The 114,552-nt window shown below is 43.8% G+C and overlaps 1 protein-coding gene across 2 annotated transcripts; it reads right to left on the reverse strand.

Annotated features, from left to right (window-relative positions):
- Positions 1-16,122: 16,122 nt before the first annotated feature.
- On the reverse strand, positions 16,123-88,676 carry LOC137326521 (adenylosuccinate synthetase isozyme 1-like). 2 transcript variants are annotated; one of them, XM_067991691.1, is made up of 13 exons: positions 88,432-88,676; positions 74,228-74,330; positions 70,717-70,779; positions 64,118-64,168; positions 63,650-63,716; positions 62,337-62,444; positions 59,193-59,274; positions 45,929-46,055; positions 42,243-42,397; positions 33,700-33,824; positions 33,011-33,108; positions 23,143-23,292; positions 16,123-18,421 (listed from the first exon to the last, which is right to left on the reverse strand). In XM_067991691.1, the coding sequence occupies exons 1-13, from the start codon at positions 88,603-88,605 to the stop codon at positions 18,369-18,371; spliced, it is 1,356 nt and encodes a 451-aa protein (XP_067847792.1). In that variant the 5' UTR covers positions 88,606-88,676; the 3' UTR covers positions 16,123-18,368. The 2 variants fall into 2 exon arrangements, with proteins under 2 accessions (XP_067847792.1, XP_067847793.1); XM_067991692.1 differs by lacking the exons at positions 63,650-63,716; positions 64,118-64,168; positions 70,717-70,779; positions 74,228-74,330; positions 88,432-88,676 and adding an exon at positions 63,112-63,515.
- Positions 88,677-114,552: the final 25,876 nt, after the last annotated feature.

Below are 114,552 nucleotides of genomic sequence, written 5' to 3' on the forward strand. Positions count from 1 at the left end.
TTCCTCAGATAAGGAGACCAAAACTGCACACAATACTCCAGATGTGGTCTCACCAAGGCCCTGTATAACTGCAGTAAGACATCCCTGTTCCTGCACTCAGATCCTCTTGCAATGAAGGCCAACATACCATTCGCCTTCCTAACTGCTTGCTGCACCTGAATGCTCGCTTTCAGCGACTGGTGTACAAGGACACCCAGGTCTCGTTTCACCTCCCCTTTTCCCAATCTATCACCGTTCAGATAATAATCTGCCTTTCTGTTTTTACAACCAAAGTGGGTAACCTAACATTTATCCACATTAAACTGCATCTGCCATGTTCTTGCCCACTCACCCAACTTGTCTAAATCACATTGGAGCCTCTTTGCATCCTCCTCACAGCTCACATTCCACCCCAGCTTTGTGTCATCTGCAAACTTGGAAATGTTACATTTAGTTCCCTCATCCAAATCATTGATATATATGTGAATAGCTGGGGCCCAAGCACTGATCCCTGTGGTACACCACTAGTCACTGCCTGCCACCGGAAAAAGACCCGTTTGTTCCTACTCTCTGTTTCCTGTCTGTCAACCAATTCTCAATCCATGCCAGTATATTCCCCCCAATCCCATGTGCTTTCATTTTGCACACTAACCTCTTGTGTGGGACCTTATCAAAAGCCTTCTGAAAATCCAAATACACCACATCCACTGGTTCTCCCCATCCATTCTACTTGTTACATCCTCAAAAAACTCCATTAGATTTGAAAGGCATGATTTCTCTTTCATAAACCCATGCTGACTTTGTCCAATCCCGTTAATGCCCTCCAAGTGTTCTGTTATCACATCTTTTATAATAGACTCTAGCATTTTCCCCACTACTGATGTTAGGCTAACTGGTCTGTAATTCCCTGTTTTTTCTCTCCCTCCTTTTTTAAATAGTGGGGTTACATTTGCCACCCTCCAATCTGTAGGAACTGTTCCCTGCTAGTTTACTCTCATTCTCTATTTTTCCCCTCTTAATCAATCTCTTTGTCTTCCTTTGTTGAATTCTGAACTGCTCCCAATCCTCAGGCTTGCTGCTTTTTCTGGCAATTTTTTATGTCTCCTCTTTGGATCTAATACTATCCCTAATTTCTTTTGTAAGCCACGGTTGAGCCATCTTTCCTGTTTTATTTTTGAGCCAGACAGGAATGAATAATTGTTGTAATTCCTGCACATGTTCTTTAAATATTAGCCATTGCCTATCCACCGTCATCCTTTTTAGTAAAGTTCCCCAATCTATCAAAGCCAACTCACACCTCATACTTTCGTAGTTTCCTTTATTTAGATTCAGGACCCTAGTTTCGGATTCGACTACTTCACTCTCCATCTTAATGAGGAATTCTATCATGTTATGGTTGCTCTTCCCTAAGGGACCCTGCACAACAAGATTGTTAATTAATCCTTTCTCATTGCACAATACCCAGTCTAGGATCGCCTGTTCTCTAGTTGGTTCCCCAACGTATTGGTCTAGAAAACCATCACGTACACACTCCAGGAATTCCTCCCCCACAGTATTATTGCTAATTTGGTTTGACCAATCTATATGTAAATTAAAGTCACCCACGATTATAGTTGTACCCTTCTTGCATGCATCTCTAATTTCCTATTTAATGCCCTCCCCTACATCTCCACTACTGTTTGGGGGCCTATAGACAACCCCCAACAATGTTTTTTGCCGCATGGTGTTTCTTAGCTCCACCCATACAGATTCCACATCGTGATTTTCCGAGCCAATATCCTTCCTCACTATTGCATTGATTTCCTTCTTTACTAACAACGCTACCCCACCTCCTTTTCCTTTTTGCCTGTCCTTCCTAAATATTGAATACCCCTGGATGTTCAGTTCCCATCCTTGGTCACCCTGCAGCCACGTCTCCGTAATCGCAACTATATCATAACCGCTAATATCTATTTGCGCTGTTAATTCATCTACCTTATTGCGAATGCTCCGCGCATTAAGACACAATGCCTTTAGACTTGTCTTTTTAAGATTGCTGGTCATCTTAGTTTTATTTTGCACTATGGCCCTATTTGTTTTTCGCCCTTGTTTTCTCTGCCTTCCACTATTGCTTCTTCCCTTTCTGTCTTTTGTTTCTATCCTTGTTTCCCCCTCCTCTGTCCCCCTGCTCAGGGTTCCCATCCTCCTGCCATTCTAGTTTAAACCTTCCCCAACAGCACTAGCAAACACCCCCGTGAGGACATCGGTCCCGGTCCTGCTTGGATGTAACCTGTCCCGCTTGTACAGATCCCACCTTCCCCAGAACTGGTCCCAATGTCCTAGGGATCTAAGTGGAAAATTGGTGCAGTAGAGGGTGTTGTTCTGAGATTTGGATTGGAAACATATTGGGCTGGACAGTAGTGGAAAAAAGGACAAAATTGGGCAGTGAGATAAACTCTGCTTTCCTGTCCCAAACTCAATTTTCCTCCTCCCTCCAAGCACCGTTTCCTGGCCACTGTATGTAAATGCTGGTGGGGAGATGGGCCCCATCTTCCTGTCTATCAGCGCTGTCTCCGCCAACCTCAGGGACTGGGAGGAGAAAGGTAGTGGTCGTCCCTGTGGTAATAGCACTCGGTAAGCCTCCAAAGTTGCTGCAGAGAGGGAGAGGGCATGGTCGTACCTCTAATAACCTACCTTTTTTAAGCCTCAGTTTTATTCTTTCCAGTTCAGGGCTCTTTGATTCCCTTTAAACCTCCAGCCATCTCTTTGGGTGGTACAATAGCAGCCTTGCATAGTAAATGGGTCACGGTTACGCCAGCATTACAGCATTGGGCAGAAGTTGCACCCTACCAATACCCCACCAAGAAGAGGAGTATCAGCCCATTGTCATAGCTCAGTGAATGGAGTTTTCCTCAGGATCTAGCCATGTGATAAGTAAGACGGGAATGTTTGATGTTGATGCTGTGAAATGTTCTGTTCTCTAATATTAACATCTCTCACTTTGATGAGCACAAAACTCATACACAAAAAGATAGTCTCATCACAAGACTTTCTGACAACTGCCTTAATATTTTTGTGAAAAGATCAGTTAGTTTGTCTGCATGACATTGTGGTGAAAAAACTCCATCACAATTTTTGTACAAAACATGTTGGCTCAGATCTTCTCGCATCAGCGATTTTGGTAACAAATGGCATAAGTTAGATCATTTTGCGCCTTGATCCTCCAATTGCGAATTGATACCAAAGTTTACTGGAAAAATGATTTGAATATGCCACAGCGAGGAGAGTGGCGAATCAGAAACGGGGCAGCCAATGGCCAATCAAGGCATTTAGTTTTACGGAAGAGAACCGAAAACGTCCATCTTCATTTTTCTTCATATGGACTTGATTTTTTAACAAAATCATGTATGCAGAATTATATTGAAGCAAAACCAGGTTTATATTGGAAGTTGAATGAATTGATCGCCAAGTTCATTTTTTTAAAAAAAAGCTACTTTGGATTGTATTAAGAAATATTCCCTAGTTCTATGAATTTTGTTAAATCAATATTATAACACTTATCACTTGAAAATGATTGAAAATTAATTTTGCAGATACAAAAAGAAACCCATGTATTTGAAAGATTATACAGGTTAAAAGTCAAAACCTACATTGAACAGAATAAGAGATGTAAAGAAACTGCAAAATAAAGTACAATAAAAACTGACTGTTTAATAAACATTACAGAGAACAATATGCGAAAGCTACAGAAGCAGCAAATAACATTCAGGCACGCACGGATATTCAGCCCAATTTTTGCTGTATCCCAGCATCAACTGGACCACAAAAGCTGGTTCCATTGGATGTATATGGGAGACCCGATATCGATCGTTGGAGGACAACTTATGCTGAAGCCTACAATACATACCATGATCCAATGGATGTAAGTTGAAATGTTCTTTTCATGGAAATAATTGAAACATAATGCATTGAACTATTATGGAAGCCCAAGGTGTGTGACCAGCTACACATTTTTCTTAAAGAGTATGTGAATAAAGGAGCAATTGGGTTTCTCCTTTTTTTACCCATAGGACGCTGTACTTGACAAAGCTTGCCAACACCACAGACTGTCATCAAAAGCAAAATACTGCAGATGCTGGAAATCTGAAATACAAACAGAAAATGCTGGAAATACTCAGCAAGTCAGACAGCATCTGTGGAGAAAGAAACAGAGTTAACGTTTCAGTTCGCTGACCTTTCATCAGTACTGGAAGAAGCTAAAGATTTAATAGTTTTTAAGCAAGTACAGAGCCACGGAAAGGTGGGGGAGGGGGGGATGAAGGGAGGGGAGGAAAGAACAAAAGGGAAGGTCTGTTATGACGATGCCACCTTCCACACCAGCGCTTCCAATATGTCTTCCTTTTTCCTCAACCGAGGATTCTCCTCCACTGTAGTTGACAGGCCCCTCACCTCATCCGTCCCATTTCCCGCACTTTTGCCCTCAGGGTGCAGGGCCGGAATGATTAAATGACAAAGGAGATGATGGTGCAAGGCAAGGAGGGTGGTCATGGGACAAGTAAAGAAACAAAAGATGGGTCTAGAGGAGCTGTAAATGGCATCAACAGAACTATTACCAGCACCTGCTGTCCGAAAAAATGGGAGCAGTGGTTATGACCTGAAGTTATTGAAATCAATGTTGAGTCCTGAAGGTTGTAAAGTGCCTAATCGAAAGATGAGGTGCTGTTCCTCGAGCTTCCGTTGAGCTTCATTGGAACAGTATAGGAGGCCGAGGACAGAGATCCAGAGTGGGAGTGGGACGGAGAATTAAAGTGGCAAGTGACCGGAAGCTCAGGGTCACACTTGAGGACTGAATGGAGACATTCAGCAAGGTGATCACCCAACCCGCGATTGGTCTCCTTAATGTAGAGGAGACCGCATCATGAGCAGCGAATACAGTATACTGAATTGAAAGAAGTACAAGTAAATCGCTGTTTCAGCTGGAAGGAGTGTTTGGGGCCCTGGATGGTGGGAAGGGAGGAAGTGAAAAGGCAGGTGTTGCATCTCCTGCGCTCACACGGGAAGGTGCCGTGGGGAGGAGAACGGGTGTTGGAGGTGATGCAAGAGTGAATCAGGGTCTGCAGAGGGAATGGTCCCTTCGAAATGCTGAAAGGGGAGGGAAGGGGAAGATGTGTTTGGTGGTGGCATCGCGCTGGAGGTGGTGGAAATGGTGGAGGTCGATCTGTTGAACGTGGAGACTGGTGGGTGGAAGGTGACAACAAGGGGGACCCTATCATGGTTCTGGGAGGGAGGGGAAGGGGTCAGGGCAGAAGTACAGGAAATGGGACGGACAAGGTTGAGGGGCCTGTCAACTACAGTGGAGGGGAATCCTCAGTTGAGGAAAAAGGAAGACAAATCGGAAGCACTGGTGTGGAAGGTGGCATCATCATAACAGATGCAACAGAGACGGAGAAACTGGGTGTATGGAATACAGTCCTTACAGGAAGCGGGTGGAAGTGTAATCAAGGTAGCTGTGGGAGTCAGGAGCTTATAATAGATATTGGCTGACAGCCTAACCCCAGAAATGAAGATAGAGAAGTCGAGGAAGGGAAGGGGAGAGTCGGAGATGTGAAAGCGAGGGAAGGGCGGAAATTGGAAGTCAAGTTGATGAAATTTCCCGATACAGTCATCAATGTACCGGGAAAAGAGGTGAGGGAGGGGACCTGAGTAGGACTGGAACAAAGAATGTGCTACTTATCCCACAAAAAGGGTTCCCATAGCGACACCTTTTATTTGGAAGAAGTTGGTCATCGTAAGAACAAGTTCAGCCAGGAGGAGGAGGGTGGTGGCCTCCGTTCAAGGAAGAAGTGGAGGGCCCGCAGGCCATCCTGGTGGGGAATGGAGGTGTAGAGGGACTGGACGTCCATGGTGAAAGGAGACGGTTAGGACCGGGAAACTGGAAACTGTTAAAGTGGTAGACTGTCATTTTTTTTTGACCATTTTTCTACAGAAAGTGTTTGGAAATGAGTTACAGTTAATTGGTGATTTTTAAATTCAAGTGCATTCATGCAGCTATGTTTACAGAACAACCGGGGGCAATAACCAATTCATTATCTTGTCTCAGGCTTCCTACCAGCACCCATACACACAATCATTGGGATGACCTAATCATTTGAGCCCAGCATGGGGTGTCTGCTGAGAATCCACTCTTGTGGAGGAGGGAGGTTTTATTGACAAATCTAATGACGAATCATTAAATGGGGAAGATGTCACAGGGACAGCCCATCCACTTTCTGTGGTGAGAAAATACAAAAAGGGAAAAACCCATGTTCAAGGTCAGTCAGCCAAGTTAGGTCTGGGAAGGGAGCCCAGCCTAGCAAGAGAAAACTCACCCATCTTAAGCTCAGAGCTAGTCAGAACCAAAAAGCTCACCAGGAAAAGTTAAGAAACAAAAATCGAAATTTCTGGAGACACTCAGCAGGTCAGACAGCAACGAGAACACTCAGCGAGAACAGAAGTCAGTTGATGTTTCGGATTTGGGACTCTTCCTCAGAACTGGGAATGGTCCTAAAACGACCTGTGTTCTCTCAATAAATGCTGCCTGATCTGCTGAACGTCTTCAGCTTTTTCTGTTTTTTCTTCAAATTTCCAGCATCATCAATATTTTCCTTTTTCTTCGGGGAAGATAAGTTAGTCCACTAATATGAGATAGTGTAGTATGGTTTATTACTTTTCTTATTCACAAGAAGGGGTTTGGAGTTAAGTGAAGTAACTGAGTTTTGATTATAACTGTCATAGTCCATGCTGGGACCCCTGTTATTCACCATATACATAAATGATTTGGACTCAGTAATTGGAGGTACGGTGTTGAAATCTGCAGATGATGCCAAATTGGGGGGTATAGCTAATAATGTGGAGGACCGTGCCAAAATATACGAAAACTAAACAGGCTTGCAGAATTGGAGGATAAGTGGCAAATGAAATTCAATATAACTAAGTGTGAGGTGGTTCATTTTGGTAGGAGGAATAATGAAGGCATTTATTCCTTGGAAGGCAAGAAGCTAAATCGGGTAGAGGATCAAAGAGATCTGGGAATACAGATACATAAATAGTTAAAAGTAGCAACAAGTTGATAAGGCCATCAAGACTGCGAACAAAGTACTGGGGTCCATTTCTGGAGGAACAGAATACAAAAGCAGGGAGTTAATGTTAAATTTATATAGATGTTGGATAGATCACATTTGGAGTACTGTGCACAGTTCTGGACTTCATACTACAAAAGGGATATTGAATAACTAGAAAAAGTGCAGATAAGATTTATAAGGATGTTACCAGAATTGAGAGGATGCAACAATCAGGACAGATTGAGCAGGCTGGGGCTTTTTTCCCTGGCAAGAAGAAAACTAAGAGAAGACCTTATAGAGATCTTTAAAATTATAAAGGGGTTCCATAGGGTGGATATGGAGTAACTGTTTCCCCTGAATCCAGAACAAGAGGGTATAAATATAAGATAGCCACTAACAGATCAAATAAAGAATTTAGAAGGAATTTCTTTACTTGGAGAGTGGTGAGAATGTGGACTTCACTGCCATATGGAGTGGTTGAAGCAGATAGCATTAATGCATTTAAGGGGAGACTTGATGCATACATGAGGGAGAAGGGAATAGAAGTATATGGGGCAGGATGGGAAGAGATTATCAGAGTAGGAGGAGGCTTGGGCTGAGGAAAAACCAGATGGGCCGAATGAACTGTTTCTGTGCTGTAGATACTGTGTAATTCGATGCAATTGTGTATGTTCACTTGCTATCTGTAAAATAAAGCAGCTTAACAATGCATATCTGGCCTTGTCTCCAAAAATGTTTTCAATCGGCTTACTGAAAGATTGGAGAAGTGCTCGTGAGAGCACGTGTGAAAGACAGGATATTTAGTTTAGATCATAATGAGATACTACTGTTACACCCTGGGTTACACTAATGTGTGATTAGATATTGGGCAGTATGGGCATATTCCTGAATGTAAGATTATGGGGACTGCTTACAGGAGTGATCCGCACAACTGAACCAGAGAGAAAATCTGTAACACATACATATGAATCTAATTTAAGTGAAAGCAATTGTCTTTTGCTAAGTTCCTAATACTGTAAATACAATAGTGTGGAGGAGGGGGGATTCCATTTAATGACCTAGCTGAAAACTAATGAAATTTGTTCTCACTGTGGCAGAAAAGATCAAGTGATAGCCAGTTCTGAGAGTAAGATCGATAACCACAAATGATTGGCGCAAACTGTTTTGTCGGTAAAACTAAGATTTCCTTAGAGTTTAAGACAATATCGCTGTACATTGCCTGTGGGCAGGAATCCATTTTCTCTTGGGCTGGATCCCATTTCTCTGCTGGTTTTTAGGCTTTACTGTGACCTGCAACTTTGCTGGCATTTTATTCTGACCAAGGCAGGCACTCCCTAACTACGAGTTCCTCTCCTGGCTCTAAATGGGGGCCTGGTGTATCAGTAGATAGGTGGGATGCCTGATAAAGTGGCCTAGACCCCTAAAGAGGACAATTAAAAAAAAAATATTACTTCCTGGATAACCCCCCTTGCTCAGGGTCCAATTGGAGTTGTAGCCAGGGTTGGTGGAAGGGGTGGTGAGGGGGATGGGAAACCCCACAGGCAGGCAGCAGCTGGGTGCATTTCTGCAAGCTTGTTGAAGTGGAAGTGAAAGAAGTGCCCCAAATGGCACTTCCAACTGCCAACCCCATAAAGATGAGGTGACCCCCCCCCCCGCCCCCTACCACCGACACTCAAGCTCTAGCAGGGTTGAGGGCATTAGCTGGTGTGATCCAACTGCTGGGATTGCTGCTCATTTAATTTCAGGGCCTTCATGTTTGCTACAAGATAGTAGTACCATCTATTAAAATGGAAACTTTCCTTTAATACTGCAGGTTAATTTTTTTTATTATTCATTCCTGGGATGTGGGCGTCGCTGGCAAAGTTGCCATTTATTGCCCATCTGTAGTTGCCCATAGAAGGTGATGGTGGGCCTTCTTCCTGAACTGCAGATAGCAGTTTAATACAACTGGCTTGCTAGGCCACTTCAGGGGCCAGTGAAGAGTAAACCATCACATATAGGCCAGACTGGGTAAGGGCGGTGGATTTCCTTCCCTATAGGACATTAGTGAATTTGTTGGGTTTGTAGGACCTTCCAACAGCTTCATGGTCACATTAACTGATACCAGCTTTTTTATTGCCAGATTTTTAAACTGAATTCAAATTCCTAAACTGCTATCGTGGGATTTGAACTCACATTCTCTAGATTACTAGTCCAATAACATATCAACTACACTACTGTACACCATGATCTCATGATTAATTTATTCTCTGTTAGATTTTAAAAATATCTCCCCTTCATCATGTCTGTGGTCTCCATGCATGAGTGAAAGAATGCTCAGGTGACTCGGTGCATGTGAACAGTCAAGTGGTCGTCCTTCAATTCTCCATCCTCCTAAGGGAAGCTCCTGGACTCCAGTACACACCTCCCCACAGTGACACAGCTAACTTTAGGAACTCATATATTGGGAAATCAAGGTTACAAAACTGCATCCTCTGCCTATTTGATGCTTCCTATATGATAACAATAGTCTACGTTAAATTTAGTTAAAGCTCCTCTGGTACAGCACATTACAGCTCTAGTATGCTGCACCATTGTTATGCCATTAGTGTCTTGAGAGAAGAGCACGACTGATAGGAAATGTTAATCCTACAGACATCAACTGCAGGGTGGATTAATTTTTTTTAACAAATGTTTCAGGGTATAACCTTTAATTGGAAAACAGAAGAAGAACGAAAACAAACAAAGGCAGGGTGTGCAGGGTGTCAGCATGGACCAACAGTAAGTAAAAGATCAGTTTCAATAACATGTCCAAAATGCAGTAACAATGAAAAGTAGTGATTTGAGTAATAAGCTAATATTGAACATTTATATTTGCCTACTGAACAAAATTTTGGATGAAATCCATGCATGCTCACTGGGAATCTTAAAGGCCCATGAGTACCTTTGTAGGAGATCTTGCAACATACTTTGTACAGATAAGCCTATATCTAACGTACATCAACCACTGACACGTTTTGCTCTTCCATCTTTGTGCTATATACACAACTCGCTTGATATCCAGGACTAGGATTTGATTCCTCTGTGATGCACAAATTCATTTATTCATCTCTTTCTTCACTGTTTTCTGTTGATTATGGTCTCCAAGACCACAAAACAGTTATTTCACTGTTAACCACCAGTTTCCAAATTGGACAGTAACTACTCATTTGATTGGAATACAAATTGGAATAGAAAGTACAAGTGTGTTGTGCTCAGAACCCTAAATCTCTCGTTAATCTTATATTTGTGTCAAATCATAAGAGACAGTGAGTCTTGGGCCTGTATTTTCCTGCTGAAATCTGCCTGACTTTGGAAAGTCCAGAGGCGGTATGGCAAGGGAAATAGGATGAAAAGGCCTACCCTTCTCCGCCCCAAAATTTCACCCCAAAATTGTCCATTATTTTCTCGCAGTGACCCTGACATAGATTGATTTTGCCTGCCCTAAGCCCATCACGTGTAGATGAAGGTGGTGGCGGGGTTGTTGGATTTGTTGTCTCTGAGATTTCCCTTTGTTTCGTCTAGTTCCCACCCCCCAAAGAAACACCGTCATTATCCAAATGTGGTACACGGACCAATGTGGTGTCCCAGAGATAGGAAAGCACAGTAAAGGCTATTGCTTACACAGATCAGCGTTCCTGCAGGACTGAAAAGCCTGGAAGTGACGAGCAATAAGAAGCTTATTGAAGTCTCACGACTTAAAGGTCTTTGCTAAATTCTTCAAATAATTTAAAGAGAGAATATAATTTTAGTGAAGTAATAGATTTCCCTCTTGGGATGCCATTGTTCTTGTACTTTGGGGAAGAGGATGATAAGGATATGGAGGAGGAGAGGATGGAAGCCAGGCAGCATCGTACATACAGGCAACACCTAACTCGTAGGTATCCATACTAGAGGGTGTATAGACCAAGGAGATCCTATCTGAATTTTTCTATAGGAGTATGTATGAAAGCTGCGGATGCAATGAGTGAGATATGCCAGCTGTTGGCACCTGACCTGCAGCCTCTTTCTATCAGGGCAATGTCTTGTGACTAGCTGAAAAGGTGACAACCGCTCTAAGTTTTTATACAACCAGATTTTCCAAGTATTCTCTGGTGACATTAGTCATACGTCAGTCAACATCACTGAATTAAACAGATGATGGATGTCCTGTTCAGGCAGGCCTCAGATTTGCTTACCTTCCCAATGGACCCACCAAGGCAGAGAGAGAGAGGAGAGAGACAGAGGGACAGAGAGAGCAATCAATTTTTTTGGGGGGTGGATACCTCCAAGTGCAGGGTGCCATTGATGCCACCCACATGGCATCAAAGACCCCACCTGAAAACACCTTCAATTTCATCAACAAGGGATTTCACTCACTGAATGTGCAAATGGCAAATGATGCAAGCCATCTCATTGTGCGTGTCACTGCATACTACCCTGGAAGTAGCCAGGAATTTTTGTTCTCAATCTACTTGCAGTGCTCAGCCGGAGATGTGTGTTAGGACGTAATAGGAGAGCAGGGGTACCTGCTACAGCCATAGTTGATGACACCTCTCCATCATCTGAGGTCAGAGGCTGAAAACAGGTATAACGAAGGATTGAGTGCTATATAACTGTTGAACACACTATTGGGATTCTAAAGTTCCGCTTCCATTATGTGGATCGGTTGTGGGGAGCACTACAGTGTACAGCCCAGCAATGCTGTTGAGAATTGTAGAGGTTTGCTCTATGCTCCATAAGTTGGCAATTAAGAAGGGATTGGACCCTCTAACTGCAAAAGATGAGGAGGAAGAAGGTGGAGGCGAGCAATGTCCTTATCATGATGAGGGCACCTAGGAGAGGAGGTGGCACAGGAAAATTCACTGCCAGCGGCATGCACCACCAGGCAGAAAAGCACTATCAACGGTTTCCTGCAGAAAATAAAATGCAGTTGATGATCCCTTAAATGGCTCTCAGATAACCATTATTCAACTCTGGAAATCATTAAACATCCTTGCAGGAAAAGGACACTTGCCTGCACGTGAGATTTATGCTCTGAAATCATAGGGGTGAATTTCTATGAGGGTTCTCCTGCTCGTCCCCTAACTTTGGCCGTTTTCCCCTGGGTTTCTGCGGCTCTTCCACCGAAGTTACGATTAATGAGCGGGAGAAACCCCATTAAATAGGAAAACCTCCATGGAAATTCACCTCTATAGTTCTTAAGACTGGGTCCCTGAAATCTAGGTCCCTGGGTTCCTTAGCTGAAGATAGTAATTTCTGTCTCAGTTTCGGAGATGATGGTTCCTCATCATCTCCTCCTAGCTCTTCCAGCTCTGTGCTTCACCTTGTGATTATGCCCTCAGTATGACTATTTACATCCTCCTGAGTAGGTAGGGAAGATTTTCCTATATCTGTGCTCAGGTGATCCAGTATGCCTGGCTGCAGTGATTAACGGAGAATCTGTCAATTCAGACCACCTGCTTGTAAAAGAATCCTATGCGATTTTCCAATGTTCCCTGCACTCAGGTGATCCAGAGTGGCTGGGCCCAGACCCAGGAAAAGCTCCCTGGTGCATCTGAGTTGATACTTGAATAAGTAAGATACCATAACTGAGTCTGTGAATTACTTGGGGGAACGAGCACTGTGGAGCTGCAAAGCTGCTCATCAGTTCCTTATTTCTCTAAATGTCCAGCATCTGTAAGGGAGGCAAAGGTCATTTATTTTAGGTGATTCAAAAGAAGTGACTGAACAATGATATGAGGCCTTTGAATTAATCAGAATGTCTGAACTCTGCAACCACTCACAGTACTGTAAGTGTTCCATTCTACTAACCTGAGCCTGAAAGCTCACCTCCAATTTTTCCATCTCCCACAGTTCTCCACTGTCTGTTGTTGAGCTTCCTCCTAATGTCTATTTAAAAGTCTGATGGTTACCATTCCTCCATCCATCGCACTTCTTTGCTACTCATAATGGCACCCTTTTCTTTTGCAAAGAAAATAAAGATTTGGAAAGGCCACTGATTAAATCAAAATTGAACTTCTCCCAGGTGTCTGCAGACATTCCATTGTGTTAATGCTTTCAGGTGCAGGCTATGCAGCAATCATTTCACTTATCACTCAAACACTATCATGATTGGTGTCAGGAAGTGGGATAAGGAACAGTAGAATGGTGGAAAAGGGGGGTGTTGGTGAGGTACCTTATGCATACTAATTGTATCATTCATCTCTTCAGTTACACTGTGTGGACATGATGGTGTGAAGGTGAGCATTATTTCTGGACCTGCTTGTATCTTCGTGCATTCACTTACTTCGACCAACCTTGTGAGGTCATCAAAATATTTATGGCACTATATTGCCAACCATGGGGGAGGGGGGAGTGGTTGTGGTGTTGACTGCCTCAGCCATCTCGCTTCATACAACCTTTTCTGAGGCTTTATGTCTTTGGTGCCAAATAATCTGTTGCTTCTTGCCCTAATCTCTGCCAATATTACCTCCATTAAATCTTGGGGCTTTGGTTACAGCAGTCATCCCTAATGCTGCTCCTCCTTCTGCCATTTTAATCCTCTTCTGCTTTCTTTCTCAGACAACTTTTTGAGGCTCCAGCAGCTGTTGCAGCGAAACTGTATTTCCCTCCTTCCCAGCAGCAGAGTACTAGTCAGGAGCAGGATTCCGATCTTAAATCTGCCCTACACATTAAATGAGCAGCCCCCCCTCCACCACACACACACACACAGAAAATGTTGTCAGCTACTGGCTGGATCATATTGGTGGGCAGAAATCCCGTTCTGCCATGTTTCCAGTGGGCCTGGGAAAATCCAGACCCTGATCTCTAGATTCGGTTGCCTCAAGTTTACTTGATTGTTTCAACTCATGTGCGTCATTAAAAGGATATAGACAGAGTTAGTTGCACATCTTGTTTGGATAATGTTAAGAAAAATACAATTCTTATCTTTGTAGACTGTCCTTTGTGTTGTACACTGGTAATTCGTTATCCTTTTGGACTATATCCTAGATACACAAAACAAAACACAGTCTGGCTTAACACCTGGGATATTTCCATATCCTCAATGTGAGAGGAAGGTCACAAAGCCAATACTGCTATTCACTGTTAAATCTCAAACATCAGAGCACAGGTTTAGTAAAATTACAACTACTGCAACATAACATTTTACAATACATTCCTGTAATTCCGGTTATGCTAAAAAAAAACTTTCAAACCAATGAGTATTTCACCTACTCAGTCTCTTCAGTTCTCAGCAGTAAAGAACACAAAGATAAAATCGATAGTAATCAGCTGAAGATTAAAGAACAGAATAAAGAAGTGAAAAGTTTGGAGTCTTTGAGAAGTGTAATGAAGTAGATGATTAAGATATGATTTCAACAGATGGTGTAAGATGGATTCTTTATTGTAAACCTATTTTCTTCCTGTAGGCTTCTATTGTGCCACCACTAGGGACTATCGAACTTTGTAAAGGCAGGATTACTGTCAGGTAGGATGCAAGAATTTCACTTTTGGTAGACCTTAAAATGTGTTTGAAACATTAGGGCTTATCTTAACTCGGGGTGAGAGTCATACGGGCGGGCATGAGGTGGGCGACAAACCATCTGGTCCTCTGCAGTATGAGGCCTGGGAGATTTTAGTTTCTGGGCTTTATCTGCATCAGTCTCCTGCCCAAACCAGAATTACGGGCGGCAGGAGGCCACCTTCAGTGACTCGAAGGAACGGTCTCCAGCACTCAGGTGAGCAGTTGAAGGGAAGATCAGGTGGGCCTCGTAATCGCGGAGGGAGAGTCTTCAATTTTAACCTGCTCTTATGAGCAGGCTGCGAGGTCACCTGCCTGAAGCTGGTGGGGTCCTTCTTTAAATATGCAGATTGGGGTCCGATGACTTTTTCTTAAAATGGGCGAGCTGCCTGTGGAGACACCACACGTGGCTGCCAGCTTACCCAAATAATATTACTGAATCAAAAGGTCCAATTTTTGGGCTGGCCTTGGGCCTCACAGTTGGGGACTCTGCCCGTTTCAGGTCCGAAAACAGGTCTAAAGGAATCTCCACCCTGTTGGTCTGGAATTTTGTCAAGGCCAGCAAAGTAGCTGGGACAGAAGTCACACAGAGTGCGACTGATGGGCCTAGGTAATGTTGAGGTTCCTCCCCAAAGATGAAACACTGGGAATTTCCACTGGGGGTTGGGCAGGCAGAAGTTCCATTTGTCCCATTGAAGACCTGTGTGAAGGGGCAGGCGGGGGGGGGGGGGGGGGGGGGAGATATGGGACGCCGTCGCCACCCAATAATTTCCTGCTCACCCGCCGCATCTGCCCCAGGCGACCAGGAAATCGGTAGGATGCTGGTGTCTGGATCAAAGGAACAACATAAAATGGGGTCTCACAGGGGTGTTCCAAGCCATGACCTCAGCCTGGCACAATCCAAAATATTGCAGGCAGCCACAATGATATTGACCATCTTATAAATGGGCCAATTGCCACTCTTTATTCAACTTTTAAGCCGGGCCCGCTGACTTCAGCACCACGCAAGTTTTAAGTATCACATTTGCACCCCCCCTCTATTTTATGTAAATGACCTGATATAGGAAACGTTGGTGGGATGTGGCCCTCCTCCTACCGGTAGTGTGCGAATCCCATTCCGCCATAGTGATGGTGGCGGAGTGGAGTCAAGGAACTTTAGGGCCATTTAGTTCTTACTCCTCTAATGAGTCAACAAGTTTATCCGGTGAGTAACTGTGCCATGTGGACCGGTATAATGCCAGAATCAATCACTGGTCTTACCATCTTAGCAAAACTCAGCTAGGGTGGCTGTAGAAGTACGAAAATTAACCTTACCGCATATTTGGATGTCGGGTGAGGACAGGACTTTGCTGAGCTGTGATCCCTATTTTTTTTAATATATAATATATATAAAATAAAAAATGATCACTTGGGTGAAGACTCGAGGTGCTAGCAGTGTGGAGCCAGATCCCAGCAAAGTCAACCCAGGAAGGAGGGGAGAAAAATTGACAGAAAATTGGCAAGACTTCCCCCTCCTCCATGCCTAACCAATGTTTTTCCTAAATACAGAAAATACCATCAGTATTTAATCGTTTACATAGAATTTCTTTATTCTTAATATTGTGCATTTATTTAGCATCTTTCACAATCTCAGGACATCCCAAAGCGCTTCACAGACAATGAATTATTTTTGAATTGTAGTCACTGTTTAATGTACGGAAATGCGGCAGCCAATTTGTACATCGGAAGGTACCACACACAGAATTGAGATAAATGATCAGATAATCTGTTTCAACGAGGTTGGTTGTGGGATATATGTTGGCCAAGATCTTGGCAGAACTGCTTGCTCTTCTTCACATAGTGTCACAGGATCTTTCATGTCCAACGAAAGGAGATCAGGCCTCAATTTGATGTTTAATCTTCAAAAATACACCACTGACAAAGACACACTCCCTTAGTACTACATTGAAATGTCAGCCTGGATCGTGTACTCAAATGGGGCTTAAACCCACAACCTTCTGACTCATAGGTGAGAGTGCTACCACTGAGCCAATGCTGACACATGTAGTGGAGGTGTTGGAATACTTGAGGAACTTTATACCAATGAGCAGGGTCCTATTCCCCACTTACAACCATACATGCATCAGAATCCCCCTTTGGGCCAGACTGTAAAACAGTATGGCTTCCTCCTGCTCTTGTGGTAACACAGACTCATAGAACCAAAAGAAGTTTATAGCACAGATGGAGGTCATTCAGTTCATCATGTCTGTTCCAGGTCTTTGCTGGAGCAAGAATCAATATTGGTCTGGGATGTTGACCTCTGCTACTGCTGGCAATGGAGCGGTCTCTGGTCAGCCAGCAAGAGATAAAATTTTAACATGCTGAAGAAAAACCATGGTTGAGTGATTTCTACAATACCATTGTGATTGTCATTTCTAGGAGATTCACAATTATACTGCATGACATACCTTGTATTCAAAGGGTTGAATAGCTATAATTGGTAGGTTTTTGTCGTCTAAATTGTAGTACTACTTAAATTGTAGCTTTAAAAATAATTAAAGGAGAAAATACAAAAAAATCAGCATCACTGTAATGAGGAATAAAACTTGAAAATGAAAGATTGCAAGTGCTTAAATTTGTGCATTAACAATTGGTTGTTTAACAAACATTACAGTAAAGAATATGCAAGAGCTCTCGAAGAACTAAATTGTCAAGTTGACCCTTACAATAATGTGCAAGCAGCAAGCGAGACACCCAAAAAAATCTCAAAAGATATATACGGACAACCGGACACTTATCGCTGGAAGACAGAATATGATTCATCATACAACATCAATCCTGATGTAAGTTATAATTAACAGACAAGTGAAACTTGATTCATTGAGTTGTTGTATTATCCTAAGTCATACATTACAATGCTGAATATATTTTACAGGGCACTTGGAAATAAGATCAGCTTGGGCTCTGTCCAGCTAACTCCCTGTCTCTGTACTTCGCAAAGTTCAATAGCCCCAAAAAGGTATTTTGAAACAGGGTAAATATGAAACGAGGTTTGTCTATTGTCAGTGTCTAATAAATACAGAAGTTCATACTCATGACTATACAATGAGATTTATTTCATTAGATAAATATTCTACGTTTGGACTTAAATAATTTGAGTTTACCTTTTGCAAAAAAATTCTGAAGCTATTATTAAAAATAAAAGCATTTCTTTTTCGTAGTGAAATATGATTTAAAAAATGCCCATTGTATATACTCTTTTTTATATGGGATATGATTTACATCCCATGAGTGAGCTGACTTGATAACTCATGAGGATCTTCTGAATAAATCATGGCAAACAACACAAACAGAACATAATTCCTACATTGCAGATCCTCATCTGTTTTTTATACCATGTTAATTAAAATAAAAATTAGATGTAAATATAATCTTTAAATACAAACTCTAGTCAAAGTATAAATTGTGATCTTACTCTAAACTTTTTTCCACTCAAAGTAGCACCCAGTAGTACATCATTCTCATTCAATATTTAATGGAAATGACATACAGGTGTTATATAATATGTAATATTTTGTGTTTAAATAATGTGAAAGTGAACAGCAAACATATGCTGCTGTTTTAGGTATTCTCTCCCTCCAGTTAACAATTACCTTCATTACTGTTTATATGTACGACTGAAATTGTAAATTAATTGTGCTTTACACAATATCAGGAATATATTAACCAAAGTAACACAAACATCAGTCTTGAATTTATGTAGGAAAACAGGGTCAGTTTTTTCCCCACAAATAACATGGTTGTTTGTTCAACCTTGTCCTGTTCTGTGTTTAGAAAAGTTGGACCATAGACTCCCTTGATTTTCCAACACCAACCCATTTAACTGAAAGAAAGCAAAGACAAATTTCAGTCATATTGTCCAATATTTGCATAACAAAAAAAAGTCAATGCAACTTCATCACTATTAGAAGATCTTGTGGTAAGTATTTGCAAAGAAAATTCCCTGAAAAGCAGATACGAATGAATTTATTGCTTAAATGTAAATCTGACATTTAACTGCTGCATAATCTTATCACGGTGTGCGGACTACACAGTGTGTGCTGCTGAGAGTTCGGTGAGTGTGGGAGTTTGGTGCAGTGGGGGAAGGAGGTGCTGCTTTGCCTTGCTTTTCCTGACTTTTTCCCCAGAGCGGCAGTGTACCTGAGAGTAGAAGACTGAGATTGGGGAAAAAAGCAGCAGCAAACCTACAACAAGAGAAAACTACTGTGCGACGTCACAGGTGAGGCAGGAGAGTCCAAGAGGTGAGCACAGTACAAAAGGGGAGACCTGGAGCGGGAAGAGAGTCTGAGAGTCCAAGGCAAGTCATGGCAGCAGAGCTCGCACCCGTGATATGCTCCTCCTGCACCATGTGGGAAGTCATGGACACTACCAGTGTCCCTGGCGACCATGTGTGCAGGAAGTGTATCCAGCTGCAGCTACTGGCTAACAGTCTTTCGGAGCTGGAGCTGCGGATGGACTCACTGTGGAGCATCCGCGATGCTGAGACTATCGTGGATAGCACGTTCAGTGAGGTGGTCACACCGCAGGTAAAGGCTACGCAGGCAGAAAGGAAATGAGTGACCGCCAGGCAGAGTAAAAGGACTAGGCAGGTAGAGCAGGAGTCCCCTGGGGCCATCTCCCTCTCAAACAGATATTCTGCTTTGGATACTGTTGGGGGAGATGGCTTATCAGGGGAAAGCAGCAAGAGCCAGGTTCGGGGCACCACAGGTGGCTCTGCTGCACAGGAGGGGAGGAAGAAGAGTGGCAGGGCTATAGTGATAGGGGATTCCATTGTAAGGGGAACAGATAGGCGTTTCTGCGGCCGCAAACGTGACTCCAGGATGGTATGTTGCCTCCCTGGTGCTAGGGTCAAGGATGTCACGGAGCGGCTGCAGGGCATTCTGGAGGGGGAGGGTGAACAGCCAGTAGTCGTGGTCCATATTGGTACCAACAACATAGGTAAAAAGAGGGATGAGGTCCTGCAAGGTGAATTTAAGGAGTTAGGAGATAAATTAAAAAGCAGGACTTCAAAGGTAGTGATCTCAGGATTACTACCGGTGCCACGTGCTAGTGAGTATAGGAACAGGAGAATCGACAGGATGAATGCGTGGCTGCAGGGATGGTGTAGGAGGGAGGGATTTAGATTCCTGGGACATTGGGACCGGTTCTGGGGAAGGTGGGACCTGTACAAGCGTGACGGGTTACACCCGAGCAGGACCGGGACCAATGTCCTCGCGGGGGTGTTTGCTAGTGCTGTTGGGGAAGGTTTAAACTAGAGTGGCAGGGGGATGGGAACCTGAGCGGGGAGTCAGAAGGGAATAAAGTTGAGAGCAGCAAGAGAGGGGAAGACCCATGGGAATTCTACAATACAAATAGTACAAACAGTTGTTCAAGAACAAGTGAAAGGGAAAAGCGTAGAGCAGCGGAAAGAAAGTGTACTTTAGGCACGAGAGATAAAATAAAAACTAGAAGGTGCAAGGCGATTAACCCAGCATCAAAGCTGTGGCAGGGGGTTGGGAACCTGAGCAGGGAGACAGAGGAAAGCGTATCAGGAAGGGACAGAAGGTATGGAGAAAAAGGGAAAGTGTTAAAAAAGGAAAAAGCAGGAACTAAGTGTCACAAAACATATTTGAAAGTTCTTTATCTGAATGCACGTAGCATTCGTAACAAAATGGACGAGTTAACGGCACAAATAACGACGTATGGGTATGATCTTGTGGCCATTACAGAAACATGGCTGCAGGGTGACAACGACTGGGAATTAAATATGCCAGGGTATTTAACAATCAGGAAGGACAGGCAGGAAGGAAGGGGAGGTGGGGTGGCTATGTTAATAAGGGAAGGAATCACTGTAATACAGACAAAAGATATTGGGACAAAGGATCAGGATAATGAAACAGTTTGGGTAGAGATAAGGAATAATAAGGGGAAAAAAACACTCGTGGGCGTAGTATATAGGCCTCCTAATAGTTGCAACTCTGCTGGAAGAAGTATTAATCAGGAAATAGTCGGGGCATGTAATAAGGTAACAGCTATAATTATGGGGGATTTTAACTATCATATTAACTGGACAAATCAAATTGGGCAGGGCAGCCTTGAGGAAGAGTTTATTGAGTGTATTAGGGATGGATTTCTTGAGCAGTATGTAACTGATCCTACAAGGGGGCAAGCAACCTTGGACCTGGTCCTGTGTAATGAGCCAGGATTAATTAATAATGTCCTAGTTAAGGATCCCCTTGGAATGAGTGACCATAACATGGTTACATTCCATATCCAATTAGAGGGTGAGAAGGTTGGTCCTCAAACAAGCGTACTGAGCTTGAATAAAGGAGACTATGATGGTATGAGAGCGGAATTGATTAAAGTGGACTGGGAAAATAGTCTAACGGGTAAGACGGTACATGAGCAGTGGTGTTCATTTAAGGAGTTATTCTACAACTTTCAAAAAATATATATTCCACTGAGGAAAAAAGGGTGTAAAAGAAATGACAGCCATCTGTGGCTAAGTAAAGAAATTAAGGATAGTATCCGACGAAAAACAAGGACATATAAGGTAGCCAAACTTAGTGGGAGGATAGAAGATTGGGAAGTCTTCAAAAGACAGCAAAAAGTAACGAAAGGATTGATTAAGAAAGGGTAGATAGATTATGAAAATAAATTAGCAAAAAATATAAAAACAGACAGCAAGAGTTTCTACAGTTATATAAAAAGAAAAAGGGTGGCTAAGGCAAACGTAGGTCCCTTAGAGGATGAGACCTGGAAATTAATGGTGGGAAACATGGAGATGGCAAAAATGCTGAACAAATATTTTGTTTCAGTCTTTACGGTAGAGGACACTAAGAATATCCCAACAGTGGACAAACGGGGGGCTCTAGGGGTGGGAGGAGCTCAATACGATTAAAATCACTAAGGAATTGGTACTCAGTAAATTAATGGGACTCAAGGCGGATAAATCCCCTGGACCTGATGGCTTACATCCCAGGGTCTTGAGGGAAGTGGCAGTAGGGATTGTGGATGCTTTGGTAATAATTTTCCAGATTCTCTGGACTCGGCAAAGGTCCCGGCAGATTGGAGAACTGCTAATGTAACACCGTTATTTAAAAAGGGTAGTAGGCAGAAGGCTGGAAATTATAGACCAGTTAGCCTAACATCTGTGGTGGGTAAAATTTTGGAGTCTATTATTAAGGAGACAGTAGCGGAACATTTGGATAAACATAATTTAATGGGACAAAGTCAGCATGGCTTTACGAAGGGGAAGTCATGTCTGACAAATTTGCTTGAGTTCTTTGAGGATATAACGTACAGAGTGAATAAAGGGGAACCAGTGGATGTACTGTATTTAGACTTCCAGAAGGCATTCGACAAGGTGCCACATAAAAGATTATTGCTCAAGATAAAGAATCACTGGATTGGGGGTAATATTCTGGCATAGGTGGAGGATTGGTTATCTAACAGGAAGCAGAGAGTTGGGATAAATGGTACATTCTCGGACTGGCAACCAGTAGCCAGTGGTGTTCTGCAGGGGTCGGTGCTGGGTCCCCAACTCTTTACGATCTATATTAACGATTTGGAGGAGGGGACCGAGTGTAACATATCAAAGTTTGCAGATGATACAAAGATGGGAGGGAAAGTAGAGAGTGAGGAGGACATAAAAAAACCTACAAGGGGATATAGACAGGCTGGGTGAGTGGGCGGAGATTTGGCAGATGCAATACAATGTTGGAAAATGTGAGGTTATGCACTTTGGCAGGAAAAATCGGAGAGCAAGTTATTATCTCAATGGCGAGAAACTGGAAAGTACTGCAGTACAAAGGGATCTGGGGGTCCTAGTGCAAGAAAATCAAAAGGTTAGTATGCAGGTGCAGCAGGTGATCAAGAAGGCCAACGGAATGTTGGCTTTTATTGCTAGGGGGATAGAATATAAAAACAGGGAGGTATTGCTGCAGTTATATAAAGTATTAGTGAGACCGCACCCGGAATACTGCATACAGTTTTGGTGTCCATACTTAAGAAGACATACTTGCTGTCGAGGCAGTACAAAGAAGGTTCACTCGGTTAATCCCGGGGATGAGGGGGCGGACATATGAGGAGAGGTTGAGTAGATTGGGACTCTACTCATTGGAGTTCAGAAGAATGAGAGGCGATCTTATTGAAACATATAAGATTGTGAAGGGGCTTGATCGGGTGGATGCGGTAAGGATGTTCCCAAGGATGGGTGAAACTAGAACGAGGGGGCATAATCTTAGAATAAGGGGCTGCTCTTTCAAAACTGAGATGAGGAGAAACTTCTTCACTCAGAGGGTGGTAGGTCTGTGGAATTTGCTGCCCCAGGAAGCTGTGGAAGCTACATCATTAAATAAATTTAAAACAGAAATAGACAGTTTCCTAGAAGTAAAGGGAATTAAGGGTTACGGGGAGCGGGCAGGAAATTGGACATGATTTTAGATTTGAGGTTAGGACCAGATCAGCCATGATCTTATTGAATGGAGGAGCAGGCTCGAGGGGCCGATTGGCCCACGCCTGCTCCTATTTCTTATGTTCTTATTGCTAGTCCTGAAAACTCACTTGGGACTGCCACATGATTTTCAATAAATCTGATGTAGTTTTGAGCCTTTGGTGGGAGATCGTCCCATGTCCTAGCACCGGCAATGCTGTTCTTCCAGCCTGGGAGTGTTTCATACTCAACCTCTACTTGGTTCAGGATTTCCTGGTTTGCTGAAGGAGAGGATAAACCACAACAATGAAGTAATAATAATACTCTAACATCTTATTCTAACAGAGCACAAGGTACAACAAATTATACAACATTATAACTAAAATAACCTGGGTAGAAACTATTAAGCTGGAAGTCAGAATATCTGAGAACAGTAGCAAATTGTAATGTAATAATTTGTGTTTTATAATTTCAAATGTGCACATATTTGTACTTTAAAATGTAAAGGAGGAATAAATGATACAGCATATGCAGCTGATGGTGCATTCTTGCGAGGTCAGGCGTTTTTGGATCAAAGTTGTGGTTCTCGATAAAGCCCTTCGGGATGCGTGAGGTTCTTTTCCATCAGTGACTCCACCAGACTGTCCTGGTGGCAGAAGTGAAGCTATCAATTTGTCCTTTTTTTGAATGTACAACTTATTGAACTAAGTGTACTCCCCTCTAGACTTTCCTTCCCCATTAACTTTATGATACATCTCCGAATTTTTTTCTGTGTGAAAGGCCATGTACATTTACTAATTGTGGATTTGTTGGGGTAGAAATTAGTCAGCACCCGGTTTTGGGCGTGAAGGCGGCGATACGGCTGCAATGTGCATTCAAACCGGGAGGTCCGAGTCTGGCCTGGAACTGGTCTTCAGGCCTCATTAATAATAATTGGGCGAGCTGCCGGTGCCTGTCGTGCTTCAACAGGAAGCTCGCCCATTTGAACAAAATGAATATTCGGCCTCTTGCCTGCAGTGGCCTGAAGATAAGTCTTGGAAGGAGGGGATGGAGCTGCACCCTATGGTGGCAACAAAGCAGTAAGACAGGGCTTGAATAGGGTTCACTGGGATAGCAAGCTTTCCCCAGGTGCAGGGTATTATTGACTGCACCCATATAACCTTGCGTGCTCCATATCAAGAACCCAGAGAAAACAAACAGGAAAAGCTGCTACTCGCAGAATGTGCAGCTGGTGTACGATGACAGGAATCGCATTATGCAGGTCTGCACTCGATTTCCTGGCAAGTGTCATGATGCCTTTAGCCTGCGCCAGTCCATAATCCCCTCACTCTTCCAACCAGACCATCAGGTGTCAGGCTGTCTGCCTGGGGATGAGGGTTATACCCTGAACATGTGGCTCATGACACCTGTCAGGAACCCGAAAAGAGACCCAGAGGAGTGATACAATCAGAGCCACTCTTCTACCTGAGCTCTGATTGAGCAAACCATCGGCATCCTGAAAAATAGGTTCTGCTACTTGATGTATGTCAGTAGATCATTGAGGAATGCTTTGGTTGAATCTTCCATTCCCTCCTGCACCAACAATCCCTCCGCCCTCCAGATGAATGCCCTCAATTTAAAGACCAGCATGGGTATTTCTCACATCACATCACATGGCATGGTCAATAAACAGCAATGCAAAGAAACTCTGCACAAGAAACCAAGTCCCATTCTCCCATCACCCCGGTGCTCGCTGACCTACATTGGCTCCCGGTCCAAGAATGCCTCGATGTTAAAATTCTTATCATTGTTTCCAAATCCCTCCATGGTCTCGCCCTTCCTTACTTCTGTAACCTCCTCCGCCCATCCGTGATCTCTGTGCTCCTCTAATTCTTGCCTCTTGCACATCCCTGATTTTATTCACATCACCATTGGTGGCCGTGCCTTCAGCTGCCTAGGCCCTAAGCTCTGGAATTCTCTCCCTAAACCTCTCCACCTCTGTGCCCCATTCTCCTCCTTGAAGACGCTCCTTAAAACCTACCTCTTTGACTAAGCTTTTGGTCACCTTTCCTCATACCTCCTTATGTGGCTCGGTGTCAAATTTTGTTTGATAATGCTCGTGTGAAGCACCTTGGGACGTTTTACTACATTAAAGGCGCTATATGAATGCAAGTGTTTGTTGTTGTTGATTCCAAACGGTTTATTTTTCAATTATGAACTAAAAGTCGTCTTTGTGCAAAACCCCAGTCCCCTTTTCCCTAATCAAGTGCTCATACGAGGTGCTATCCTAGTGGCTGCAACACAGGTGGAAGGCTGCTCTTCATTCATTGAGAACAGTTGAGATGGCCGTGGGTGACCTCATGGAGCTCTGGTCTGAGAGGGCACAGCTGCAGACTGCAGCAACTTGGCTATGGCTGGGGCATGTTGGCCCATCTGCCTTTCTGACACTAACGTGGGCATTTGTTGAGCAGCTGGTGGGAAAGCCGGTGTTTTTTTAAAAATTCGTTCATGGGACGTGGGCGTCGCTGTCGAGGCCGACATTTATTGCCCATCCCTAATTGCCCTTGAGAAGGTGGTGGTGAGCCGCCTTCTTGAACCGCTGCAGTCCGTGTGGTGAAGGTTCTCCCACAGTGCTGTTAGGAAGGGAGTTCCAGGATTTTGACCCGACGATAAAGGAACGGCGATATATTTCCAAGTCGGGATGGTGTGTAACTTGGAGGGGAACGTGCATGTGGTGTTGTTCCCATGTGCCTGCTGCTCTTGTCCTTCTAGGTGGTAGAGGTCGCGGGTTTGGGAGGTGCTGTTGAAGAAGCCTTGGCGAGTTGCTGCAGTGCATCCTGTGGATGGTACACACTGCAGTCACAGTGCGCCGGTGGTGAAGGGAGTGAATGTTTAGTGTGGTGGATGGGGTGCCAATCAAGCGGGCTGCTTTGTCCTGGATGGTGTCGAGCTTCTTGAGTGTTGTTGGAGCTGCACTCATCCAGGCAAGTGGAGAGTATTCCATCACACTCCTGACTTGTGCCTTGTAGATGGTGGAAAGGCTTTGGGGAGTTAGGAGGTGAGTCACTCGCCACAGAATACCCAGCCTCTGACCTGCTCTTGTAGCCACTGTATTTATATGGCTGGTCCAGTTAAGTTTCTGGTCAATGGTGACCCCCAGGATGTTGATGGTGGGGGATTCGGCGATGGAGTGAAGTGTAATCATAAAGCATATGGTCACTTATATGCACAGTGCAGCATAGCTCTCAGTTATGGAGCCTGTGGTGAAAGCTTCGATGGAATTTCAGACAGCTACCATTCAGGTTCTGGTTACCACCATTTCCAGCTTGCTAAGTGTGGATGAAAGCATGCATAGGATACCAAACCATCACATCACTCTAACTCTTTGTTCTCACAGAACAGTGGGAGTGCTTAGGCATAGCCTCATACAAGTAGCATTGGCGCCATGGAAGACGCACTTGCTGTCCTCTCTCAGGATGACAGCACACCTGACATAGCCATACTCACAGAATCATACCTTTCATCCAATATCCCAGACTCTTCCATCACCATCCCTGGGTATGTCCTGTCCCACCGGCAGGACAGACCCACCAGAGGTGGCGGTACACTGGTATGCAGTCAGGAGGCAGTGGCCCTGGGAGTCCTCAACATTGACTCTGGACCCCATGAAATCTCATGGCATCAGGTCAAACATGGGCAAGGAAACCTCCTGCTGATTACCACCTACCGCCCTCCCTCAGCTGATGAATCAGTCCTCCTCCATGTTGAACATCACTTGGAGGAAGCACTGAGGGTAGCAAGGGCACAGAATGTACTCTGGGTGGGGGACTTCAATGTCCATCACCAAGAGTGGCTCGGTAGCACCACTACTGACCGAACTGGCCGCGTCCTGAGGGACATAGCTGCCAGACTGAGCTTGTAGCAGGTGGTGAGCGAAGCAACACGAGGGAAAAACCTACTTGACCTCATCCTCACCAATCTACCTGTTGCAGATGCATCTGTCCATGACAGTATTGGTAGGAGTGACCACCACACAGTCCTTGTGGAGACGAAGTCCCGTCTTCACACTGAGGACACGATCCAACGTGTGGTGTGGCACTACGAAAAGAGACAGGAGCAGGAGTAGGCCATTCAGCCCCTTGAGCCTGCTCCGCCATTTAATGAGATCATGGCTGATCTGATTTTTTACCTAAACTCCACTTTCCCACCCTATCCCCATATCCTTTGACTCCCTTGCTGATCAAAAATTTGTCTAACTCAACCTTGAATGTATACAATGACTCAGCCTCCACAGCTTTTTGGGGTAAAGAATTCCAAAGATTCACGACCCTCTGGGAGAAGAAATTCCTCCTCATTTCCGTCTTAAACAGGCGACCGCTTATTCTGAGACGATGCCCCCTAGTTTTAGATTTCCCCATGAGGGGGTAACATCCTCTCAGCATCTACCCTATCGAGTCCCCTCAGAATCTTGTATGTTTCAATAAGATCTCCTCTCATTCTTCAAAACTCCAATGAGTATAGACCCAACCTGTTCAATCTTTCCTCATAAGACAACCCTTCCATACCCGGAATCAACCTAGTGAACCTTCTCTGAACTGCCTCCAATGCAAGTATGTCCTTCCTTAAATAAGGGCACCAGAACTGTACGCAATACTCCAGGTGTGGTCTCACCAGCACCCTGCACAGTTATAGCATGACTTCCCTGCTTTTATACTCCATCCCCCTAGAAATAAAAGCCAATATTCCGTTTACCTTCCGGATTACCTGCTGCACCTGTATGTTGACTTTTTGTGTTTCATGTACAAGGACTCCCAGATCCCTCTGTACCGCAGCATTTTGTAGTGTTTCTCCATTCAAATAATATTTTACTTTTTTATTTTTCCTCCCAAAGTGGATGACTTCACATTTTCCCACCTTATATTCCATCTGCCAAATTTTTGCTCATTCGCTTAACCTGTCAATATCCCTTTGCAGACACTTTGTGTCCTCATCGCAACTTGCTTTTCCACCTATCTTTGTATCATCAGCAAATTTGGTCACAAGACACTCTGTTCCTTCATCCAAGTCATTGATATATATTGTAAATAGTTGAGGCCCCAGCACTGATCCCTGCGGCACCCCACTGGTTACAGATTACCATTTTGAAAATGACCCTTTTATCCCAACTCTTTGTTTTCTGTTAGTTAGCCAATCCTCTACCCATGCCAATATATTACCCCCAACACCATGAGCTCTTATCTTGTGCAGTAATCTTTTATGTGGCATCTTATCAAATGCCTTTTGGAAATCCAAATATACTGCATCCATTGGTTCCCCTTTATCCACCCTGCCCGTTACTTCCTCAAAGAACTCTAATAAATTTGTCAGATATGATTTCCCCTTCATAAAACCACGTTGACTCTCCTTGATTGTATTATGAGTCTCCAAATGTCCTGCTACTACTTCCTTAATAATGGATTCTAGCATTTTCCCAATGACAGATGTTAGGCTAACTGGTTATAGTTACCTGCTTTCTGTCTCACTCCCTTCTTGAATAGAGGTGTTACGTTTGCGGTTTTCCAATCCGCTGGGACCTTTCCAGAATCTAGTGAATTCTGGAAGATTACAACCAATGCATCCACTATCTCTGTAGCCATTTCCTTTAAGACCCTCGGATGCAAGCCATCAGGTCCAGGGGACTTGTCAGCCCTTAGACCCATTAGTTTACCTCGTACTTTTTCTCTAGTGATACTATTATTGGTATGTTATTAGTATCTTCTACTGTGAAGACAGATACGAAATATCTGTTCAATTCCTCTGCCATTTCCTTGTTTTCCATTATTATTTCCCCAGTCTCATCCTCTCAGGGACCAATGTTTACTTTAGCTACCCTCTTCCTTTTTATATACTTGAAGAAGCCTTTACTGTCGGTTTTTATATTTATTGCTAGTTTACTCTCAATTTATTTTCTCTCTCTATTATTCTTTTAGTCATCCTTTGCTGGTTTTTAAAGTTTTCCCAATCTTTGGGCTTATCAGTAATCTTTGCCATGTTGTATGCTTTTTCTTTTAACCTGATACCATCCTTGACTTCCTTAGTTAGCCATGGTTGGTTCAACCTTTTTGTGGAGTCTTTCCTCCTCACAGGGATATGTTTTTGTTGAGAGTCATAAAATATCTTTTTCAATGTTTGCCACTGCTTATCCACCATCATTCCATCTAATCTGTTTACCCAGTCCACTTTAGCCAATTCCGCCCTCATTCCTTTAGAATTGCCCTTATTTAAGTTTAATACAGTAGTTTCAGACCCAAGATCCTCGCTCTCAAACTAGATGTGAAATTCTATCATGTTATGATCACTGCTTCCCAAGGGATCCTTTACTTTGAGATCATTGATTAATCCTGTTTCGTTACCCATTACCAGATCCAAAATGGCCTGTTCCCTGATTGGTTCCCCAATGTATTGATCCAAGAAACAGTCCCGAATACACTCTATGAACTCCTTCTCAGGACTATTTTTGCCAATTTGAGTTGTCCAATCTATGTGAAAGTTAAAATTGCCCATGATTATTGCATTACCTTTTTTACAAGCCCCCCTTATTTCCTGATTTATACTTTGCCCTACAGTGTATCTACTGTTAGGGGGCCTATATACTACTCCCACCAGTGATTTCTCACCCTTGCTATTTCTTACCTCTACGTAAATTGATTCGACATCTTGATCTTCTGAGCCAAGATCATTTCTCACTATTATACCAATTTCATCCGTTATTAACAGAGCTATCCCACCACCTTTACCTTTTTTCCTATCCTTCCGAAATGTTCAATAATCCTGAATATTTAGCTCCCAACCTTGGTCACCTTGCAACCATGTCTCTGTAATGGCCATGAGATCATACTCATTTGTTTCTATTTGTGGCGTCAAATCATCTATCTTATTACGAATGCTGCGCGCATTCAGATAAAGATCCTTTAATTTTGTCTTTTTTCCATTCTTTCCTACCCCAGCCCCATTTGCTAGTGCACTCTTATGTTTGTACGCTCTGTGCCTTCCTGACACACTCTGTTTATCATTATCCCCAACACTTTCCTGTACTACTTCCTTGTCTTTTCTCTTTATCAATCTAAACTTTGCCCCACCTGAGCCCTCCCCCCTCTTTATTTAGTTTAAAGCCTTCTCTACCGCCCTAGTTATTCGGTTTGCCAGAACACTGGTCCCAGAATGGTTCAGTCGAAGCCCGTTCCAACAGAACAGCTCCCTCTTTCCCCAGTATTGGTACCACCGTGCTAAATGGGATAGATTCAGAACAGATCTAGCAGCTCAAAACTGGGTGTCCATGAGGCGCTGAGGGCTATCAACAGCAGCAGAATTGTATTCCAGCACAATCTGTAACCTCATGGCCCGGCATATTCCTCACTCTACCATTACCAACAAGCAGGAGATCAACCATGGTTCAATGAGGTGTGTAGAAGAGCATGCCAGGAGCAGCACCAGGTGTACCTAAAAATGAGGTGCCAACCTGTGAAGCTACAACACAGGACTACATGCATGCTAAACAGTGGAAGCAACATGCTATGGACAGAGCTAAGCGATTCCACAACCAACAGATCAGATCAAAGCTCTGCAGTTCTGCCACATCCAGTCGTGAATGGTGGTGGACAATTAAACAACTAATGGCAGGAGGAGGCTATGTAAACATCCCCATCCTCAATGATGGCAGAGTCCAGCACGTGAGTGCAAAAGACAAGGCTGAAGTGTTTGCAACCATCTTCAGCCAGAAGTGTCGAGTGGATGATCCATCTCGGCCTCCCCCGATATCCCCACCATCACAGAAGCCAGTCTTCAACCAATTCGATTCACTCCTCATGATATCAAGAAACGGCTGAGTCCACTGGATACAACGATGGCTATGGGCCCCGACAACATCCTGGCTGTAGTGCTGAAAACTTGTGCTCCAGAACTAGCTGCGCCTCTAGCCAAGCTGTTCCAGTACATATACAACACCATCATCTACCCGATAATGTGGAAAATTGCCCAGGTATGTCCTGTCCACAAAAAGCAGGACAATCCAATCCAGCCAATTACCGCCCCATCAGTCCACTCTCAATCATCAACGGTGATGGAAGGTGTTGTCGACAGTGGTATCAAGCGGCACTTACTCACCAATAACCTGCTCACCGATGCTCAGTTTGAGTTCTGCCAGGACCACTCAGCTCTAGACCTTATTACAGCCTTGCTCCAAACATGGACAAAAGAGCTGAATTCCAGAGGTGAGGTGAGAGCGACTGCCCTTGACATCAAGGCAGCATTTGACCGAGTGTGGCACCAAGGAGCCCTAGTAAAATTGAGGTCAATGGGAATCAGGGGGAAAATTCTCCAGTAACTGGGAGTCGTACCTAGCACAAAGAAAGATGGCAGTGGTTGTTGGAGGCCAATCATCTCAGCCCCAGGACATTGCTGCAGGAGTTCCTCATGGCATTGTCCTAGGCCCAACCATCTTCAGCTGCTTCATCAATGACCTTCCCTCCATCATAAGGTCAGATACGGGGATGTTTGCTGATAATTGCACAGTGTTCGGTTCAATTTGCAACCACTTAGATAATGAAGCAGTCTGTGCCCGCATGCAGCAAGACCTGGACAACATCCAGGCTTGGGCTGATAAGTGACAAGTAACATTCGCGCCAGTTAAGTGCCAGGCAATGACGATCTCCAACAAGAGAGAGTCGAACCACCTCCCCTTGACATTCAACAGCATTACCATCGCCGAATCCCCCACCAACGACGCCTTGGGGGTCACCATTGACCAGAAACTTAACTGGACCAGCTACGTAAATACTGTGGCTACAAGTGCAGGTCAGAGGCTGGGTATTCTGTGGCAAGTGACTCACCTCCTGACTCCCCAAAGCCTTTCCACCATCTACAAGGCACAAGAGGGCCCAGGGGCTGAGTGGCCGGGTCCTGCTCCTACTTCTTGTGTTCTTTAGATTTGTGGTTGGGATCAGATCAGCCATGATCTTATTGAATGGCGGAGCAGGCTCGAGGGGCCGATTGGCCTACTCCTGCTCCTATTTCTTATGTTCTTATGTTCTAAGTCAGGAGTGTGATGGAATACTCTCCACTTGCCTGGATGAGTGCAGCTCCAATAACACTCAAGAAGCTCGACACCATCCAGGACAAAGCAGCCCGCTTGATTGATACCCCACCCACCACCCTAAACATTCACTCCCTTCACCACTGGCGCACCGTGGCTGCAGTGTGTACCATCTACAGGATGCACTCCAGCAACTCATCAAGGCTTCTGCGACAGCACCTCCCAAACCTACGACATCTACCACCTAGAAGGACAAGAGCAGCAGGCACATGGGAACAACACCACCTGCACGTTCCCCTCCAAGTCACACACCATTCCGACTTGGAAATATATCGCCGTTGTTTCATCGTCGCTGGATCAAAATCCTGGAACTCCCTTCCTAACAGCACTGTGGGAGAACCTTCACCACACGGACTGCAGCGGTTCAAGAAGGCGGCTCACCACCACCTTCTCAAGGGCAATTAAGGATGGGCAATAAATGCTGGCGTTGCCAGCAACGCCCACATCCCATGAACGAATAAAAAAAAGAGCATGTCACAGAAATATTCCTAATGTGCCGAATAAACAAGGAATCTTTCATATGGCTTAAACAACAGTTATGGGGATTATTGAAAGCATTTTAAATGTACATATGATATTTGATGGGGCTTGGCTTACTGAAGAAAACTTGAGTAACTTCAACCATAGGACCCAAATGCTGACTGACTCTGATTTGTGTTTTGATAATCATCATTGTTTGTAATTTACGTTACAAGGTGAATCAGGATTTTGAAGGTGCTTGTGGTACTAGTTCTCTGCACTTCCCCTTCAGTATGTTTGGGTGAAATGTGGATATTTCAAGCTTTGCACATTTTCTTGATGGAATTTTTCCCACATTGAAGCAAAGCTAGGTTGAGAAGGTTTTTAATCATGAGGCTAAAATATTTTTTTGGCTGTTTTGCATGCAGTACCTGGAAAATATGGGATTCTCTTTCCATTCAGCTTGTAAGCCAAACCAATTTTAATCTCATCAAGGACCTCCAGGATATCCAGCTTCGTTAATGCCAAGCTATGGGTTTAGAAATAATGTTACTGTTAAGATTGAATGAGAAAGTCAAATTTTTTATTACTTTTGATACTAAAGGGGAAATGGTCAGTACCTATGCATCTCAGTGCCTTGAGCCATTGTTCCAGTTATTCTATTTGGTTGCTCAAAGAGGTGCTTCATAATAAATATATTGTAGTTTTCCAAGTTATATTGGCAAAAATGGGAAATCCACCTCCAATGCACCCACTTCCAGTATCATGGGAGGCAGGTTGGAGGGGTGGGCGACTAACCTGCTCCCTGGAGGCAAGTTCCTCATTTAAATATTCTTGCCTCAATTTTTAGCTGTTTTTCAGATTTAACGCCGTGGGCAGGGTTTCCCAGGCCTTGGGAAACCAGACAGCTGAAAGGAGGCAAGAACAGCTGGATCCAGCAGGTGAGTACCTTTCCAGCACTGCTTGTGGGCCAGGAGGAGCAAGAGTGCTTCCCCCGGACCCCTCAAGCAAACCAGTTTCCCACTCCACATGATCGGACCCTGCGATCGGCTGACCCACACCCCTGTTCTTTCTTTACTGTTAACAATACATAAAGTGGAGTCTGGTCCAATGTACTCACGCAGTAAATCCATTGATCATATTGGCATACTTCAGGATGACTAGGTCTAACCAGCCACAGCGTCTCTTCCTGCCTGTAGTTACACCCACTTCCTTACCTCGGGATTGTAACAGTTCACCGATTTCCTGAAATGTTTCAGTTCAATTTCAGCAACTGACACATGAAGCAAACTTAATCTTGGTATACAGAAGTACTTACTTACGCTTATACATAGAATATACAGCACAGAAACAGGCCATTCGGCCCAACAGGTCCATACCGGTGTTTATGCTCCACACGAGCCTCCTCCCTCCCTACTTCATCTAACTCTATCAGCATATCCTTCTATTCCTTTCTCCCTCATGTTTACCTAGCTTCCCCTTAAATGCATTTATACTAGTCGCCTCAACTAGTCCTTGTGGTAGCGAGTTCCACATTCTAACCACTCTGGGTAAAGCAATTTCTCCTGAATTCCCTATTGGATTTATTAGTGACTTTCTTGTATTTATGGCCCCTAGTTCTGGTCTCCCCCGACAAGTGGAAACATTTTCTCTATGTCTAACCTATCAAATCCTTTCAGAATCTTAACGATCTTTATCAGGTCACCCTCAGTCTTCTCTTTTCTAGAAGAACGAACACCAGCCTGTTCAATCTCTCAGTTCTGGTATCATCCTAGTAAATCATTTTGCACCTTCTCCAGTGCCTCTGTATCCTTTTTACAATATGGAGACCAGAACTGTTCACAGTGCTAAAATGTGGTCTAACCAAGGTTCATTACAAATTTAACATAACTTATCTGCTTTTCAATTCTATCCCTCTAGAAATGAACCCCAGTGCTTGGTTTGCTCTTTTATGGTCTTATTAACCTGCGTCGCTACTTTTAGTGATTTGTGGATCTGTACCCCCCCAGATCCCTACAATGCAACTTCATTAAAAAAATATGTACATACAAAGAGAATGCTATTTAGAACATTTGCGGGACTATCCAAATATTACTGCCATAATGTCTGCCGAGCATTAAACAACAGATTTAACAGCAATACCAATTATTAATTCAGACAATTATGGGAAGAATTTTATTAGGGTACTTCCACTGCCACTACGGCTTCTGGAGTAAGCCCCATCTCCATACCATCCTTATTTTTTTTCTTAGTTTTTGGTAAAATTAGATTTATTGGCAGAGTACAAGATCAGAATCTCCCATGGAAGAGTTGGTAGCCTGGATTTTCTGCTGCTCCTCTGCCGGTGTAGCAATGTACTTTTAGCAGGTGGGGGCTATTGTTTGTATCTTTCCTGATTTCCAGAGGCAGTTACGCTGGGCGCCTGGTCACTGTCCAGCAACAGCATGTGATTTGACATCACACGTCATGATTTCGGCTCCGATCGCCTGACGTTGGGAATGCCTGTACGAAATATGTGTTCCCCAGTGTAGAATCATTACAACAGAGAAGGAGGCCATTCGGCCCATCGAGCATGTGCCGGCTCTATGTAAGAGCAATCCAGTCAGTGCCATTCCCCCACTCTTTCCCTGTAGCCCTGCAAATTTATTCCTTTCAAATGTTTATCCAATTCCTTTTTGAAAGCCACAATTGAATCTGCTTCCACCACCCTTTCAGGCAGTGCATTCCAGATCATAACTACTCGCTGCGCAAAAAAGATTTTCCTCACGTCGCCTTTGGTTCTTTTGCCAATCACCTTAAATCTATGTCTTCTGGTTCTCGATCCTTCCACCAATGCGAACAGTTTCTCTTTATTTACTTTATCTAAACCCGTCATGATTTTGAACACTTCTATCAAATCTCCTCTCAATCTTCTCTGCTCTAAGGAGAAAAACCCCAGCTTCTCCAGTCTGTCCACTTAACTGAAGTCCCTCATCCCTGGAACCATTCTAGGAAATCTTTTCTGCACCCTCTCTAAGGCCTTCACATCCTTCCTAAAGTGCGGTGCCCAGAATTGGACATAATACTCCAGCTGTGGCCAGACCAGTGTTTTATAAAGATTCAACATAACTTCCTTGCTTTTGTACTCTTATGCCTCTATTTATAAAGCCCAGGATCCCGTATGCTTTTTTAAACCGCTTTCTCAACCAGTCCTGCCACCTTCAAAGATTTGTGCACATATACCCTCAGTTCCCTTTGTTCCTGCACCCCCTTTAGAATTGTACCATTTAGTTTATATTGGCTCTCCTCATTCTTCCTACCAAAATGTATCAATTTGCACTTCTCTGCATTAAATTTCATTGGCCATGTGTCCGCCCATTCCATATTTCTATATCCTCCTGAAGTCTATTACTATCCTCCTCACTGTTTACTACACTTCCAAGTTTTGTGTCATCTGCAAATATTGTAATTGTGCAGTGTACTCCCAAGTACAAGTCGTTAATTTGTATCAAAAAAAGCAGTGGTCCTAGTACCGACCCCTGGGGAACACCACTGTATACCTTCCTCCAGTCCGAAAAACAGCCGTTCACCACTTATCTTTGTTTCCCGTCACTTAGTCGAGTTCATATCCATGCTGCTGCCACTCCCCCCTTTATTCCATGGGCATCAATTTTGCTAACAAGCCTATTATGTGGCACTTTATCAAACACCTTTTTAAAGTCTATATACACAACATCAGCCACATTGCCCTCATCAACTCTGTTACCTCATCAAAAAACTCAATCAAGTTAGTTAAACACGATATACGTGAAGGGGCTTTGCGTAAAGGGGAAGTTACTGTTACTCATTAAGGCTGCAACTATGGAGTGCTGATGTATGGAACCCCAAATTTTTTTTTAAAAAATGCTTTTTTTTTGCACTTTTCTTTGTAACTTCCCTGAAGAAGGAGGGCGGGACTGCCAAATCTAGAGCCCCAGGGATGACAAGGAGCATACAGGGTAAGATAAGGCAAAAAAGAACCATACCCACATCTTTCGCCTCCACACAAAGGTTCCCTTTTTGGTCTCTAATAGGCAGACACCAAGAACTCAATACTGCAGAAAGCCGAGGAGTATAGAAAGTGCAGGGGTGAAATTAAAAAGGAAATTAGGAAAGCAAACAGTGGGCACGAAAAAATACTGGCAAGTAAAATTAAGGAAAACCCAAAAATGTTTTATAAATACATTAAGAGCAAGAGGATAACTAAGGAAAGAGTAGGGCCTATTAGAGACCAAAAAGGGAACCTTTGTGTGGAGGCGAAAGATGTGGGTATGGTTCTTAATGAATACTTTGCGTCTGTCTTCACAAAAGAGGGGGACGATGCAGAGATTGTCGTTGAGGAGGAGGAGGAGAAGTGTGAAATATTAGGTAGGATAAACATAGTCAGAGAGGAAGTATTAAGAGGTTTAGAATCTTTGAAAGTAGATAAATCGCCAGGCCCAGATGAAATGTATTCCAGGCTGTTAAGACAAGCAAGGGAGGAAATAGAGCAGGCTCTGACCATCATTTTCTGATCCTCCCTAGCTACAGGCATGGTACCAGAGGATTGGAGGACTGCTAACGTTGTACCATTGTTTAAAAAGGGAGAAAGAGATAGACCGAGTAATCATAGGCCAGTCTAACCTTGGTGGTGGGCAAATTATTGGAATCAATCCTGAGGATCAGCATAAATCATCATTTAGAAAGGCATGGATTAATCAAGGACAGTCAGCATGGATTTGTTAAGGGAAGGTCATGTCTGACTAACTCGACTGAATTTTTTGAGGGGGTAACAAGGAGGGTCAATGAGGGTAACGCATTTGAATTAGTCTACATGGATTTTAGCAAGGCTTTTGACAAGGTCCCACATGGCAGACTGGTCAGAAAAGTAGAAGCCCATGGGATCCAAGGGAAAGTGGCTAGTTGGATCCAAAATTGGCTGAGTGGCAGGAAGCAAAGGGTAATGGTTGACGGGTGTTTTTGCGACTGGAAGGCTGTTTCCAATGGGGTCCCGCAAGGCTCAGTACTAGACCCTTGATTTTTGTGGTATGTATTAATCATTTGGACTTGAATATGGGGGGCGTGATCAAGAAGTTTGCTGTAGACCGCAGGAAGATATCAATGGACTGGTCAGGTGGGCAGAAAAGTGGCAAATGGAATTCAATCCAGAGAAGTGTGTGGTAATACATTTGGGGAGGGCAAACAAGTACACAATAAATGGGAGGATACTGAGAGGTGTAGAAGAACAGAGGGACCTTGGAGTGCATGTCCACAGGTCCCTGAAGGTAGGACAGGCAGATAAGGTGGTTAAAAAGGCATATGGCATAGTTTCCTTTATTAGCCGAGGCACAGAGTATAAGAGCAGGGCGGTTATGCTAGAACTGTATAAAACATTGGTTAGGCCACAGCTTGAGTACTGCGTACAGTTCTGGTGACCACATTACAGGAAAGATGTGATTGCACTGGAGGGTGCAGAGGAAATTTACAAGGATGTTGCCAGGCCTGGAGAATTTTAGCTATGAGAAAAGATTGGATAGGCTGGGGTTGTTTTCTTTGGAACAAAGGAGGCTGAGGGGAGATTTAATTGAGGTATATAAAATTATGACGGGATTAGATAGAGTGGATAGGGAGGACCTATTTCCGTTAGCAGAGGGGTCAGTGACCAAGGGGCGTAGATTTAAAGTAATTGGTAGAAGGATTAGAGGGGAGCCGAGGAGAAATTCACCCAGAGGGTGGTGGGGGTCTGGAACGCACTGCCTGAAAGGGTGGTAAAGGCAGAAACCCTCAACTCATTTAAAAAGTACTTGGATGTGCACTTGAAGTGCCGTAACCTACAGGACTACAGACCAAGTGCTGGAAAGTGGGATTAAGCTGGATAGCACTTTTTTGGCCAGCACGGACATGATGGGCCGAATGGCCTCCTTCTGTGCCATAACTTTCTATGATTGTAGGATAAGTCAATCTGGCAGCCAAGGAGAAGTTCCTTTAGCAGGACTGCAAAAAATATTTACAAGCATCCCCCACTCCCCTCTGGGGGCTTCTACAAAGGGATGGCTTTTCCCTCCAGATATTCTCCTATTCTTGGAAACAATGCAGGAGCACTGCCATATGCTTCATACGAACATACGAATTAAGAGGAGTAGACCATTTGCCCCCTCAAGCCTGCTCTGCCATTTGATAAGATCATGGCTAATCTGATTGTGACCTCATTCCTACTTTCTGTCCACCTCCAAAAATCTTTGACTCCCTTGTTAATCAGGAATCTATCTAACTCAGCCTTAAAAATATTCAATGACCCTGCCTCTACCGCTCTCTGGGGAAGGGAGTTCCACAGACTCACGACCCTCAGAGAAAATTTTTTTCCTCATCTCCGTCTTAAATGGGAGATCCCTTATTTTTAAACTGTGGTCCCTAGTACTAGTATCTTCCACAAGGGGAAACATCTTCTCAGCATCTACCCCTTCTGGTCCCCTCAGGATCTTATATGTTTCTATAAGATCACCTCTCATTCTTCTAAACTCCAGTGTTTTCAGGCCCAACTTGTCCAACCTTTCCTCATAAGATAACCCCCTCATCCCAGGAATCAGTCCAGTGAACCTTCTCTGAACCGCCTCCAAAGCAATTATGTCCTTTCTTAAATAAGGAGACCAAAACTGTACACAGTGTTCAAGATGTGGTCTCACCAATGCCCTGTACAACTGTAGCAAAACATCTCTACTTTTATGTTTCATTCCCCTTGCAATAAATGACAACATTCCATTTGCCTTCCTAATCACTTGCTGTACCTGCATACTAACTTTTTGTGATTCATGTACTAGGTCACCCAGATCCCTCTGTACCTCAGAGTTCTGCAGTCTCTCTCCATTTAAATAATATACTGCTTTTCTGTTCCTCCTGCCAAAGTGGACAAGTTTACATTTTCCCACATTATACTCCATCTGCCAAATTTTTGCCAACTCACTTAACTTATCTATATCCCTTTGCAGACTCCTTATGTCCTCTTCACAACTTGCTTTCCTACCTACCTTGGTGTCATCAGCAAATTTAGTAACCATACATTCGGTCCTTTCATCCAAGTCATTGATACAGATTGTAAATAGTTGAGGCCCCAGCACTGATCCCTGTGGCACTCCACTCGTTACATCTTGCCAACCTGAAAATGACCCATTTATGCCTACTCCCTGTTTCCTGTTAGCTAACCAATACTTTATCCATGCTAATATGTTACCCCCTACATCATGAGCTCTTATTTTGTGTAGTAGCCTTTGATGTGGCACCTTATCAAAAGCCTTCCGGAAATCCAAATACACCACATCCACAGGATCCCCTTTATCCACGTTGCTTGTTACTTCTTCAAAGAACACTAATAAATTAGTCAAACATGATTTCCCTTTCACAAAGCCGTGTTGACTCTGCCCGATTGCATTGAGATTTTCTAAGTGCCCTGCCATAACCTCCTTAATAATAGATATTAGCATTTTCCCTATGACAGATGTTCAGCTAACTGGCCTGTAGTTTCCTGCTTTCTGACTCCCTCGTTTCTTAAATAGAGGAGTTACATTCGCTATTTTCCAATTTGATGGGTCCCTTCCAGAATCTAGGGAATTTTAGAAAATTAATACCAATGCATCTACTATCTCTGCAGCCACTTCTTTTAAGACCCTAGGATGAAATTCATCAGGACCTGGGGACTTGTCAGCTTTTAGCTCCAATATTTTTTTCAGAACCCTTTCCCTGGTGATTGTAAATGTTTTAAGTTCCTCCCTCCCTTTCACCTCTTGATTCACAATTATTTCTGGTATGTTATTTGTATCCTCTACAGTGAAGACGGACGCAAAATATCTGTTCAATTCATCCGCCATTTCTTTATTCTCCATTATTAATTCCCCAGACTCACTCTCTAGAGGACTAACACTCACTTTACTTACTCTTTTCCTTTTTAAATACCTGTAGAAACTCCTACTATCTGTTTTTAAATTTCTAGCTAGCTTTCTCTCGTACTTTAATTTCTCCCTCTTTATTATTCTTTTAGTCATTCTTTGCTGTTTTTTATATTCTGTCCTATCTTCGGACCTGCCAATAATCTTCGCAGAATTGTATACTTTTTCTTTCAATTTGATACTATCTTTAATTTCCTTAGTTAGCCAAGGATGGTACGTCCTTCCCCTAGAGTCTTTTTTTCTCACTGGAATGTATCTTTGCTAAGTGTTATGAAATATCTCATTAAATGTCTGCCGCTGCATCTCCACTGACCTATCCATTAACCTAATTTCCCAGTTCTCTTTAGCCAGCTCTGTCTTCATGCCCTCATAATTGCCCTTATTTAAGTTTAAAACACTAGTCTCAGACTTACTCTTCTCTCCCTCAAACTGAATGCGAAATTCAATCACATTGTGATCACTGCCACCTAGAGGCTCCTTTACAATTAGGTCATTAATTAATCCTGTCTCATTACATCCCTTCACATCAACCTGTACCCCACCTTCTGAGCTGTGACCACTCTCCCTGTGGTACTGAAGGAAATAATAGCCATCAATTTTTTTTACCTCAAGCGCATTCCAAGCTGGCAATGGGGACATTAGTAATGTGTTACATTCAGCTGCCCAACAGTGCATCCTTGAAGTGACAGATGTTTATTTACTACAGCTGGTAAGCTCATTGATCTTCCTTCCCATTGATGCTGATTCACAGCAGAAGAGGGCTGAGGGATTTTATAGAATAGCTGGCTTTTCCAGGGTTCAGGGAGCAATTGATGGGACCCACATTGTCATTCTAGCTCTCTTTGTTGATGTGACTTCATATATGAACTGCAAAGGGGTTTACTCCCCAAACATTCAGCCTGTATGCTACCACCAGCAAACAATAATGCACACCAATGTTAGATACCTGAAGAGCAGTGATGACTCATTCGCACTGAGACAGTTATGTGTGCCTGGGATATTCCAGGGCCAGGGCGGACTTAACGGATGGCTTCTTGGAGACCAATGACATAGGATAAGAAAGGGCAATAAGAATGATGTGGCATGGAGGTGATCTACTAATAGGGCTTCCTCCTGCTGTGATGGATGCTTATGGGTTTTGTATAACCAGTACAAGATTGAGAACTCAAGAGTAGTTTGATAAACCTTCAAATAGCACCTGCTCTCCCATTTTGTCATTTACTATATCTTCAGCCAAGGGCCTTCCCAGAATCTCTATGGCCTCTCCCTGAAAGCGGGTGTTAGAGCCTGTAGGTTCATTTGTCCACCTCCACTCCCTCATTGACTTAGTTAGTGTATCACCTTTTTTCCTGCAGGGGTAGTGTAGAAAGTGTAAGAGACATAATGGTATTTCATCCCACTAAGTATTGCAGTGCTGCACAATCTGATCATTCAAATGATGCTTGTAGTCTAGCATGACCAGATACTTTCAATTGGGGGGGGGGGGGGGGCTCAGTGATTTGAGAGAGGGAGCGTGAGAGAGAACATAGAGAAAGAGAGTGAGAAAGAATAAATAATAGGAAAAATTCATTGTAGGCAATTCTTCCAAATTTATTAGCAATTATCTAAAGAGTTACATTGGCACAGGCACTGGAACCGGCAGGAGTAAAGTGTGTTTGTTATACAATTTTAACTGTGCTTTAAATGTTCAATCTTCCAAATCTATTAATGAAAAATCCAGACTTACATTTTTTTGTTCAGTTGGGAATGCTCCAATACCCTCTCTGGTGGTGTAGGCTTTGACAACACCATATACTGCTCCAATGTTCGATGGAGGGATACCCAGCCCTGTGCATACACCTCCAGCAGTGCAGTTTGACGATGTCACAAATGGATAAGTTCCTTTAAATAGAAAAATAAATTGCAGTTGCTGGAAAAATCTGTCAATCAGGCTTAATAAATAATAGAAAATTTTCCAGGTTATTGATCTAAAAATTATTAAAGAATAAAAAAGTCATATTCATACTGTCAAGTTTTTTTTTGTTCAAATCAATTGCACTTTTGACTTTACTGAACCACTAAACATCCTTTGGTCAAGTATAAGTTATGAAGAAAGGTGCAAGCAATTAAACCCATCATCACTGGAAAAAAGACTGAAGGCAAACAGGATACAGGTCTGAAAAGTAATTAAAAGTTTGGATAATAAGCAATATACTAAAGGACAAGCACAAAATTCACAATCCTCGAGCAAGATTAGAGGGTTTTTTCTTGCAGAACAGTGGATTTGTGGAAAAATTCCAAGAGAAAGTAGTTGACTCAGGATCAAATGGCATCCTTATAAAAAGGAACTAAATCCATATCTCTTGAAAACAGGGAATGAAGGCTATAGACATATTTAACACTGGTTAATTTTTTTTTAAAAAAAGGAGAGTTTGGGGAAGAAAATTAGTGCTCCATAAGGTAGGGATCAACAGATGGTGTGGGAGAGAGGTCCATGATGGAGTAATTATACATGGACTCTGGATGTAGTAGACTTGTTGGGCTATTAATTGGGCTGTGTAGAGCCCATTTTGTAGGCACTACGTGGCCTCTTAAGGACCCAAAATGACATACGGAATGCACGCACATGATTCAAACGTGACGTGCGCCAGACGCCATCTTGGTAAAGGCGTTTGCGCACGTGCAGGTAACGATTGCCGGCAGCATATAAAGTAAGGAGTATATGTCTTAGATCAGTGTGCAATGCTGATTTAAAGTGACAGATTCAGTTTTGGAACTCAACACTCCAGCCAATGCACTGTTTTAACCTCACACAGCTGAATAGGTCGTAAACAGCATGGAGGACTCCCTCACCAGTGCTATTTAAAGGGATCATGCAGGATTTATAGGTTAGTTGCTGGATTATTGCTTCTGGCTGCTAATGCATTTGTACCTGTTTTTGGAGGTCTCCTATACTTGAATACTAGGACTAGGGGGCATAGCCTAAAAATTAGAGCCTGGACTTGCAGGAGTGCAGTTAGGAAACGCTTCTACACACAAAGGGTGTTAGAAATTTGGAACACTCTTCTACTAACGGCAGTTGATGCGAGCTCAAATGTTCATTTTAAATCTGAGATTGATAGATTCTTGTTAACCAAATGTATAAAGGGATATGGGATTAAGGTGGGTATATGGAGTTAGTTCATAGTTCAACCACAATCTCATTGAATGGGGGAACAGGCTTGAGAGGCTAAATGGCCTACTTCTGTTCCTATCTTCCTATGTTCCTAGAATAAAGTTTCATTACTTTACAGGGAGTGGGCTGGCTAGCAGACAGGCAACAGCAAGGGCACCAGCAGAGTGGCAGGAGTGGCAGGTGTGATTCTGAGAGAGGACAGCAGGTTCATGTTCCATGGAGCCACTGCCACTTGCTGCCTCCTCTTATGTGCCACCTTCTCCTGCAAGAAAGCAGGACATGTGGCAGTGAGTGTACTGCAAGATGTTTGGGTGATGTGCCTGTCATGGTTGACTAGCTGCCAGTGTGTGTGACCTATGAGTTGTGGGTGCACGGCTTGCAATAGTGGTAATGTGTGAGGGTGAGAGGAAGCATCTGATTGGAACAGTTGAATACTGATTGAAAGAGTTTGTTGGTATGTGGGTGATGGAGGGTGTAGTGCATGGAGCAGTGGATGTGGCTAGTGGTGCAGTTGGTAGGAGATGCCACTTGACAGTTGACCTCACTCACCTTGACCACACATGTCAAAGCACTGAACTTCTTCCTGCACTGCATCCATGTTGGTGGTGCTGTGCACCTGGCATTGATTTCGTTAGCTATTGCCTCCCATTGCCTTTCAGCATATGTCGGGAGGGCCTCTTGCCCGCTGCAGATATAGGATGCCCCTCCTTCTGTTCACCTCTTGCACCGAGGCCTCTAATGCACCAGCAGAGAACCTTGGTGCAAGCTCTCTTGCAGGCTTGGTACAAACTCAGATCGGCAGATTGGTGAGGTCTGGCGTGCAGATTGGAGGATGTGGGATTTAGTAGCGCGCAACCTTTATTCAATGTTTTGACATAACTCAACAGTTTGTAAACATAGGGACGGGATCTGCATCTGTGTGCTACGTGTGCGATGTCTGATCTCTGTTCAGACTCTGTGCAGATCCATATCTTATATTTTAATATAACTTCATATAAATTAACTTTATCTTTAAATAAGAGGTGCAGGCTGCCTTTAAGAGATGCTAGCCACACACAATATCGGAGCCCCCCTGCTAGTGAGCAGCCACTCAACAGCGCAGCTAGGCCTGGCTGCTTGCAGATATCAGGTATATGACCAGGCATCCTGAATCTCATGTGCTGCCTGCATCTCAACAACTGGGTGCGCGTTAATCGTGCGCCGTGACCCCAGCGCCTGAATTCGGGGGTTATTGAATTTAACCCTCAAATGGAGTGAATGCCTCTTTTTGCTCTTGATTTTCTTAGGTGATAGTTTCACCACTAGGCGGCATCCTCTGTGCTAAGGAGAGGCTAATTCTATTGATGGCTCAACATTGCTACCTTCAAGCTTGCAAAGCATGTATGCACAACATGGACACAGATTAATGGAAATCAGTTGAATATAAAGTTAAAATGTAAAAATTATTTTAAAAGATGCCAACTGAGAGGTTAGAAGAGTTAGAGGCACTTTCAACAGCAGAATGTTTCTTCCTTATGTTATTAAGAACACATTGCAGCTTTGAAATCCTTACATTGCTATACAAATTTTGAATTGTTTTAGGGACTAAAAACATCATAAATCTGGAAGCTTTTGTTTAAGTCTTCAATACACAACCCTGCTCCAGAATTTGCTTGTTTTAGCTACACAGCAGTTCCGACCATCTTAACAAGAAACTAGTCTGCAATGTAAGCAGTCTATCAGGTGCTATGTCCTGTAGGACTACAGCAGCGATTAACATCATTAAATTTATCCTTGTGATATGAATATCTTGTAGATTCCTTGTGCTATCATTTTTCTGCCCCTGACAGGAAACTGGGCTGAGCTCATTAGCTTTCGGCAGAATCTCCACCCCCAAGATGGATGTGCCCTGCTGCTAGTCTGGAAGATGTGGCAGCGCTGCAGTGGGACAGATATTTTTTGCCTCATTATTCCTAAACTGAAATGACTAAGTTAGTGATCAGCAAAGGGGATCATGTGTTCTGGAAAAATGTCTTTTGTACTAAATATTGGATTCATCTTAACTCATTAGTATTGCATTACCATGAAGGAAAGGAAATAAATGTTTGATAATAGGAACATGCTTCAAAATATTGGATCTAAATCCAAGTTGTTTATATCTCTTAATCTGAATTTTGCAGTCTTATTCACATTTATGAATACAGATCAGATTTCAGATTCAGTTTTTGAATGTGGTGTGCACACACTTATTGGTAAAATGTATGGTTTCAAAAACCTACCAAAATCTATGTCGAGTAATGCTGCATTGGCACCTTCCACAAGGATTTTTTTTGCTGGACCATGAAGCGCCTCGTACATAAAGTAAATACCATCTCGTACCATTGGCCTTATACGTTCAGCATATTCCTAACAATGAAAGTTTGAATATTACAGCATGCTGTTGCTAAAGAACACAGATAAATTGGAAATATAGGCTATGCTACTTTAGGGCAAGCTTCAGTTCAAAGCAAGTTTACCATACCATCAGAAATTCTCCCATTCATTTCTATATTACCAAATTACCAAAAAGAATAATTTCTTTCTCTTTTAAAGAAAATTGGTATTTTTCTACGTCAGGAATCTGTTAGGTGAACATGTATGGGACCAAATTTTGCATTGGAAAGCCCTCATACTGGAACAAATGTCCACCACTGTGAAAATGGATTGAAACAGGATGTGTCCCCGCAGAAGGTGACAATTCACCTTTGTCCAGATCTCCAGACAGGAGAGAATATCAATTTGATGATTTGAAGCACAATATTAGAAGTAGCTGAAAGACATATTACCTACCTCGTACGGTCTTCCTCTTTCTTTGAATTATATGTTTCCTCTACATACCACAGGAGAATAGCCTAGCTTGATGGGTTCTGGGACAGTCAAGCACTGAGTATGTAAATAAATATCTTCATAATGTTACAGATAGGTGATACCATATGCGGTCTACTACTCCCACATCGTATAAAATCCAGTGTCTGTCCCATTGTGTCAGTACATTTCAGTCAGCAGCTAAACTCAAATTAACCGGTGGCTTCACCCTAATTCCACCACCACCCCCCCCACAAACCCACACGGATTAGTGAGATGGATGGGCTGGATATTGAGGTGTGGCGAAGGCACATCATTTAAAGAACAAAGATGACCCTACTTTAAACCCATCTGTATTTGAAGATTCAAGTCATTATCATGGTCCTGATGATCCCCCAGTACAGGAATCTCCCTTGGAAGGGTTTTCAACCCAAAAGCAGTGGTAGGAAAGAAATGGAACTGCAATGGCTGATAGATTTGGGGCCTTATGACTGCTGTCCAAAAATAGCAGCCAGAAGGCTTCAAGCCCTAACGATACTCCTGCTGCCTCTATTAGGAGGATCGAGGAGGTTGCTGACATCCCCTTCTCAGATCCTCCAAGTTGAGGGGGCTGGGCACAACCTCCAAGGTCCAACTTCAGAGGATCTTCTGCTGTTTGGGCCTCCAATGGGCAGAGACCCAGGAAAATGAGACAGACGGTGTGTTAATATCACTCCTGCCTCATTACCATTCCATTAGAATGCATCCACCTGTAACAAGCAAAAGCACTCTGCCCTTCTGGGGAAACCCCTGGAAGTACATGTGAGCGCAAATGAGATGGAGACCCAGTGTAAGGGGTCTCCACCCCTTTTCCTCTGTTGTACTGCAGGAACTAGGCATTTTCAGGGTGCAGAGCAGATGGAAATTTACCCCAAGAAGGTAGCACAGTTACTGCACTAGTAATCTAGAGGCCTAGACTATTAATCCAGAGTACTTTGCCTCTCTTGACCAAGGAAGAAGATGTTGCCAAAGTCACAGTAAAGGAGGTAGTTGAGATGCTGGATGGGCAAAAAAAGAAAGGCTGACTGTACTTGAAGTAGATAAGTCACTCAGTCCAGATGGGATGCATCCTAGGTTGCTGAGTGAAGTAAGAGTGAAAATTGCAGAGCGGATGGTCATAATCTTCCAATTCTCCTTAGATATGGGGGTCGGGGGGGGGTTGCCAGAGGACTGGAGAATTGCAAATGATCCACCCTTGTTCAAAAAGGGTGTAAGGATAAATCCAGCAACTACAGGCCAGTCAGTTTAACCTCAGAAGTGGGGAAGCTTTTAGAAACAATAATCTGGGACAAAATTAAAAGTCACTTGGACAAGTGTGGATTAATGAAGGAAAGCCAGCACAGATTTGTTAAAGGCAAATCGTGTTTAACTAACTTGACTGAGTTTTTTGATGAGGTAACAGAGAGGGTTGATGAGGGCACTGTGGTTGATGTTGTGTATATGGGCTTTCAAAAGGCATTTGATAAAGTGCCACATAATGGGCTTGTCAGCAAAATTGAAGCCCATGGAATAAAAGGGATAGTGGCAGCATGGATTTCGAATTGGCTAAGTAACAGGAAACATAGAGTTGTGGTGACTGGTTGTTTTTCAGACTAGAGGAAGGTATACAGTGATGTTGCCCAGGGGTCAGCACTAGGACCACTGTTTTTTTTGATATATATTAATGACTTGGACTTGGGCGTGCAGGGCACAACTTCAAAATTTGCAAATGGCACAAAGTTTGTAAGTGTAGTAAACAGAGAGGAGGATAGTAATAGATGTCAAGAGGACATAGGATGGTGGAATGGGCGGACACATGGCAGATGAAATTTAAAGCAGAAAAGTGCAAAGTAATACATTTTGGCAGGAAGAATGAGGAGAGGCAATATAAAGTAAATGGGGTGCAGGAACAGAGAGACCTGGGGGTACATGTGCACAAATCTTTGATGGTGGCAGGACAGGTTGAGAAAGCAGTTAAAAATGCAAGGAAGTTATGTTGAACCTTTATAAAACACTGGTTTGACCACAGCTGGAGTATTGTGTCCAATTCTGGGTACCATACTTTAGGAAGGATGTGAAGGCCTTAGAGAGGGTGCAGAAAAGATTTACTAGAATGGTTCCAGGGGATAGACTGAGGGTGCTTGGGTTGTTCTCCTTTGAGCAGAGAAGGTTGAGTGGAGATTTGATAGAAGTGTTCAAAATCATGAAGGGTTTAGATGAAGTAAATAAAGAGAAACTGTTCCCACTGGTGGAAGGGTCAAGAACCAGAGGACACAGATTTAAGGTGATTGGCAAAAGAACCAAAGGTGACATGAGGAAAATCTTTTTTTTTTTTACGCAGCGAGTAGTTATGATCTGGAATGCACTGCCTGAAAGGGTGGTGGAAGCAGATTCATTTGTGGCTTTCAAAAAGGAACTTTGGCTATTTTAGATCTTGTACTATGTAATGAGAGGGTTAATTAGTAATTTCACAGTAAAGAATCCCCTGGGGAAGAGTGCTCATAATATGATAGATTTTTACATTGATTTTGAGAGTGACGTACTTAAGTCAGAATCTAGAGCCTTAAACTTAAATAAAGCCAATTACATAGGTATGATGGGCAAGTTGGCAAAAGTAGATTGGAAAATTAGATTAAAAAGATTGGTGGCATTGTAAGCAGTATAGATGAAAACATAAAATTACAAAGAGATATTGATAGATTAGGTGAATGGGCAAAACTGGCAAATGGAATTCAATGTAGACAAATGTGAGGTCATCCACTTTGGATCAAAAAAGGATAGAACAGGGTACTTTCTAAATGGTAAAAAGTTAAAAACTGTGGATGTCCAAAGGGACTTAGGGGTTCAGGTACATAGATCATTGAAGTGTCATGAACAGGTGCAGAAAATAATCAAGAAGGCTAATGGAATGCTGGCCTTTATATCTAGAGGACTAAAGTACAAGGGGGCAGAAGTTATGCTGCAGCTATACAAAACCCTGGCTAGACCCACCTGGAGTACTGTGAGCAGTTCTGGGCACCCCACCTTCGGAAGGACATATTGGCTTTGGAGGGAGTGCAGCGTAGGTTTACTAGAATGATAGGACTTCAAGGATTAAATTACAAGGAGAGATTACACAAATTGGAGTTGTATTCTCTAGAGTTTCGAAGGTTAAGGGGTGATCTGATCGAAGTTTATAAGATATTAAGGGGAACGGATAGGGTGGATAGAGAGAAACTATTTCCGCTGGTTGGGGATTCTAGGAGTAGGGGGCACAGTCTAAAAATTAGAGCCAGACCTTTCAGGAGCGAGATTAGAAAACATTTCTATACACAAAGGGTGGTAGAAGTTTGGAACTCTCTTCCGCAAACAGCAATTGATACTAGCTCAATTGCTAAATTTAAATCTGAGATAGATAGTTTTTTCGCAACCAAAGGTATTAAGGGATATGGGCCAAAAGTGGGTATATGGAGTTAGATCACAGATCAGCCATGATCTTATCAAATGGCGGAGCAGGCACGAGGGGCTGAACGGCCTACTCCTGTTCCTATGTTCCTAAAAAGGTAGATAAGCAATGGCAAACATTTAAAGAAATATTTCAATATTCTCAACAAATGTACATTCCATTGAGAAATAAAAACTCCACGGGAAAAATGATCCATCCGTGGCTAACTAAAGAAGTTAAGGATAGTATCAGATTAAAAGAGGCGTATAATGTTGCCAAGAAGAGTAGTAAGCCTGAGGATTAGGAGAGTTTTAGAAATCAGCAAAAAATGACCAAAAAATTGATAAAAAGGGAGAAAATAGAATATGAAAGTAAATTAGCAAGAAATATAAAAATGGATTGTAAGAACTTCTTACAAGTATGTAAAAAGGAAGAGAGTTGCAAAACTAAACATTGGTCCTTTAGAGGCTGAGACAGGAGAAATTATAATGGGGAATAAAGAAACGGCAGAAACTTTAAACAAATATTTTGCATCTGTCTTCACAGTAGAAGACACAAAAAGCAAACCAGAGATAGTGGGGAACCAAGGGGTTAATGAGAGTGAGGAACTTAAAGTAATTAGTATCAGTAGAGAAAAAGTACGGGAGAAACTAATGGGACTAAAAGCTGATAAATCCCCTGGACCTGATGGCCTACATCCGAGAGTTCTAAAAGAGGTGGCTGCAGAGATAATGGATGCATTGGTTTTGATCTTCCAAAATTCCCTAGATTCTAGAATGGTCCTAGCAGATTGGCAGGTAGCAAATGTAACCCCGCTATTCAAGAAAGGAGGGAGAAAGAAAACAAGGAATTACAGACCAGTTAGCCTGACATCAGTCATCAGGAAAATGCTGGAATCCATTATTAAGGAAGTGGTAACAGGGCACTTAGAAAATCATAATATGATTAGGCAGAGTCAACATGGTTTCATGAAAGGGAAATCGTGTTTGACAAATTTATTAGAGTTTTTTGAGGATGTAACTAGCAGGGTAGATAATGGGGAACCAGTGGATGTAGTATATTTGGATTTTCAAAAGGCATTCGATACGGTGCCAAATAAAAGGTTGTTATACAAGATAAGGTCTCATGGGGTTGGAGATAATATATTAGCATGGATAGAGGATTGGCTAATGGACAGAAACATAGTAGGGATAAACGGGGCATTTTCAGGTTGGCAGGCTGTAACTAGTGGGGTGCCGCAAGGATTGGTATTTGGGCCTCAGCTATTTACAATCTATGTTAATGACTTAGATGAAGGGACCGAATGTAATGTATCCAAGTTTACTGATGATACAAAGCTACGTGAGAAAGTAAGCTGTGAGGAGGACACAAAGGGCTTGATTTTTAAATGGGGGCGGGATGGCAGCGGGTAGGCGGGGAGAGTCAGTGGGCGCGTGGGTAACCTGACTAATAAAATCCTACTGTTTCCTATGCGATTGCAAGTTAATTGGTGGCCCTTAACGCAGTTTCCGGGCTCGCTGTCCGAAAGCTGCGCAGTGGGCCGACTACGCACCCGCATGAGAGGCTGTCAGCTGGAGCGGCTCTATTTAAAGGGCCATTGCTCCAAAGGCTTTTGCTGCAGCAAACACCAAAAAACACAATGGAGAAGCACAGGGGCAAGGATGCTCCGAGATTTAGTGACGCCTCACTGCAGCAGCTACTGGACGGGGTGAGAAGGAGGGAAGTCTTTTACCCTGCGGACGGAAGTGACCTGCCTCTGCCACCAAGAAGGCCTGGCTCGAAGTGACAGAGGAGGTCACCAGCAGCAGCATCATTTCCCGCACCTGGGTCCAGTGCAGGAAACGCTTCAATGACCTAACTCATTCAGCAATAGTGAGTACACTCACTGATTCACCTACATTCCGTGTTCTACATCATCGCCCCCCCGCCCCCAACTCATTCTGCACTGCCAAGAATACTCCATCACATCACTCCCCACACCCACTTAAGGCTCATCCTCAACTTACCTGCACTTCCACACCTCCCCATTAGTCAACCCACCACCACCATTCACCCCAATCCTCATCCAATGTGATGTCTCTGTCTCATACTCACCCTCTGATGGCATTTCTTTGACGATCAGCCTCACCCAAAGCAATGCATTCATCGGCTGGCCACTTCACCATCACTCACACGTCTGTTCTTTCTCCCCTCTTAGGAGAAGGGAGCGCAAAATGCACACGAGGGCGAAGCCTGGAGGGCGGGGGGTTGGACCTTACACACGCGAAGCAGGAGACCCTGGAGATCATCCGCACTCTCGAGTGCCTGTCTGTCGGGGACGCCGAGACTGACACCCCACAAACGTCTGGTGACACAACTTTAACATTCATCATACACATGAATTGATGTTAACAATGCTTGCTATGTTGAACACCTCAGTACGCTCATTGCAACATGACACATCTGTGATGATGCTTAATATTGCCTTCAGTTCTCTTACAGGCCCTTCAACGACCACAGTGATGGCAGTGGGCGATTCCTCAGAGGACCTGCCTGTATCTGAAGGTGCACCGAAACATCATAGCGAGCCATCCACCAGCGCAGATACTCACACTTCAGTGGGTCCTGGTAGAGAGTTAGTTGGGTTGGCACCTGGTGAGTCACCATACACAAGCGAACATGAGCAGACACTGGTGGCAGGGGCAGCTGTGGAGAGTCCGCGTCGATGGGCGCACTCCTCTCCAGGCTCTGCTCAGCTGGACGCAGATGCTGAACCCCGGGGACCATCGTTTAAAAGGAGAATGATCGAGGGATAGCAGCACATTTGCAAGGTACTGGAACAGGTGCCACGCGCACTCTCCACAATAGCGCAGAGGATGGAGGAGTCCAACTCCTGCATTAGTGGAATGGTGCCACAGGTATGGGAGGGAATTTCTGACAGAGTATCTCAGGGACGCGAGCAACTGACAGATAGTTTTGCAGGTAAGTGCGGGAATATCTGAGATGGAGAGAAGGCTAGCCTCCGTTGAGCTTCAAGCACGACTCACCAATGAGTCCATTCAGGCCCTAACAGCGATCGTTCGGACTCAGGGTGAACAATATTCTGCTGCCTTAAACAGGCGGACAGATACATTAGCACTGGCCTCACAAGGCATCACGCATGTCCTCCAAACTGTTGTCCAGCAGAGCAGCAGGAGTGATGTGGCCCTGGCCCAGGGGAGGGATGATGGCGAAAGGGACATGGAAGTGGGGATGCCACTCAAAGTGCTCCCACGTCTCACCCGTTGCCCCCCTCTCAACCAGTACCCGCAATGCTGCCTCCTCTCCAGGTGGCCGAGTCAGCCCCTGCACAGGTGCAGGTTGAGCAATCAATGGAGGGGCCCTCACGGGCACCAAAACCCAGAGGGCATAGGCCCAAAGCATTTAAGCAGTCAAGGCATGGACATGAGCAACCTGCCACTACCCATGCTGCAGCCACAGGGGGCGCACCATGTAGAAGTGATAGGAAGAGGAAGGCTAAGGATTTGTGAGCATGATGGGTAGGCACAAGGGTGTCTGACAGACTGTCATGCTTTTCATTTATATTTGGTTTTTGTTATGTTCACATAAAATGTTATAATTCTCACCACTACTGTCACGTCTTGCCCAATGTTGACTGGCTTTTGAGATAAAACCCTTCCATGAGCTTCACCATGAACGGCAACACTTGATGCCACCCATTGGGTCACTTTACAGTGGGTGTACGTGTAGTTGCAGGACTGTTTTGTGTGTGTGGGGGGGGGGGGGCGGGGAAGAGGCTGGTGTAGGCGCTGCTTTTTCCAGGTGGTGCGAGGACTGGACTCTTCACACTTTCTGATGTTAGGAGAACCGTTCACATATCAGTGACTCCCTGGCCTCATGAGCAGCCAGGTGAGCCACTGCTCTGCCCACGGGTTTCTCCTCCTCCTCTTCAATGTGGATGGCGGATGTGAATGGGGCCTCCTCAAGCGGCGCCCCTCTCTGTTGTGCCCTGTTGTGTAGGACACAACATACGACTATAATGCGTCCCACTCTGTGTGGTGCGTGTTGAAGAGCTCCCCCAGAATGATCGAGGCGCCTAAATCGCATCTTGAGCAGCCCTATAGCATGCTCAATTGTAGACCTGGTGGTGATGGAGCTGTCATTGTATCAACACTGTTGCTCGGTGATGGGGTTCCTCAGAGATGTCATGAGCCACGTTTGCAGGGGGTATCCTTTGTCCCCGAGGAGTCAGCCCTTAAGGGTGTTCGGTGCGTGGATGAGGGGCGGGATGTTGGATTCCCTCAGAATGAAGGAATAATGGCAGCTGCGAGGGAATATGGCACACACGTGAAGGAATCTTTTGCGGTGGTCACAAACGAGCTGAGTGTTGATGGAGTGATACCCCTTTCTGTTGATGAGCAGTCCTGGCTCGTGTAGAGGTGCTCATGTTGCTATATGGGTGCAATCAATTGCACCCTGCACCCGTGGGAAGCCAGCTACAGAGTGGAATCTTTGTCTGGCTGAGGTCGTCCATGGGGAAGTTAACATTCTGCGAGGCTCTGCGAAACAAGCTGACACTGACCTGCCTTATGCACTTGTGTGCAGACGACTGAGAGACCCCGGCGATGTCCCTGGTGGCACCCTGGAATGATCCAGAGGTGAAGAAGTTGAGGGCAGTGGTCACTTTAACTGCGACGGGTAATGAGATGCCGCTCGGCCCAGCCAGGAGCATCTCGGCACGAAGGAGGCTGCAGATGTCTGCGACCACCTGGCGACTCACTCTGAGCCTCCGTATGCACTGCTCCTCAGAGATGTCCAGGAAACTTAGCCTCGGTCTGTGGACCCTCTGACGAGGGTAGTGCCTCCTGCAATGTTGCTCTCTCTGTTGTTGCCCTCTATGCTCTTGTGCAGGTGCCTGTGGTGCAGCACTGTTGTTGAGCTGCAAGTGGCAGACGTGCACGCCGTGCCTGGCGAGGCTGGTGATGTTGCTTGTCCTCGGATGTGGTGGTGAATGCAGCCATGCCCCCGCCCCCCCACCCATCCTGATGGTGTCAGTTTGAGGGAGTCCAAAAAGTTGGTAAATATGTGTGAACTGAACAATTCTGAGTGGAAACTAAGAATTTTCAGTGAAAACACAAAGATCTCCCAGCCAAAGGTTTGTCTGAAAGAACTGAGTGCTCTGCTGCAATAACTCACCTTTTCTCCCCATCTGTCAAAGAAGCATTTCAATGTCCAACTGGCTGCTGGCTGAAACACGTCTCCTACAACATGGAGTGTTTCTCACAGCACGGGAAACACGCTGAGGCTGAATGAAAAATCGGTCCGCTACTTCAAAGACCATGAAATTAACTAGTTCAAATACTTCAAGTATCTAACTAACTGTGTTAACTATCATTCCGCCGGCTTTAAATGCCGGTGGGACTTAAGCATTCGTGAGGCGCACGCATACACAGACGTGTCTATGGGGAACCCGGAAGTCGGCGGGTTGGAACCGCTTCGGAATCCGCTCGGGATTTCCCTGATTTTTGGAGCCCATTGCACCCGCACTTGGATTCTAAAAATTGGGGCCAAAGGGTCTGCAAAGGGATATAGATAGTTGAGTGGGCAAGAAGGTGGCAGATAGAGTATAATGTGGAGAAATGTGAGGTTGTTCACTTGGTAGGAAGAATAGAAAAACAGAATATTTTTTAAATGGTGAGAAACTATTAAATGTTGGTGTCCAGAGAGATTTGTGTCCTCTTACAAGAAACACAAAAAATTAGCATGCAGGTACAGCAAGCAATTAGGAAGGCAAATGGCATGTTGGCCTTTATTGCTAGGGGGTTGGAGTACAAGAGTAAGGAAGTCTTACTACAATTGTACAGGGGGTTGGTAAGACCTCATCTGGAATACTGTGTACAGTTTTGGTCTCCTTATCTAAGGAAAGATATACTTGCCTTAGAGGCGGTGCAACAATGGTTCACTAGATTGATTCCTGGGATAAGAGGGTTGTCCTATGAGGAGAGATCGAGTAGAATAGGTCTATATTCTCTGGAGCTGAGTAGAATGAGAGGTGTTCTGATTGAAACATAAAAGATTCTGAGGGGGCTTGACAGAGTAGATGCTGAGAGGTTGTTTCCCCTGGCTGGAGAGTCTAGAACTAGGGGGCAGAGTCGCAGGATAAGAGGTCAGCCATTTAGGATTGAGATGAGGAGGAATTTCTTCACTCAGAGAGTAGTGAATCTTTGGAACTCGGACGATGTTGCCGAGTGGCAGCTTGTAGATGAGAACTAGAAGGGGTCCAAGGATAGATCCTTGGGGGACTCCAGAGGTAATGCTGCAGGAGTGGGAAGAGAAGCCATTGCAGGTGATTCTCTGGCTATGACTGCTGTGGTTGATGATCGACCACAGCAGGCAGTTAATTTGTTTTGGATTTATTGTGGTCATAGCACTATGGACCACGGTCACAAAGGTCTGGGCAGATATTTGCCAGTTATTAATATCTAATCCTAAAGCAGATTTAACGTAGAGTCCATAGCGATTCAGTGGAACCCTTGTGTAGCATGCCAGTTACAGATTCAATGGATATACTTTTTAAAATTCATTTTCGGGCTGTGGTCATCGCTAGCCATCCCTAGTTGCCCTGAGAAGGTTGTAGTGGGCTGCCTTCTGGAACCTCTACAGTCCGATTGTTTTGTAGTGGTGATACAACTAAATGGCTCGGTAGGCCACTTCAGAAGGCAGAGTTTTAGATGAACTCAAGTTTAAGAAGAGTGGAAGATGGGAGGCCAGCCAGCAGAGCATTGGAACAGTCCAGTCTGGAGGTAAAAAAGGCATGGATGAGGTTTTCAGTACCAGATGAGCTATGGCAGGGGTGGAGACGGGCGATGTTACGGAGATGGAAGTAGGCGGTCTTGGTATGGAACGAATATGTGGTCAGAAGCTTTGCTCAGGGTCAAATAGGACACCAAGGTTGCCAACGGTCTTGTTCAGCCTCAGACAGTAGCCAGGGAGAGGGATGGAGTTGGTGGCTAGGGAATGAAGTTTGCGGCAGGGACCAAAGACAATGGCTTTGGTCTTCCTAATACTCAGTTAGAAAAAATTTTTGCTAATCCAGTATTGGATGTCAGACAAGCCGTATGACAAATGAGACACATCGGAGGGGTCAAGAGAGCGGGTGGTGAGGTAGACTGGATGTCATCAGCGTACATGTGGATTCTGATGTCATGTTTTCGGATGATGTTGCCGAGCGGCAGCTTGTAGATGAGAACTAGAAGGGGTCCAAGGATAGAACCTTGGGGGACTCCAGAAGTAATGCTGCAGGAGCGGGAAGAGAAGCCATTGCAGGTGATTCTCTGGCTATGACTGGGTAGATAAGAATGGAACCAGGTGAGCGGAGTCCCACCCAGCTGGACGATGGAGGAGAGGCGTTGGAAAAGGATGGTGTGGTCAACCACGTCAAAGGCAGCGGACAGGTCGAGAAGGATGAGGAGGGATAGTTTACGAATGTCACAGTCACATAGGATGTCATTTGTGACTTTGGATAAGGATCGTTTCAGTACTGTGGTACGGGCAGACACCTGATTGGAGGGATTCAAACATGGAGTTGCGGGAAAGATGGACACGGATTTGGGAGGCGACAACATGTTCAAGGAAAGGGTGGTAGTTTGAAAGGACTGAGGGGGTCACGAGTGGATTTTTTTGAGGAGGGGGGTGATGACGACAGATTTGAAGGGGAGGGGGAATAGTACCTGAGGAGAGGGAACTGTTAACAATGATCAGCTAAGATGGAGGCCAGGAAAGGATGTTGGGTGGCCAGCAGTTTGGTGGGAATAGGGTCGAGGGAACAGGAAGTGGGTCTCATGGGCAAGATGAGCTCGGGAGGGGCATGAGGAGAGATTGGAGAGAAACTGGAGAAAGGCTACAACGGGGGGAACCGTAGGGGAAGTTTGGCTTGATGGGCATGGGGAAGGGAGGGAAGCAGCAGAGGCAGCTGAACGGATGGTCTCAATCTTAGTTACAAAGATGTCCATGAGATCCTCGCACTTTGCGTTGGAGGTGAGGGTGGAAGGAACAGGGGTGAGGGTTTTAAGAAGACGGTTTGTAGTGGAGAAGAGAAGCCGGGGGTTATCTTTGCATTCCAGCATGATCCTGGAATAGTGAGCAGTTTTGGTAGAGGAGAGCAGGACCCAATGGTGCTTTATGTGATCCAACCAGATCTGGCGATGAATGGCTATACCAATTGTCCACCATAAACTTATCATCAGGAACAGAGTAACTGAGCATTTGAACAAATATGAGCTGATCAAAGGCAATCAGCATGGATTTATAAAGAGTAGTTCATGTCTGACTAATCTAGTTGAATTTTTTGGGGAGGTCACTAACATGATAAACTGGGGAGTATATAGATGTCTATATGTACTTCCAGAAGGCATTTTATGGGCTCCCACAACCCATATGATGGGGGGGGGGCACCCACACTCACCGACCGCAAATACCCCGCTGGTTATCAACCCAGCATACAGAGCTAGAGCTCCAGTCTTCACTCATCGGGACTATCTGGAGTGGGGTTTGAACCTGCACCTTCTGGGAATGTTACCTGTAAACCAAAGGCTCACTCACTCCATGGTAAATAACTCCTGTTCAAATTAAATTTCTCAGCTTTCAGTTAAAAGAAAATATTTCTTCTATATTCTGCATTTATTTTCCAGTTCTCCATGATGTATTATTTCATTATGGAATAGCAAATAAATACTCTGTTCCTTGGCTTCTGCCCTTTCTCCCCAGAACCATCAGAGGTATTCAAGGGCAGCCAGAGGTTGGCTTTCACAGTGGTTCTTCCACTCCAGAATGGAATCCTGAACTCAGTGTGGTGAAATGTAATGGTAACCTGCACTTTAGCACTCTGTAGTATAGCACACAGATACCTAACGACCATTAGGATCTGGAATCACACAGTTTAATTTTGAGGGTATGTATCCTGATGTGTTATGTTACCCTCTCACACTCCTAGTTTCCCACATTTATTACAGTGACCTGGAAGGGATGTAAGACTATATAGAAATGAATAGGAAGTATGATGGATTATAATTTAAACACAGTTGCACTGCAATCACTTTACCAAAAGATTCATTCGGAATCATTATAAAACAGTAGATATAATAATATCACTGGTAAATGCTTTTTCACATGAAGTAAGTTTACCATGCAATGACCTAATAGAAATATATTTTTACATGCAATTTTGAGTAACATGACAGTAAATATGTTGACTTAGGATATTTCCTTCATCATTTTACCTTTAATTTTTTAAGTTGTCCTTCAATGTCTATTTTCAGACTAGGGAACATGGACTGATATTGTTCAGCCAGAAGTTTAAATCTGTTAAGGATTCAAGAATCATACAAAAAGTCTATTAGTCTCACTTTCATTCTATTAATGGGATTTGTTTCTAATCAATAAAGAACCACAGAAGTTTACTGCACAGAAGGCGGCTATTCGGCCCATTGTGTTTGAGCTGGCTCTTTGCCAGGGCAATCTAAAACTAATCCCACTGCCCCACCCTCTCCCCATAGCCCTGTATCATCTTCTGCTTCAAATATTTATCCAATTTTCCCTTAAAGGATGCAATGGTCTCTGCCTCAACCACTCCCTGTAGCCAAGCAATCCATGCTCCTGGATGAAGACATTTCTCCTAACTTTTCTTTTCACTCTTTTAGTGACAATTTTAAATTGATGACCCCTCATTACTAAATGTTCAACCCGAGGAAATAGTCTTTCCCAGTACACTATAAAAACCCTTCCGAATTTTAAAAACCTTGATTAAATTTCCACTTAGCCTTCACTACACCAGTAGAAAGTCCTAGTATCTCGACAGCCTCCTCACAACTACAGCTTCCCATCCCTCGCATCATCCTGGTGAATCTATGCTATATGCTCTCTAGGCTTTAATGTCCTTTCTATATTGGGGTGACCACAGTTCTCCTAAATGTGGCCTAACCAATATTTAGTATAAATTTATCATTACTTCTTTATGCCCCTAAAACCCAAAATGCTGTAGGCATATTTTATTGCTGCAGCCACACTTTATGGAAATTATGCATTTTAACCCCTAGATCTCTTTGTTCATCCACACCCTTCACTACCTTTCCATTGGATATATGCTTCCATTCATAATTTTTCCTCCCAAATTCTATTCCTAGACACATCCATATAAATTTTAACCTGCCTGCACATTCTGCTAACCTGCGTGTGTCTTCCTTAAGTCTTTTAGAATTCTCCTCGCTGTTTAACAAACGTCCTATTTTTGGGTCTTCAACTAATTTGAAAAGATTGTGTTCTTTATACCCAAGACCAAATCATCACCAAGAGCAAAAGTGGGCCCAGACTGACTCCTAAAATACAGCACTTCCAATCTTTATCCACTCTAAGCAGTATCCATTTATGCTTACTCCTTGCTTCTTGTCAGTCAACCATTCCTTCATCGTCACTGAGTCAAAGTCCTGAAATTCCCCACCTAACACCATTATGGAAGCAACATCATCACAATAACTGCAGCAGTTGAAGGAGAAAGCCGACAAACACTTTCTCACAGCAACTAGGGATGGGGAAAAATGCAGCCTTGCTAGTATGGTTTACATCCTGAGCCCTGTGGGCTAGGTAAGGATTTCTACAAGCAGCACCCCCTCATTTGCTGTCACCTAACCCTCTTGTCTTGGTTGTTGGAGCTGTTGCTGCTGCTCCTATTCCTCCAAAACAATGAAGCAAAAATGGAACCCATGATAAGCTGTGAGAGCTTAATCAGGGTGAGTAAGACAAAAAAAAAGACAGAAACAATCTCCAAGCTCAAAAATCCGTTGGAAATCCACTAAGCATGATACAACACAGCTCCCTATGATCGGAGTGCCCCTTTAAATAGTGCTTCCAGTCAGTGTCTGGAGCCAATCCAGCAAGGTTTGGCTTCAGACACTGATGGTTTGGTCACTGGACGGGGCTACTGTCCCAGCCAGTTTAAATAGTGTCAGGGTCCTAATTAAATCATAGGACCACAATTTGCATGCATTCATGAGGCACTTGTATGTTTCTGGTGGGCGCCCCAGCCACCTAAATTATGTTAAAATGACAGCCGGCCCGATTATAGTGCGAATGGAGTGATAAATCCAATCAATCCATTTTAATGGCCCCCGCCCCATTATTGCCAGGTGGGGTTGTTTAAATTCTACCTCTTAGTTTCAGTTTCAATGATGATTAAGAGGCAGGTTTGATGTTCATTTGTATTTGATAATACTTTACATTATTTGCTGCTACCTCATTATGGACCAAAAGATTCCCATATCTAACAAGTTTAGATTTTTAAAAAAAAATTAAATTGTCAACATTTCACATGTAGTTAATCACTTTTGGACAAATTGCAAAACAAATAAGTTTAGCAGATCTGAAAATAGATATTTTCTATCTATTTATTCTCCCCCTTTCCCCATATCCAGAAACACCTGGGCCATGCTGGCGGGAGGATAATTGGGGGTGGGGGGAGGGGATGGGGGTGGGGGGAGGGGATGGGGGGGGGGGGTAGATTTTCAGGTGCGAAACCCAGAAGTGAAGTAGGCGGGTCGCAATCTGAGATCATGACCTTAATGAGGCCAATCAATGCCTGGCAGAGAGGTGCTAAACATCTGAGGGGGGGCGGTGGGGAGGGGGTGGCGCTGAGTGAAGGTAGAAAGAGAGAAAGAAAGATCTCATCAGCCGTTGGGAGAGAGATGGTGGGGTGGGGGGGGGGGGGTTGTTTCAAGCGACATCAGAAATTGGAGTGGGGGGGGGGGGGTCCAGACAGCATCGGTTTTAAGGTATGTTCGTTGACTTTTTTTTACAATGAAAAATGTCATCTTATTTGTTTAGTGTATTTTTCAATGATCTAGCTGGCCCTTCGCATCTGCTTTCACCAGACGTGAATCGGAAGCGATGGGAAAGCCGCCCAGGTAAGGTTAAAATCATTTTAAGTGTCCAATACACAAAATGTAAAGTACCTTAAGTACCTCAATGAGGTACATTGCCCCTTTAAGTATTGGCCTGCTGGATTTAAGTGGGGGCACGCGCACACACAGATTTGCTTGAGTCTAACGCAAAAATGGGTGGGATGCAGCTGGGATGCCTGCCCACTCCCAAAAACATCGATTTTGTCTGCACCCCCGCCCCCAACCCGTCCGATCTTGGAGGCTTAAATTAAGCCCTTGGTGATCAAAGGGTATGGCAGGCAACCTGGTTCCAGGTCTGTAATCATCTGTAAGGAAGTGCACAAGAGTGGCTTAAGTTCATTCAATTACTACGGTGTCTCCTCCAACTTGGTCAACACATATAGGCATAAGCCAACATCAGTGCCATGCTGAATTGTTTCCTAGGTTATGCCATTTAATTCCGATATTTACACATAGCTTCTACATTGTTACCTGGAACTAAAGTCACTGAAGTCGGCCAAAAGGTCACAAACTCGGAGACCAGTTCTTGCTGCTTTTGAAGAATATGTTGGTCCTATCCCTTTCTTTGTAGTGCCAATACTGGAAAAACAACATACGCTTCCTTAATGTACTGTGTAAGAAAGAAGCCAGCTCTTTACATTCTCATTTTAGACAAAATTCAGCAATAGTTATCTTCTCAGCTGTGGTTCAGTTGGTGGCACTCTCGCCTCTGAGTCAGAAGGTCATGGGTTCAAGTCCCACTCCAGAGACTTGAGCACAAAATCTAGGCTCACACTCCAGTGCAATATAGAGAGCGCTGCATTGTTGGAGGTATCGTCTTTCAGATGAGACGTTAAACCGAGGCCCCGTTTGCCCTCACAGTTGGACGTAAAAGATCCCAGGGCACTATTTTGAAGAAGAGCAGGGGAGTTATCGCCGGTGTCCTGGCCAATATTTTTTATCCCTCAACCAACATCACTAAAACAGATTACCTGGTCATTATCAAATTGCTGTTTGTGGGAGCTTGCTATGCGCAAATTGGCTGCCGTGTTTCCTATATTACAACAGTGACTACACTTCAAAAATACTTCATTGGCTGTAAAGCACTTTGGGACGTCCTGAGGCCGTGAAAAAGCACTATATCATTGCAAGTCTTTTTTCTTTCTCATGTCATTTTAAAAATAGCTTGGGAAAGGAGAGTTATACGTGAAAACTCTCAAAGATAAATACACATTTGTTCTCTTCTAAATTGATATCAATTGGATACCTCGCTGGAAGCTGTTCTGTAATGTGATCCAGTTCCCTTGCTGCCAAAGCTGCTCCATTTGCACTGTATTTATTTCACGTACGTGTAGTTAATTTAAGGATATATTTTCAACTTTGCCAGTCAGGACACGGATCTTCCCTGAAGTCAGGAGAAAGCCAGTACAGATCAATAATGCTGAAAGCACATTGCCGATTGCTGGCTTTTACAGATGGGCTGAGAAATCGGTCTGCCGACATCAGTCTGAAAATCGCAGACATTATCTTAATGCCATTGATGGTCACTGTTTATATTTGCTGCTGGCAATATCCAGTGGTCAGAAACACCTAGGAAAGCTCCCTCTCAAGAAGCACCTTGGTACCTCACACAGCACTGCTGTCGCTATAATCACCAGGTTGTCTCTGATAGTGCTCTAACTGTCAAAGGCAATCCTGTAAAGTAAATAGAGTAAAGGAGAGACTTTTAGTACCATACTCATTAACTTGTTCTAACTTCTAATATCCTGTTACAGCACATATTTGACACTGATGAGCATATTTACTTTTTTCCCTCTTGCTCTTGTCGCTGGATTTCTTGGATTCCATCAACAGCTTGATGAAAATCAAACACTGTCAAAGTATAGAGAAAAAAAGAGTTGAGTTCAAAACATATGCCGCACTGCAGGTGCATTTTCTGTAATCTCGTTTTTGTTGCATTTAGATTGAGACAAAACATATTGAAGACTTTTCCTGCCCCAATTCTTGGCAAGAATCTCAAAGTAAGGGTAATTTTAACCCTCTCCTGCCTGGCAGGAAATTGGCGGAATCGGATTGGTCGCCTGTTCAATAACCTGCCCGATTTTACTTTCCATTGAATTCAATAGAAAATAAATCGGACGGGATATAAAACAGGCCGCTGATCCGATTCTGCTAGTTTTCTGCTGGGTGGGTTAGGTTAAAATTACCCCCTAAAGAGTTTGACACTTAAACCAGATTTTAAAATGTTGCTGAACAGCTTTATCATCACTTACCCAAGTGTGCTCTGTCTGAAATGATCAGCCTCTTCTCCCACTCTTTTAATCCTAATAAAAAATACACATTAGCAAAGAAGATCAAAATAAATTTGGAGATTTAGAAGCAGTCATAAGATATAGGTTGGGAAATTCCTCAGAGCTGCTCCTGTTCTGCTGAAGTTATGGCGGCCGAGTGGGAGCAGTTCCTAGTAATTTCACAGCCATAGAATCATAGAAATTTACAGTACAGAAGGACGCCATTTGGCCCACTGTGTCTGAGCTGGCTGAAAAAAGAGTTATCCAGCCTAATCCCACTCCTCAGCTCCCCTCTAATCCTCTACCAATTACTTTAAATCTATGCCCCCTGTTTATTGACCTCTCTGCTAAGGGAAATAGATCCTTCCTATCCACTCTATCTAGGCCCCTCATAATTTTATACAATTCAGTTAAATCTCCCCTCCGCTTCCTCTGTTCCAAAGAAAACAACCCCAGCCTATCCAATCTTTCCTCATAGTTAAAGTTCTCCAGACCTGGCAACATCCACGTAAAGCTCCTCTGTACCCTCTCTAGTGCAATCACATCTTTCCTGTAATGTGGTGACCAGAACTGTACGCAGTACTCTAGCTGTGGCCTAATTAGTGTTTTATACAGTTCTAGCGTAACCTCCCTGCTCTTATACTCTATGCCTCGGCTAATAAAGGAAAATATTTTGTATGCTTTTTTAATCACCTTATCTACCTGTCTGGCTATTTTCAGGGATCTGTGGACATGCACTCCAAGGTGCCTATGTTCATCTACACCTCTCAGTGTCTTCCCATTTATTGTGTATTTCCTTGCCTTGTTTGCCCTCCCGAAATGCATTACCTCACACTTCTCTGGATTGAATTCCATTTGCCACATTTTTGCCCACTTGACCAGTCCAGCCCATCTGACCAGTCCACTGATATCTCTACAGCTTTCCTCCTCACTATCAACCACACGGCTGATTTTTGTATCATCTGCAAACTTCATAATCATGCCCCCTACATTTAAGTCTAAATCATCGATATATACCACAAAAAGCAAGGGACCTAGTACTGAGCCCTGCGGAACCCCACAGGAAACAGCCTTCTAGTCACAAAAACATCCGTCAACCGTTACCTTTTGCTTCCTGCCACTAAGTCAATTTTGGATCCAATTAGCCACTTTCCCTTGGATCCCATGGGCCTTTACTTTCCTGACCAGTTTGTCATGTGGGACCTTGTCAAAAGCCTTGCTAAAATCCATGTAGACTACATCAAATACGCTACCCTCATCGCCCCTCCTTGTTACCGCCTCAAAAAATTCAATCAAGTTAGTCAGACACAACCTTCCCTTAACAAATCCATGCTGACTGTCCTTGATTAATCCGTGCCTTTCTAAATAACGATTAATACTGTCCCTCAGAATTGTTTCCAATAATTTGCCCACCACTGAGGTTAGGCTGACTGGCCTGTAATTACTCGGTCCATCCCTTTTTAAACAACGGTACAACGTTAGCAGTCCTCTGGCCTCACGCCTGTAGCCAGAGAGGATTGGAAAATGATGGTCAGAGCCTCCTTTATTTCCTCCCTGGCTTCTCTTAACAGCCTGCAATACATTTCATCCAGGCTTGGTGATTTATCTACTTTCAAAGGTGCTATTCCCCTTAATACTTCCTCCATCACGATGTTTATCCTATCCAATATTTCACATTCCTCCTTAGCTACAATGTCTGCACCATCCCCCGCTTTTGTCAAGACAGACACAAAGTATTCATCAAGAACCATACCCACGTCTTCCGCCTCCACACACAGGTTACCTTTTTGATTTCTAATAGGCCCTACTCTTTCCTTACTTTTCCTCTTGCTCTTTATGTATTTATAAAACAGCTTTGGGTTTTCCTTGATTTTACTTGCCAATATTTTTTCATGCTCTTTCTTTGCTTTCCTAATTTCCTTTTTAATTTCACCCCTGCACTTTCTATACTCCTCCAGGCTTTTTGCAGTATTGAGCTCCTGGTATCTGCCGTAAGCTTCCCTTTTTTGCCTTATCCTACCTTGTATGTTCCTTGATATCCAGGGGCTCTAGATTTGGGAGTCCCACCCTTTTTCTTGTGAGAACACATTTGCTCTGAGCCCTCAATATCTCCTCCTTGAATGCCTCCCACTGCTCTGACACTGATTTATCTTCAAGTAGCTGTTTCCAGTCTACCTTTGCCAAAACACATCTCAGCTTAGTAAAATTGGTCTTTCCCCAATTGAGAACTTTTACTCCTGTTCTATCTCGGTCCTTTTCCATAACTATGCTAAATCTAACTGAATTATGACCACTTTCACCAAAATGCTCTCCCACTGATACTCCTTCCATCTGCCCAGCTTAATTTCCCTAAAACTAAGTCCAGAACTGCCCCCTCTCTTGTTGGGCTTGCTACATATTGGCTAAAAAAAAAATCTCCTGAATGCATTTTAAGAATTCTGCACCCTCTATACCGTTTACACTGATTCTATCCCAGTTAATATTAAGGTAGTTGAAATCCCCTACTATTACTGCCCTATTGTTTTTGCACATCTCAGAAATTTGCCTACATATTTGCTCTTCTATCTCCCTCTGGCTATTTGGGGGTCTATAGTATACTCCCAGAAGTGTGATTGCCCATTTTTTGTTCTTCAGTTCAACCCATATGACCTCATTAGATGATCCTTCTAACATATCATCCCTCCTCACGGCTGCAATTGTTTCTTTAACCAATATTGCTACCCCCTCCCCTTATCTTGTCTGAGAATCCTGTAACCAGGAATGTTGAGCTGCCATTCCTGCCCCTCTTTAAGCCATGTTTCAGTAATAGCTATGATATCATACGTCCGTGTCTATCTGTGCCCTCAGCTCATCTGCCTATAATAGTGACGAGGGTTAAATTTGGATTGGACTGGGAATTTAGTCCTGGTTATAATGTTTTCAGAGATAGAGAGAAAGAAAAAGGGGGTGAGGTTGCAGTGTTAGTAAATAATTCTATCATAGTTCTAAAACATAAGAATGTCCTAGGCGACACCATTAAGACGGAATCTATATGGATACAATTAAGAAAGAGAAAGGGAAATGATACAATTCCCGATATGCATGCTCATGGCCATTGACTAATTATTGGTACTTGTTGTAGACTGCCAGATCAAAGAGCTCATTGTGATGAAGCACACTGGAAACAACTTACTAGGGCTTCTGAAACAGATATCTGTTTAATGGGGGAACTTTAACTTACCAAGAATTAACTGGCATAATGATGAGCCATCTAATGTTGAGGACAGCACACCTGGATTTGTTGAAATCATACAAGGCTGTTTTCTGACTCAACGGACTAGAACGATCCCTGCACTAGTACGGGTATGCCCAGGGTCCACCTAATATTGGGCATTGGGCCTCGTTAACATAAGACCAGCGAGCTGCAGACACCTGCTGGGGTCACACATTTCAGTTACATATGAGTAGAACTAGGTTAGATGTTCGGAGGTTCTTCTTTTCCCAGAGGATAGTAGACCTACAGAACAAGCAGCTGACGTGCTGATTCGCTGCATACCTTCAAAAGAGAGACCTTCAAAAGAGATCATCACAATGTGATGTGAACGCCTGTCTTAAGCCTTATGCTAAAAGGTTTTTCAGAAGCTTCCCACTTATAGCATGTCATGCTTTACATGATATTGCTTGAAACAAGGCATGCCAAGGCGATTAGGAGCCATTGTTGTCTGCTTGGCTGAACTGGTCAAGATGCCACCAACAACCTGGGAATGGTTGCGGTAATCTGCCATCTCAAGAGTCTGGATCAGCAGAGGGGCAGATGCTGATCTGTGCCAACTGCTGGAAGACACCAATGGCTACAGTGCAGGGATAGTAATGGTCAGCTGTGGCCTGAAACTTGGCTGCACCTTCTTGCAGGCATGCTGCAATGCTGACCTTTGGGGTGGTGCTGTAGAGTGGCACAGAGGAAATCCATCCTTGCAAGCATTTAATTCAGCACTACTTCACTTCAGCAGCCTAAGAGGAAGCCACATGCTGGGCTACATTTATGGGTCCCTTTACCTTCACCCTGGCCTGCTACTTCTTAATCCCATGGCCCTTCAGCCTTCACATAGGTTGCTCTTAGGTTGAGTTGCCTTTTAATGCTCTCCAGAAGTTTTCTGAACTTTGTCCCCCTCCTTGTGACATCACTTTCATTGTCCCCATCCCTTTAAATTTGACGCACATAATTTCCATCTCCTACTAGTGGTACCATCCCTACAGCCAGTGGAGTTTGCATCTGGCATTGTGAATCATTATGCAAATAAGGTCAGACATGAAAATTGTGTGCTATTAGCACTTGAGATTCTGGCAGGTCTTTAAAGCAATGTAAAACTAGAATAGAACTATTTTAGAATCATGGAAAATTTACGGTACAGAAGGAGGCCATTCAGCCCATCTTGTCCACGCCGGCGGAGAAACGAGCCACCCAGCCTAATCCCACTTTCCCGCATTTGATCCCTAGCCCTGCAGGTCACGGCTCTTCAGGTGCACATTGAGGTATTTTTGAAATGAGTTGAGGGTTTCTGCCTCTACCACCCTCTCAGGTAGTGAGTTCCAGACCCCCACCACCCTCTGGGTGAAAACATTTTTCCTCATTTCCGCTCTAATCCTTCTATCAATCGTTTTAAATCTATGCTCCCTGGTTATTGACCCCTCCGCTAAGGGAAATAGGTCCTTCCTATCCACTTTATCTAGGCTCCACATAATTTTGTACCCTTCAGCCTTCTCTGTTCCAAGGAAAACAACCCCAGCCTATCCAATCTGTCATCATAGCTAAAATTCTCCAGTCCTGGCAACATCCTCGTACATCTCCTCTGCACCCTCTCTAGTGCAATTACATCCTTCATGTAATGTGGTGGCCAGAACTGTGTGCGGTATTCAAGCTGTGGCCTAACTAGTGTTTTATACAGTTCCAGCACAACATCCCTGCTTTTATATTCTATGCCTCAGCTAATAAAGGAAAGCATTCCATATGCCTTCTTAACCACCTTATCTACCTGTCCTGCTACCTTCAGGGATCTGTGGACATGCTCTCCAAGGTCCCTTACTTCCTCTACACCTCTCAGTATCCTCCCATTTATTGTGTATTCCCTTGCCTTGTTTGCTCTCCCCAAATGCTTTACCTCACACTTCCCTGGATTGAACTCCATTTGCCACTTTTCTGCCCATCTGACCAGTCCATTGATATCTTCCTGCAGTCTACAGCTTTCCTCCTCACTATCAACCACACAGCCTATCTTTGTGTCATCCGCAAATTTCTTAATCATGCCCCCTACGTTTAAGTCCAAATCATTAATGTATACCACAAAAAGCAAAGGACCTAGTACCGAGCCCTGTGGCAGCCCACTGGAAACAGCCTTCCAGTCGCAAAAACGCCCGTCGCCATTACCCTTTGCTTCCTGCCACTGAGCCAATTTTGGATCCAATTTGCCACATTCCCTTGGATCCCGTGGGCCTTTACTTTTTTGACCAATCCGCCATGTGGGACCTTGTCAAAAGCCTTGCTAAAATCCATGTAGACTACATCAATTACGCTACCCTCATCGATCCTCCTCGTCACCACCTTGAAAAATTCAATCAAGTTAGTCAGACACGACCTCCTCTTAACAAATCCGTGCTGACTGTCCTTGATTAGTCATGCCTTTCTAAGTGACAGTTTATCCTGTCCCGCAGAATTGATTCCAATAAATTTTACAACTGAAGACAAAAATCACCCCCAGTAAATGGTATCAAAGACAAATTCAGAATACTACTTCAAACTAAACCATGAGTGTAGGGCAAGGGATGCAGGTTCAGGTTAATGAGAAGCAAATTTAGGACTAAAATGAATATACGAAAATGACAGGCAGGATAAGGTCAGCCGGTCCATCATGCCTGTCCCATATGGTTATGTTTCAATTAGGCATCATGACCACCAATCAGCAGCCATATAATGTCCTGGGTGAGGCAAAAACACATTTTAAAAAATCCCTAGACCAACGGAAGCAAAAAGAAAATTGTGGGAAATTCCTCTCTGATCCCCGAAGGCATCAAAACGAATTCCAGGAGACACATCACCCAACATCCCACCTACATTTTGCGGGAAGTCAAGAACTTCTACTTCTCACAGAATCAACAACACATGGAATGGACTTCCAAGTAGGCAAAATTCCTGGAACCATTTAATAGTTGGATGTTGTGATGGGAAGGACTGTCGGGCCTTTTTGGATGGATGAGCTAAGATGGGTTGAAAGGCCTTTCTCATCTGTATCTATTATGTGATTTCAATATCCAAAAGAGAATAGAGGAAACAAATTGGACAATTAGTCACCTTAAACTGCTCTCACACGTGTCCTAGTGACAGATTGGAGAGCAATCAATTGCCTGAGAATAGGTTGCCTAACTGCTTTCTTGGCTGGGAAATTACAAAGGAAACTAACAAACAGAAGAACAATTAAAGTTGTAAGGGGCAGAAGAAGAAATATATAAATGGATATTGTCATTCTACTGTAAAATCTAAGAATTTATTAATATATTTACTAACACATTAAAAAAATGTAAAATACTCAATAGTTGAACCAGAATACCTTTTCTTTCATTTTTGTCAGCTTCTTCAAACAAGCCAGGCAGATGTATTACAACACCGTTCCCTAAAGCAGAAACAATTAGTAAAGCATTAAGATACTGTAACAGTTTAAAAATTCAGCAAAAAATCAGAAATACACTCAAATTTCAGGTTATAATCAATGCCTAAAACATCCTTGCCTCCAGTGGCAACATCCCTTACTGCAGAATAAACAGCCCAAACATTATTTTCTTGGAAAATTTATGGACTGTTAAGTTCTCAAGGGCTTTGTAGATAACAAGTTTCTCCCACTCTACCTGTGACACCAACAGTTTTACAGGCTCCTTCCATTTTGATTGATTGTAGCAAATGGGGATGCAGATTGAAAAATCTGATAGAGCTGATCTGCAGTAAAATTATGTGGCATTAATGTCTTTGCAGAGTCCCTATTGCTCTGAAAACCGGCACTCAGATTTTACTGCAACCAATTATCTTCATCATTGTCCTTTGGACACTCTTGGATACAGCTATTTCTAGTTAAGCAGTTCTCGTTAATGGGCAACAGGTGATTTTAACCATTAACGCAATGCCAAGTTGCATTTTTATAATGTAGGTATGCAAACGTTTTTGTTTTACTCCTTCCTCCAATTTCCCCACTGATCTCTCATCTCCAGTATGTAGTGATTTATGCTCGTGTATTGTACCACAGATGGCAGATATCCTTTAGGTTTCTCACCCTCTTCATATTTGATGTGGACAGCATATCATAGACAAGCCTGACCAAGTGTTCTACAAATGGCTGAAGAACATAAGAAATAGGAGCAGGAGTTGACCATGCGGCCCCTCAGTAAGATCATGGCTGATGATCTACCTTCTTCCTGCCCAATCTCCATACCCCTTGATTCCCTTAGCGTCCAAATATCCATCGATCTTGTCTTGAATATACTCAATGACTAAGCATCCACGGCCCACTGGGGTAGAGAATTCCAAAAATTCACAACCCTCCGAGTGAAGACATTTTTCCTCATCTCAGTCCTAAATGGCCGACCCCTTATCTTGAGACCATGACTCCTGGTTCTAGACTCTCCAGCCAGGGGAAACAGCCTCTCAGCATCTACCCTGTCAAGCCCCCAAAGAATTTTATACGTTTCAATGAGAATATAGGCTCATTCTACTCAATCCCTCCTCATAGGACAACCCTCTCGTCTAGTAAACCTTCGTTGCACCCCCCTCTAAGGCAAGTATATCCTTCCTTAGGTAAGGAGACCAGAACTGTCTTCAAGCTGCCAATAGAAGTTACTGAGTAATCACATTAACAGGAATCCTAGCTATTTTCATCCCCCTAACCTAAGGGGCCCGATGTTAGCAGGGCTGCGGGTTCTTGGCCGGGGGGGGCTATCGGGCGCGTGGGTAACGCGCCCGGTGAAATTAGTCAGCTCCCCGCGCGATTGTAGCATACAATCCACTAATTGGAGCCACTTACCTGCTCCTCCGGGTTCCCCACTGCTGATCTGCGCGTCGGGCGGGCTGCGCATGCGCAGTAAGATCTGTCAGCTGGAGGAGCTCTATTTAAAGGTGCAGTTCTCCACTGACAGATGCTGCAACAAACCGAAAAAAATCACAGCATGGAGCAGCCCAGGGGGAAGGCTGCTCCCAGTTTAATGATGCCTCACTCCAGGTATCAATACATGGGGTGAGGAGGAGGGGGAGGACAGAGATCTTCCTCCCGGCGGGCGGGAGGAAGCGGCCTGCCTCTGCCACCAGGAAGGCCTGGCTCGAGGTGGCAGAGGAGGTCACCAGCACCACCAACATATCGTCCACCTGCATACAGTGCAGGAGGCGCTCCAATGACCTCGGTAGGTCAGCTGAAGTGAGTACACTTACTCTGTCCCCTACACTCCGTCTGCCACATCACCGCCCCCACCCCACATCTCCTTCTGCACTGCCAACACTACTCTGTCACATCACCCCTCATACTCACTCAAACCTCATCCTCATCGTACCTGCACTTACTCACCTCGTCAGTACTCATCCCGCCACTACCACTCAACCCAATCCTCATACAATCTCATGGCTCTATCTCGTACTCACCCTCTCATGCATCTCTTTCACGGCCAGCCTCACTCAACCTGCCACTACCTGTGCTGCAGCCACAGGGCATGCATCACATATGTGCAGTAGGCAGCGTAAGGCAAACGTGTCGTGAGCATGAAGGGGATGCACAAGGGTGTTTGAGGGTTTGTCATGGTTGTTACTTATATTGAATTTCTGACCAACTCACATCACATATTATATTGGCACCACTACTGCCATGTCTTCGCGAATCTTGTCTGGTCTGTGCAATAATGCCCTTTCCTGAGGATCACAATGAAGACCCACAACTGATGCCACCCATTGTGTCACTGCAGAGTGGGTGTAGGTGTATTTGCAGGGCTCTTTTGTGCAGACGGCTGAGAGACGTCGGCGATGTCCCCGGTTGCACCCTGGAAGGATGCGGAGGAGAGGTTGTTGAGGGCAGTGGTGACTTTGACAGCGACAGGTAAGAAGATGGTGCTCGGGCCTGCCGGGAGCAGCTTGGCATGAAGGAGGCTGCAGATGTCCACGACTACATGTCGAGTGACTCTGAGCCTCCGTGTGCACTGCTGCTCAGAGAGGTCCAGGAAGCTGAGCCTCGGTCTGTGGACCCTGTGGAGAGGGTAGTGCCCTCTGCAACGCATCTCTCTCTGCGGTAGCCCTCCCTCCTGCTGTGCAGGTGGATGTGTCACAGCACTCTGTTGTGGAGCTCCACGTGTCAGAGGTGGACGGCATGGATGGCGAGACTGGTGATGCTGTTCGCCCTCCGAGGAGGTCATGACTGCAGCTACGGCGGCCCCCATCCGGAAGATGTACATCTGAGGGGGTCCGCAAGGTAGGTACATGTGTCTGGACACGGGGTAAGTGCGCAAGTTGGTGACTTTGATTGTCAGGAGGAGGGTGGTGGAGGCCAAACTTTGTCCCAAGTGACAGAGTGGCCTCCTGCAATGAGTGAGGGTCTCCCCCCCAACCTGTCAAATGGACCTTTGCAGATGCCACAGGCTGATGGCTGCAACAGGTCCATTTGAACTGGGAGTGTTTCCCCCAGTGTGGGAAACAGTCCCAGGTTGCTCTAAAATCCCACCCCTCCTCACATAATCCCTTAATCAGGTCAGTTAATGACCTGAAATACCTAAATAAATACTTTCAAGTGGCATCCCGCTGGCTTTAATTGCCTGCGGGATTCCCACCAGCGGGGGCTGCGCGCGCACGCCGGTGCGTCAGCGGGGAACCCGGAAGTGCGCGGGTTCGAGGCGGGCTCCGGTCCTGCTCCGGGATTTCACGATTTTCGAGGCCCCCCCCCCGCCAGGAACCCGATAGCGGGTGCTAAAATGCTGCCCAAGGATGCTGAAGTGAATTGTAGCATCCCCATCACCACAGCAGAGATTAGTGACATAATTATCCATCACTTTTTTTAAACTCAAAAATTTACTCTACATCCACCAAGTTAGTTTACTTACCAATAAAGGAAATAGCCCTTGGGTTAATAATGCCACTTGGGAAAAGGTGAAAATCATATTCTTTCCCATCTACGACAACTGTATGGTCAGCATTGTTTCCACCCTACAAGACATGTGGAACAGTAAATGTTTAAAAGTGAAATTTATTACTTGGAAAATATTAGTAGATTTGTAATCTGAATATATGGATAATGAGAATAAAAAGAATTATTTTATTCAGAAAGCTGCCATTTTTTAAAGCAGCTGCAGATTGGAGCCGGGGTCGTCACAGAGTGGTAGGAAACAGTTTTGTGCCTATAGTTCCCCACAAGATGAGATCCCAATCTCAAATCTTACACCATGAGTAGATGTTGAGCAGAGGTCAGGTACATCCCTAGAGGGAGAGGGGGAAAAAAAAATCAACAGAAACTCCATTTGAAGAGAGAAGAGAAAATATATAACTGTAATACACTGGTTTGCGGTATCCCGACAAATATATGCTAAGGAACCAGATGAATCCTTGACACCCTCGTTTAACGCCTCATCAAGGAACTGTCTGGGGCTTTACAGCCCAGTTTTAAACCTAGGATTGAATGATGCCCAAGCTTGCTCGTCAAACTGCCTTAAATTAACCAGTTTGCATTGAATTTAAGTTCACATTGCCAACCCTCAGATTTGGATACCCACAAGCCATTGAATGAATGAATGAATGAGTCCTTTCTTGTCAAATCATCAAGGAAGAAGTCAGAAATGGGTCATACACGATCAACTCTTTACTGACTACAAAATCATAAAGTTAAATGTTGGGTATACAAGCATTTAATAGATATAAACAGATATAGTCAGGGTCATTTATCAGTTTGAATAGCAAATCACTAATGGATAAAGTTACTTAACAAAATGAGTTGCAGAGGTTACATCAGCAATTCAGTGTATCACTGAAATTCAGCATTAACAGACACTGAGCATTAATTATAGCAGCGATCAGAGTCTGAGATTATTACAATTGGTGATGTTATTTTAGGGTTAAATCCCTAGATAGCTGACGTTACCAGCATGAGCTGGCCAGTCTATCAAATAGTTCAGCCTATATCTGTGATTAGCAATGTTCCAGAGCTTAAATGACCATGAGAGTAAAATCGGGCAGGGTGCAAAACAGGCATTCAACCTGAATCCGCCCCATTCCCATCGGGGCTTTAGAAGCTTTATTGTTTAATTAGATTAAAAGTTAGTGGTTTAACTAACCAAGAACCTTGCTTTCTGGCCACTTCCCAGCATTCAGCTCAATAGCCGAAATCCATATTGAATGGGCAGCTTTGAAGCTAGAACTCCATTTAAGCAGTCTACCGGCGTTTCCCCTACGAATCGTGAAGGCATGTTTCTGGCGATTTATGTGGCACCTTCCCCACATAAATTATTGTACACTTTTACACAAAAGGATTTATTACAATATTTCCCAGTACATTTACAGAAATATTGAAAGGAAAGTTCTCTTATAGATTTACCATGGTAAATATGATTGATGAGCATGGAATACTCCTATTCAAGCTTCAAGTAGCTTTTCAACAGAATTGAAGAAAATTACTACTTTACTCCTGGTAATGTTTAATATGTAAATCATAAGTATTGCATCTATAGTCATTTCCTTTTAATTCTTTTAGTCATCAAAATTTAAAATGCCAAAGTTTACTTTAATGCATCCCAAAAAAACAAAGCAAAAGTAATGTGTTTATTTAGAATACTTTTGCATTATAATATTCACTGTACTGTTAAGTCTATTTGTTGTATTTGTTCTAACTGTTCCTGTTTATTCATCTGTAGAAAGTTTATTTTTCTTTATATTTTTAAATTTTTGCTTGCTCCTTCTTGGAGTCTTGCCACACTGCCACTATTGCTAAAAGAACAGGATGGACACCTGCTCCCGCACTTCTGCCAACACTGACCATAAGCCAGCCTGTGACAAGTGTGTGAGATGAGCCCAGAGTGACAGGCTAATTAATTTCTAGCCCTCCCCCAGCCCCACCTTAAGGGAAGTGGCTGCCCTTCACTCCACAGCTCCCCACAGTGGCACAGCTGAGGTTGGGAACTTAATAGGGAGATTCATAAGTGCTTCCAATCTGTGATACAGCATGTTGGGGCCCCAATGTGCTGAGCCACTATATCACTTCAACAGGGTGAAGGTGCAATATCAAACTTACATTGATAAGGAATTTGGAGTTAAAAATTAACATGGGAAAAAATTATTTTATAACAAGTAAATATGGACAAGCGTGGATTAGAAATTCAGTAAATAAGCAAATTTGTTTAAAAAGTTTAATTTAAAAAATCATATTTTCTAAATCAAATCTTTAGAGCATAATTTAAAAAGGTGCAATACCGAAATTTGCACTTGGACCTAAACTATCACATCACCAGGACTGACGGTGTCTGGGTAGTTTATAACCTTCCCATCCGTCAGGAATGGTGTGGGTGGAGGGGTTGGGCTCACACAGCGTTCCTGTCCCCGAGAACTTACCTGAACAGGCACAGAAGGGCCACTAGCCCCTGGCAGGCGGGGGTCTACTTTGTATTGGATATTCAATTCCCAATGACATCATCGGCACCACTACTGCATTTTAACTTCTGGATTCCGGAGGCCCGCACGGGACCAACCCCCACAGCCAAGCCATGGGGGAAATTATGGAGCGGCCACAAGACGCCAAGCTAAGATGAAAAATTTATAATTTCTGTGGAATTTGTGTGGGCCAGGAGATGAAGTGCTCCCCCGGGTTCCTCAAAGAATCCTTACCTTCTCAGTCTTGCCTCTCCCTCCCAGCACCAGTATCAGCTGCCAACCCTTCTGGCTCCTCCCTGGTGCTAACTTTATGCCGGGGACCCTGCCCCTGGGTCCCTGGCATCCTCAATGCCCCGACCTGATTTTCATTTCCACCTGCCGACCCTGATGTCACTCCTGATGGTTTTGGGCGGCAGACTGTGCCACTTTACTCAAATAAGGTCCAGGGTCTTTCCCTGAGCACCCCATGAGGGTTTCCATCCCTGTTAAAATTGACCCTTGTTCAACTGCCATTTAATGTTTTCAGTACACAACAGTGCAATTTAGCATGTGGTATTTTTGAGCAGATATCTGTGGGTTAGTGGACAAAGTGTTATTTAATAAGTCTTGGCATGGAGGTATTGTGAGCAAGAACTCGTGCTGGATTAGCTCTTTGGTTTCCCTATCCACTGCTCTATGCAGTATGCTTGAAATGATTTCTTCTCATCTGTATTTTTTTTTTCCATTCATTCATGGGATGTGGGCGTCGCTGGCGAGGCCGGCATTTATTGCCCATTCCAAATTGCCCTTGAGAAGGTGGTGGTGAGCCACCTTCTTGAACTGCTGCAGTCTGTGTGGTGAAGGTTCTCCCACAGTACTGTTTGGAAGGGAGTTCCAGGATTTTGACCCAGCGACGATGAAGGAACAGCGATATATTTCCAAGTCGGGATGGTGAGTGACTTGGAGGGGAAAGTGCAGGTGGTGTTGTTGTTCCCATGTACCTGCTGCTCTTGTCCTTCTAGGTGGTAGAGGTCGCGGGTTTGGGAGGTGCTGTCAAAGAAGCCTTGGCGAGTTGCTGCAGTGCATCCTGTGGATGGTACACACCGCAGCCACAGTGTGCCGGTGGTGAAGGGAGTGAATGTTTAGGGTGGTGGATGGGGTGCCAATCAAGCAGGCTGCTTTGTCCTGGATGGTGTCGAGCTTCTTGAGTGTTGTTGGAGCTGCACTCATCCAGGCAAGTGGAGAGTATTCCATCACACTCCTGACTTGTGCCTTGTAGATGGTGGAAAGGCTTTGGGGAGTCAGGAGGTGAGTCACTCGCCTCAGAATACCCAGCCTCTGACCTGCTCTTGCAGCCACAGTATTTATATGGCTGGTCCAGTTTAGTTTCTGGTCAATGGTGACCCCCGGAAGTTGATGGTGGTAATGCCATTGAAGGTCAAGGGGAGGTGGTTAGACTCTCTCTTGTTGGAGATGGTCATTGCCTGGCACTTGTCTGGCGCGAATGTTACTTGCCACTTATGAGCCCAAGCCTGGATGTTGTCCAGATCTTGCTGCATGCTGGCTCGGACTGCTTCATTATCTGAGGGGTTGCGAATGGAACTGAACACTGTGCAATCATCTGCGAACATCCCCATTTCTGACCTTATGATGGAGGGAAGGTCATTGATGAAGCAGCTGAAGATGGTTGGGCCTAGGACACTGCCTTGAAGAACTCCTGCAGCAATATCCTAGGGCTGAGATGATTGGCCACCAACAACCACTACCATCTTCCTTACCTGGGCAATTTTCCACATTGTCGGGTAGATGCCAGTGTTGTAGCTGTACTGGAACAGCTTGGTATGACTCCAGCCACTGGAGAGTTTTCCCCGATTCCCATTGACTTCAATTTTACTAGGGCTACTTGGTGCCACACTCGGTCAAATGCTGCCTTGATGTCAAGGGCAGTCACTCTCACCTCACCTCTGGAATTCAGCTCTTTTGTCCATGTTTGGACCAAGGCTGTAATGAGGTCTGGAGCAGAGTGGTCCCGGCGGAACCCAAACTGAGCATCGGTGAGCAGGTTATTGGTGAGTAAGTGCCGCTTGATAGCACTGTCGACGACACCTTCCATCACTTGCTGATTGAGAGTAGACTGATGGGGCGGTAATTGGCTGGATTGGATTTGTCCTGCTTTTTGTGGACAGGACATACCTGGGCAATTTTCCACATTGTCGGGTAGATGCCAGTGTTGTAGCTGTACTGGAACAGCTTGGCTAGAGGCCCAGCTAGTTCTGAAGCACACGTCTTCAGCACTACAGCCGGGATGTTGTCGGGGCCCATAGCCTTTGCTGTATCCAGTGCACTCAGCCGTTTCTTGATATCATGTGGAGTGAATTGAATTGGCTGAAGACTGGCTTCTGTGATGGTGGGGATATCGGGAGGAGGCCGAGATGGATCATCCACTTGGCACTTCTGGCTGAAGATGGTTGCAAACGCTTCAGCCTTGTCTTTTGCACTCACGTGCTGGACACCGCCATCGTTAAGGATGGGGATGCTTGCAGAGCCTCCTCCCCCCGTTAGTTGTTTAATTGTCCACCACCATTCACGACTGGATGTGGCAGGACTGCAGAGCTTTGATCTGATCCATTTGTTGTGGAATCGCTTAGCTCTGTCTATAGCATGCTGCTTCCGCTGTTAGCATGCATGTAGTTCTGAGTTGTAGCTTCACCAGGTTGGCACCTCATTTTTAGGTATGCCTTGTGCTGCTCCTGGCATGCTCTTCTACTCTCCTCATTGAACCAGGGTTGATCCCCTGGCTTGTTGGTGATGGTCGAGTGAGGAATATGCCAGGGCATGGGGTTACAGATTGTGCTGGAATACAGTTCTGCTGCTGCTGATGGCCCACATCGCCTCATGGATGTCCAGTTTTGAGCTGCTAGATCTGTCCTAAATTCATTTCGAGGAACTGCTATTTGCTCTCCTACATCATAAATCAGTATCTGCCCTTCTGAATCGCCTACAGCTATTTCTCTTCCAGTCTGAGTCCATTTCACACAATTCAGTGCAGGATTACTGTCAACAGTAATACTTGCAGTCGGCACTTCGGTATCATTGTTGAGATTCCACAAATTCTTTTAGCTCGGTGGTAGTGCCACACAACACGTTGGATGGTGTCCTCAGTGCAAAGACGGGACTTCGTCTCCACGAGGACTGTACGGTGGTCACTCCTACCAATACTGTCATGGACAGATGCATCTGCGACAGGTAGATTGGTGAGGACGAGGTCAAGTAAGTTTTTCCCTCGTGTTGGTTCGCTCACCACCTGCCGCAGGCCCTGTCTAGCAGCTATGTCCTTCAGGACTCGGCCAGCTCGGTCAGTAGTGGTGCTACCGAGTCACTCTTGGTGATGGACATTGAAGTCCCCCACCCAGAGTACATTCTGTGCCCTTGCTACCCTCAGTGCTTCCTCCAAGTAGTGCTCAACATGGAGGAGGACTGATTCATCAGCTGAGGGAGGCCAGTAAGTGGTTATCAGCAGGAGGTTTCCTTGTCCATGTTTGACCTGATGCCATGAGATTTCATGGGGTCCAGAGTCAATGCTGAGGACTCCCAGGGCCACTCCCTCCTGACTGTATATCACTGTACTGCCACCTCTGGTGGGTCTGTCCTGCCGGTGGAACAGGACATACCCAGGGATGGTGATGGAAGAGTCTAGGACGTTGGCTGAAAGGTATGATTCTGTGAGTATGGCTATGTCAGGCTGTTGCTTGACTAGTCTGTGGGACAGCTCTCCCAATTTTGGCACAAGTTCCCAGATGTTAGTGAGGAGGACTTTGCAGGGTCGACTAGGCTTGATTTGCCTTTGTCGTGTTCGGTGCCTAGTGGTCCGATGCCGGGTGGTCCGTCCGGTTTTATTCTTATTGTGACTTTTTTTAGCGAGATTTTACAACTGAGTGGCTTGCTAGGCCATTTCAGAGGGCAATTAAGAATCAACCATATTGCTGTGGGTCTGGAGTCACATTTTGGCCAGACCAGGTAAGGACGGCAGGTTTCCTTCCCTAAAGGACATTAGTGAACCAGATGGGTTTTTACGACAATCCGGAAGTTTCATGGCCACCATTACTGATACTAGTATTTTAATTCCAGATTTTATTTAATATCATATACTTGCCTGGAACAGTAGTTATACCACTGTGATATTACAGAGCAGCACAAATTACCGCTGCCTGGCTGAGGAAGCAAGCTTCAGTATTTCCATCTGTACAATACCACAACGCCAAGTAGTCTAAAACATATGTTGCTTTGTCAGATGCTAGGTGAGACTGCTGAAATTGATTCACATTTCTGTACATCGTATTCATTTATTTCAGAAAACACAGATCGGCTTAGATTAGGCACTTTACAACCTGAGACCTTACAGACTGACTGCCATTAATAAACGGGTCTTTTTCCGGGTGGCAGGCAGTGACTAGTGGGGTACCGCAGGGATCGGTGCTTGGGCCCCAGCTATTCACAATATATATCAATGATTTGGATGAGGGAACTAAATGTAACATTTCCAAGTTTGCAGATGACACAAAGCTGGGGTGGAATGTGAGTTGTGAGGAGGATGCAAAGAGGCTCCAGTGTGATTTAGACAAGTTGGGTGAGTGGGCAAGAACATGGCAGATGCAGTATAATGTGGATAAATGTGAGGTTATCCACTTTGGTTGTAAAAACAGAAAGGCAGATTATTATCTGAATGGTGATAGATTGGGAAAAGTGGAGGTGCAACGAGACCTGGGTGTCTTTGCACACCAGTCGCTGAAAGCGAGCATTCAGGTGCAGCAAGCAGTTAGGAAGGCGAATGGTATGTTGGCGTTCATTGCAAGAGGATTTGAGTACAGGAGCAGGGATGTCTCACTGCAGTTATACAGGGCCTTGGTGAGACCACATCTGGAGTATTGTGTGCAGTTTTGGTCTCCTTATCTGAGGAAGGATGTGGAGAGAGTGCAACAAAGGTTTACCAAACTGATTCCTGGGATGGCAAGACTGACGTATGAGGAGAGATTGGGTCGACTAGGCCTATATTCATTAGAGTTTAGAAGAATGAGAGGTGGTCTCATCGAAACATATAAAATTCTAACAGGACTAGACAGACGAGATGCAGGGAGGATGTTTCCGATGGCTGGAGAGTCCAGAACCAGGGGTCACAGTCTCAGGATACGGGGTATGCCATTTAGAACCGAGATGAGGATAAATTTCTTCATTCAGAGGGTGGTGAACCTGTGGAATTCTCTTTCACAGAAGGCAGTGGAGGCCAAGTCATTCAATATATTCAAGAAGGAGATGGATATATTTCTTAATGCTAAAGGGATCAAGGGATATGGGGAAAAAGCAGGAACAGGGTACTGAGTTAGACGATCAGCCATGATCATTTTGAATGGCCTACTCTTGCTCCTATTTTCTATGATTCTATGATTATGCAATTTACAACCTTCTGGACTCAACACTGATTTCAATAACTTCAGATCATAACCACTGCTCCCATTTTTTCCAGACAACAGTACTGATAATGATTCTGCTGATGCCTTTTATAGCTCCTTTAGACCCATCTTTTGTTCCTTTACTTGTCCCATTAACACACTCCTTGCTTTGCACCATCCTCCCTTTTGTCATTTAATCACTTCTGCCCTCCAACCTATCACAGACCATCCCTTTTGTTCTTTCATCCCCTCCTCCTGTCCCTGGCTCTGTATTTGCTTAAAAACTGTTTAATCTCCAACTTCTTTCAGTTCTGATGAAGGGTCATCGAACTGAAATGTTAACTCTGTTTCTCTCTCCACAGATGCTGCCTGACTTGCTGGGTATTTCCAGCATTTTCTGTTTTAATTTCAGATTTCCAGCATCAGCAGTATTTTGCTTTTGATTTAGAAACATGGTTCACTAATACCAAGCTCTTAAAGAAGTCTGACTTTTTCTAACATTTGTACTTGGGTCATGAAATGCTTTACAAAATATGCAGACAGTCTTGCAATGTAGTTTTACTTCTAAACTACAATCTGACAATTCATTGTGATTGGGTTTCTGAATTACTTTTCAAAGTACTTCCATCATGCAAAGCAATCTTGAAATGTCTGGGGTGATTGATGACACCATGCTAGATCTTGTGTGACTGCCATTAACTGAAGCATTTAACTGACCTTCTCATGTTCTTACTTATGACTCCAAACCGACCTTTAACTATTCCATATGGGGGAATTGAACTAGATACACTGCCCTGATAAACAAGAATATAGTGGTGCTTGTGTGTACAGGGCATTGAGCAAACACCTTGCATTTTCATACAAGGAACATAAAAGGGACTAATAATGAATAAAATAAGAAAAAGGCACTTCAGCTATGAATTTGGGAGAGCCAAATAAACACTTCCAAACAGCAGCTTTGGGGAAGAAATTCAACTCACTGCTGCCCATTTTTCCGGCGTAAAATCAGCGTAAGACCTCCAAATTTCACGTGATCTTCTAACGGCTCCTGAACCGTGCAAGACACGGGCAACTTTTAGTTGTGATGGCCCATGAATATTAAAGCCATAACAAATTATGTTAATTGATCTGTTGCCACAAAATTCATAACTTTAGGCACCAGAAAGGAAAATATTGGCATTTTAACATTATTTGTGAACCAATGAATGATGTAAATCAACTGCTACACAAGTAATGCCACTAATAACAATTATTTAAGCAAACTACCTATTGTACTGCAAATTATCTTGGCTGTTGAGGCGTTTCTTATATTTATCATTTCAAATTGTCCTACAGCTAATCTGCTGACAAATTTTCTTACTAAAGATACTCTTTACACTTCTATGTAAGTCACTGTTAAAGCTGCTTGAATGTTTGACATGATAAAAGGTGCCATATAAATGCAAATATATTACCAGAACCGAGAGGTTATAACTATGAGGAAAGACTGAACAAGCTGGGGCTCTTTTCTTTAGATAAGAGAAGTCTGAGGGATGACCTAATAGAGGACTTTAAAATTATGAAGGGGCTCCACAGGGTAGATGTAGAGAAGATGTTTCCACACGTGGAGTAGTCCAAAACTAGGGGCCAGAAATATAAGATAGTCACCAATAAATCCAATAAGGAATTCAGAAGAAACTTCTTTACTCAGAGAGTGGGTAGAATTTGGAACTTGCTACCACATGGAATATTTGAGGCAAATAGCATAGATACATTTAAGGGGAAGCTAGATCAGTACATGAGGAAGAAAGGAATAGAAGGATACGTTGATAGGGTGAGATGAAGTAAGGTGGGAGGATGCTTGTGTGGAGCATAAAAATTGGTATAGACCTGTTGGGCTGAATGGCCTGTTTCTGTGCTGTAAATTCTATGTTATTCCACATAAATAAAGCCTTTTTCACCCAAGATGAGTTCTGTTACAAGTGAGGAAACCAATTCAAAATATCAGCTCTTTTGGTGGTTCTAGTCCTCTCATAATTACCTATTAATCTCTTGCTTTCCTATGAAATAAGAAGCATGTTTTCCCTTGCCTGGCAATTTCCTGATTTCAATAGCAATGAGGCTGTAAAACCCTTAAGTTTTAGGGTAATGTCATCTGACGATAATCAAGGGCTTGCACATTCTATTTGACAGTAGAAGCATTAAAAAAAAGTTACAATGTTGGATTTTTAACTAAATGATTATAAATGATTTAAAACCCCTGGCTTCATCTTCAGAAATGCAAGACATGATGCATTGCATGAGATAAAGGCATGAAACACAATGCTTTGAGGGTTATATGCATGCAGTTGTACATCTGAGTACTTAAATTGATGGAATGCTTTCGTACTTGGTAAAAAGTATAAAATAGCAACTAAAGCAAACTGCAGGATTCAAGAGAGCAATAACCTTGTTTCTGGTTGTAGGGTACTTACAGAAGAACCAGCTAGTCAGGTCCAAAAAAGGAGAGATATCTTGACGTTTTAATGGATAGATCACTGAAACCATCAACGAAATGATGCCAGGCTGTTAAAAAGACAGTCAGAATGTTGGGATGCATAGACAGGATCATATAACTCCAGACAGGCCATATTAAAACCTTATGTTACCCTGATGAGACCACATCTGGAGTACTGTGAGAGGTTTTGGTCTCCCTATTTCAAAAAGGGTATTCAGTTATTGTAGGGCGTACAGTGACGGACGACACAGTTGATCCTAGAAGTTAAGGGAATGACACATGACGAAAGATTGATTACCCTAGATGTTTTTCTTTTGAAAAGAGAAGACTGAGAGGGATAATAGAGATGTTTAAAATTATGAAAAGTTTGGACAAATTGGATCCGTGTAAGCTTTTCTTCCATAAACAGAATTTAAGCACAAGTTGTCATATGTATAAATTAAAGGACAACAAAAGAAAATAGGAAAAGTGGGTGGATTTTTTTTTACTAAAAGGGTGGTAAGTATGTGGAACAGATTACCGACACAGGTGATGGAACAAGAAATCTTAATGGGTTTCAAGAAGGAACTAGTCAACAAATGGACAAATGGGATTCAGGGTTATTAGATATGCACCAAGGGAGTACTGTGGATAGGTTGGCAAGCTGGAGCCACGGTTTTCTCCTGCCCGAAACTGTTACTATGTTACAACGCAAAGTGCACTTGTCTGGTAACCTAAGCATTATAGAATGCAAAATAAATGTAAAAGACATAGCATGTAGCATAAAGTGAGTGTCCTAATTAGAACAGGATAGGAGGACTACAGTAATCAGATAAATGGTTTAAAATGCTATTTTTTTTCCATTCTCAGGATGTGGGTGTCGCTGGCAAGGCTGGTATTTATTGTCCATCCCTAGTTGCCCTGAGAAGGTGGCAGAGGGTTGCCTTCTTGAACCGGAGAAAGAGGTTTGATACAACTGAGTGGCTGGCTAGGCCTCTTCAAAGGGCACTTAAGAGTCAACCACATTGGTGTAGCACTGGAGTCACATATAGGCCAGACCAGACATTAGGCAATAGGCCTGTCCTGCTCAGGATTCTTCAGTGGCCCCCATTTTCACTCTGGGAAACAGAATATTCTCTGCACCCTGCTCGTCACAGGGGGTTGATTTTGGAGTTGCAATGGCGAGACAGGCGAGACCAGGCCAGGCCGACAGCAGCTGAAGTATTTTTGTGAAGCCAGGAGGAGCAATCCTGCTCCTTCCAGCTCCACAAAGAATCTATTTTTAAAAAAAATCTTTCTGGCTGTTTCCAGTACACAGGGGCAGAGCACTAACATCATAAGCCCTTAAAATTGCAATTGGGGTCCTAATTAGGTCATTAGGACACCAATTTGCATGGGAAAGAGACCTAGCACTTATTTTAGGCAGGCGCTTAGGCCGCCCAGCAGTAGGCCTCCTGTAAAAGTTCCAGCGGGCCGATCATCGGGGTTAACGGGGTGGTAAGGCAACTGACCCCACCTTTTGGGCCCATACCAACGATTTTCACTTGGGAAGAATCGGCCTGTGACTATTGATTCAATAATGCTAGAATCAGTCAGAGAAAAATTTAATGTGGGAGCTTACTAAGGATCATATGCCATATAATTATCATAAAATGTAATCATAGGTTGAACTGTTGTGCAGGTTTTATGAACTGCTAATCTTCCATTTTAGAAATATTGCAAACCCAGTTGTTACGCTGGCCTGACCAATATAGATTTTGAGGTAAAGTCTAAATTGAATTTGAAGCTAATCTGTGGCATTTCAAAAGGGATTGGGAACTTGGTGAAAATTCGGTTGGCTGCTGAAAAATGCACCCAGAGCCAATGCTGCCTGACTGATCAAGTCAAGTAGAAATCCAGTCCATAGACAACTACTTAGAATAAAAAATTCTTCATTTTTTATAAACCACTTCAACATTTGTATGTGTGCTCTATTTCTAGAGAATAGGACGTTTGCCAGTTAATTTGATCACAGATTGTGATTTGAGAAGACGGTTCCCCTCTAAGATCATTCAATATTGCTTCAAGATTTTACTCTGATGATGAATTTAGATAATCTACATTCCCAAAGTCTGCTGCTTGGCAATCTTAGTTCAACATTTCCCCATCAAGAATACTTTCTTCAGTGTCTAATGGTTTTCTGAACTCCAATCTTTGTTCACAGAAAGCCTGATCTCAGAGAAAGATGGTTAGCGCCTGTTTGCTAATGGTGACATCAGCAGCTGCCTGCTATGGTGATTGCAGTTGAAAACTCCTACTTTCTCCATTGTTTCTTTCTTGAATTGTTCTTAAAAAAAAAGATGCAGAACAGAGCTCTCTCACTCGAAGCTTCTCTTCTCGCTGGTCTGCTGGACGTACTGTCCTCAGCCCAAGTAATATGAGGCAGAATATGAAGAATGTTATGACAACCATACCATGGAATAAAGCTCTACCATAAACTTTGTATTGTTCTATATCACAGTTATGGATGCAAAACCAAGTAGAGTTTGGTATATCTTACAAAATACAATTTACATCCTGACATTTTGCAAATTGTAGCTCCCATGCTACATACATGAACAGAACAGATACTAAGCTCCACTATTCATATAAAGACAATCCCTGATAGTACTTTGTGCTCGTCTCAGCTGAGTGTATTCATCTTAACACTGTTGTTTAAAGATTATCTACAGGCAGCAATTTGAAAATAACCTGTAGAATAAAATATTTTACACTCAAAACTTTTCCCTTTAAAGTAGCATTCTCCTTTATTGAAACAAGGGAAAGAAGATTTTATTATAAAATCTTCAACGGAGTTGTGGATTTATTAGCTCCCTCCCACTGATATTGTATCAACATTTGGCACAAAAACAAACTTGTACTAGTAACTAGTGGTTTCTGTCAATGGCAAAGCACAGGTGGCGATACCATCTGTTCCACAGCTCAGGCTTTGTGGTGACAAAAATCCATTCTGAGTGTAAGAGAATTGAATTATGTTCAAACTGGCAAAAAACAAATTTAGGGCTGATTTCAGGAAGTTCTTCAGAGTGCAATGCACTTCTAGGTAGGGTAATATTCTTGTAATCATTTAAAAGACAGTTCACTGGGGTGACAGTAGGTTTTGTCCTGAATAGTTGAATTAATGGCTTCCTTCAACAAGAATTTATCTTGTGATCACTCCATATTTCAAAAATAAAAATCTTGTTCACTCATTTAATGAAAGATACATTACTTACAACTTAATAATCAATTTTATACATATGAAAACTTAATGTCTTAGCATTAAGAAAATATGTATTCTTGACTTAGCTTTATATTTATTCCTGTACAACATATGTTGACTCATAGAACCGTTAAAACTTCTGCCTTAACTATTAATTACAGACTTTGCTTTAATCAGAGGCCACTTTTTAACCAAACAAAATAGTCATGTTTGAAGTAGCATTTCATTCCCCGGACTGGATGGTGTTCAATGTCTGACCTAGTCTCAAGTCAGATTGGTGTCATAACCAGGATTAAAATCATACATGATTTCTATGATCACGACTCCTGTACACAAACTGCAAAAATATATGACACGAAATACAGAAATTATATAGAAGTTAAATGCCACATTTGATTTTGTATAAACTTTAAAAAGTGTTATGAATAGATTCTCTCACAACGTAGATGTTTGCAAGATAGCAGCAGATTCCTAATCTCCTTTCTATTTAATTGCACGAGTTTACAGGAATGCAGCAATTGGACCTGCTCTTACCGCACGACTTCTTACCTGACACCTACACACAATGTCAGCATCGATCGCCAACAGGTCGATTAGTTTCCCCTTCCCTTCATCTCCCCACTGCGCTCCCAGGGCCACTGTCACTTTATTGCCTCCGTTTCGAGACCGTTTGCAACCGGTGTAATTTCTGTGATCACTGCCCCGCCGGCTGGACTCGCTCATGGTGCTCTCGCTGCCAAGTCTGGGAATGCACTGCTCGCAGGTCCGCCCGCACCAGCTGCTGCTTCGTGTACCCAGGCTGGCGCGTGACATCAGGGCACGTGACCACAGTCTCCCCCCCCCTGAACTCTCCAAGGTGTGAACTTCTGGGCACTTGTGTCCTGAGCCATTAAATGCCAATTGGACGGTGGGCAGGGGCCGCTGTGAGTCTTCAATGGGCTAGTCACAATGTTCCAATAAAAGGTTCTGAAAAGCCCCCAGCAGGTGTTACATTAATGTGCGAGAACTTGTAGCCTGCAATGGATGGGGATAGGCTCAAAATCAGCATTGGTAAAGGTCTTGGCAGTTTATTTGTATGTCTTTGGCCTGAAATTCTGCCTCCCTAGGCAGCTCCTTTGCTGTGCAACTCTATCCTTGGCCATCTTTTGCCATCCTTTGCCCTTTCTCCCCCAATCTCCTCTCTTCCACTGTTTAAGTTCCCCTGGTTCTAATAGTGGGTGCATTTTAGCCCTAACTACAAGTTCAAGCTGCAAGTTTAAAGTTACCTGGGCCCACTGCCCATTGCTTGACCATGCCTGCTCTTTGTTTTCATCAGTGAGCACTGGGTCTTTGCTCAAATTTGGCTTTCAAATTTCTGGACTTCTCTGCAGTCAAGACTATGCTATTCCACTGGACTACACTGTAAGACTCAGCTGCTGTGACTCTGATCTGCTATTCAGTTGCTTAAGTTTTAAGGTAACTTTGCGCAGCCTACAGCCCATCCCCCACCGCTGTTGTTACATGCTGAGCTTATGACTGTCCTACTGGTCCTACTGGTTTTTTATCTTTATTTTGCTACAGCCTGATTCCTGGCCAGAAATTCACTCTACTGGGCTGTTATCCATTTCTCCACCGCTTCTGGATCTTATAGTGACCTCCAACTTCACCACCGTTTTTTCTGCCCTGCAGTTGATTCTGCACAACTCCTGGCTCTCCATTCCCACGTTAATACCTCCGACAGAGAGTCCTCCGTTATTCTACCCTTCAAAAAGCTTCTGGACTCACTCGCCCTCCCCACCTGGACATCAGTTCGTCGATGCTCCAAGCGGACTCCACCCTATCTACGTCAACTTTATCCCACCCTTCTGACTTTAACCTTGGATTCCCTCCTACTGTCTCCTCTCTATTCTCTGTTAATACCACGACATATCTATCCCAATCTTACTGTGTAACCACGCCTATGTAACTTGAGTTTCCCTGTGTCCATGCGCATTTTGGCTGTCGCTACAGACCTGAGCCCATCGCTTCTATTTCCCCTTTTCTCATCTGTTTTTGTCTTGTTACCCCTTCTAGGCCCCTCTCTCCTATTGTTATGCCTCCTTACATTTCTCCCCTCTCAGGTACTCTGCCCCTCCAAATTCCTACCCCAACCCTTCAGCACTCCTCGACCTTCCTACTCTACTGCCACCGTCCCAGGCTTCAATCTCTGTTAGATAAGCCTATAGCTTTCCTCTGTGCCTCTCTTGGTATCCTCCGAAGGGCCTGTCGGCACTCAACGCTGCCTCTTTCGAGCAGCAACCCCAACTGCCCCATTCTACTCTCCGACTTGCCCCCCGTGCGCACCGGCTGGGGGCTAATCTTATCAAACTCCTTCCAGTCCCACTCACCCCTCCCAGCGCTGATCCTGTGGACTCTGCCAGCGGATCAGCTATCACCGCCCCGTTCTGCATCTCCCTCCAGAATGGCCATTCACTTGTGAACAAGGCCCTTGCCATCCATGAGCTTATTGTGGATGATTGTATTGACATCATGGCCTTGACGGAAACCTAGCTGATGGGTGATGATACCTTCCTCCTTAATGAAGCCTCCCCATCTGGCTATACCTTCCACCACTTACCCTGCCCAGACCGCCGCAGTGACGGTGCGGCCTTTATCACCAATCACACTTTGGTCTGTCCCCCTATTCCTCTGGCACCTTCTCTTCCTTTGAGCATCTCACCTTGTTCCACCCCTCTCACCTTTTCTTTAAAATCCTCGTTCTCTACCATCCACCCAAGTACCATGCAAAGTTTCTCACCGAGATATCTTCACTGCTTTCCTCCCTCAGCCTCTGCACCGAGCGACTTCGCATCCTCGGTGATTTCAACCTCCATCTCAACTCATCATGCTCTCTCTCCTCTGAGTTCACTGCCTTCCTATGCTTTCTCAATCTTTCCTTCCATATAAACTCCCGTACCCATATTCACGGCCACCCCCTCGACCGTGCCAACTCATGTGGCCTCTCTACTCCCATCGTGTCAATCACAGATAAGGCCATGTCTGATCACTTCCTTGTATCCCTCTTCTCACACATCCCCCTTCCCCCTCCCAACTCCATTTACTTCTGTGTCTGCCCCTGAAAAGAATTCTTCCACAAGTCACTTACAACGGCACTTTCAAATTCCCAACTGTCTAGCCTTTGGCCCTCCATTCACCACAACATTTCTGCATCTACCGATCTGCTCAAACACACCCTCACGTCCACATTTAATGCTCTTGTCCCCATTAAAAGTATTACTCTCTCTCACCCTGGTCGCTCCCCCTAGTATGGCCCTCATCTCTGCTCCCTTAAGTCCAAGGAACGCAGACTTGAACGTTTCTGGTGGTCAACTGGTTAAGCCATTTATCGCCAGATCTGGCTGTATCACGTAAAGCACTATCAGGTCCTACTCTCCTCTGCCAAAACTGCTCACTATTCCAGGATCATCCTGGAATGCAAAGATAGCCCCCGGCTTCTCTTCACTTCAAACTGTCTTCTTACACCCCTCTCTCCTGCCCCCTCCACCCTCACTTCCAACAAAAAGAGCGAGGAGCTCATGGGCTTCTTTGTCACTAAGATTAAGACCATCCGTTCAGCTGCCTCTGCCACTCCCCTCCCTTCCCCTTACCCACCAAGCCAAACTTTCCATATGGTTCCTCCCTGCCCTACCCGTGAACTTGTATCTTTCTCTAGTTTCTCTCCTATCTCCCCTCATGCCTACACCGAGCTTATCTTGACCATGAGACCCACCACCTGTTGCCTCGACCCTTTTCCCATCAAACTGCTGACCACCCAACATCCCTTCCTGTCTTCCACGTTAACTGATATTGTTAACGGTTCCCTCTCCTCAGGTAGTGTCCTCCTCGCCTACAAATCTGCCATCATTACACCCCTCCTCAAAAAAAATCACCTTTGACCCCTCTATCCTTGCAAACTATCACCCCATCTCCAACATCCCTTTCCTCTCCCAAAGTTTTTGAACGTGTTGTCGCCTCCCAAATCCATGCCCATCATTCCCACAACTCCATGTTTGAATCCTTCCAATCAGGTTTCTGCCCTTGCCACAATACTGAAACAGCCCTTATCAAAGTCACAAATGACATCCTATGTGACTGTGACCATGACAAAATATCCCTCCTCATCATTCTCCACCGTCTGCAGCCTCTGACATGGTTGACCACACCATCTCCTCCATCGTCCAATTGGGTGGGACTACGCTCACCTGGTTCCATTCTTATCCATCCAGTCATAGCCAAAGAATCACCTGCAATGGCTTCTCTTCCCACTCCCGCACCATTACCTCTGGAGTCCCCCAAGGATCTATCCTTGGCCCCCTCCTATTTCTCATCTACATGCTGCCCCTTGGAGATATCATCTGAAAACACGACGTCAGATTCCACATATTCACGGGCGACACCCAGCTCTACCTCACCACCACCTCTCTAAATCCCTCAACTTTCTCTCATTTGTCACACTGCTTGTCCGACTGGATGTGCAAAATTTCTTCCAACTAAATACTGGGAAGACCGAAGCCATTGTCTTTGGTCCCCACCACAAACTCCGTCCCCTAGCCACCAACTCCATCCCTCTCCCTGGCCACTAACTAAGGCTGAACCTTGGTGTCCTATTTGACCCTGAGATGAGCTTCTGACCACATATCCGCTCCATCACCAAGACCACCTACTTCCGCCTCCGTAACTTCGTCCATCTCCGCCCCGCCTTAGCTCATCTGCTGCTGAAACCCTCATCCATGCCTTTGTTACCTCTAGACTCAACTATTCCAATGGTCTCCTGGCGGGCCTCCCATCTTCCACCCTCCATAAACTTGAGCTCATCCAAAACTCTGCTGCCCGTATCCTAACTTGCACCAAGTCCTGTTCACCCATCACCCCTGTGCTCGCTACATTGGCTCCCGGTATGGGAATTTTAAAATTCTCATCCTTGTTTTCAAATCCCTCCATGGCCTCACCCCTCCCTATCTCTGTAACCTCCTCCAGCCTTGCAACCCTCCAAGATCTCAGCGCTCCTCCAATTCTTGCCTCTTGCGCATCCTCGATTTTCATTGCTCCATCATTGGGGGCTATGCCTTCAACTGCCTAGGCCCTAAGCTCTGGAATTCCCTCCCTAAATCTCTCCGCCTCTCTACCTCTCTCTCCTTCCTTAAGATGCTCCTTAAAACCTACCTCTTTGACCAAGCTTTTGGTCACCTGTCCTAATATCTCCTTATGTGGCTCGGTGTCAAATATTGTTCAGTCACATTCCTGTGAAGCGCCTTGGGACGTTTTACTACATTAAAGGCACTATATATATGCAAGTTGTTGTTTTAAAATCGAGGCGTTGTCGGAACGGGAGCCAATGAAGGTCAGCGAGCACAGGGGTGAAGGGTGAATGGGACTTGGTGTGAGTTAGGATACGGGCAGCAGAGTTTTGGATGAGCTCAAGTTTACGGAGGGTGCAAGGTGGGAGGCCAGCCAGGAGAGTATTGGAACAGTTGAGCCTAAAGGTAACAAAGGCATGTTTTTATCGGGGCAGTTTGACCCTTATCTGCACCCAGCGCTATTTGAGGAAATCTGTGTGCAAAGTACTAATTTACATGAAAGTTTCATTGCTGTGCCTTCTTCAGGTGCAGTCAGGTACAGATACCATAAGCCATAAAGGAAGTTTGAGTACATCGTTTTTCAGAAGCAAATGGAAGCAAAGTATCTTCAATCATTATTCTTCTGCATTGTACCTGTTTTTGGGATCTTATTTGGGAGCAGGGGAGAGGAAGATTGGTACTGCTGTCTCCTGCATTGCATATGTGGTGGTGCTTTATAATGGTGCCCTGAGACTCGGAGGTTATCAGAGGGTGCTGTGTCTCTGACCAATAAATCTGGATAAGGAAAGCTAAGACTGAAAATGAGAAAGATAATTTTAAAAACATCAAAAGGAATAATAAAGCATTTTACAGTATAGCCAAATAAAGTGGAACTTCTCAGAGAAGAGTACTGTCAATTTTATAGATGATGACCAAAAACAGGGGAGATGTTTAATAAGTTTTTACATCAGTCTTTGCTAAAGAGAAGGATATAAGAGAGAATGTGAATCCTGAAGTAATTGTGAGATGAGTGATATTATGATGGAAAGAAGGAAAATGTTTAGATAAGTTAGCTGAAGGAAGACAAAGCACCAGTGCCCGACAGGGTACATTCTATGATTCTGAGGGAAGAAATTGCAGAGACCCCAGAAATTATATTTCAGAGCTCTGTTGAGTGTGGATGTGTGCTGGAGAACTGGAGGGTGACCAATGGAGTACCCATTTTTAAAAAGGGACTCAGAACTAATCCGGGTAATTACAGGCCAGTTAGTTTAACGTTTTAGGTAGGGAAAATTTTAGAGTCTTTAATTAAAGATGAAATTACCACTTATCTAGAGAAAGAGAAAATAGTTAGAAGTAGCCAGCATGGATTTCAAAAGGGATCAAATGCTTGACAAACTTCGTAGAATCCTTTGAGCAGGTAAGACATGGTTGATGGAGGAAATGCAGTGGATGTAATGTACATGGACTTTAGGAAAGCCTGTGACAAGGTACCACACGGGACATTACTAGAGAAGATTAAGGAGTATGGAATTAGGGGGAGGATAGCAAATTGGATTACAATTTGGTTAGAAGGGAGAAAACAGAGAGTAGGAGTTAAAGGCAGTTTTTCAGAATGATTGGAAGTGGGTAGTAGTGACCAACGGTAAGATAATCTCTTTAAATGGCAGATGACCTTAGGGATCCTTAATGTCGTTAACTCCCAGACAGAGCAAAGGCAACCAGCCTGCGTGTGATAAGTTTTGGCTGATGCAAGAGCACATGTGAAATAACCTTGTTAAATGCCAGATGACGTCGGGGAGCCTTAACCTCGTTAGAGCCATAGGGCAGGATATAAATGAATGGCCCAACATGAATAGAATGCAGCAGTAGATTTGAACAAAACCATGCTGTGCTGCTGTCCAGAGACTTGGACCGATCATATCCACCTTGATTCTGTTAATTATTGGTAAATACTGTGTATGTTATTGATTCTGCTATTGTTGCAATAAAGCCTTGTTATACCCGTTTGGGATTGCCAAGCTGAATTATTGAATGAATAACCTAGGGCTGAGTGCCCCCAATACAGGAACCCAACAAAGTGGCGACCGCAGCAGGACATTGGCAAATAAAAAGGCAAAGTAACCGTAAGGGAATGTCTCCGGGCTGTAAAGGGTCATCACCGAACTCCTGGGGGAGGAAACTAGTTTAGTAGACCAGGAGTGAAGGCAGTGCGCTACCCTCCGACAATTAAGCCGCATGGGTAAGAAAGGGGAATCCGACTGGATCCACCAATATGAGGAGAAAGTCAAAGGTGATGTTGTAAAACCTGTTAAGGTGCTGATCCTGGTGATGTCCAAAGTGGACAAACCATACTAGGAGGTGTGGGTCTGGATACAAGAACAAGTTGGGGCTAAGAAAATAAAGCCAGGCAAGCAAGCAGAACATTTGTGCATATATGCTATGTGGTTCTGCGCAGTTAAAAATGAAGATAAAGTACAAAATTTAAAGGGGGAAATAATGGTGCATAAGTGCCAGAGTGAATGTGAGAAAAGGGAACTACAGTCAATTGAGAGCTTTTGCTTGCGAATTACTGCGTTAAGTGCTATGTTAGGAAACCAATCAGTGCTAGTGAACGCAGCAGCTGCACAAGGGTCAGAATAGGCGGCACTGGAGTGTGAGAGAAAGAAGCTGAAAAGGGAAGTAAAAAAAGTTAAAACTACAATTAGAGGGTGCAAGAGGAGTGCTGAGGGAAGAGTTAGAAATGAATAAGGAAATTGGTAAACCTTATAATTAACCGTGTCAGATGCAAATACAAGTGCTCAGCAGTTAATTTGGGCAGAGAACGGCTATGGTAGAGGCAGTAACCCAGGGAAGTTGTGGTTTTGGAGGTGATGAAGGTGATGAGATTGATTGGGGATGTGGCATATCACTATCCATGATCATGATGATCCTCCTAAGGGAGCACAGAATAGGTAGAGGTGGAGCACCGGACAGTCCGGACTAATCCGGCGGGTCAAATAACAGGTAATTATGAGGAGGATTGCTCGATCACCCACGGAGAACATCAGGCGATGACACAAGAGATAGGTCTGATTAAAGATGGAAGGGACCCATTAGATGTCGCTCAGACTTTCGGGGTCTTCATCAAGGATCATCCTGAACCTGGCGATTCGGATCTTAAGCGCACATTGTTGTATGGCTTGAGTCTGGACCTCAAGGCATGGTTGGACCCAGTGGTCTTTGCCGCCACCACTAACTCTCAAGCCGTAAAGGATGCTATTCTTGTAGTGCTGGGAATCGGTCAGCTAGATGTTTATGGTGCAATCGGTAAATGTGAACAGGGACAGCAAGACCACCCACAGGTATTTGAGCAAAGATTGCATGTGCTATATGTTGTGTCCCAGCTGCTGGCCCCAACAGGGAACAATCATTACTACCAGGAGGGATATAGTAAGTTGTTCCTCTCAAAATTGAGCCTGAGAGATAAAATAGCCCTGGCTTGTGGTAGTGAATGGTAACAGTGCTTAGGCTGCAATCATGGCCGCTGTACTTCAGGCACATCAGAATGTTCAAGCTTTTGGGCCCGGAGGGGATAATACCGGAGCAAAGCCCAGGGAGAAGTCTGAGGTGCATATGGTTCATACTCTAAGGGGGTCAGGGACCAGGGTAGACCACAGGGCTTTGGCACTGGACCAGGGTACAGAAATCGCCCTGGTGAGGAAGGATGTTTTAACAATGGTAAACTGGGACACTGGGTGAGAGATTGCTGAAGTACACCTGCTCAATCCGGGGTTGGCGGAGGTCCAGGACCAAGGTCCAACCACCCTCCTCCCTACGAACATCGACGTCCGTCACCCACAGATTAAAAATTGGATAAATTAATTGTATTATTGGCTATTCAGCAGTTAACTGGCGGCGGTCTCCCTCTGGTCCATTCGGTCCAGGCCTTAGCGCCACTGGTAAAGGGCAAGCCAACTCATCCGGACCCACAATGACGAGGTTCTGGCCCCCACGGTAGTAAGGTTCTGGAGGACACGTGACAATCAGCCTTTTGTCGCTGCTGTGATCAGAGGGGGCCCACAGCAGACGTTATTAGTTGACACTGGTTCTAATGTCACTGTCTTAAATACCTTACATCCCTCTGACTTTGCAGGAGCCTCAGGGTTTATTCATTCGCTGCAAGGCTTTAACTGCTTTATACAAGAATCTATGCAATTGACTCATGTTGATCTGAGTATGGATGATATTCAGATGAGAACACCTGATCCGGTCGCAATAACTATGTCGATGGGTAGGGGGCTATTGGGATCCGAGGCATTAACCCGGTCCAGGATATTGATTGATTATACCACCCAATGTTTGTAGATAAAAGATGTGATGGGACAACAGTCTAATGTGTCTTCCGCAATCATATCTGATGTTTTTGCCATGAATGCAATTAATAAACCTGAACTGTACCCTCCCCTCACTCATTCTGACCCAGGCGTTCAAGCAGTCTTGGACCAGATGGATGGGATGATGGCTAAACATAAATATAATTGTGGTCAGTTAGACGAGAAAGAAAGGGTTAATCGCCACCTCACGGTAAATGTGAACAATATCTGATTCTCACTGAGAGCCATCCTTATGTACAGGCTGCAACTGACTTTCTGCAAGAGCAAAATGTGATCCATCAGGGATCATTCACAGTGAATTCACCAATTTGGGCAGTAAAGAAACCAGATGGTAGTTGGCGATTGACAATTAGTTACAGGTAATTAAACTCAATCACACCTTCATGCGCATCTGTTGTGAGAGATTCACCCACGTTGCTGACACAAGTCCCGAGGATGGCTGAGGTCTCCTCGACGCTCGATATCTCCAATGGATTCTGGATTGTTCCAGTTCACCCGGAGGATCAGTATAAGTTCGCATTCACTTTCAACGACCAACAATATAACTGGACATGTTTGCCACAGGGATTACATAACTCCCCCACAATCTTCCACAAGCATATGACGTTAATACTGAAGGGATGATCTCACTCACAGTCTGTTCTACAATATGTGGATAACATTTTGATTGCCACCAAGACCCGAGAACAACACCTGATAGTGCTCCAGGACATTCTGGGCAGACTAAGGATGGTCGGTCTAAAGATCAACCCTAAGAAAGCTCAGTTACTACAATCAGAAGTATTTTTTCTGGGGATCACTTTAACACTTGATGGAAAGACGTCTGACATCCACAAGATGGACGTTATACAGAGGCCATCATTGCCAGTATCAAAGACAGCTCTCTCTCTCTATCTATCCTGTCAATTCCTTTCAAAATTCTAAAAAACTCAATCAATTCACCTCCTTAACCTTCTGTATTCCTAGAAATATAAGCCTAGTTTATGTAATCGCTCCTCTCCAACCCTTGGAGCCCTGGTAACATTCTGGTGAATCTGCGCTGCACTTCTTCCAAGGCCAGTATATCCTTTCTAAGGTACGGTGCCCAGAACTGTACACAGTACTCCAGATGTGGTCTAGTCAGGGCTTTGATAGCTGTATCAAAACTTCCCTTTATATTCTAGCCCTCTAGATATAAAGGCTAACATTCCATTAACCTTTTTGATTATTTTTTGTACCTGACTCACTACATTTTAGTGATCAGTGTACATGGACCCCTAAATCTCTTTGGGGTATTTCTTTGGGAAACCAATATAATAATTAATTATATTTAACATTGAAAAAGATTCCACATGAATGCATTTTGCAGTTGATTGCAATGGTGTGTAACAAAAAAACTTTAAGGCTGTCTTACCAGATTCTATTTGCTTTTTCAGTGCATCAGTAGTAGAATGTTTGGAGCAAATTCTACTTTGTATTTTTCTGGTGAAAATCTTTTTTTATATCCAATAGAAGTTCCTCAATGATATTGTTCCCATCTAATGATTTGTGAATTGAAAAGCAAAGAAAGTGCAAATTATAATGTATGCTTTCAAGGTTAAACTCACATCATTTAATTTCAGACTTTAGATCATCGTTTTCTTAGGCTTCAAGCATATAGCTTGTAAAAAGAAGGAATAGGTCAAGAAATGCAATCCAAAATTTAATTATATTGTTCTGATAAAAAAATTAGTACACCAGTTTAAGTTTTTCTACAAGCAGTAGTAAAACTACTGTGACAGTATTATTGCCATGAAATACAACATTGATAAAGAGTTTTCTGGTTGAAAGAATAGAGGTGGTCATAATACTTTTATACAATAAGTGAGAGGCTGGGTGCTTGGGGCCAAGTCCACATTTGGCTGTGGAATTGTGCTACAATCAGATCCATGGGTCAACTAGAGTTCTCATCGAGCACACCATTCGAGTCCTCAAGCAACGATTCCGCTGCCTTTACCGGTCTGGTGGCTCCCTGAACAAAGAATGCTCCGTATGATAGTGGTTTGCTATACGCAGGAGAGGTCTAACAGTTGCCTGCAGCAGGAACTTTTTGGCATCAGTTCATTGAGGAGTGCTTCAGCTGAACAATCTCTGCGTTCCTGCATTTACTGTCATGTTCAATATCTCTCCCATTCCTTCCACCCTCAAATAAACTTCATCTGCCAAAGACCAACATTGATATTCATCTCAGTTAATATTGCAGTTCATCAGATTCTACAGGAACACACTTGTGCACAAAGATTTCAGAAAGTCACAGGTCTGGGTCATGGCCTGGACTCCCTGAGACTGGAAGCTACAATTTTTTTTCCTCCCTTATATTGGCATCCTTACAAAGGGGTGGTGAAGGCCATTAATTTATCTTTCTGGGGAGGAGGAATCTGGCACCCTCCTCAGACAGCAGCAATGGCCATACTTTTTCCAGCTTGTGGGGGCAGGTGGTTACCCAAGGTGCATCCATAGCAATGCGGCGCCAGGGACATGCAAATCAGGGAACCAGCTTCTGTTCCCACATACTCAGTCTCAATTTTTACCTATGGAAAAGAGTGCTTAGGACTGTCATATCATTGGTATTTATAATGTAACATACATACAAGGGCACATTTAGAAGGCAAAGGTAGAAATGATCTCCACTTGCTAAATTTTCTTTATCTTCTTTGTAAGGTTTTATATTTTCTATCTGTACATAGCAAATTAAAATGTTACAAGAATAAAACTATAAGTAGTAAAATAGTATTAAAAACTGCCCTCATACCTACTTACTTCATGTTTTTCTAGCAGCAATTTCTTGAGTTGTTTCAAAACTTGCACATCAACGTTAGATCCTTTTGGATCATGTCTGCTAGTTCCTCATTGGAACTATAAATATATTAAATTGAAATCATCAGTATTAATTATGTTGTGATCAATATTGGGTTCACTACTTGCAAAACCTGAGAACAGGTACAAAAGAAAATACCACATCAAGAAAGGTGTCAAGATAAGCTTATATACCCACATATACATGCCACGAGGTTTTTCTGGGCAATCTGTTGAATATTTACTGCTGGCCCATTTCACAACTCATTCACTGCTGACCATACAAACCCATATGGCACATATTATAGCTGCTGTAACATACAATTGAAAGCCTTGGCGCACTCACATTTTCAAAGGGCTTCACACATAAAAATATCGTAATACAACTTAACTGCATGATGTACGGTCATTTAATGAGACCTGGAATGAGTTGCAGCTTTGGCACATGTCTATCAACTTACAGAATGCCAAGGCTTCCTCTCAAGACTAGTTGCATAACAAGATGGCACCTAATATAAGTGAACAGATGGAGAGCTTATAAATGACAAGCCCCTAACTCTTTTGGTGAAGCCACCCTGGATAACCTTATCTATAAGATCATTAAGGAGGTAAAAGGTGAAGCCATAGATTTCCTCTGTCCTCTGAGTCAGAAGGCTGTGAGTTCAAGCCTCACTCCATAGACTTGAGCGTAGAATCTAGGCTGGCATTTCAGTGCAGTACTAAAGGAGTGCTTCACTGTTGGAGCTGCTGCCTTTCTGGCATTATTTGAAGAAGAGCAGCGGAGGCCTGGCTAACATTTGTCCCTCAACCAGCACCACCAAAAACGGATTATCTGGTCATTTATCTCATTGCTGTTTGTGGAACCTTGCTGTACACAATTTAGGTGCTGTATTTCCCTACATTAAAACAGTGACTATGCTTTAAAAGTATGTCATTGGCTGTGAAGTGCTTTGGGACATCCTGAGGTCATGAAAGAGATATATAAATTTAAGTTCTTTCAGAAACAGTAATGCATCATTAGCCATTTTTCTGTCATGGGTAAGTCTGGATTAGCAGCCTCTCAGTATACTCAGTTGGACAGGAGAGGACAACTACTCACAACACTCTGAATCAATCACACCAATTTGCAAGCAGTAGCTTGCCTCCTATAGCTACACCTCCTATACCTCCTGAAGGATGCAGTTACTGTGGTTGAAGAGATAGCACTGGGTGAGTTACAGGCACAAATGAAGAGGAACCAGAAATTATGCCAGAAGAGGAGCAGGAACCTACAAGGATGCCTTGTACTTTAGGGAATAAAGCAGAATACACCGGGCAACTATGTAATGCTTCAGTTGCTTATCATTAGGAAAGAAAATGAAATAGCTAACTACATTAACCAACGCATCAGTTGCTTAATACATCTGTGGACAACACTATGGCTCGTAGTGTAGATGATGCACATAATAGGCTGGAAGATGGCACAACCAAAAAAGTATATGCTGGTAGCCTTGCTTGCCACTGAAGTGCTTACCTTATAGCACAGGTTGGCTGCAGTGTTTTGAAGCATGAGACACTACTCTGTCACAGCCTCTCTGGGTAATCCTAGGGCTCTATTTTAGCACCCGCGATCGGGTGCGTTCCTGGCGGGGGGGCTACGAAAATCGGGGATTCCCGGGGCGGGTCGGAAGCCTGGCTCCAACCCGCCCCATTTCTGGGTTCCCCACTGACGCGCTGACATGTGCGTGCAGCCCCCGCCAATTAATGCCGGCGAGATGCCACTTAAGGTATTTATTTTGGTATTTCAAGTTGTTTACAGGCCTGATTAACGTGTTATTTTAGCAGGGATGGGATTTTACAAACAACTGGGACTGTTTCCCGGACTGGGGGAAGCAGTCCCAGTTCAAATGAACGTGTTGCAGCCATCAGCCTGTGGCAGCTGCAAAGGTCCATTTGGCAGGTGGTGTGGGGGGAGACCCTCACTCATTGCAGGAGGCCACTCTGTCACTTTGGACAAAGTTTGGCCTCCACCACCCTCCTCCTAACAACAAAATTCACCAACTTGCACACTTACCCCGATGTCCAGACACATGTACCTACCTTGTGGACCCCCTCAGATGTACATCTTCCAGATGGGGGCCGCCGTAGCTGCAGTCATGACCTCCTCGGAGGGCGAACAGCATCACTAGCCTCACTGGCCACGCCGTCCACCTCTGACACGTGGAGATCCGCAACACAGTTCTGTGACACATCCACCTGCACAGCAGGAGGGAGGGCAACCACAGAGAGAGATGCGTCGCAGAGGGCACTACCCTCGCCACAAGGTCCACAGACCGAGGCTCAGCTTCCTGGACTTCTCTGAGCAGCAGTGCACACGGAGGCTCAGAGTCACTCGACATGTAGTCGTGGATATCGGCAACCTCCTTCATGCCGAGCTGCTCCCGGCTGGCCCGAGCACCATCTTCTTACCTGTCGCTGTCAAAGTCACCACTGCCCTCAACAACTTCTCCTCCGCATTCTTCCAGGGCGCCACCGGGGACATCGCCGACGTCTCTCAGTTGTCTGCACGAAAGAGCCCTGCAAATACACCTACACCCACTCTGCAGTGACACAATGGGTGGCATCAGGTGTGGGCCTTCATTGTGATCCTCAGGAAAGGGCATTATTGCACAAACCGGACAAGATTCGCAAAGACGTGACAGTAGTGGTGCCACTATAATATGTAATGTGAGTTGCTCAGAAATTAAATATAAGTAAAAACCATAACAAACCCTCAAACACCCTTGTGCGTCCCCTTCATGCTCACGACACGTTTGCCTTACGCTGCCTACTGCACATCTGTGATGCATGCCCCGTGGCTCCAGAACAGGTAGTGGCAGGTTGAGAGAGGCTGACCGTGAAAGAGATGCACGAGAGGGTGAGTATGAGATAGAGCCATGAGATTGTATGAGGATTGGGTTGAGTGGTAGTGGTGGGATGAGTACTGGCGAGGTGAGTAAGTGCAGGTAAGATGAGGATGAGGTTTGAGTGGGTGTGAGGGGTGATGTGACAGAGTAGCGTTAGCAGTGCAGAAGGAGATGTGGGGTGGGGGCGGTGATGTGGCAGACAGAGTGTAGGGGAATGAGTAAGTGTACTCACTTCAGCTGACCTACTTAGGTCATTGCAGCGCCTCCTGCACTGTATGCAGGTGCGCGATATGTTGGTGGTGCAGGTGACCTCCTCTGCCACCTCGAGCCAGGCCTTCTTGGTGGCAGAGGCAGGCCGCTTCCTCCCGCCCGCCAGGGGGAAGATCTCTGTCCTCCCCCTCCTCCTCACCCCATCCAATGATACCTGGAGTGAGGCATCATTAAACCTGGGAGCAGCCTTCCCCCTGGGCTGCACCAGGCTGTAATTTTTCCTATTTCCTGCAGCATCAGTCAGTGGAGGACTGCCCCTTTAAATAGAGCTCCTCCAGCTGATAGACCTTGCTGCGCAGCTCAGCAGCGGGGAACCCGGAACAAGAGGTAAGTGGATCCAATCAGCCTGCGATTGCACGCGGGGCAGACTGATTTCACCGGGCGCGTTACCCACGCGCCCAATCGCCCCCCTGCCGCGAACCCGCCACCATGGTAATATCGGGCCCCTAGTCTCTGAAGATGAGTCAAGGTAAGTCCATCTTTGCCTGTATGTGCAGGTTGGAGGTTAATGCTGGTTGGGAGCAGTGATTCTCTGGTGCCTGGCATCTCTTCATTTTTCCTCCTTTTCCTCCAGAAAACATAAATATAGTTACATTTTCATAGTGAACTCTTTTATTGTAATTTGTAGGACCTAATCAAAATATGGTAGTGCCAGAACCTGTGACACAAAATCTTTTAAATAAGAAAATATTTGGAAAAAAGGTACAAAAAGGCATAAAATACCCTTTAAAACCACAAATTATACTTGCTCCCTATTCTTTTAAATCTCTTCCTTATCCAGCACAGCACTCAACAGCTTTGTGGGAGTACCTTCACCACATTGCCTGCAGCAGTTCAAGGAGAAGGCTCACCACCACCTTCTCAAGGGCAACTAGAGATGGGCAATAAATGCTAGCCTTGCTAGCGATGCTCGCATCCCAAGAATGAATTAGAAAAAACTCAGCAACCTTGGACAACATATAGGCAAATCTACGTAACAGCACATCTGATGTTCCAAACTGAAAATAGTGTGGACATTACATCAAGCCTATTATAATATCGAAATGAAGCCCCCCCCCCCCATTTCTGGCAGAGCTTCCAGCGTCAGACGTACACACCACCACATTTCAAGTGTATTGTGGGCAGAAATCCAAAGTAAGTGATTTCAACTCACATTTCCACCCCATAGTGCTCCAATTGTGTGTGTGTGCAGTTATGGAAATGAAAATCTGGGCCATTAAACTCACATCAGACCTGTAAGCTAGTAACATGAAGGAAGGAGAAAAGTTCAAAGCAAAGCTAACATTTATTTTGTAAAAATAATTTTAATATGAAACAAAAACAATTATGCAGTATGACTCACCATTTGAACTGTTTTCAAAATGTTTTCAAATGAAGGCTTTTCTTAGTATCTAGAAATGTGATCTGAAAAAAGAGCAAAACCAATTATATTTTGGGGGGGGAAGGGTCCCAGCTTTCTTTTTTTAGCATTTCCTTTTCTGATTTAGAAACAGTTTATAACATAATCTGATGTATAACTTTCAGTTCATTTATTGTGAATAATAGTTTACTGTATAATCACTTTGTAAGATTAACTCACTAATACACCTTCACAATATATTATTTTGGATTATGCAATTCACCAAGGTGTATAACAACATAATTTCATAGCCCATAGTAGCCACAACATTAGAATATTGATTATTAAAGGAGTACTGATATACCTATCATTTTACTAGGTGTTTGTAAACAGATACACAGTGACGTGAGTAATAACACAATGATATCATTACTTCTGCTGCAATGTTCTGGTGCAGGAATTGTTCTAATGCAGATCTTACTCAAAAACTCACTAAAAGTTTTACTTATAAAACACAACCATTGTATATAGAAAGAAAGAACTTGCAGTTATATAGCACCTTTCACGTCCACAGGATGTCCCAAAGCACTTTACAGCCAACAAATTACTTTTAAAGTGTAGTCACTGTTGTTGAGTAGGCAAACGTGGCAGCCAATTTTCTGCAAAGCAAGGTCCCACAAACAACAATGAGATGAATAGCCAGGTAATCTGTTTGATGGTGTTAGTTGAGGGATAAATATCAACCATGACACCAGGAGAACTTCTTTGCTCTTTGAATACGGGATCTTTTATGTCTATCTGAGAGGGTAGATGGGTTCTCACTTTAACACCTCAATTAAAAGACAGTACCTTCGACTGTGCAGCACTTCCGCGGTGTTGCACTAAAGTCACAGCTAGATTACTTGTTTGTCTCTGGAATGAGGCTTGAACCCACAATCTTCTAATTCAGAGGTGAGAGTGCTCGTGAGAGTGCTACCATTCAGCCAAGGTTGACACGTATATAATATAAAATAACATGCCAAGGCGGGAAATGCAATCTTACCTCTCAAAAACCATTTGAGTTTCCTTCTTATATAGCTTATAACATCACCAGAACAGGTAATTTGAACTATCATGTTGTGACAACCTTAAAATAATGTATTATTCAGTAGTTACCTCCTTTGATTTTTTTTTGATGAGGGCTTGCACTTTCTCTTTTGTTTGCGATAATGAGAAGCAGAAAAGCTGTTCAATGCTGGCATAATCAGGATTTATAGAATTACTTTGGACAAGTGACCATAAAGAATTGTTTTTTTGAAATAACATAAAAGATTTGAAATTTATATGACTCACTGAACAGTAGAAGATGTAGCTTTTCACTTAAAGGAATCCTTCCAGAGAGGCTAGTAATCCAATCCCAACAGTGCTTCCTCAGCATCTGGCTCAGAAATGAATAGAGACACCACTATTACTTTCAAAGAGATAGGGAGCTACTGGGTAGGAGGGAATATGGCCTAGACAGGGATTGGGAAGGTAACTCCAATAGTAGGGAAGCCCAGAAGGTTCCTAGCTTTGAATGTCATTCAAACTCACTTTTCTTCACTGGGTGATGTCCAACACTTTCAACAGGGCTGTTAGATGTAGCTCTATGTGGCACCAAAGTGCTTGATGGAAGTACTGGCAGGACTAGCCTCATTCGACAGAAGTGCACTCCCTTTGAGTTGGTCACAGAGTGGCATAAATGGCACAATTCTGCAGCTCAGAACAAATGTACAAAGGAGGAAATGTGGTGGAACAAGAAAGTAAATCTTTGATAGGGGTGAAAAGAAAATCCAAAGAAAAATATGAGCATTTTTCTTTAAAGGGATATTATAGGTGACGCAGCACCACAGAGTAGTGTGATGTGTGGAAAGGGCCCACCTCAGTCCACTGAGTTCTTCATCAGAGGTGCAATATTATGAGGAAATGCTGATTAGATGTGCTGTTCCATAAGGTAACAGAAAATTGGAGGAAGAGCCATAACTAGGCTGCTTCCATGCATGTCCCAGTGATCAGTTCAGATTAGTATCAGCAGAGGACTGAACAGGTTGCCCACACCCAGTTGGTGCCAATTGGTGTATTCAGGGGCAAAATGGAAACTTGAAAAAAGAAGGGTGGCACTCTCATGTTGAAAAAGGGACATATCACACACATACCTGGAACTGCAATAGAGGAGAGATTTTGTCAACTCAGCTTTTTCATCCTCAAGAACGGTTGTGGAATACCAGTCGTGCCAGAAGGAATAGGTAGGGATCCAAATGATGATATGGGGGAGGAGGAGGAGGTATAAGTTGTGGTGGAGGAGGAGGAGGAGGAGCAGGAAGAGGTGCAAATGGGGTAGTGGGGAGGGGAGTGCACTTGAGACTTGCTTCAGTTGAAGACTTAGATCCAGGACAATCATGATTTTTAGGTTTACTAATAATCATTTCTTCCTTCACTGGCTGATCAATTGTTTTTTGCTTAACCAATAAGAGTCTTTTCATGATTATATCAATATAAGAACATAAGAACATAAGAAATAGGAGCAGCAGTAGGCCATATGGCCCCTCGAGCCTGCTCCGCTGTTCAATAAGATCATGGCTGATCTTCTACCTCAACTCCATTTTCCCGACGTATCCCCAGATCCTTTGATTCCCTTAGTGTCCAAAAATCTACTGATCTCAGTTTAGAATATACTCAACGACTGAGCTTCCACAGCCCTCTGGGGTAGAAAATTCCAAAAATTCACAACCCTCTGAGTGAAGAAATTTTTCCCCATCTCGGTCCTAAATGGCCGACCTTATCTTGAGATTATGACCCCTAGTTCTAGACTCTCCAGCCAGGGGAAACAACCTCTCAGCACTTACCCTGTCAAGCCTTCTAAGAATTTTATATGTTGCAATGGGATCACATCTCATTCTTCTAAACTCCAGAGAATATAGGCCCATTCTACTCAATCTCACCTCATAGGACAACCCTCTCATCCCAGGAATCAATTTAGTGAACCTTCATTGCACCCCCTCTAAGGCAAGTATAACCTTCCTTAGGTAAGGAGATCAAAATTATACGCAGTACTCCAGGTGTGGTCTCACCAGAGCCCTATAAAATTGCAGCAAGACTTCCTTGCTCTTATACTCCAAACCTCTTGCAGTAAAGGCTAACATACCATTTGCCTTCCTAATTACTTGCTGTGCCTGCATGTTAACTTCCTGTGATTCATGTACAAATCCCCCTGAATGCCAACATTTTTTAGTCTCTCACCTTTTAAAAAATATTCTGCTTTTCTATTCTCTCTTCATCATTTCTGCCTTGGCTTCCTCAAATTCTAATAATTAATAAATTAATAAATCTCCATCTTCCTTTTCCTTGAAAACAAATAGTAACTGACAATAAACTGAAGTTATAAAATTATACGGGTAATTTTCCGATTTCATACCCCTTGTGGGGAGTCACACCCATCAGGAGTGCATATTGGAAATTTGAGCATGTGCTGCAGATGATTTTCTGACTGCTATCTTTAATGGTCATTAAATCACATGAGATACACACCCAAATTCCTGATATTTACTTCTGGTGGGCGAGGCACCCACCCTTAATATCTATATTTATTTAATTAATTAATTTTTTTCCTCCCCATTTCTCATGAAGGTGCAGATTTATGAGGGGATATGGCTCCATGGGCTCTGACCACCTTCTGGTATCTTGACAATGGGTGAGCCTAGGCAGTGAGTGTCAACAGGCTATTCAACCATTGAAGGGACATCACAGCTGAGCCTGCTTTGTCCTCATGCTATGTCCACACATGCCCACTTTCCAGGATCTTCCCCCTCCTTAGCCCATTGATGCTGATACCTACGTAACATCTCTACTGCGTTCTTGACTGAGATGAGCTAACTAAGCACAGGTTGGGGATCAAACCTACAGATGGAACCTAGGAGTCTCCTATTCTGTATCGTTGAGCACCACACTGAGTCTTCAGATCGGCTTATATATTGATGAACTGTATAAAAAATGATAGATGCCTGAAAGTGTACTATAGTTATCTTTGCCGAGGCATAGAATATAAGAGCAGGGGGGTTAAAGATGCAAAAGATCTGTTTTAGTACTCATTAAATTAAAGTATAAAATCAAAATATATTTGACAGTATTTTCGATTAACTTACAAAATTAATTTCCTTTCACTACTAAAATATTTTTATGCAAAAGCCTTTCAGAGATGAGAAAGAATATATTGTAGACTGGCCAATTAAATTGGTTCTTGAGCACAAAATATACAAATGAATTACTATAATGTATTTAGAATACTTTTAGCTAACAAAAGTCATAGTTGTCCATCTATTTCTATAAATAGTACATCAAGAAGTTTACATGAAAAATTCCGGTAAAACATTTGAAACATCCCCAAAAGACTACAGTATTATATTAAATATATACAAAACAATATATCTGCGTGTTTGTTAGGCAACTATATTACAGCTCCCCTTGATCGTTCAGCTGATTAAGGTAATGAGCATCAAGATTCTAGATTCAGTCCCCAGTTTGTACTGTTTGTTTATGTCATTCAGAGCGACAGTAAGAGGGCTATAATTGGCATACATGAAAGAGAGGAAGATCAGCCAAAGTTCATGTTCTTTGTCGATATCCAGTGACCTGTGTAAATGTTAGGTGAGGGCAGGATCAGGTTCAGCTGTGGTGCCCCTGGGGTCATTTAGCCTGATAATAGTTGATATCAAGGCTCACGCAAATAGTAGCCACTTAGATGAGTTACATAAAATTACCCCATTAATGAAGATGGTAAACAGCAATTGTCCTATCACACTGCCCTCCTGTCCTGGCCATATATAGATCCAATTCCATTGGTAACACCCTCTGTCTATGAAATCACAAACAGTTCCTTATCCAACATATCTGAACATCAGTTACATAAATATAATACTATATCATAATACATTATTTGTTGTACATATTTTGCAATGTTATAATACAATAATAGTTATACATGTTTTATTTGTTTTTACAGTGCTGCCCCTTGGCGAGATCATCTAGAAGCAGTGGAGTCAATTTTGATCTTTATGATGAAGATACCCAGCTTTAGCTCTTTTAATTCCAAGGCTTTTGCTTGACTCTCCCACTGCCTAATATAAACTCTTGAATGAATTAAAATTTCTTCATACTCAATATAGGCAAAACTGAAGCATCTTTTTAGTTTCCTTCAGCTGCCACATGCCTCTCATCTTAATCCATCAGTCCCCCCAATTGCCATCTCAGACTAAATCTGGTAGCTCAGAACCATGACATAATGCTTGATTGGGAAAGCTTAGTTTTCTTCCCCACATCAATTTCATCACCAAGACCATCTTTTTCTACCTGTGCAACATCTCTCTCACAGCTGCCAAGACTCTAATCCATGCCTTTATGTCTGTGTGATTCGATTTTTCTAAAGCTCTTCTAGCCTCCAACTTCCATAAATCGCAATTCATTCAGAATACCACTGTCTGCATCATTACCCACTCGAAGCCTCACACTTCCATCACCCTAGTTCTCCCCAGGCTCCACTTGCTCCGTGTGTTCCTCCATATCAATTTTAAGGTGCTTATCCTCAACTTCAAATGCATTCACGGCTTCACCCTCCCCTATCTCAGTGACCTCCTTTAGCTTTATGTTCCTTGTGGTAAAGTTTATTTCTCCGACGCTGGTCTGTTTCTTGTTCCCCATACTTTATGCTTCATCATTGGTGGCTGTTGTTTCAGCTAACCTGCCCCTGCCCTCTCGTATTTGCTCTCTAATTTGCTTAAACTTATGTCCTCTTTTCCTGCTTTAAAAAGTCTTCTCAAAACTTTTCCATTCCGTGGCCCCATCCCCTAAATCCATTTGCCTGTTCTTCCCCCATTCAATGCCCTTTTTTTTGTTCTCCACCAAAAGAGACATTGTAAACTAAGGACATCCTTCTGACTACCAACATTTCTTAGTCTTTCACCTTTTAAAAATTATTCTGCTTTTCTATTCTTCCTACTAAAGGGGATAATTTCACATTTCCCCATGTTATGCTCCATCTGCCATCATTTAACTTGTCTATATCCATTTGCAGTCTCTTTGCATTCTCCTCACAACTTACTTTCCCACCTAGCTTTGTATTGTTAGCAAACTTGGATACATTACACTCGGTCCCCTCATCTAAGTCATTGATGTATATTATAAACAGCTGAAGCTCAAGCACTGATCCTTGCAGCAACCCACTAGTTACAACATGCCATCCCGAAAATGACCCATTTATTCCTACTCTCCGTTTTCTGTCCGATAACCAATCCTCTATCCACGGTAATATATTACCCCCTTTATTTCAGGTTTAACGTCAGCATGTAAAAGTACAGGCTTCCCACTGGGAATGCAAAGTCTGAAAATTTTGCGGTTGCGACCCAAAAAAACAACTATTTTCAAATCCCACCTGCCCCCAACCCACCCGTTTAAAATCGTCCCTCTTATCTCTACATTTCGCGGGCAAGGGGTGATTGAGTGGCCGTCAAAATGTCATACCCTCTGGTTGACCAATCATTGGCTTCCAACACTAGAGGGGGCCTGCCCCTCCAGCTTATCGTGTTCTAACTTCTCTTCAAGGCCAAAGCCGATGGCTTGGACCGGTTATCTTTTCACTCCCTGTCTTGTCCCAGGCTGTTAGCTCTAAGACTTCATTATCTCATGTGGACAGCTAGTTCCTTATCTCGTGGACATGACTGAGTAACTTGATAATGTAAGAAATGTTTACTGCTTGTGTGCTGTGCTAGCAAATTCATATTCTTTTTAATTGTATTAAGGGATTTTAAGGGTTTTTGTAAAACTGACAGATTCTGGGTTATATGGTTAATTACTTGCTTGATTAGTACAGAAGTGAAAAAGGTGCTCATATAAGGATAGCAAAAGTTACGTATTAAAAATACATGTGTTACAATGAGTCAAGTTACATGTGTGGAATGAGGTTGCCTAGCGACATAAAGGCCCATCCTTTATTTCACTGTTTTTGCCTCACCTTATCGGGTCTTGCCCCTGTGTCAAGGCTGGGAATCCATGGTTCCCCCGGCCTCCCCGTCTCTCTCAGATTCCAGGCCAGAGCCTATGGACCAGCCTGTAAGGTTCCATTATTTGCGTCTGCCCAGCATCTGATAAGGGTCCCAGCCCTAACTAAGTCAGGATGTGGAAGTTGTTTCATCTTTTAATTTCTCTGTGCAACCAGGCCAGAAGACGGGATGCTGAGGCTGCCTTTCTTGCAAGTTGATGGTTTTAAGAGCCCCCTGCTCTGATATCAATCCCACATGGTTTATACACCCAGCACCATAGCATTTAGTCACACAAAATTATATAAAAGGTCATATAAAAACAAGATACACACAGGGACATCATTATAGTAACTCCACTTGCCTGCTATACTACTGGGCAAGAAGGGTACAATCTTACAGGAATGCCCCTCTGGCTCCCATAAAACTACAGTGGCCTGCTGCTGACCCGTTCTCACTCCTGCCCCCTAGGATTGGCTCTCCCCCTCAACAGACCTGACCTGCCTTCGGTCTTCCAAACTAGCAGGCCTGGTACAAACTCAGATCGGCAGATTGGTGAGTTCTGGCATGCAGATTGGAGGGTGTGGGATTTAGTAGTGTGCAACCTTTATTCAATGTTTTAACAAAACTCATCAGTGTGTAAACATAGGGATGCGACCTGCATCTGTGCTTTACATGTTGGATGTCTGATCTCCGTTCAGACTCCATGCAGACAGTGGACTGTTATTTTCAACAAATAACAGGTACCAGCTACCTTTAAGAGATTTCTAAGAAACATCCTCCCTTTATGAGATTGAGCTTCCCCCTGGTGGTGGAAAGTGCTAATTGCATTGATTCCATTTGCAAGGCCCAGAATGGAACGCTGATTGCAGGTAAGTCCTCGGGTGGGCCGAAACTTGCATCCTGCCTGCGCAGGGGTCATTGGGCACGGGGTAATAGCACATCATGCTACCTACGCCCAAAACGGCCCCTATCCAATTTCTCCCCCCTGTATCTCTGACAGTGCAGCACTCCTTCAGTCCTGCACTGAAGCATCAGCTTAGATTTTTTTTCTCAAGGTATGGGGTGGAGCCTGAATCCACAACAGTCTGAGGTAAGAGTGCCTCTGACTGAGCCAAGCTGACACTTAAATATAAGACATCATGGAGTGACTGACACTAGTCCTGGATTGATTGTACAGATCACAGGTGCTGTGTCAGAATCCCCATCCTGAAACTTCTGTATTTGTTTCAAATGTTACAGAAGGTCACTTTTTCAGTAACTGATTTTTAATAATTGAATAATGAATCTGGACTGAATCTGTTTTATCAAATTATGTGCTACAGTAAAACAATACATTACTAAGCCCTATCTAGTCCTAACAATCATTTCCTGACCATTAAAATGATTTATAGAAAATATCTTGTTTATAATGTCTTATTTTACTGTTAAGCTCTTCTATAATCCTAGGCTTAGTGCATAAATTAACCCTGAAACAGTATGTTACAAATGAACATTTACATTTTTTATTAGTGTAGTAATTTGTTAATGTTTATTTCATAAAATAAAATTCACTTACCATGCAGCAGTAATTCCCTGAGCCATCAGTAGTTTTCAGTTGTTTTTTTCCGAAACAAAACTTCTTCCAATCAAAGTTGCTTTGCAGTCTCTTACTATTATTTTTTCTTAGTATTAGAATGAGCAATATTTTGCTCATTTTAACCACACAAAACAGCGAAGATGTTATCTTTTCTAGCAGCATTGATACAGATCTCTGAATGTGATCGTCACATTTCTTCATACAATTGGCTCCACCCCAACCTTAACATATGTGCCATGGCCAGAAGCAATTTTTTAATTGACATGATAACCACACCCCTTGAACTGGGGCAATAATACATTAAATATTCATGCTTCAAATGATATCCTCCACATGTGCTAAATAATGTTAACACTACCAGTTCCAGTGTCCATTTGAAGCCAGTTCCTACGCTGGAAATGCAGTTGGTCAAGACCTCTGCCTGCCCACGTGACACCGCCAGATACCCACAGCAAGTTCCAGGGGCGGTCCTCATTTTATATCCAGGGCTGCTCCCGAGCGGTTCTCCACTGCAGGGAGGGAGGGGAATGCAGTGTAGCTGCAACGTTTAAAAGGTTGAAGCTGCTTAAAAGGGCCAGAAACACAAGCAATTTTGGGAAGATGTGTAAATGGCCAAAGGAGGTGCAGCACCAGAGGCTTTTGCTGTGGCAGGCCCCTCAAATTCTCAGACGCTCCTGTGGATTGATGGAGATGAAGGCAAGGAGAGACCGGTTCATTGGCACTCAAGAAAAGAAGCCCTGGAAGAGGGTCGTGCAGGCATTATGGAGGGAGGTGGCTCAGGGAGTCAATGCCACCTCCACCATTCTACTCTAGCAGCTTCAATGGCCATTTCACAGGAAAGAAACTGTTTAATGAACTCACACGATTGACCAAGTTACACAAGTATCCAAAATGAAAGAATGACAGAAGCATGGCTCAATCGCCTTGTTACCATTCCCTCACAGTGTAAATGATGAATGAATGTGGTAGTTAATATTCACAAGGCACCTTGTGTACTGCACACACATTCCTCTTCCACCATTTCACTGTTGCATAGCCTGCACTTCAAAGCATTCTCACCATGGAATAGCTGCAGACATCTGGATGATGTTAAATGTTGTGTCAATCAGGTGCCTTTCTCAATCTGATTATAATCATTGGCAAAATTTGCCACGGGTAGAGGAATGGCAGCCATCAGACTGGTAAGTTTGCATGAGGAGGAAACATTTCAACTTCTTGGGAGACATTCAAGAGAAGCGGTGGGATATGAGGAAGTTGGAGGTGAGCTCCCAGGAGCAGATTGATAA

Source organism: Heptranchias perlo, chromosome 10 (assembly GCF_035084215.1).
Source record: "Heptranchias perlo isolate sHepPer1 chromosome 10, sHepPer1.hap1, whole genome shotgun sequence".
NCBI classification, from domain to species: domain Eukaryota; kingdom Metazoa; phylum Chordata; class Chondrichthyes; order Hexanchiformes; family Hexanchidae; genus Heptranchias; species Heptranchias perlo.

Excerpts from the sequence above, each read along its gene's own strand:
- LOC137326521 (XM_067991691.1), bottom strand. The coding sequence starts at position 88,605 with ATGAGCGAGTCCAGCCGGCGGGGCAGTGATCACAGAAATTACACCGGT. Across the intron at positions 70,780-74,227 it reads AAGGGCTATTTCCTTTATTG|GGAACGGTGTTGTAATACAT; the intron begins GTAAGTAAACTA and ends TTTCTGCTTTAG. Across the intron at positions 62,445-63,649 it reads CAAGAGCAAGAGGGAAAAAA|TATTGGCACTACAAAGAAAG; the intron begins GTAAATATGCTC and ends TTGTTTTTCCAG.